The sequence below is a fragment of the Dreissena polymorpha genome, chromosome 14, assembly GCF_020536995.1.
Source record: "Dreissena polymorpha isolate Duluth1 chromosome 14, UMN_Dpol_1.0, whole genome shotgun sequence".
Lineage (NCBI taxonomy): Eukaryota > Metazoa > Mollusca > Bivalvia > Myida > Dreissenidae > Dreissena > Dreissena polymorpha.
This window is the reverse complement of record NC_068368.1, coordinates 59,490,701-59,616,542: the sequence shown is the minus strand read 5'-3', so window position 1 is coordinate 59,616,542 and position 125,842 is coordinate 59,490,701. Positions and strand designations below refer to the sequence as shown.

Genomic DNA, 125,842 nt, shown 5'->3' with positions numbered 1-125,842 from the left:
TATCAAGTTGCTATCTTAAATATTGCAAATGTAAAGGCCAGTGTAAAAGTTTGACGCAAACAAACCAACAAACAAATCAACAAACAGACAGGGCAAAAACAATGCCCCCTCCCCTGTATAGACTTGGAGACATAAAAATATGAATAATTATTGCATTATTCAACGGAAAAAATCATGACAAGAATAATGAGAATGCCTTGCGTTCGTGTGGATTAATCTATTTTAAAAAAATGCTTGTCACATTTGTATAATTAAAATTAATTAGCTTATTGAATCGATAGACACAAACATATTATTATAAACCATGATAATACGTTTCTTTATTTAAGAATAGAGAGTTGATGTAAACTTTATACAAGACGATTTTATGCGGTTATCTATTAAATGTTTTATTTAAATAAAAATAGCATTTTTTGCTACGTCATTATGGAGTAGAAATAGGTTGACGTTACGTTTAATTCTTTACAGAAGCGTTTTGAAGATAACCGTTGTCAAATTGCCAATCGAGAGTTGTATCATATGTTCACTTCATAACCCAAAGATTATATTCAGTTGCAGAACAAGTCTCAAACAAATGCCAGCATCACGTCTTCTACGAAAAGCTACTACATCCTTGTTTACAATACGCACACTCAAACATAAAACGCTCTTTCCAAATCAAAACGGCGTGTTGTTAAAATTCACGCGCGCTCCTAAATTCGTAGTTGTTGTACAACCACTATTCCTAGGCCATTAGCTTTAGCCAATCGACTATATTTCCGAAACTTAGAAACACGTCTCGCATGCAGGTCAGTGTTCATCAAGGGGTAAACATTCCAGGATGTAGGATTAAGGCAGACGAAATAGATAAAACGTTTAACATAGAATCTTCTTAATCCATTTTAATGAATTCTTCTATGACCATGTTCAATGAAAAAACTTTATTAGAGAAAAACACAAATTTCGTTCGAAAAACAATTATGTTATTTACAAAAGCTAGATAACGTGGTAACGAAATCATGTACATGATGAACTTGTTAGTATAGGTAGATATTCTGTATGTAATTATATATACATACGGCTAGCTATAAATGTCAAGGGAAGTAAATGTGGAGCAACACACGTAAGTATGCAAATGAAATTACCTAGTTTTGGGAAAGGCATTTTTTCTAACAACACGTGTGTAAAGTAATGGTTTTGTAAGAGAACCCCTGATAACATGGAAGCAAAAGCTGTGACAATAAATTACATACTCCTTGTTTTCTTTCTTAAAAAGTAACGAAGTTGTCGGTCCCATGTGCTGTCTAAACATATATATTAAAACATGATATTGATGACGTAAATGCCTATTCCTCACAATGACCCTTCTCGATGTTGTGTTAGAAAAGCAGTATTTAAAAAGGCATACATATACACTCAGATAATTGGTGCGTACGCTCAAGGCTACAATTCAAAAATACAAATAAGTTAAGGCAGTTGTTTCGCAACTGTTAAATCATGCACAATGATACGATATTTGAATGTATTATAACCAATTTAAAGCAATAACAGGTCATATATCGATGAAACACGTCTTAATATTTGGACTGCAGCATGAGAAGTCTATTGTAGTGTAACGATTATTATCCCACAAAACTCTTAAATAATAAAACATTTGTAAAAAATATTTAGAATAATGTATTGATGATACATTTCAAACTGAATAACCTATAAACTAGTACAATACGTATAAGATAATATAAATTGCTATAAATTTGAATGCTAAAAATACTGTATTAAAAGGAAAGGAACTCGCTTGTCCAGTTGTTGCCGATTTTTTAAGTATTAAACGTTTCGGTAGAGCTTGTTTCTATCCTAAGCGCAAATATCAATTGCCATTAAAATAATTTCAGAATCCTGCCATTGTTAGTAAAATTGGAAGCGTAGGAGCGTAGAAGAAGAAATAAAACCCTTCATGAAATGAACAAACGAAGACAAAGAAGTAATAACAGGATCATAAACTGACTAACTACCAGGGTAGGTAAGCTTTATTGTGGCTATCATGAGCACAACGTGACACACGCATATATATAGACAGCTTAAATTTCTGATAATGTAAAAGTTTGAAGTCTCATTCTCACCTTCACACATTCAATTCAATGAACTAAAATTGTGACCTTTCAAAGCGCCTTTTTATATATTGACGAATAGTAAAGTGTATCAATTTCTAATTTTCTAGATTAAGCATGCAACTGAGAATGCATATCTATATAAATCAGCGAAATAATGCTACGAACATAAATATAGAAACATAGTAAAATAACGTCTACTAACGTGTTTTTTTTTAATGGGAGACCATACGCTGAAATACAATTTGAATATTGTGTAATATGTTTGCTGGTTTATTTAAATAAAAGACATCGATTAGATACATAAGGTATCAAATACAGCCTAAATAAATGTCAGAATTACAAAGTCGTTATGGCGTTGGCCTTTAATTCTGATTACCGTTCAAATGAATTTTTTTGTTTCGCTAAAAGCGCTTCGTGTCAAGGAAATAAACATCATCGATGCTTATAACAAAACAAAATGATCAAAGTGCTGACGGCACTGAAGTTGATTGCTGTTGTATAATCTTAGACGCAACTCAGTTTTCAACATTATCGTCCTTGATTAGGTTGTACACATTAAACAGGCTAATCAGTGTGCACAGGCTAATATTAGGATTTTATTAGAACTGCTCGGGTTTCTTCATAGCAGTTGAATTATTATTTATTGCTATTATCGAACTGGCTTTTCTACATTGAGAATGTACTTCACTTATACCCAATTTTACCTATTTCTTATGGAATTATATTATATGTGTGATATCAAAAATTGTATTCAAATATCTTTATACTAAATTTAGCTATCAATACGCAAGTTCAGCATGCGCTGCGTAAAAAAAAAACATCCTTATACATAAATGGCATTCTTAACTAAAAATTGCACTTGTGCCATTTTGTACTAAGTGACAAAAAGGATCATGTATCATGCATGTATGATTTGAAACAGTTTAATCTAAAATACTGCTCTGACTGATTATGTATGCAGAAACAATTTTCGCGGTTGAATAAGGATGAATAAGAAACACACAACAAATTCCTTATTCATTATTAAAGGAACTGGCTTTTATAAAGTTAATCAATTAAATTGAGCAATACTCTACTTAAAATCAATAAACGTCTTGTTTCATGTATTTTTGCAAGAAAAACAGGAAATATAAAATTACTTTAAAAATGAGGTAAAAAAATGTTACAAATACTATTTTGATGTACGAATACATGCATAATTATGATGAATATTTATGAATAAAATTAAAAAGACGCGTTTCAAAACAAATAGTTTGCAATAGACATTCATAGGCGTGACTTTTAAAGTTATGTGGAATACATTCGTTCACTCAAATGTATTCCTCTAGTTTGAAAATGCCAGTTCCTCTTTGAATATTATATAAAATAAAGGTTCCTTGTTCCTAATTAAGAAAAGGAAAACGGAACTGTTAAACTAAACAAAACAATCACACAACAATTATTAAGTAACCATATATTGATAGAATAAGCCACGAAAAAGGAACTGGACATCAATGAAGAAAATAAAATAAATTTGTTGTTCTTTAATCGGCTGTGATAAAGGAACTTAATAACTAATCTATACAATTAAGTAGATATATGTCGGAACAAGTTTTTTATTTGAAAATGCATTAAAAGCATGATTTAGTTATGTGAAAATCTTTGGTAACATGTGAAGTTATTCCGATACGTTTAAATTGTCTGTTCCTCATATGGTTCCTTGTTACTTAAACAGAGCCAAAACTGTATTATAACAGAAGAATTCAGCACAACTGTCTAATACCATATATTTTTATATAATAAAGCATGAACATAATTTGTATTGTGATATGGTAAAGTGCTCTGCATTCACAGTTGTTGCGATAGTTTAAAATTGCCAGTTCTGTATTCGAGTGGAATAAAAAATATTGAAATCGTAACGTTTTTCTTATTCATCTGCGAAAAAGGAAACCCGGTAATGTAAACTCATAAAGAAAAACATCTAAATTATTGTTTGTAAGTTTAATTATATGTGTTATACTTGTTTCACATTTCAGCATTATCCATATAAAAAAAACTTTCTTTTCAAGCATTAAGCATGATTCATAATTATACAAACGTTTATCTGCTTTTCTTATACACTTGCAGCGCAACGCATAAAAATATGGTTCGTAACTAACAAAATTGGTACTTCCTGCATCTTCCATGCTAACTCGGTTAATATTAAATATAAACTTTAAATTTTATATACGCAATAAAACGTATACTTGCGTAAGCCATATCTTGCTTACAAGTTCAAGTGAAAACAAACTTCAACACATAAAAAATGCAATCTCACTATAAACTCTTTGAGAATAACCTTTGTACAAATTAATACACAATATTAATGATAAAGTATTATAGTATACAGATTATACAAGTTTTTACTTTCTTTTATCGCAAATAAGAAGAGTTAACGAAAGAAATTTTAAAGAAATAGAAGCTCGAAAATGACGGTTTGTATATCTAAATCAGTCCAGTAAACTATAAGGCTTTGTTAAAAAGTGAGGAGAGAAATGTCACCTGATTAAATTGATATAATTGTTAGTCAAGTGAATCAACTAGTCAGTGAGTTGGAAGGAAGCTTACCGTTTACTCTACAACAGTAATACAATTCTACCTAGTTGCACATGTAAGCTACCTACTTACGAAGTTTAAGCACAATATCTCCAATCATACTGCAATACAATACTTTAAGAAACAAAACACGCTACTGTTACATTCACTTTAAACTGACTGACTCAAAATGGACTCTCGAGCCAGGTCTGTATATATGCTACCTTAAACTAACCATGAGCTGCAAAACATTAAACAAGATTCATGAAACAACATAAATATAAACAATGCATAACTTGTTATGTTATTTTCTTTTTCCTTTTGGCAAGCTTCATCATTCCACTGAACATGACAAGTGCAAAGCAAGACAATACATTCAAAGAAAAATGTAATGTTGGTGAAAAAGGTTTCACTGAAACACTAACGTTGTGATTTACACCGTATTTATGTGAGACGGACGAGTCTCTTTCTAGATACTAGGATAGTTATTATTTTTCATGACGCCTCTCAGAATAAATATAATATATGTCCACTGCGTCGTATATTTATACTGCAAACGGTGTGTTTAATATTTTCTTAGTAGAATCGTACGGAATATATTTGGCTTGATCGTCTAAACCTACGTAATAACCTTAAATCTCATATTGAAACGTTCAAATATAATTGTACACTTCTTTTATAAGTAAACTTTGAATCTCGAAGATTCAAGTATATGTCATCCAAACATGTCCATTGTGAGGAAGTAATTTCCATGTTGTTTGTTTTGTTGGGTAAATGATAAACACGTTAATCGACCAGAATATATAAACACGAAACGAATACAACATTTGATTAATGCTTGGTTACGTCATTTGTGTCTTGCAGCACTTACTTACACGTAGGTGATTCCGTTCTTCATTTTAACGTAGGAGGGGGGGGGAGCACAGAATCCTTTCCTGTTCGATATCCATGACAGCTGCATGGCGGAAATAACTAGTTCGTACTCGATTAACATGTAAATACTATCACAGCAAAAATTGTTTTTTTTTTATATTTATTTTCTTATTTAAAAAGGGTTTTCAACATTGTGTTGTTCTGTTTTATGTTCCAATTAACCACTTTTGTCACAGTTCCCAAATCCAACCTATTGTGTGATAGGTTAAAATAATCTTGTGGTAAAATAGTCAATCGATCGGTACACACCTGCAAATCAATCAATTCATGTACAAGGAGCATTTGTTGTTGTTAAATGGGGGTTAACATTTTGCATACTTTATTGTATTTCTATTGTATTAAATATTTATTTGTGTGTTATATTTTATTTCATTAAGTTCGTGCATGTCTCTCTACGAAGCGCATTATCAGCATATCATATTATAAATAGAATTTTAAAGTTAATATTTAAAGTTTATATTTTTGTGACGTTACCCCTTTGACTACTGTTCTCTCCTTTAATAATGCAGAAATTTGTTCAGAATAACACACTTGGCAAAAGACAAATATGTTAAATTATGTAAAGTTAACGGCCAAGCAAGTATGTACATAATTATGAATCAAATGTAATTTCAGACGTGATGGCATGAAAAACCCTATGGTTAAATTGCACTGTGTATGCCCATTTTTTTAAAGTTCAAAAGGGGCCTTTTCACAGATTTTGGCATAGTTTAAAGTTTGTCATTAAATGCTTTATATTGATAAATGTAAACATTGGATCTTAAAAGCTCCAGTAAAAAAAATCAAGAATAAAATTTAAAAAAGGAAAAAAAAGTAGCCGGTACCAGGACTCGAACCAGTGACCCCCGGAGTCCTGGAATGAATCTGAAGTAAAAAAACGCATGAGCCCACTCGGCTATTCCGCCGTGTATACACAGTTTGAGTATTTTGTACCTTATATAAGTACTCTTCGTAGTTTCGTAAATTTAAAAGACAACAAAACTGTCCAAATTATTCAATCGTTTCGCGTTGCAACGCGTTATAATTTTTAGGTTTTCAAATCGTCAAAAGATACATATAATGGCTATATTGGACTATGGTAAATGTTCAGTAATACTGTTTCCTCACAAATATCATAACTAAAACGAAAATTTGCGAATCTGAAACAACTTTTTTTAGTTTTGTCAATTTACCAAACCGTGAAAAAATCCCTTGAAGGCACTGTGCATAAGCTATGCTGCTAAGCAAAGTCGATTATGGGATAAACTTATTAAGTTGAAAAAGATACGATGGCGGAATTTTCATTTTCACTGTACATATGTATTTTATTCAGGTTATCTCAATTTTAAAATGTAAATTTTAATCATTTTTTATTTCATGAGTTCACGTGCAATGTGTTTACCGTTATTCTTTGTTGAAATATTTCTTGTATAAACGTAAAGTCCAATAACTTGTAAATACAGCTTTTGTTCAAAACGCGTTCTTATGTTATTTATGAGAAGGGAGAGTGTTTACAAAGTCAATATCTCTTAAATAACACGAGATATTGATAGGCTCTAGTAAGCTAGAAAATATGCGGTATCCCAGAATTTTAAAAGTACCACAAAAACCTATTATTTAACAATTGACTTTACATCTGATTCAGTCTTTGCAATATTATTAAAGATTTTAACTAACTTGCGTGCCCTAGTTTTCTGTCAGAATTACATTTGAAAATCCTTAAAATAATGACGCATTGCAATGCGAAACGATTGAATAATTTGGAGAGTTCTGTTGTTGTCGTTTTATTTGTTGATAGAACGAGGATTGCCTATATTAAATATATACTACACTCTTAATTGTGTGAGCACGGATGGCCGAATTGTCTGAGTGGTAGACTTTAACTTTAGGACTCCAGGTCAGCGGTTCGAGTCCTGTTGAGGTTTACTTCTTTTTCTTTTTTAAATCTTTTAATCTTAATTGTTTTACTGGAGCTTTTTAGATCCAGTGTTGATATTTATCAAGCATGAAATGACAGACTTCAATTTATGTCAAAATCTGAGAAAAGGCCCCTTTTAGGCCAGAGAATTTGCTTGTACATGTCAACATCGGTACCATATGGTCAGTCAATCATAGGAACTATTACTCATGTTGTTCCTTTCAAAAGCATTGATAGTTCCTGTTTATCCAATCCACCTGTAAACGCATTTGTTGAAAATAAGTTGAGCCATTCTGAAAGCTTGGCGAACAAATGTATTGTAAAGCTGTGCTTACTAATTGTATCGTCAATTTCAGCAACAAAACGCAATGTTACAAGATGAATTAAGAAATGCGAAATATGCCACTTTAAAAGATCCAAATAAGTGACAGTGAGTTATTAATCACTATATCATCTAATGCGTTCATTCCATTTAATCGTTTAGTTTTGCTCTAGTGAACGTTAACGTAAAGCGATATCTAGGCTTACGTTTTGTTGACAGCGAGCGTTGGTACACATTCGACAATGATCAATGTTTAATTACTACGTGAATTTTAACAACAACATGTTGTCATGATTTGGAAGATGTTTATTTTTGGAAAACATTTACTAAACAAGAAGGATGTGTCTTTTCTTAGAAGACTTGATATGATGCTGATATTTTTTATACTTGTGTTTGCACTAGAAATCCTGTTGACCTATAAAGGGAAAACAGGATACAACTCTCGATTGGCGATTGGACGACTTTCCCTCGTAACGCTATAGTATATATACTTTCGTATATAGTAAATATGTATATTATATAAAATGTTACGTCAATCTAATTAAACATCAAAAAACATAAAATCAACAACGACGAAGCGACAGAAACACAGGTTTGCACTTTGTTTATTAAAATGAAACATTTATAAGATATCCACATATTATCATATTTTTCAAAAGTAAGAGTAATTCTATATTCTTTGATAAATTATATTCTTAATATAATACTTGGTATTTAGTAATACTTGTTTGCCAATCGACTCAATAAGTTATATTATTTTATTCATTCACATATGACCATCGTCTCATTCAAACGAGAACAATGCATTCGTTTTATTAAATGAGTCGCGTTTTGAGAAAACTGGACATAATGCATGTGCGTAAAGTGTCGTCCCAGATTAGCTTGTGCAGTTCGCACAGGCTAATCTGGGCGACATTTTCCGCTTGTATGACATTCTTCGTTTAAAGGAAGTCCCTTCTTACTAAAAATCTTATTAAGGAGGAAAGTGTCGTCCCTGATTAGCCTGTGCGAACTGCACAGTCTAATCAGGGATGACACTTTACGCAAATGCATTATGCCCAGTTTTCTCAGAATGCGACTCAATTCTTTATCAATATTATAACTCTTTAGTCTTTAAAATTTTACATTTGTTATTTTGTTAGCTAAACCGTTGACTGCAAATTCATTAATTCGAATGTCAATTGGTAAAACTTTAAAATACAACTTGTATAATTCATATTGAAATTATGTTAAATCATACATTTAATATCCTAACAGATATAAAGATAAAGCGTACCACACTTCTGGCATTATGTCTTGTGTTGACGTTGGCTGCCGCCATTCCATTAGAACTGTTAGGTAAATGACTCTTTCCGTTTTTAAGATCTTTTTCCGAATGTTTGTACTGGTGTGTAACTACATCGGTCCCAACAATATTCGTAAATGTTGTGAAACGTTTTATAAAATTTGATAGAAGTGTTCATTGTAATTAATTCATGTTTAGCAATTTCTTTTTATTTGAAGGCAGGTTATGAACACTCTTTCAACCTTTCTCATCTTTTAAATAATAATAGAAATACAAAGAAATTAATAAGTAATTTAGGTTTTTTATGTATTATATATATATATATATATATATATATATATATATATATATATATATATATATATATATATATATATATATATTTGTAATGTGGAACAGTTAAACTCACTATTGGGATATATTTTGCATTTCAATGATAATCTATAAATTAAAAGGTATGGGAAAATATAAATATAATAAATATTCCAGACGGAAGAAGTGACCTTCGTGTCATCGATTTACTTTGGGGCGGCGGTGGTGGTGGCGGCGGTGGTGGAGGTGGTGGCGGAGGCGGTGGTGGTGACGGAGGCGGTAATGGTGGCGGAGGCGGTGGTGGCGGTGGTGGTGGCGGCGGCGGCGGCGGTGGTGGCGGCGGCGGTGGTCGATAGGCTTAAATGTTCAGCTGATATTCATTTTACAAACATCTTCCATGTTATGATTTGTTGTCTGGGGCTGTTTTCAAAATTCAACGTCATTATGTATGTCTAATACGCAAAAGCTAGTTAAATGTGACAAAATTATAATTTAATAAATTGCCCTAAGCGAAGAAAAACAATCAAGACACGTTAGTTAATTACACTCAGTCAAGGACGTTGCAATCAGTGTACGGATACGTATAGAGAAAACATCATATTTTTCGAGCTCGTGAATAAGTCATTTTGCTTTGCAATTTATCCCTTGATATACAGTCAACCTTTTTTATATTAACTGGTTAGCCTGAAAGGCAATTTTGAAGGGCATTTTCCAAGGTGTTTTAAAATTAAACAAAGCAACATTGAAAACCTAGTGACGTCATCCCCATGAGAGATTCTTCATTTAAAGCAATTGACTAATTGCATCAAAACACTGAAGGATCAAAACATACGACGATACAGTAAATGACATAAAACACTATTAGAAATGGGGTCAACGCATTGGAACAGTAAATTCAAACCATAGGGAGGTGGAGGTATTACAAGCGCGTACTTGTAAACAACATTAACCTCATAAAACTGCGCTACAATTAAACCGCTAATTTAAGAGGATAAACAGGACTAATATCTAATAGAGGTGACAATTATGTAATTAGGATCGGTGGTCTAAATTATGCCATTGCAAACGTGTGCTGAAACTTTTGCAAATCGGTAACTCGGTATTACACAACAACATGATGACTATTCCATTACATCTAGTGTATACTATCTTTTATATCAAACTATGACCGAACTGTTTTGGCATTTCACTTTATATAATAGAGACTTGCAATATTTTACTTACTGTGTATGGTATTTGTAAGTGATTATGTGCAGCATGTTGACTCATCTTATACACGCATATGGCGTGGTAGAGAAAAACGTGCCGCCCTATTTTATATGCTGATTTTGTAATAACAATTTACAGTTGTGTAGCTTAACAGTAAAAACAGAATCAGTAAATACATCTGCATTTTACTGCGTGTGGTTTATTTATAATGATAAATCATAATTTTTCTTGAATACCATTTAACATATACTGGCAGCTTATGAATACGTCCAACAAAAGAATCATATACATGTGCTTAAATTTGGTTATAATAGTCTTTATTATGTTTAATAATGTATTAGTCGGAGCCAAATAACCATATACTTGTCTTTCAAAAAAAAAAAACACCGTATACACATTTATAAACACATGCATGCTGTGTTACTTTCGTTATTTAAGTCTTAAAAGCCCCAAAACACTCAAAATATACGAATATTTCGTAAAATATTTCGAAAAATAAAGTTAACACATAAAAATTAACGTTTCTTGTAGCAATAGCCGAAATTTCAACGCTCATGTATACGTCGTTCTTCCGACGCTGTCCAAAGCCGGTCTCGCGTTTACTCGCAAATTTTCGGATATAGTGGCGGGAAATGAACAGGAGATATATCGTCTGACAAAAAATACGAACTAGCATTTTGTATCTCGTTAAATCTAGGTTTTTCCATACCACATATAGCGTTGAAATTTTGGCTATTGCTAAAAGGACTACTGATTTAATATTGGTTAACTTTATTTTACGGTTTTTTTAAGTTGATTTTGAGTGTTTATGCTTCTTTAATCCTGAGTAATACTGTTTTTTTAAGACATTAAGACCATTCATTGGGCAGATAACTAGTAATTCAGAATTTCAGTTGAAATCGTTCCACAATAGTCTACCGCATCAAACGCATATTATACTCCATAGTTCATAGCAAATTAAAAAAGAAAACCACGCAAATAACGATTAGTCAATATTTGTGTAAGTAATTTCAAAAGTTTAATATAAACACACTGGCTTTTTATAACACAATAATGGACACGTCTATTAATAGGTTTGTTGCCCTTTCTTTCTGCGTAGAAACACATTTAGGATGTGGTGAGAAATTATTTTTCTCAAATTCAAGTGCAACCCTGAGGTTGCCGTAGCGTAATGGATATGGTGTCCACCTAGAGACCAGGATATCACGGGTTAGATCCCCACTGTGAGAGCGGATCTCCGCCATAGACACCATGTACTGGTTCTAGTTCTAGGAAACGGACTCAGGAGCGTTTAGGAAAAGTCTGAAGCTTTCTATGCAAACGTGTTAAAATAAATATGTTTAAACTAACCATGAGCTGCAAAACATTAAACAAGATTCACGAAACCACAAAAACGTATAAACAGTGCATACCTTGTTGTGTTCTTTTCTTTTTTTAAATCTTTTTTTGGCGAAGCTTCATCATTTCGCTGAAGATGACTAGTTCAAAACAAGGCACTACGTCAAAAGAAATATGTATTGCTGGTGAAAATGTTTCGCAAAAACAATCTCGTTGTGATTATCACCGTATTTATGTGAGACGGACGAGTCTCTTTCTAGATACTAGTATTGTTATTATTTTTTATGACGCCTATCCGAATAAATATAATGTCCACTGCGTCGTATATTTATACTACAAACGGTATGTTTAATGGTATTTTCTTAGTAGAATCGTAAGGAATATATTTGGCTTGATCGTCTGAACATACAAAGTAACCTAAAATCTCTAGTGAAACGTTCAAATATAATTGTACACTTCTTTTATAAGTAAACTAAAAATCTGAAAGATTCAAGTATATGTCATCCAAAAACTTACATTGTGAGTAAGTCATTTCCATGTTTTGTTTTGTTTTGTTGGGTACATGATAAGCGCATTAATCGACCAGAATATATAAACGATTTTTCTTTAATTATTGCTTGGTTACGTCATTTGTGTTTTGCAGCACTAACTTACATGTAGGTGATTCCGTTCTTCATTTAAACGTAGGGGGGGGGGGGGGGGCGTTTGGGGGCACATGATCCTTTCCTATTCAATATGCACGACAGCTGCATGGCGAAACCATGAACGGGAAATAAATAGTCCTTAAACAATGAACATGTAAATACGATCAAAGCAAAAAATGATTGTTTAAAATTTATTTTCTAATTTAAAAAAGGGTATTCAACATTGTGCTGTTCTGTTTTATGTTCGAATTAACCACTTCTGTCACAGTTCCAAAATCCAACCTATTGTGTAATAGGTTTAAATTATTGTATTGTGTTAAAATAGTCAACCGATCGGAACACCTGCAAATCAAGCAATTCATGAACAAGGAGCATTTGCTTGTTGTTTAAGGGGGGGGGGGGGAGTTAACGTGTTGCATGCTTAATTTTTATTTCATTTTATTAAATATTTAATTGTGTCCAATATTTTATTTTATTAAGTTGCATATTTCTCTACAAAGCGCATTACCAGTATATCATATAATAAATATAATTTTAGATTTAATATTTTTGCGACGTTTCCCTTTTAACTACTGTTCTCTCGCTTTCCATGCAGTAATTTGTTCAGTATCATACACTTATGTATAGGTGTTAACAACCAGGCAAGTATGAACATACTTATGAATCAAAAACGTGTTGGTATGAAAAACAGGTAAATTTGCGTTATGTTAATTTTCTTAACAGCTGTAAAAAAAATAACGGCCGTGTTACAAAATGCATCATTGGCAACATTACAAAATGGCCTAATCTATCATTCGCCGGTTGACATTTGTGGTTAGAAACTAGCATTATTTCGTAATTCTTCCGCACTTTTATGAACTCTTTTTTAAGTATATAGAGATTTTGAAATCCTCTTTATGGGTTCATTTAAACACTTTCAAATAACATCAATCAATGCAATCAACTACTAAAACTGATAAACGATGCTTTTTGAAATTAAGCAAAGTACTATTATGGAAATTTGCAACTTCATTATAAAGTGTGTTTAATTAAGTCGAGCAAATTTGCAGACTTCGCATAAACATGTTGGTACTACTATGTTTTGTAAAGAACACTATGTTTACAGTTGGTTATATAGGAGAAAATCGCTCATTTATTTCTTAAAACTAATCTTCGATAAGGTCTGCTTTAAAGGAACTTTTTCAAAGATTTTGACATGTTTTGAAGTTTGCAATTAAATGCGGTAAATTGATAAATATAGATATCAGAACAATAGAGTTTCAGTATAAAACTAAAATTAAATTAAAGAAAGAAAAAAATCCACACCTAGTCTCGAAGCTAAAAGTAAGCGCTGAAACATCACTCGGCCATAAGTGCTGCCTTAACACTATGAGAATTGTATTCGTTATATAAGCAATCCTCGTAATGTCACAAGAAATAACGATAACAACAAACCTTTCCAAATTAAACAATCGTTTCGCGTTTTGATGCTTTATAATTTTCAGGCTTTACAATCGTCAAAAGATGCATATAATTGATATTTAGGAGCATGGGAAATGTTCAGTATTGCTGTTTCCTGGCAAAAAAAACTATAGCGAAAATTTTCATTTATTACATTTTTTTTTTATTTTCCCATTTATCAAAGCGTAAAAGAACCCTTCAAGTAACATAAGATTCGTCACCGATAATTACGAGAATTTAACTTATTAGTACATCTATTAATGTCAAACTTTCGAATACCATTTACGTTTTAAATCACTCAAGTTATTGTTATTGCAATTACAGAATAATTATAGACGTCTGTGGTAGTATCAAAATAATGTACGACTAATTATTTCGGTAACGACTAGCTGTTTGTCTTTCCGATGATTGCAAATTCAAAGCATGTGTTTATAGTCAGATTCATAGTATACATACTAGACTTTGACGTTTGCCCCCGATCACTGGGATATAAGTCGGCGCAGTTTGCAGCCACGACACATTGGCCTTTTCCCCTCACAGGTTTCCATTTATACTCCTGGTTGGAGAGGAGCAAGTGTGGAATTAATGTTTTACTCAAGAAAATTCCGTGGTCTGAGCGGAATTTGAACCAGGGACCTTCCGGATCCTAGACCAGCATTCTACCACTAGACCACAGTCCCACGTAATAATTGTAATCATTCAACTCGATCTATCGTTCTCGTAGTTTAATTCCTGACTATCTAACTAAAAACTGAGTTATAACCACAATGACCAACGTAAAGCCGTTAATAAGTATCGATGTAGTTCGGTCAAGGTAAAATGTGAAATCATTCTTGCATCTATTCATATCTTACCGGTAAGTTTGAATTCATTTGAACATACGCATTCTAAATGCCAGTCGCAAAGGCACTACCGGTATTCTTATTATTATTTCGTAATAACCAAAACGATATCCATCGTAACCAATATAACTTATTGTCATGCACATGTTCAGCATCAATTTGTATATTAAAAACATGTTGGCAAAAATATCCCTTTATATTTGTTTAGTTTAAATACGATAGTAATAATACGATATTTTAGACGAAGAGGTTTGATAATGTAAATATTTTTTTATGGCAAGTTTGTTTCTTAAATGGCGTTTCTCTTGCGACCACCGTGGTCCCGAGATCGATTTTTCGAATAGCGTTTTTAAAGATCTGTGTTGTGGTGTGGTGTTAGTGATATATCCAATTTTGTATATTATACTTTTTAATTTTATAATCTAGTAACGTGTTTGTTGTAAATTAAGTCAACCAAGGAAACGCATTGTGTTTTGCTTAATAATGTTTTATTATGTTGTCCATTACATAACGATTTACGTATAAAATATAATATCCGGACATCATGGCCTACCATAAGTATATACATATCAATGATGTCTAGTACAAGAGGTGACATTCACTCCTCTTTTTTAAAATTGCACTCCTCTTTTCTTTATCTCGTTGCTATATTACTAAGTTACAAAGTCGAGGCCACGAGAAAGAAAAAAAAAGAGGAGTGAAATTAAAAAAAAAGAGGAGTGAATGTCAAAAATATTTGGCGTTCATATTTAGAGATTAGAATTTAAATAGTCTAGCTGTTGTATAATTGCATGCTAACAGACATAAATGTATTTAAGAGTCACATATTTTGTGTTATAATTGTCATATTTGCTCATCTTTAATTTTATTATTTCATGATATATGTAATGGCCATATTTTATTTATTTATGTACTTGGCAAAGAGAAGAGTGTCGGATTGCCAATAAATTTAAAGACCACAGTTGTCAGAATGCGGTTACACCACGCCTACAATGAACAAAAAATGTCAATTTTACGACAAATGTAAGCAAAATTTCCGTCGTTACGAAATGCCGCCTTTTATGCTAATTTTATGTTAATGAAAGTCGTCATTTAGAATGCTGTTATTCCCAGTGTTTATTTTTGCACGTTATGCCACTATATAAAGGTCTAACTGTATATACATATTCTGTCGGATTGCAGATCGAGTTAAGAGATAAGCAACTTGGTAAGTCATTTTACCTTTGTTAGGAGACCAGTTTCGTTGCCTTAGTTGCATTGTCTTTGTAATAAAAATCTTAGCTTGCTAGTTCATTGCTGGAAGTTTCTTAAACTAACTCTGGAATATCTATAATGAAACTAATGTATTACAAAATAAGAATATTATTTGTTGTGTAAAATTTTATGTAAACAATTGAGTTTGTCACCAGTAACCGCGAATATTCACTCATTTTAGCACCAGTTCTAAGGGAAGATGAGGTATCTGGTCATTGTGGTGTTCTTGTTGCTATCTTCCTCAATATGCCTTTCCGCTCAAGGTAAAATTTCAGTAGCAATTTAACGAATATTGTAATGCATTCATCACTGAGTCGCGTTCTGAGAAAACTGGGAATAATGCATGAGCGTGAAGTGTCGTCCCAGATTAGCCTGTGCAGTCCGCACAGGCTAATCAGGGACGACACTTTCCGCTTTTAAGGTATTTTTAGTTTCAAGTAAGTCCCTCCTTGCCAAAAATCAAGTCTAGGCGGAAAGTTTCGTCCCTGATTAGCCTGTGCGGACTGCACAGGCTTATCTGGGACGACACTTTACGCACATGTATTACGCCCAACTTTATAAAAACAGGACACACTTGATTTGCCATGTCAATCGATTTGACCTATTCCGTTTGTTCAAGCCAAAACAACAAATAAATGAAATAATAAATCAAATAATTCCAAATGGATAATTTATATTGTATATTTTTTTATCATACAAATGTAGTTTAGTATCTTTCTGCAAGTTACGAATAAAGTAAGAGACATATTGTTTTAAGTATAGGTTTGAGTCATGTTAAAGTCCGTGATATGCGCAACATTAATACATGTATTGGGCATTCTTATAAAACGTATTGTTAACCCATTTATGCCTAGCGTCCTGAAAAAAGGACATTGCAAACAGCGTAGACCCAGATGAGACGCCGCATAATGCGGCGTCTCATCTGGGTCTGCGCTGTTTGCTTAAAGGAATTTCTATATGAAATATTCTAAATATAGAAATAAATATGGTAGACATCCCTAATTTTGGAAATAAATTGATCCAATTTAGAAGGATGGGAGAGTTTACTAGGCATGAATGGGTTAATTATAACCATAAAAGTAAATGAGATATACGGGAATCAACATAGACGTCTGTCTGTCTTTCTGTCGGTATGACCGCAGACACCGACTTGTCCGATGACGTTCTTCTACACATTTCTATATGCAAAATACTAACTTGCGTGAATGGTTCCTTACGATATAAAGTTGTGTATGCGCGATTTGTACCATAATACATTAAACATTCAATAACTTATACCCATTTCTTCAAATCAGACATTACATAACATCATGTTTTACCATACGCTATTATCAAACTTTAGTCTCTTCAATAACAGAGTCCGCATGTGTAATATTAAAGGTATACAATCGCTATCCACATAGAGAATAATAAGTTAGTGTTGATTATAAATCAGGTTTATCTTGCGAGGCTTAGAAAACAAAACCTCTGAAATCACAATTTTACTTTCGCATAACAGTTAAAACACGTAAATTCACTTATACAATTCAAGGATAAATTCCTTTGCATAATTCACCGTATCAGAAACTGAAGTAAAACTATGACATCATAAAGTTTACGTTGGTATGTTTGCGATTTGTTGCAAAGATTTTTATTTTCCGGAAAGGAAACAAAGCACTTCATATTTCAACCATAGGTAATAAGGGGGGTCAAGGCGGAAAAGGTGGAAAGAACGGCGGCGGTGGTGGTGGTGGTGGCGGAGGCGGCAAAGGCGGCGGTTCCGGTGGACAGGGAGGTGACCATGGTAAGAACGGTGCGAATGGCAAGGATGCGACCTCTATATTCGGAGGCGGTGGAGGAGGCGGCGGAGGTGGTGCAGGTGGAGGCAAGGGGGGAAAGGGAGGAGAAGGTGGCTTATTGGGTTTCGACGGTAAGGATGGACAACACGGTAGCTCCAACGCTGGCGGAAGTGGTGGCGCAGGCGGTGGGGGATGGTGGGGGAGGCGGCGGAGGTCGTTGATGAAAAAGCTTTAATATTTTAGGTATTATTATGAAAAGAAATGACACTGGTGTTTTAACGATATTTTACTATAGTTTTTGAAACAATCAAATGAAATTCTTTTAGAGTTGCGCAATGTTTACATGTTATGATGACAACAGATAGTATGATATGCATGTATTTGAAAAAGAAAGAGGTACATGTATAACAATGGATCAGTTCTGAAAGCGATTTTTTGTAATTATTAGTTTTGATAGTTTTAAAATAACAATTATATATGATATCGAATTACACGAGCACAGCTGATTTTCTACAAATAAATTGTTGCAAAATTAAACATTTATGGCACGCGTTTCTAGTTTCATGTTTGAGAAGCAGTCCTCTTGAAAAACAAATTGTCACAAAAATCGTAAATTTTTATACCTATGTTGTTTTTGTTTTTGCAAAATGCAATTGTTGTATGAAAATGACTGTGTGCTCAGTAAAGTAAATAACGCCAATACGTCAACCACGAAAATAAACTGTATGATTACGTCGTTGTTAACGTCTTTACTTTCCACAATCTATATGCTTATAAAATATGTTAAACACAAACACTTCATATTTATATAAAAAAAAAACACAGATAATTGCAAAATTTCAATGAATTAATGTTTGGAGCCCCAAACAAAGACACTGCCACTGATATCACGTCGTATAAGTTACACAATCATTCGTATGAATGGCTTACTGAACTATTACTATTTAAACTCCCTGAACTTGATGCTCTATATTTTATCAACGAAATCGGTTAGCCTCAGTAGACATTGTTTTCGGAGTTAAACATTTTTTTAAAGCACAGTAATACTGCAGCGGGATAAGCTATAAACGCCAAACAAATATTATTTTGTGTGAATTCCGGTCAGATAAAGACGGGTTAGATAATTTACGAGAGCATATATAAAAAAAATCTTTAACAAGTGGTAAATGAATTTAAAAAAATCGGAAGTTATGCGAGAGCCTCGGGAAGCAATCCGCGTGATCACTTTTGGAAAGATGAAACTTCAACAAGTTACACAGAATGAAAACGTCTTGGACAAATTATTATTGCAAAATAAATACCATTATTGCAAAATATTCAAAGTTTACATTTAGAAAGTCCCGAAAAAAAGACAAACTCCCAAAAAAATAAATCGAGCAATACAGAAAATATTTCTTGGTGGATTCCGTTCATAGGGCACAACTGGAGATGTAATCAATTTGAAGTAATGTAATCTTGTATCAATCGTAGTCTCTTATATATGTTTATACAATGGAGAAAATAATTTCTGTTATGAAAACTTTCATTATTTGGAATGTAAATTGGAATCGAATGTGTGATATTCATATCTGTCCTGATAACAGTGTTTAAGTCTCGCAAAGTTTTACGACGAATCGTATAATACGTAAAGTAAAGAGGGGCGTATAGAAGGATAACTCAAAGAACTATAAGTGCGATCTTGCTTCTATAGTAACCATGGTAACCAAATGTGTGCGTCCAAAACATAGTTGTAGCAATATATTTATGTGATATGAAGTCCACAATTTAGCTCAACTATATTACAAATATTTGACGATGACTTTGCAATTTTCTTAAATAGTTATTGCTTAATTTTGAAAAGCATCCGTAAACATCTTTGTTGTTGATTACACTGATGAACGTTATTTCGCAAGTGTTAAAATAAACACGTAAAGAGGACTTCAAAATCTCATTTGACTGAAAAAAAATCTACAAAAGTGAGGGAGAAAAAATAAACGAAAGTTTCTAACCACACATGTCAAATGATATATAAGGCAATTTCGTAATCTTATTCAGGATGCATTTTGTTCTACAGCAGTTGTTTTTTTAGTCTTCTAGATATTTATTAAGGTACATACTCAAAATGATAGAACAGCATTTACTGAGGCCTTAAAGTTCCCGTCCGCGGAATGGATCGTTGTTTTGCATATAGATCGTATTGCGAGAAATTAACATAACATAAATTTAGCTTTCGCTAAACATTTTAAGCATATGGAGATAAATACATAGATTTAGCAAAGACGTAGCGTTGCAACTCAATTTCCGTCTGTAACAGACGTATTTGCATTTGTTCTTACCTTCTCTACGCTAAATTGGCACGTATCCGCAATTGTGTTTTTCCGAAGGTTTGAATTAACGTGTCGAATCATGAATATTAATTTTGTCGTTTTCGCACTTTACCGAACTCGACTCTAAAATAAAAATCGCTATATTGGTTGTTTCAACCGATTTCAACCGGATTTTCATTGATATCATCTATACAAACACGTTTTCCTACGATTCTGACCATATATATCTCCGCGAACGGGGGCTTAAAATTGCATCACAAACACAAATGTAAAAACTGATGATTTAGTACAAACGCAAACGATTCCATTATTTGTCCAACAAGTTATGAATAATATATATATGTTTTGTCTTGTTATTTATTGCATAATTTCGGAGTGCACATGCTAATCTGGGACGACTCTTTACGCACATGCATTATGTCCAGTTTTCTCAGAACGCGACTCATATGTTCTAGCTTACTGTAGCCCATCTATATCCTATGACGTTTACTTTGTTAGTACACACCCTTCTTTACAAATAACATAACAAAGCGTTTACAACAATACTTTAATTTACAAGTTATGGGACATGGGGTAAATGAAATAAATATTCAAGCATAGATTAACGGTAAACATATTGCACTGAACTATTAAAATAAAATAATAAAAAAATGACATTTTTAAATTGAGATAACACCATCGACATAAAATACAGATGTACAGTGAACACGAAAATTCCGTCATTGTATTCATGTTAATTTCATAATTGTATCCCACAATCGACAATGCTTAGCAGCATAACTTATGCACAGTGCATTTGAACTTAAAAAATGTAAACACAGTGCAATTTAATCAGTAAAATCAAAATTAAAACTGACCAGTTAAGAAGTTAATTACGCCATTTTGCGTCTTGAAACCTATATTAAATACAGATCTCAGTGGAAAAAATAAGATTTACTCTAACTTAATAGGATATAAAATATTTTATTCCCCATCAGCTATGCGAATCCTCTGGACATAGTAGCCTATTCCATACTTCAGCCGCGACGACCACCACCGCCGCGGCCGCCACCACCCCCACCACCACCACCACCGCCGCGACCACCATCACCACCGCCACCGCCGCCTCCACCACCGCCGCCGCCACCACCACCTCCGCCGCCTCCACCACCACCGCCGCCTCCACCACCACCGCCGCCTCCGCCTCCACCTCCTCCTCCACCACCACCACCGCCGCCGCCACCACCACCGCCGCCACCACCGCCGCCGCCACCACCACCACCACCGCCACCACCTCCTCCGCCGCCCCAAATTAAATCGATTGCACGAACGTCGCTACTGCCGTCTAGAATATTTATTATAGTAACTTCTTGTCACATAATTCGTAATTTATCATTGCAATACAAAGTAGAGCACAACCTTGAGTTAAACGTTACACAATAAAGATGTAACAATACAGGAAAAAACACCCTTAACTACTTATTTTATATTTTATTACTATTTATTATAATAAGAGATGTGAAAACAATGTTGCAAAAATGATCATTGAATGCTTTCGAATCTAATGTAATTGCTGAACACTAATTAATTGAAATGTGAATTAAAATGTTTGGAAACTGTTAAATATATAAAAATTGTTTTTATCGATGTGTTTACAAACTTCTTCCCAACTCACGAAAAGATCTATAAAAATTGGAACGTATCATTTACCTGACAGTTCTAATGGAAAGGCGGCAGCCATCGTCAGCAATAGACATAATGCCAGAAGTGTTGTACGTTTCATCTTGATATCTTTTAGGAAAATAAACCTATCATATGAAAACTTAAAAAGTACTTAAACACACAGTATTCATATGAACGAATTTTATTTCCAAAGTATTATACAATGTACAAAGTAGAAGTTAAACGTTAAATTGTCAAACTAGCATATATCAAAGGTAAAACTGTGCCAGGTTAACCTATTTCTTAAAGCAGTCATTTACTTGAAAAAAGTATATTGTAGTGGAAAACAGTAAGAACAAGAACGCATTACATTCGTGTGAATAGAAAAATGAAATGCTTTTCTAACGTGTATGAACTATATATATTACCTTTTTGAGTCAATAGACAACTTTAACACTAAAACTTGTTTCGAACTGAATACAATTTTAACTCTTTCAGTGCGGGAACCGAATTTTGAAGGCCTTTGCAAACAGTTTGGATCCAGATGAGACGCCACAAAACGTGGCGTCTCATCTGTATCCAAACTGTTTGCTATTCTGATAGTATTCTTTGAAAAAATATCGAAGAAAATGCTAATTTTAGAAATTCAGCAGACGAAATTTTAGCAGACGACAAATTTCCCAGCATGCAAAGGGTTAAGTAAAGAGAGTTGTTCTGAACTTTTAAAAGTATAATTGTATACAGATTCTTATTGAACGTTTCATTTTCAAACAGGTATCGAAATACAAAATCGCAGTTAAACGTTAAACAGTCAAAACATACCTTAAACTTAAAACAGTATCGGATTAAAACATTTTAAAAGAATTGATAAACATGAATATTATTATATTGTTAAGTTCATAACATTTCCTATGAAGAACACATTCAATTCACGTAAAAAATACGATATTCTATTAAATGTTTCATTTAATTGAAAAATAGCATACCTGAGCATCCGTCGCTAAGTCGCTATGGTGTATCATTAGATTGACGTTACGTTTTATACTTTGAACATTACCTTTAAAATGTAACGTTTCATAATAGGGGCTTGTCGCATGGAAAATAATTGTGGTTTGTATATAAACGAAACAAATGCGCTCATTTTGAAATGAAACAAATTACAGTGGTTAGTTACGATGACAATTAATATCCTGGTAGGTTTTCCGCCACGTTGAGTACTTAATCAAAACACGCGAACGTGATAAAATATACATCGGTTAAACTGCGTTATTTGCGCAGTTATCAGTTGTAATTGTTCCATTTAAGATTTCAGTTACGAAATTGAAGCACACGGACGGATCCAGACATGCCTGCCCTGGGGAGGGGGTGTTAAATTGTACTTTTTAATCTAATTAATCTTAGTAATCAAAGGACTATAATTCATCCATTTATCCATCCATTCATTTATCCATCCTTTCATTCATTCATTCCATGTATACATTCATTCCATGTATACATTCATTCGTTCATTTATTTATTCTTTTATTCATTTTTTTATTCATTTATTCTTTCATTCATATATTCATTCACACATGCATGTATGCATGCATTAAGGCAATCGCTCATTATTTTATTTATTCATTTATTTATTCTTCCATTCATTATCTTTCAATTTATGTATTTATATTTTAACTTAAAGACCGCAAAACCAACCAATCCTCAAAGCCAACGCCTGAGAGCGTCTTGTTGGTGTTATTACCTTTTGTAAATTCGTTTGGATCACTGGGCCTTTATATATGTAAAATACACTTATTCTTTGTTTACAGTATCGTTTATTTACAGTCTTTAAAAAAACGTGGTACGGGTGACGTTAGCATGTAATAACGCCTTCAATTATATACTCGTGGACAGAAGAGACAATAAGCACAAAGCAATGCACCGACGTGGGGATTGAATAAAAACAAATGTTCAAAAAATATATTAAAGAATGCTGTGAGGACAAAACATAAAAATGCCCTCAGTAAAAATCATGCAGTTAATACCAGTAAGCCAGCTCGTCGTTCGTTCGCCAATTGCTGCACAGGTAAAGATCATTTTAAGCTAAAAGCAATTCAAAAAATAAAAATATATATCATGTGATATGTAAGACTAATTTCGACACGTAACAAAGTTCGCTGTTTTGTGTTCAACATTTTTTCCGGCTACTACTTTTATTATTATCACACTCCTTAACGTTATTTTCCCGCCTTAAACACGTTAGAAACACGAAACACGATAACTCAACTAAACAAGGAAATTTCACCGTGATAACATGTATAATTTGCCACTTTGCTATTATTATTTTACACTTATACTTATTCCAATAATAATATTATTTAATTTACAACCTTCAACTTAAGTAAAAAAGTCAATATTATGGGCTAAGAGACCCCCATAATCATATATCTTCTTAAAGAGCATTATAAGCAGAATGCATTTTTTAAGTATGTCTTTCGGTTTGTAAGAAAGAACTGGACACGTATCAATTTCACTGTTCTTTTTGACATTTTTTCGGGCTACTTTTACTTGATTTCAACTTGACTTCGAGCAAGTTTCCCGCTGTAGTTTCCGATCTTCAAACTTAAAGGGGCCTTTTCACGTTTTGGTAAATTGACAAAAAAAAAAATTGTTTAAGATTCGCAAATTTTCGTTGTAATTATAATTTTTGTGAGAAAACAGTAATACTGAACATTTACCATGATCTAAAATATCCATTATGCATCTTTAGACGATTTAAAAACCTGAAAATTATGAAGCGTTGCAAGGCGAAATAATTGAATAATTTGCAGAGCTCTGTTGTTGTCGTTATATTTTGTGACACTACCAGGATTGCTTATATAGAGTATAAAATACAGCATTGATTGTATGATCACGGATGGCTAGTGGTCTATGCATAAGACTTTTACTCCAGGGGTCAATGGTTCGAGCCCAGTTGGGGGTTACTTTTTTTGTTTCTTTAATTTTATTCTTGTTTTTACTGGAGCTGTTTATAACCAATTTTTACATTTATCAATATAAAGCATTTAATGACAAACTTCAATATCTGCCAATATCTGTGAAAAGGTCCCTTTAACATAACTAACATATTAGTGAACATCTTTCTTGCACACAGGTCGAGAAAAGAATAACATAATAATTGTCTTTAACTAAAAACGTGTCTTCCAGTAAATCAATATGATGTGTTAGAGAAGAAAGCATTGTACATCTCAATTAGATTGCAAAACCATCTACGCCTGCAGTCGATTGGTCAATAACGGATTTTAGTGAGTAACGGATAGGTTTAACGTTTAATGGCAAATAATTGTACTTTTGTTATACTTTCAAAAGCGAAACAATGTCACGAAATGAAAGTAGTCAAACTATGTATTAGTGAATTTTACATGCTGTATAAGACACATTTTCTGTTTCTCGATGTGATGCTTCAGAAAAAATCCTTCAATAAAGTATGGATGCATAGAAACGCAATTTTTGTTTATCGCACAAAATGTGCATAGAAAGTGCAGAATGTGCTTTAGTGAATAAACGGACACGTGGTAACCCACATGCTCAAGAATACGGAAAGTGTCTCAAACTACATACTGTCTCGAATCCCCAAGTCTTAAGAATATGGGGGTTGTCTCGAACTACATATTGTCTCAAATTCCATATTTTCAAGAAAATGAGGGTTGTCTAAAGTTACAAACTGCCTCAAATCCCCCATTCTCAAAAATATTGGGGTTGTCTCAAACTACATATTGTCTCAAATCCCCCATTCTCAAAAATATGGGGGTTGTCTTAAACTATATATTTTCTCAAATTTAGTTGTCTAGTGTTCTATAACAATCGAAACTGTCCAAAAAATGTATGCTGGGCAGTGTAAAATGCAATCAGGAAGATTGTTTCTACACTTTGCTCATGCTTTGTTTTTTTTGGTGATTGACCATATCAACATCGCTATTACATGTTGGTACAATGATTCATATGTAATTGTGATCATATGTTATCGTAATAAATTATTGTTTGTGATTTATTATATTTGGTATGCCTCATGCCTCTTCATTAGACCTCAATGATCGCACAAACCGTGTAACCCTATCAAATGTAGTTAGTATACACATTTCCCAGTTTATTTTACCTACTTCAGCATCAAACAAGTTATGACGATGAGATTTAAATTTCCAACCACACTTTATTTACTCAAGATAAATAAATTTTAATGACGATGGGCTATAAATTATTGATAAGTTAACGCTGTTTCTGAAAGACCGATTACACAAACTATGCTATGAGTACAAAGAACTACTCCGGGACGCGCAACGATGGTCGTCCGTTAAAGACAAACATATTGACTATATATTTTTTTCATCTAATTACAACATACAATATTACATTTATACATGTGGTAGACACTTTATTTAAGATTTCAGTAAATGTTCTAACTTGTCACCATTAACTTAACGTGTGCTAAGTATTGCGAATAGTACTCATATATAAACTTCTTTTACTCTATGTGGAGAATTAATTATGATGAAATACTGTATCAGATATACAAAAGAAACACACGGACACAAAAGTGCAGACATAGTGTTATCCATTTTTGTTTTACAAATTTGGTAATATTACACGCAAGCCTAAGCATTCAAAAGTTTACACGAACAAGAGCTGTGTTTGTGAAACACAATATCCCCTACTGTACTATGAAGCCACACAAAAGCTATATCCCAATTAAAAAGCCCGTTACATTGTTATTTAAGAGAACATTGCAAGAATCGTAACTTCGTCAATTATCAATGGACCAGAACAAAACTCAGTCTTGATCTGGAAGTCATGTAGATAGACTCAAACACACAAAAATCAGGAATCTTAAGGCGTTTCGGAAAAAAAATCCGGAAAAGTGTTATTTTTGAGAAAATATTGAGTCCTAGGCCCGTAGGCCCGCAACTTCGTCAAAATTCGATGTACCAGAACGAAACTCGAACTTAAACTGTAAGGCTTGTAGTCACTTTCACATCGGAAATCAGGTCAATATGTGCAAGTGTTATGGCAAAAAAACAGGAAAACTGTTGTTCTAGAGAAAATGCCTAAGTTTAAGGTTCGTTACTTCGCAAAAAAACAAATACAACGGTAGGGAACTCGAACTTGATCTGTAAGTCATGCAGGTAGAGTCACACACAAACAATCTGTTAAAAATCTGAAAGCGTTAAAGAAAACAAAACTGCGGAAACGGAATGCCGGACGGACGGAAAGACGGACGGACAGTGCGACTGCTATTTGCCCCTACCTGGGCATAAAAATACGTAAACAGTGAATGTAAAATGCATTACTATTATAGCTTACAATGTTATGAAACTTAACGTCTTAGTTGATTTAATAAGCCTAGATAAAAGTTGAAATGAAAAAAAAAATCCGGTTGTGACAACGCTTTCTTTATATACAGTGTGTTTTGATAACGTATTAAAGATTGAACATATTGTACGGTATATGTCCGGATACTTTTAACCAGGTTTTCCGAAGGAAAAACTGGTTTTAGATCGGTGAATGTCGGCGGGCGGGCGGGCGGGCGGAACAATTCTTCCGAATGCAACTCCTCCTTCATTTCTCAACGGATTTCAATGAAACTTTCACAAAATAATTGTCACCAAGTGCCCTGGCGCATATTGTCGGGATTTTATTATTCGGTCGAAATCAAGGTCGCCACGACTAAAAATAGATTGAATTTGACACAAGGGGGAGTAACTAGGAACAATCAGTAACAATGCACATTTTGAATTGTCTCCCTTTACCAGACTTTTTTTTCAAATTGAAAACCTGGTTTTGTGACAATGTTGTCCCTTGTCCATTAATTTTAACTTAATAAGTTAACAACACATCCAAATGTAGGTCTGCGTGACAGATATATGTAAACAAAAGAAGTATTTCGTTTTCTGATACTTATGTTTTCAACACAATGCCTGGTATATGCAAACGATTTATATTACATTAATCATACATTCTGAGCATTATAAAAAATTCACACTTCAGAAGACATTGGAATTGACATAATACGGTATTACTTGAGATTTAATTAAACATTTCCTAAAATTAACAAAAGATAAAACTGTCACTTTTTCACAACTCTGCATACTGCTTTCCTGTTCAATTGGGGCGTACATTATTGATTTATGTGTAAAGTATAAATAAGTAGAACAAACGTCATAACCCAATCTTATCGTTTTTAGAAAACGAAACAGAAAGTAAGTATATTCTCTGAAAACAGTTAAAATGCATATCATGTAATTCCGCATTTGATGCGACTTTGCTTTAAAGACGAAGGCACACAGGTCGATTGTGGAAAATGGTATAATATTATATTTTGTTCGTTTATAGTGTTAATTGTGTAACTGCTGGCCGATTACACGCGGTAAATAATTATGTTTTGTTATGAAGTGAATTGTATGTGTATTTTGATTTCAGATATGATTTAAGTATAAGCTATCGATACGTCATTTGTTAGGCGTAGGTGTGCTATTACTTCTCAGATAATTCAATTTACTTCATTAATATTCGTACGGAATACAATTTAATTGACATTGTAACAATCATGATTGATCATGCTGACAGTGCCATAAATTAGTTTGTCATAATGGATATCGTGTTTGAAATTATTATCCACACATATAACGTTTACCTGTCCAATAATACACAAGGGCTTGAATATGCGACGTAAATATATTTCCACTTCAAAGTTCAGGAAGTCATTTGCCTTCGGGTCAGTACCAGTTGTGATGGCTATGTGTACTGTAGTGAGCTATGTAATAGCATTGCGATTATAAATTTGATGCATTAATTTTAAAACGTTACTGTTAAATATTGAGCTATCTGTCATTTTGTTTGCTATAAACTCGTTAATGTGTTCAGTTTATATCAATTAATCTTAAATGCTTGTGTGATATTTGATTCGTGCTAGAGAAAACAATCAAAGGATATGTACGTATTACGGCATGATGTCTACCATCGTTAGTGTTACTTTACAGTACGAATCAAAACACTATATACATTTTTATCATAAGAAAATTAAGTTTGTCCATTTTCACGCTTTGGATGCATGTGTACACCGAATAGTAGAACAGAACAAAACAGAACAACATTCCTCCCAGGTATACATCAGCCTGCACAATAGTGCACAATACATAGTTATTTTCCAGTCCAAGTGTAGTACAGCATAGTATAGGTGTTCAGCGTGAGACTATTTTATCGCCAATAAACGGCAAGGCGAATAAAACAGTTTTACACTCAACTCTCGGAATCGATACATTGTGTGTGTGTCCCTTTATATTGGGCGACACAATAAACTAATTAAAGTGACGTCGGTTTCATCATATGTATTATTAAATACAGGGAAAATATTATGCTAATAAATGCAAATTATGTGCCAAATTAACAAAATATGAACGTTTTTGCAAACTTGAATTTAACAATTCTACAACTAATGTGGTTGATTTCGTTGCGTACTGAATGAATCATTTTACTAGAAATTGCATGGAATTTTCTGTACTACTTGCACAACATAAGGTTTGTAGAATAAATATTATTTAATGGATCGTACAAATTACCTCAGTTTAGTGCAAGCAAATCATTATTATTTTTTAATAAATAAATAAATACTTAAATATCAGTCAATATTAACTTAGCGAACCGAGAACGATGTGCTCATAGTGCGCTATTGTGTTATCTTGACGTCCGTCGTCCATCCGTGACTTGACGTGGGGTGTTCGTTCATGAACGTTTTCTTCAAACGACATCTCCTCCCGAACCATTGTGCAGTATTTTATGAAATTGCCCAGGAATGTTTAATGGGAGGTACTCACTACAATTGTTCAAATCGTGCGGGTCCGTTGATTTATTTGGTCAAATGGCAAAAGTGGTTAGTTTGTTAATGAAAACTTAAACCAGGATGTTTAATATGATGAATGTAACATCGCTGTGTGGTCTTCGACACAGTGTGTTATAATTATACTATCTGTGTAAATTGGCTTCAACCCAGGGAACACCGGTCTTACATAGACTTAGATAGCCCAAGGCTTTAAACTTTGGTATGTAGCATCATATATAGGTCCTCTACAACGTTGTTGCAAATTTGCCACTGGGGTCAAACGTGGCCGATTACCGGAGGTCACCGGGTGTTAATAGAATTATGTAGGGAAAACCTTAAAGTCCTGTTTTCTGAAGCCGCAAGCCCAATGCGTTTTACTTGGTATGAAAAATTGTCTGGTTGTTCTCTACCAATGTATTTCAACTAATTTCCTTTGGTCGAAACTTGCTCCACCCCAAATGCCACCAGTTTTACATAGACTTATATAAGAAATACCTTAAAAAGCATGTTTTTAAACCGCAAAGCCGAAGGCTTTCATATTTGGTATGTAGCATTACTGACCCCGCTCCGGGGTCACCAGTTTTAAATTGATGTTTACCGGGAAAGCCTTTACAAAATTTCATCAAGCCTTTCAATTTTGCACGTGGTGTTGTCCTCCATATGTCCTCTTGACTTCGAAGTATGTTCAAATTATGCCACTGGGAGAAAACAATGGTGTTGACCATGGGGCATAAGTTTTACATAGAATTATGTTGGCAATACCTTTAAAAAATCAACTTGTCCATGAATTTCATATTTTGAATGCAGTATTATCCAGAAGACCTCAACATAACTATTCAAATCACGCCCCTGGTTTGCAAACTGTGCACGCCCCAGGACTAACATTTGTAATATTACCATGTAACAAAACAGTTTAATTTATTGTATTAGAAACATAAAGGTCATGAGCTTTGATATTTTGTATCTAACAACAGATAGTGGTCCTAAACAATGTTTGGGCAAATCATGCCTATGGTGTCACACAAGGTCTTACCCCATGAATAACATGATTTGTATAGACTTTAATAACAAAATAATATTTAAGAATCTTCTATATAATGACAAGACCTGGAGGGGTAACTATTGGTAAGTAACATCGTATAGTGGTTCTCCACTACATTTGTACTTATTATGCCCCTGTAGTCAACGTCAAAAGTAACCCGCAATCAGGGGTCTCGAGTATTATACCACTGAGGTAGAGCTTTTCAGGTGATTGTAAAATCTTCCACTGAGTCATCTTTTGTTTCGGGTTTATACAATTGGTCAGAAAAATAAGTTAGACTATCTTTGTTTTTATTTGTCAACTGGTAGTTTTCATTTATGATACGTTCGTGCTTTACTTGCCCTTAGTAAACTAAACATAATTACGCAATTATAAATAATTTCAATATTGAATTGGTACTAATATTCCTGCCATCCGTGCATGCATATATTCCTGACTAGTATGTAGAATAATATTTCAGTATATGCTGTGCTATGTTTAGGTTTGAAGTTCGGAACTTCTAACGGGGAAATTCAAAACTTTCGATGTTAAGCCATTCAGCTTCTTTTATTTTAGCATATTTAGACGTTTAAGACAACTACCCAAAAAAATAATTCAAAATGTCGGCTTTGTATTATACTCTTACTTGAAAACTTATAATTCATTCAACCGTTACTGTAAAACTAAGATTACATTCTAAAATTAATATTGAATCTAAACGTGCCGTCGAATCCTTTTATTGGTGTTATTTAGGTCATGAAAAATATGGAAGCTTAAAATGTTTTATAATGAAAGCTTTATTTATAAATGTATCGCAGAAGAACTATTTTAATACTGAAGGTTCGACGAACTCATACATTCAGATTGGCATGACAATCAACGTCTGGTTAATACTTTATATTTTAAAGGCTGCTGGAAAAGCATTAATAGTAGCGGCAATTGATTTTGGGACAACTTATTCTGGTTGGGCATTCTCTTTTAAACACGAGTTTGAAAGTGATCCTACCAAGGTTTCTACAAAAATTTGGAGAGAATCCAGTCTCTTGTCTAATAAAGGTAAACACATGAATGTCTCTATATATACATTATTCAATAAATTAAATCTATAAATAAAACAATGATTTAATGCGTTCCGTTGAATATCCATCCAGTTTCTTTTATTACGCTACTTATATTGAAATATAAGCTAGTGCTAGATATGAAAATAATATGTTAAAAACGAAATGAACACTTAAATTTTCGTTTACATATATTTTAGTGTATTTTATAAGTGTTGATGACAAATTACAGAATAATTAGTGTCAATCAATTGTTATACACTTCAGGTCCAACATGTATTCTTATCAATCCTGATGGACAAACACTTGGGAAATTTGGCTATGAAGCAGAAACGTACTATAGTGAGCTTTGCACAAAAGGACTGCAGAAGGATTATTACTACTTTCACAGATTTAAAATGATGTTATGGGATAAGGTAATATTGTACGTATTATACATTTTTGGATCATGTACATCCATCGAGCAGACAACAAAGTTACATCATTGTAACTTTCTGTCCCAACAAAACAGACACTACTGTTTTAATGTACATATACACCTTTATATCAAAGATTAATCTTAGTCTTAAAAGTATTGCATAACAAAATCAACTTTATTTTATAATAACTCACACTGTCTTAAACAATCACTTGCAGGTGATGACGACAGATGCGCAAGTCGAAGATGCTAGCGGAAAATTATTGCCAGCTTTGCTAGTATTCTCATTGTCAATCCGGTACGCATGTTTATGAGTTTGTATGTTTATGAATTTGTATTTGTCTATTTACTAAGAAATATTAATGTATGTGCTTAAACGACATCCATGGATGGAACGATAAAAGAAAGTGATTTTCACTGGGTCCTCACTGTTCCTGCGATATGGAATGACCAGGCCAAACATTTCCTGAGGCTTGCAGCTGAGAAGGTGTGTATTTTACTATGCACATTTTTTGCAATACCTTAGCGGTTGCCGTAAGGTAATGTTTTATTGATTTTGCAGTACCTTCAGCGCTTTGATTTTATATTATATAGTCCATCTTACTAAAGACTAAGCGCGCGTAGGTAAAGAGAGCCAAACGCAAGCTAGTTGATTAAAAATTTGGTGAATCAATTCAAAAATTACAACAAACCATGATTTACATGAAGAGTTGAATAGATATGTTGTGAATCATTCACACAATATTAACTAGAATTGTAATTTTGAAATTGAACAGCCTTCTACGAAAGTCGGTGAACGTATTGCATTGAGCCCAATATGAACATTTTCACGTCTAAGTGAATACAAGGAAAATAAACACAACAGCATAACAAATACAAAAACAACTGTATAGATAACTGATTAAAATAAGGAAGGAATATTTAAGCTAACCTACCTCGAGTTCATCAGAAGCAAAGTTTCACGTTCGAACCGACAAAAGTAAAATCTGTTTGCAGTAAACCCCAAGCAAATTTAACTGTCAATTAGCGGAATGACTTACTTTTGGGGCTGTCGCCTCGACCCTCTCGCTAATTTACGCTTATTTGTTATTATTAATACACATCGAACTGGTAGGGGATGGCGGCCGTAAAGAAATTAACAAGTCATACGTATTAACGTCGACGCATGCGTAAAACGTTGTTATATATTTTGGGGCATAGTTAGATTACAAACAACAATTTGATCCTGCAAACAAAACGTACACTTTACAGTATGTCTTAATTGGCTCTACAGTTGCATATCTAATTACACGATAACAGTGTAAATTTTGCGAGTAATTTTCGTAAAGCTGACTTTTCGTATCCATTTTAAAATACAAGTGGGCAATGCTTACAGTTTGTTAGAAGTCCACTAAAAAGTTAATGTGCATTTGGTATATTAGGCTGGCATCGATGGTGATTACCTGAGTATTGCTCTCGAACCAGAAGCCGCGTCATTGTATTGCAGACACCTTCCAGTAGAAAAACAATCACTGTCGGCCAGTACGCTCTCGGCATTAAGAGAGGGAAAGACGTACCTTGTACTCGATGCAGGAAGTAGTCTGTTTTCTAATAATGCATTATTGGTGCTAAATAAGTTGCGTATGTTGTAATTTTGTGTTGACCATGTATGTTTAATTAATGTTACAGGAAGCACAGTTGACATCACAGTACATAAGGTATGTCATAGTGGAAGGCTGAAAGAAGTCTACAAAAGCAAGCGGTGGCGCCTGGGGAGGAACAAAGGTCGATGAGGCCTTCATTAAATTTCTCGACGAAATAGCGGGTAAGTCATGCTGTATATTATGTCATGTAACTAGTTGAAACAGGCATATAACTTTTTCGTCTGAAATATGATCAACATTATTGACAGACTTTCATAGTTAATATTGATACTCAAGAATAAATCTCATAGTTGTCAGTGACATTTAATTAAACCTCTAAACATTTAAACATTCGTAATGAGTGCTACACGTATTTATCGTTTTGCATGTGTTCAAACAATGATATACTTGTTATCAAGGTGGAGACGTTATTGAGTATTTAAAAAAAGAAGCCATGGATGATTACTGGGAACTGCTGAGAAACTTTGAGGTGAAAAAGAGAACAATAGATGCTGATTCCGACGAGCTCGTTACATATAAAGTACCGTTCAAAATGTTAGAGTTTGTTCTCGAATTGAAACCAGCGACTTTAAAACAGGTTATATAGAACTCCAAGTGTTCTGAACAGGTAAAATGAATATATGTATATATTTATCATTTATTTTTGATGATTTTTTGGCAAAAGACTTGAGTACTATGCAATTTTCTTGTATGTTGTGATTTTTATTATGTTTTCTAGAATACAGACAACATTTGTTCTAGACATTTTTGCTCAGACTTAAGACAAATATGTCTGTATTTATTGAATGTCTCTTGATCGGTTATTAACTGGTGTTTTGCATTGTTTCAACAAATGTATCTATAATGACCCCACTTTGAATCATAACTGGAAGAAGATTTAAATTTGCGTTATGAACAACAAATTCCACTTACTGTTGTGCTAATGAAATGATAATCACAAAAATACTTTTCAGATTGACCTATCTGGAGACAAGATGCGTTTATATGCAAACCTGTTCCGGTCGTTTTTTGACGCCTCAATCAGCAGCATCGTTCTGCACCTTGACGATCTTCTACATAAACCTGAGAACGCTGATGTTGAAGCCATATTAATGGTCGGTTGCTATTCAGAATCCCCACTGCTTCAACAAACCATCCGAAAAAAGTTCAACGATCTTAAGGTCGTTATTCCTAATGAAGCAGGGCTGGCTGTACTGAAAGGAGCTGTTATTTATGGTCATGATTCAACCGTCATCAGAGAACGTGTAGCAAAGTATACATATGGGACTGATATTGAGGGTGAAGAAATTTCTCCTGGACTATTTACAGATCATCGATTTGACACACTTATTGCGAATGGACAAACATTGGTTGTTGGCGAACCACAACAAGAGAAGACATACCAACCAGTGAAAATAGATCAGAAAGCGCTGGATTTTGACATTTACGTGACGCGCGATAAAAAACCCTACATACGTTACTGATCTCGGGTGTCAAAAGATTGGTTCGTTCGAAGTGCCAATATCTGGGCGAGGCTTAGAGCGATGGGTTACTGCAAGAATGCTATTTGGCGGAACTGAAATTGAGGTTGTTTGTATTGAAGAGGCTACAGGAAAAGAAACAAAATCAAAGGTTGACTTTCTGCAATAAAATGCATAATACAAGTTAAAAACGTGAAGTAAGATATGCCATGAATACATAGAACAGGTTTCATCAAGTTCCTGACTGTAAATGTCAAACCCGTCGATCAAGCACGCGTGAACAATAGGTACGCTACATTGGAATGAAAATTTAGTGGAAATGATTGTATTCAATAATGCAAACTGCAAATGCAATTCATCAGTTCATACATATTCGTATCAACCAGTTGGGTTTGTATTGATGTTAATTTATAATACTTACACGTATAACCGATATGTCTGCAACTGTCACGAATCAGAGTCGGCGAGAAATAATACTAATATTATTATTATTATTATTATCTTGAAAAAAGCACGAAGAAATTTTTTTTTAGAAAAAAATATTTATACGGAGACTAAATTTTCTTAAGCGATCGTTTGTTATTGAAATTAGCTATGCAATCCATACATATATTATTAAAAGATAATACTACAATTGAAACTTTATGTTTGTATAATAACAACTGTTTTCCAGTTTCACGAACTAGCTATACTTTGATTGGATAATATCCCTACGTTACCTGTTTTGTTTTTTATATCCCTATAAACCCATACACTTACATATACAAAACATGCTCGTAAATATTCATTACCATGCTATTTCTTAAATAAATAAGTAACCTTATGAAATCCATGTTGTGTTCGAATCTATACGACACCTACCACATTCGTAAACAGCAAAATGACTTAAGTTGCGCTTACGTTTACGATATACCGGATTGAAACCGATACTGAAACGGGAATGGTATGACAGCGGGTACAAGTCCGCTGTGGGTCTGAAAGTGTTGATATCACAGCATATAACCACTTTGCGTTGAAATTATAAGAAGCATTTTGAAGCATTTCATCAATTTATACAAAGTCTGAATAATAATGCCTGACGCATGCATAAATTATGAATGCAGTAAGGAGTAATGTTCCCAACAGTTCAATCACCAATAAATGCAGAAACATGTCATTCAATATCTTAATGAAACACATGCCGTAAATAAACACCACCACATATCGAGTATCAAACTCATGAAAGCAAAGTCATCGCCAGAACCAATGAGAGTAACAGCACACTTGCTCATTGTGATATTATGACACTAGAAAATAAAATGCACATTAAAATGAAAATGCCCACTCCCTTATTCATGCATGTACAAAAGGCGATAATATTGTTATAATACAGCTTACTATGATATAACCATTCACGTTACAGTTTAAGCAAAATAATAAGCACGCTCGTCATTTTATTCAACGCGAGAAAATGACACGATTAACGTGTAAGGATGATATTGGTTATTAACCAAGTGTGTCATATGAAGGATTGTTAATTACTAATTAGCAACAATTTATTAAATTTGCGATTTTTTTATAAGTTTTTATGATAATGTGTTTAATTACTATTAAATACAATGTTGGGTTGGGTATTCGATACACCATACATTGCATAGTCTGAATACAGTGATGAATATAAAAAGCAAGAGGCAAAGTTTGATTCACTTTATTCACTTTTTCAAACAAACCAAGCAATTTCTCGCTTTAGTCATGCAAATTATTAAGAATGTCTGTTAATAAAGGAGTCAAAACAAGTTCTACTGTGAAAATGGTGCACTAACGTTCCATGTGTATTTTAGAGTTTATGCGCAGTGTTTTAATACATTACTGAATATTTGTCATGTTTGATATGAAGAAATGTCCTTGCCTTTCATTTAACCACCTTTAATTCGATTAATACATGTCAATTTTTTCTAAAGATTATGTCATTAAAAGGTTTGCATAGACCTATATTTTTAATTTAATAATTTTATTTTATGTGTGATGCATTTTAATATTCTTTGAATATTTATTTGCTTAAAGAAGAGATAAAATTTCGCTCATTTTTAATGTCTTATTTACATATACGCCTACTATTTTTAAATGGCCTTGTTATTTCAAGCACTATATTAAACATGTCGTGTGTTTTTTTTTACAAATGTTACCGTTTGATTTCTTTGTGGGGTGCAAGTAGTATATGCAATATTTGAAAACACATGCATTTGTATGAGGTCAAAGAAGACATTTTGTTACTCATGTTTATTTTAGTTTAACAAACATCTTTAGTCCCATTCACATATTTTTTATATTTTTCAAAGGCTCTGCCATGACAAAATCTGTACTTAACACGTTGGTATTGTTTTTACAAATATTTAATTTTCATGCATGTGGTGGTGCATAGTTAATTCTTATTATTCAATCTGAACCAACCACATTACAACTATCAACACTGTTCGTTTCACTGCACGGCATTTAAATGCACATTATTTATGTAAATGAGAACTTCGTTTTGGTATTGTAATAAACTTTTCCAGAAGACTGGTCCAATATTACACACATGTTTGACAGCATAAGATGAAAATTAATGTTTACAATACCGGCAGCTAAAATACAAAAATATTGAATGGAAATATTACTTCAAGTGTGGTCCGCGATGCGTTATATAACCTTCGTCACATGTGACTTGGTATTCGTTTATCAATTAAGATTTTAAAAAATGCTTTTAAAATCGCCCTTGATATACCCACCACCCATCGCTGTTCTATCTAAGATGAACTGCTGAACAGAAATCAATGATAATATGTTGTCAATAATTATTACTAATTGACCACGTTCGCGAAGTCACAATTAACAGCGTTCTCAGGTTTATGTAGACGATCGTAAAGGTGCATAACGATGCTGCTGATTGAGGCATCAAAAGCCGTCAGTCCGTAATGATAATAATACATACTTTTCATGCAATGGACACCAATCGTGATACATCGGCTATCTCCGGACTCCTCCGTAAGATAGGCAGATTTAAGCAATAAATCGTCTGCTTATCCAGATTGAATGGACACTTATCCGAGTCTCAAACCGGACAAACAATTTTCCTTTTTATCACGTCTTAAATAACATTCTTGTTATTAAAATGGAGCTATACAGTTCCGATTTTTTTACCTAGGAATTTTTGACAGATACTGACACAAATGCAAAACTGCTTCAATCTTTGAACAAGTCCCGCTCACATTATTCGGTGTATTTCCCATGTAGAATGCATTTAATTGAAAATTTAAGATACGTTTAATCATTTACGTGCACTTCGACCTAAATGAAAATATCACTGCATTTGTTAATGTAGTTGTAATAAACTATTTGAATAACAACCATCGGTTTGGTACCAAATGATACACGATTAATTACCGTGGATTAACGGTACCATTTTGGGCAATTTTAGCTGGATTATGGGGTTCGCCTGTTTCGCCCCTCTTAGACCGCCTCTGGTAGGTGCCCCGACAGTTGTCCTACTTCATGATCCAATCACGTTTACAAATAAAATGACGAACATGTGCTGAATGTTGACCTTTTCAGTGATCCATTCACGTTCACAAATAGATTGACGTGCGTGTACTCAATGATGACCTTTTCAATGATCCATTCAGGTTAACAAATAGATTGACGTGCGTGTACTCAATTTTGACATTTATGTGTATTCATTCATGATCACCATTAATATAATACCATTAGTCTACTGAATGTTGACCTTTTTAATGATCCAACCACGTTTATCGATATAAATACATTAAGATGTTACTATAGGGACGGCTATACTTGCAGATTGTACGCCAGCGATCGAGTCGATAGCGCGAGGGTTGTATTCAACACAGCGACTAGTTTTTCATTAAAACACATTATTGGGCTGTAACAGAGGCTTAAAGCAGTAAAAATAAACTCGCTGGATGATTCTCAACTATTCGCGATAAATTATACAAGATTTATACTCCATTACGCTTGAGAATATACATTTGCATTCGCGATTTTGATGCTTAAACAAGCATTGGGCTAGAAAATATTGCGTTACGCGTTGTTTACCAGGATCTGAATAGCGATGGAAATAATAGGAATAATTAGCCTGCCCAACTGGTTGGTCGGAATATTGGCTTCAGTGTTAGCAATATGTGTGTAAGTATTAAACTAAATGCAAATACAAGAATATGCAAAAGCATAAAATAATATGCGTCATCAACAACTGACTTCAAATGCTTGATTGTTACAGTCTGTATGAAAGCTTAACACTGGTATATTCGTTACAATATGTAAATTGTATTAGCTGTTAACCTGTTTTCGTCGACAGGTGATATCAGTTTACTTCCTCATTTCCTTTGCTAGTTTGTGTGGAGGTCATTGTATCAAGTTTAAAAGTAATCCTAATAAAACAAACACAAAAACCAGGCTAGTGGTTTTGTTAAGAGGGTGAATGTAAAATGTAGAAAATAAGAAAAAAAACTTATTTCGTTTTAGAAGAAAAGACCATTCTTTTAAAGGGGCCTTTTCACGTTTGGGTAAATAAAAAAAATTAAAAAAAAATGTTTCAGATTCTCAAATGTTCGTGTTAGTTATGTTATTGTAAGGAAACAGTAACGTTGGACATTAACCATGCTCTAAATAGCCATTATATGCTTCTTTTGACGAACCTGCAACTAATAAAGCGTTGCAACGCGAAACGAATTAATAATTTGGAGAGTTCTGTTGTTGTCTTTATATTTCGTGAAACTACGAGGATTGCTTATTTAAAGTATAAAATAAATCTTTCACTGTAACAGGAAGGATGGCCGAGTGGTCTCAGTGATTGACTTTTTTACTCCAGGACTCCAGGGGTCAGTGGTTCGAGCCCTGTTGAGGGTTTCTTTTTTTTCTTTTTTTTTTAAACATTATTCTTGATTTTTTACTGGCGCATTTTAGATCCAATGTTTACATTTATCAATATAAAGCAAGGAATGACAAACTTCAAAACGTGCCAAAATCTGTGAAAATGCCTCTTTCAAACAAGTTGAAATTGTAAAAGTATCCCCCGGGTGGTTGTTTGAAATACATAAAAACATAATCGATATATTTGCCCAATTTGACAATAATTTATGTCTTTTTCTTCCATTAAATCATGATATTTAATGACATTCGTGTTTTGTAAATAATTAGATATAATCAATAGTTCACGCAGTCTTTGGAAAGGATAACATTTGAACATATAATGGAGTCCGTCTGCTATTTCTAATAGAAATCATCTGCTATTTTCCTTGGAATTCGTCTGCTATGTATAACCGAAATCATCTGCTATTTTCCCTGGAATTCGTCTGCTATGTATAACCGAAATCATCTGCTACTTTCCCTGAATTTAAGACTGATCTACTATCCGTTAAGCTGGCAGCTTGTGCGATATTGAATTAAACTTGATGATGATCTTACACGATATTAGATTTGAAGGGACTTGTTCACAGATTTTCACATATTTGATATCTTGAAAAATCTGTACGCAATTACAATAGCAAGTTAAACGATGTAATACAAAATTAGCCTTCCATGAGTCCGGAACCACTGAGGCCAAACACTAACGCGCTATTACTGCACTTCACAGGTCTTGGATTTAGAGGTTATAAATGCAAAAACGAACACAAAGCTATATAACTTATGTTTAGGATGAAAAATACTCGTGCTATTTTGATTACATATACAGCAAGGCATAGGTATCCTTTGACGATACACATGTATTAAAACTAGCATATATATATTTCGATGTTTGCTTACAGATATATACATTTTGATAAATCAGGTATACGTGGTACAAACAAAGCCTGTTTCGCAGATTGGGGATACCGACGAAGAAAACCGTGTTTCTACTGGGAGACTTCGTGGACATGTTAAAGGAGGTAAATTCATATGAGGCTTGCTTTGCGAAAAGGGGGTTTTAATGCAAATGAGTAAAGTATCGTCCCAGATTAGCTTGTGCAGTCCGCACATGCTAATAAAAGACAACACTTTTTGCTTGTATTGTCTTTTTCTATTTAAAGGAAGACTATTCTTGACGAAAAGTAAGTTAAGGCGAATTTCGTCCCTGATTAGCCTGTACTGCACAGGCTAAACGGGGACGACACTTTTCGCACATGCATTAAACCCCGTTTCCAGAGAGCGAGGCTTATATGTACCGTATGTGTGCAATCCGCGTATTTAATATCCTACCACACCATCAGAGGGGCTCACATGATTGCATTAGTACTCATATTGTCCGTGTACATGTTTGTATAGTAAAGAAAGTGATACTTTGCATTCCCAAATAAATGTTCCTTGATAGCAAAGCTAACATTGATGTTGGTCAAGAAAGTGCATTAATATTGTACTTTTCGTTTTTGCAAGTGGTTTTAACAGTTTAACTTAAAAGAGGCAATATAATGATTTATTTATTATTTTTAACCGAGTGCATAGAGCATAGGGGAGGAAGAAAGGCGCTTTAATATTTTTGTTTAATAAGACACACTGATCTTCCAATGACACTTGCTGTGGTATTATATGGTTTGTCCAAAAGCAAAAGTTAAAGCTGTTAAATTATGATAATACCTCTGCACAAATTTACATTAAGTTTTCTGATTTGCAATAACAAAAACAAGGAGCAAGTTATATGATCATTTTGGAAATCTGTTGTTGCTTTATTTTCAGGGTTTCAGTTACATTAGTATGGACTTGTACAAAAAACACGGAAAAGTATTTGGGTAAGATATTTAAATAATACTATTAAATGAATTAATAATGTGACACTATTATTTGCATGTTAACTTTCATTTCAAATTTTGATTATGAAATACATTTGATGTACTGAACGCGTTTAAATAATTTGAAAGAAAATCGTTTAATTATATCTCTGCGTGGTAAAACAACGAAGTTTATAATCATATTATTTGATACATAGTTTTATATTTAAATATTTCTCATTTGGGTATGTTGATTTGTGTTATCTATGCATTTGAACCTATCATTTGTCTGCATTTGCATTGGGAATCTCGATGCAGTGTAAATGTAAATGTGTTACTTGAATTCAACAGGTAATACGGATTTCAATCAGAATGAATAAGACATAATGCTAAATATTTAGCTACATAGCAAAAAATGTCAGCAGCCCAATGATATGTTTTCACCTCAATCGTGTTTACTTCTCTCTATCGCGTCCGTATAAATTAACTTATAAATATTACCAATTTATCAAGCCAGATGCGGATCGCGATTCAATCAAGACGAATGAATGAAGTATTCATCTAAAGTAAATGTATTTGCATTTCAAAGAGTGATGTTGCGCACCGACTCATACTGGATACATGAGAGCTACGTCGTGCTTCCGACGCTGCCCGAATCCATTCTCGCGTTCGCTCGTAAATGTTCGGATATTGTCGCCGGAAATTCACATGGAAGATATTATTGTCACACACACATAAAAACGAGAATTTTGTATCGCGTTAAATCTATGTTACCAAACCACATAGAGCGTTGAAATTTTGATCATTGCTATCAGGAACACTGGTTTCTAATGTGCTAACAACTGCCTTGCGTCGTTTAGAAATTATTAAATGTAAAGTAATTATATATGTTAGCATAATACAAGAAATATTACATTGCTCAGTGTGAAGCATTTTATCTTTAATCTATAACATATACTTAAAATATATAACACATTTAAAACTATTAAATATGTATATACAAATCACTAGGACATGTACCAAGGTAAAGACACAAACCAATACATGTAACACACTGTTTTAATAAGAATTAAAATGGAATGTATTATATTTTAATGCAGTCTGATGTGAAATTGTGATGCTATGGGTGTACACGAAAAAAATTAACACACGTATTATGTTTTTTTAATAATTCTGTGTCAAATGAGAGGTTAGGAGTTCGATAAAACTTGTTAAAAGGGACGTTCACGTTTTGGAATATTGTCAAAATTAAAAAAAACGGTTCAGATTTGTAAATTGTTTTCGTTATAGTTATGATATTTGTGAGGATACAGTGATAGTGAACATTAACAATTCTCTAAAATATCCATTATACGCAATTCTTGATGATTTCAAAACCTGAAAATTTTAAAGCGTTGCAACGCGAAACGATTGAGTAATTTGGAGAGTTCTGTTGTTGTCGTTATATGCTGTGACACAACGTGGATTGCTGATATAAAGTATAAAATACATCACTATTGCATGAGCACGGATGACCGAGTGGTCTTAGCGTAAGACTTTTACTCGAGGGGTCATTGATTAGAGCCCAGTTGAGGGTTTTTTTCTTTCTTTTTCTTACAGGAGCTTTTAAGATCCAATGTTTACATTCATCAATATAAAACATTTAATAACAAACTACAATACATGCCAACATCTGTAAAATAGTCCCTTTAAAACTTGATCCGTTGATTTAACCAATATGTGTCACAGCAAGTTAGGTAACTGGGTACTTGCCATAAATAAAGGCAATTTTTACTTTAATAAAAATCACTACCTGTATTTAGACAATAAAACGTATTGAACATACTTGTCGATAGCCAATGCCAACCACGTATCGAATCGTTGGGTCAACTGTTCACCAAACTTCTTGACATTTTTTGTGTTTTGTAGGCTCTATACAGGGAACAAGCCGACCATGGTAATCAGCGACCCAGACATCATTAAGCACATCATGGTTAAAGATTTTGAACACTTCACCGACAGACCAGTAAGTGTGTCACTTTAAATGCTTAAAGAAAATATTAACAGCAAATTTGCATAACATTCAAGGACTGAAAAGAGGTTGTTTGATTTATTAACCCATTCATGCCTAGCGTCCTGAAAAAAGGACATTGCAAACAGCGTAGACCCAGATGAGACGCCGCATAATACGGCGTCTCATCTGGGTCTGCGCTGTTTGCTTAAATGAATTTCTTTATGAAATATTATAAATATAGAAATAAATATACTTGACACCCCTAATTTTGGAAATAAATTGATCCAATTTAGAAGGATAGGAGAGTCCACTGGGCATAAATGGGTTAAGCAATTCGATAAATGCGTTTACTCGATCAAAAGCTGTGTGTATAGGAAACTGAAAAAAAATGTGAAGGTCACCAACATGACAAATGTGAAGGTCACCAACATGACAAATGTGAAGGTCACCAACATGACAAATGTGAAGGTCACCAACATGACAAATGTGAAGGTCACCAACATGACAAATGTGAAGGTCACCAACATGACGATACTTTTATAGAATTACTAGCTCACTGATGTTTGAATACCAAAAACGCTTTCTCGACTTTATATGCTATCGTTCGTATGCGTTAATAGCAATGTGTTTATATGACAGTGATAACATACATCTTTGTAAGATACGGCGGATTTATACAATTAAAACGCTATAAACACTACACAAACCGTCTTACCCGTCTTAATGCAGAAAACAGCCCCCCCCCCCCACCCTAAGCCATGGTGCGTATACTTAAAATTGGTCCAGGGACGCCCCTGGTAGACACGAGTATTTGTCAACCATTTACACGGCTGGTTACAATGTTCATCTCGTTGCAAAGTTCAGCCTTTTTCCTTCAATTCTTTGCACAGATTACCCCCGATATACAGAAAAAGTAGTAAGATAAATTTCTATGTTCGACTGCAAAGTGAATACCCTGGTTCATGCTTTTTAACCGTATTTTGTAGCAATTCATAATGCTGTCCAAGTTTTGGCGCTCTGCTATGTCTTTTGCAAGTGGAGACGCCTGGAGAAATATTCGACACACCCTAAGTCCAAGCTTCACATCGGGAAAAATGAGAAACGTAAGTAAAGAAGCAGCCCATATAGGTCGGTAAATCGAATTTTCGCAAATTTTGTCATAAAAAGATGGCCAAGAAAAGCACAAGCCTAGTGACAGTTTTGTTCAATTAGAATACTGTTGATAGAGATATCGGCTAGTTCATTCTACAGACTGCAATACCAGCAGCGGTTAGATTTCTTAGAGGTCTTATTTTAATTGCCATTTCTTTGTTTAAAACGTTATCAAAGAAAATTAAATACATGCAGTTGAAATAAGATTGCGTTCAAAGGAAGACTTTCAAATCAATTAATGTGGCCAAAATTGTTGCTTTATAAAAAAAAAGCCTTGTTATGAGGAAAACTGTGCTTAATACATGTGCTTATAGTGTCGTCCCCGATTGGTCTGTGCAATCTGCAAAGGTTTATCAGAGACAACAATTTCCGCTTTAATGACATTATTTGTTAAAAGGCAGACTTTTCTTAGCTAAAAATCAGTTTGGCGGAAAGTGTCGTCCCTCATAAACCTGTGCGGAATGAGGACACTTTACGCACATGCATTAAGCCCCGTTTTCCGAGTGCAAGGCTCAAATATGTACAAACCTGTGTATTTCAGATGACGCCATATCTACACAGATGTTTAGACATATTTCACGGTCTACTGGAGAAGAACATCGAAGAACATCCTCAAGGCTTTGACATTGACCCGTAATCAGCATTCCCTGTCTATCAGTTTTGATTTAGATAATTTAATACCTATTAATTTTAGCTCGATTGCATCGAAAGCCGCAAGATCTAAACTCTGATTCATGGGTAGAATCAGTACTTTGTGTCTTTAAGGGAGATCTAAAGAACTCTCCCATGGTGGAGATTGAACCCGTGACCTCATAGTCGAAAGGCGGATATCATACCCACTACACCACGGCGATCTCACAATTAGATTATCGTATAAAATATTAAAAGATTACAGAAAATGTATTATTATTAATTACCTCCTTGAAATACACGTTCTCTAATAATAAGTCAATATTAATATTAACAAAGTGCTTTATTTCGCAATTTATGAATTAGTTTTTTACCTTTAACAAATCTTAACATAAGTAACTTTATTCATTTTAGTTCTTCGTGTATGCACATATATATAATTTGGTCGCGCTATGTGAAAAGGGGGTGTATTGCATATGCGTAAAGAACAGTTTCAGATTAGCCTGTGCAGTTCGCGCAGTCTTATCAGGGACGACATTTTCCGTTTATATGATATTTTCGTTAAAATCAATTCTCTTCTTAGCAAAAATCCAAGTTAGGCGGAAAGTGTCGTCCCTGATTAGCCTGTGCGGACTAAATCAGGCTTGGACGACACTTAACGCACATTGTGTATATGTTTTAAATAGCATAGTTATAAAGCTTTATTTGTCAAGGCATCAAGCATCCCATGAGCTTCACACGTATTAACTAATATGCACCGAAGTTATTGCATGAACATTCAGCTACGGAAGTGGTCTTAATATATAGATAACGTAAAGTATGCCCTAGGGTTGTTTTTATGTCCCCCCAGTCTATACTGGGGGACATATTGTTTTTGCCTTGTCTGAAGGTTTGTTGGTTCGTTTACATCAAACTTAACATTGGCAATATTTTTTGAAATATTGAAGAAAGCAACTTGATATTTGGCATGCATGTGTTTCTCATGGAGCTGCACATTTTGAGTGGTGAAATGTCAAGGTTAAGGTCAACGGTCAAATATATGGGGGGGACATAGTGTTTCACAAACACATTTTGTTTTGAATTATACTTGTTAACGTTTTTTGAAAATGAATGTGTCTCTTAGCAAAACTTTTGATGTTAAAATAACGACCATAGTACACATCCGTATTCGTTACCGGGATGATTGGTGGTTTCTTTTAAATAATAATCCAAACATCAGTGGTATACCGAAGCAAAATCGCTGATTATACTCTACTTTTGGTTACTTATAACAAAATGACAGTCCTCCGTATTTTGTACAGTATGGTGCGATACCCCAAGCACCACCACCACCACATATTCAAATCCCGAGCTGGTGCATTTCATAATAAACTATACTTTCAGGTCGATGTCAGTGTTAAATACCCTCAAACTATAGCGAACCTGCCCCCACACTAGCCATTGTGTGTTTACACACAATAGGTTAGGGTTAGGGTCAAGGTTACCACGCCCCAGGTAGATATCGAGTATTTGTGAATCATACATCACATATTTCACAGTATGGTGCGATGTTACACCATGGACGTGATCTGCGCTACTTCGTTCGGCCTGGAGGTCAGCGCCCAGACGGACCTTGAAAACCCCTTCATCAAACATTCAAAGGAATTTCTTGACATCAACCCCAGTGGAAATCCGCTATTCATTATTCAGAGTAAATATAAACAATATAACACATATTTTATGTGTCGCGTTCTGAGAAAACTGGGCATAATGCATGTGCGTAAAATGTCGTCCCAGATTAGCATGTGCAGTCCGCACAGGCTAATCAGGGACGACACTTTCCGCCTAAACAAGATTTTCGGTAAGTAGGGACTTCCTTCAAACGAAAAATACCATAAAAGCGGAAAGTGACGTCCCTGATTGGCCTGTGCGGACTGCACATGCTAATCTGGGACGACACTTTACGCACATGCATTATGCCGAACTTTCTCAGAACACGACTCATATAATTAAAAAACAATGACATAAGTGTCCAGAGTTTGCAAAACAAAACGAATCAAGCGCCAAGAGCATATTTTAGAGTATATCTTAGACACAGATGTTGTTCCGACGGCAAATTTAGGTTGCACTGCCAATTAATCCTTTGTTTTCCCGAGTCTTCCTTTTTTACTACGTATATGTTGGTTGTGATTCTCAGCATATTTTTCATACGAATATTCGAGCTTCCAAGCCCGTTGTTAGAGACACATAAATACTTCAAATCAACGAATAGTTCGTAAAATATTTCGTAAAATATAAGTTACTCATAAAAAATCAGTGTTCCTTATAGCAATAACCAAAATGTCATCGCTAGATGTGGTCTGGTAAAATAGATTTAACGAGATACACAATGCTCGTTTTTATTTTTGTCTATGACAATATATTTCATGTGAATTTCCCGCCACGATATCCGAACATTTACGAGCGAGATTGGATTCGGACAGCACATGAGAACTACTTCGTGCATCCGACTTTGTCCGAAGCAAATCTCTCGTTTGCTCGTTAATGGTCCTATAGATCGTTGCGGAAATTCACATTTAATATATTGGTACACAAAGAATTAAAACGAGTATCTCGTTAAATCTATGTTACCCTTCCACATTTAGCGTTGATATTTTGGATATTGCTATACGAAACATTGGTTTTCTATGGGTTAACTTAATTTTACGAAATATTTTACGAAATATTCGTTGATTTTGAGTATTTATGTGGATTTAATGGATCCTTTAATGGTATCCTTACTGGCTTGCGCCAAAGTTGTGAATTTTATGGGGGTTTTCTGTTACGTTTTGTTCTCCAATTATTTCAGTACTGTTCCCAGAATTAGCAAATGCGTTTCCAAAGTTGTTTGAGTCAAACTTGGTCGCCAAACATGCTATCGACTTCTTCAAGAACGCGAGTATATCCTTGTTTGAAGACAGAAAAAAATCTGATGCGGTAAGAGTTTTGTTTGCTTCAGTAAAAATACAAATATGATTATTTCAGTGTACAATGTTTTATTTGGAGGAAGGAAAAAAAGTTTTATATTATAATTAATTAACAAATAAAAAATATCATTGTACGCCTTCTAAAATGAAAATTTTCTGTTAACGATTTTGCTTGTTTTTTACTTTAAATTTAATAACCGGTACTTGTGATTAACGTTAACGTAATTTTGTTATTGTTATCATATTGACGTATAGTATTTTGTCAAATCAAAATCGATCTTGGCCACTATTGCTTGGATTGTTATTCAATATGAATAAAGTAAGTATTGATACATAATAGTTAAGCATGAATCTTTATAACTTCTTATACAAGTTCTAAAGTATTTGACGCTTCTTCTAATAAAAACCATAGTGAATAGGCCAAACGTTTATTTACCAGTGTGCACAAAATTAATTTGCACACATTGAAAGTGAAAAACAAAGATATTAAGGAATTTTTTTAATGCCTTATTTGACCCGGTTTCTGCAAAATAGTACCCAAAATGATTTAGAAAAAAAGTACGTGTGCTAAAATAAAAAAATGATATTTTAAAGCTTGGCAATTGAACTGATTTAGAATTACAAGGACCTTCTGCAGTTGATGGTGAATGCAAATAAACAGGCGGAAAACGAGGAGACATCTGGCGGGAAAAGGAAAGGTAAGTTTCACTTAATAAATTATATTATTTTTGAAAATACTTTCAAGGAAATAATTAATCTTTAGAGTCATCAATTGTTAATAAATTCCAATTACTTTCCGCCGGTATTTTAATTTAAAGCACATTATCTCAATATTGATATATCATACGCATGCATATGCCCATAATAATCGGTGCGCAGTAGTGGTCGAATGTAGTGTTCGTCGTCCTATAGTGACTCAATCTCCACGCAGAGTTGTCGTTCCTTTCTTTCAATCTCTGCCACCACAGCAAAATCCTACCAGATTTGGTAGGATTATGTTTCTGTTGAAGTATTATATAATGAAAAGTAGTATCATTTTTCTTTTATATTTTGAAAATAGTGTATAAGTTTAGGTTCATGATAAAAAATAATTACCTTATTCAAAAAAAGTTAAAATAACAACGGTAAAATTATTGTACCACGTGGCTAGGCTATCATCACGATGTTGGTAATGAAGGCAGGGATTTGATCCAGCTATTCTGGTTCCAATCAAATCTCTATGCGGAGGCTGATAGTGACTGTCGACAGCTCAATACGTTTGCCCAATACCAACGAAAGGCTTAAATATTAGTTATTGAACATTCTGACTTAACTGGGCACCATATTAGGTTTCAACAAAAAAAAACAAAGGGAAGAATTAACGTAAATTTAATTGTCGTAACACACGTTCACCAGGGGCACGCATATTTATGCTTATGCAACACGTTTATGTGCATATGAAAAGAATGGACAATATTCCCAATGATGTTTTCAGAGGGTTTTGCCCCCCCCCCCCCCCCCAAAAAAAAAAATCGTACAAGTACACAATTTCAAAATTGATTTGTTTAAGGCCTAAACGACGCTGAAATCTTAATAAATTCAAGTGTGCTTATGTTTCGAGTTAACGACACCACGTTGCTAAAGAATGCAACAATGCTGTCAAACTACGTTTATTTCAAGGTCTTACCGACGACGACATCCTCACGAATTCAGTCACGTTCATGGTTGGGGTTTACGATGTGTTTAATTCAAGGTCTTACTGACGACGAAATCCTCACGAATTCTGTCATGTTCATGGTGGGAGCTTACGATGTGTTTAATTCAAGATCTTACTGACGACGATATCCTAACGAATTCTGCCACGTTTATGATGGGGGCTTACGATGTGACTAATTCAAGGTCTTACTGGCGACGAAATCCTCACAAAATCTGTCACGTTCATGCTTGGGCGCTTACGATGTGTTTAATTCAAGGTCTTACTGACGACGATATCCTCACGAATTCTGCCACGTTCATGATGGGGGCTTACGATGTGTTTAATTCAAGGTCTTACTGACGACGAAATCCTCAAGAGTTCTGTCACTTCATGGTTGAGCGCTTACGATGTGTTTAATTCAAGGTCTTACTGACGACGATATCCTCACGAATTCTGCCACGTTCATGATGGGGGCTTACGATGTGTTTAATTCAAGGTCTTACTGACGACGAAATCCTCACGAATTTTGTCACGTTCATGGTGGGAGCTTACGATATCTTTTATTCAAGGTCTTACTGGCGACGAAATCCTCATGAATTCTGTCACGTTAGTGGTGGGGGATTACGATGTGTTTTATTCAATGTCTTACTGATGACGAAATCCTCACGAATTCTGACACGTTCATGGTGGGAGCTTACGATGTGTTTAATTCAAGGTCTTACTGTCGACGAAATCCTCACGCATTCTGCCACGTTCATGGTGGGGGATTACGATGTGTTTTATTCAAGGTCTTACTGACGACGAAATCCTCATGAATTCTGTCACGTTCATGGTGGGGGCTTACGGTGCGTATAATTCAAGGTCTTACTGGCGACGAAATCCTCACGAATTCTGTCACGTTCATGGTGGTGCTCACGATATGTTTTATTCAAGGTCTTACTGACGACGAAATCCTCACGAATTCTGTCACGTTCATGGTTGGGGCTTACGATGTGTTTATTTCAACATCTTACTGACGACGAAATCCTCACGAATTCTGTCACGTTCATGGTGGGAGCTTACGATGTGTTTAATTCAAGGTCTTACTGACGACGAAATCCTCACGAATTCTGTCACGTTCATGGTGGGAGCTTACGATGGGTTTAATGCAAGGTCTTACTGGCGACGAAATCTTCACGAATTCTGTCACGCTCATGGTGGGGGATTACGATGTGTTTTATTCAAGGTCTTACTGACGACGAAATCCTCACGAATTTTGTCACGTTAATGGTGGGAGCTTACGATGTGTTTAATTCAAGATCTTACTGACGACGAAATCCTCACGTATTCTGTCACGTATATGGTGGGGGCTTACGATGTGCTTAAATTCAAGGTCTTACTGGCGACGAAATCCTCACGTTTTCTGTCACGTTCATAGTTGGGGGCTTACGATGTGTTTTATGCAAGGTCTTACTGGCCACGAAATCCTCAGGAATTCTGTCACGTTCATGGTGGGTGCTTACGATGTGTTTTATTCAAGGTCTTACTGATGACGAAATCCTCACAAATTTGGTCGTGTTCATGTATGGGGTCAGCGACACCACGAACACATGACTATAGACAGCAACAATGTTGTGAAAAAAATGTTTTTTTCAAGGTCTTACTGACGACGAAATCCTCACGAATTCTGTCACGTTCATGGTGGGGGCTTATGACACCACGGCAGCCACCATCGTCTGGATCCTGTACGAAATGGCGCTGCATCAAGACCTCCAACAGAAACTCGTTGATGAGATTGAAGAACAGATCGGAGAAGTATGTGAGCCGCGTTCTGGGAAAACTGGGCTTAATGCCTGTTGGAAAATTGTTGTCCCAGATAAGCCTGTGCAGACATCACAGGCTAATCAGGAAAGACACTTTCCGCCTGTATTTGTCGTTTAAAGGAAGTCTCTTCTTAGCGAAAATCCAGTCTAGACGGGAAGTGTCGACCCATGCATTAAGCCCAGTTTTCCCAAAACGAGGATCTTATGTTTAACCTAAATTTTACGGACAAATGGACTTACATGATTGTAAAACACTATTTATAAAGTATATGCACACCATCAAGAGCTTTTTTTTTATTTCAATTTATGTCACTAGACAGTATAAAAATACTTTAATTGTTGTTTACTTTACAAACCGGACATTTTAGATTTATATTACGCTATTTGTTTCAATCCTATTTATTTTTTAAATACACATCATAAAGACATATTTGATGTAATTTTGTAAACAATTATTGTAATATGTGAACTCTTCATGACTGATTTTGTATGGATTATTTTTTCTGCAATAGAATAATACAAAACACGCGTTTGTAGGCTTTTCTTGCTGTTTATGACAACGTGCTGATAAAAGTATATAGTTTTAATGGCAGCATAATTTGGTTGATTTTGCAGAAGGAATTGTCCTATGACAATGTGTTCACCATGCGATACGTGGATATGGTCATGTCGGAGACATTACGGATGCACCCACCTAACACAAGGTATGTACCAATCGTGATACATCGGCTGTCTCCGGACTACTTCGTCGAAATATATAGATTTATGGAATAAATTGTCTTCTGATCCAGAGCGGGTATGTTCATCAAGCCTTGAGTAAACATGATTTATGTTTCGTGTTACCTATCCAAGTAAAGTGAACACCTCCTTAACCTTTTAACGAATTTGAATTCGTTTTCTTTTTTTTCTTTTTTTTTTATGTTTTGGGTTAAATAAGTTTATGACATTTTTCGTTTAAATGAAGTCTCTTCTTAGCAAAAATCCAATTTAGGCGGAAAGTGTCGTCCCTGATTAGCCTGTGCGGACTGCACAGGCTTATGTGGGACAACACTTTACGCACATGCATTATGCCCAGTTTTCTCAGAACGCGACTAAAAGTCTCGGCCCGACCGCATTTTAAGACAACAAATAATGCCAAGAAACATACAAGCCAAAAAAGACACATGTTTATGATTTTTGTATGAAATACATTTGTGTGTAATGCCCTTTAAGTTATTGCTCTTAGTTGTTTTTTGTGTGATGTAACTACAAATAAGTAAGTAAAGGCATAACCCTTTAAATCAACTTTTAGTTTTTCGTTCAATTTTGCACCCATCATTAAACACAATTTATGCGGCGGGGTATATCAATTCAACGAATTAGCTTGTTTTTATGAAAACATGTATGTGCAATTCTTATACCCTTCAGACTCGGCCGTCAACCTGATTGTGACATTGAGATATGTGGAGTGAAGATTCCAAAAGGAATGGACTGCACAATTAGTACAGATATAGTGCACTTCCTGGAGGAATATTGGGAAGACCCGTACACATTTAATCCAGAAAGGTCAATTAATATAGATTTGTCTGTTTGCATGTTTTAATTTAAGCCTCGTTTTGGGAAAAACTGGGCTTAAAGGGGCCTTTTCACAGATTTTGGCATTAATTGAAGGTTGTCATTAAATGCTTTATGTTGATAAAAGTAAAACATTGGATCTAAAAAGCTCCAGCAAAAAATCAAGAATAACATTTAAAAAATGAAAAAAGTAACCCTCAACAGGACTCGAACCCTGACCCCCTGGAGTCCTTGAGTGAAAGTCTACCACGTAGACCACTCGGCCATCAGTGCTCATACAATGTACGATGTATTTTATACTTTCATACAATTAGTTTTATTCAGATAATGTAAGTTTGCTTAGTAAGAGAATTTTAACAGCTTTACTGTAAACCTATTAATTAAAGCTGATCGAAAGCCGAAGGCTTATTGAAACTCTCTCGAGTCCGTTTTCTTGGTAGAAAAGTACTTGGTGTCTTTAGAGAGATCTAATAAACGCTCCAACATGGGGATCGAACCCATGGCCTCCCGATCACCATATCCATTACGCCACGGCGACCTGATAAGCTTTAAGATTGGGTCAGTTTTGTTTGTACCCCAATATTAGTGGGGTATTCCGAACAATGACAAGTTTCGAATTTTACTCCAGCATTAAGCACAAGCTTATTTTTTGTGAAAAACTTTCATCTTGCATCAACATATTGTCTTCACGGTTTTCGCCCGATGACAAGGCTAAAATAAATACATTATATAAGAGATTAGCGTATACAAACACTAAATTATGTCCCTGTAATGTTGTTGGTGTTTTATTTATCCCTGTATTCACAGGTTTTCGCCAGAGAACAAGTCCAAGATCAACGAGTACGCCTACCTGCCAGTTCGGGGTGGGGCCGCGGAACTGTGTGGGTATGCGTCTAGCCCAGCTTGAGGTCAAGATGACCGTCATCAGCATCTTGAGAAAGTACAGGATCTACAAAGGAAGCGAGCTTAAGGTTAGTAGAGAGATATTTGTACACAATAGCATATTGAGGAAGTACATGGTCTACAAAGGAAGCGAGCTTAAGGTTAGTAGAGATATATTTGTACACAATAGCATCTTGAGGAAGTACATGGTCTACGAAGGAAGCGAGCTTAAGGTTAGCAGAGATGTATATGTACAAAATATCTTATCATATACCATGTAAACGAAAAACATGTACATATAAAAGTTAACTTTAACATGCATGCAATAGTATCTTTGGGAGGTAAAGGTCTGCAAAGGAAGAGAACTAAAGGTAAGTGGACAATTCGGGATGCATGATCACGTGATTTTATGGGGTTCCCTATTAACCCATTTATGCCCAGTGGACTCTCCCATCCTTCTAAATTGGATCAATTTATTTCCAAAATTAGGGGTGTCAAGTATATTTATTTCTATATTTACAATATTTCATAAAGAAATTAATTTAAGCAAACAGCGCAGACCCAGATGAGACGCCGCATTATGCGGCGTCTCATCTGGGTCTACGCTGTTTGCAATGTCCTTTTTTCAGGACGCTAGGCATAAATGGGTTAAACGCTAATGGATGTAAACACACCGGTAAAACAATTTTTCGTAACAATTGCAACTGGTGCATACAGGACAGATGTTAATGCTGCTTATGGCAATGTGAAAAAACATCAGAATTACTTTATTTAATAAGCATGTGTTCTTGTTAAATGAATATGGTTATGCTTCGCGCAACGTGAAATTTTGTCCCCGATTTCAGACGTATTCAAGGATTTATTCTTATACCTTAAGATATCGGCACAAACTGACAGAAACTGTCTTTTATGCACGAAAGATGAAAAGTATTTCAATAACTTGAGATATTTGCAAAAAATAAAGTTTTTAACAGTGTTTACATTCTGTCCGGCACGTGTGTAAGACTCTGAAAACCCCGTTGATTCTGCACCCTGATTTACGTGTACATGTATGCAATATCATCTTGATGAAGTACACGGTCTGCAAAGGAGGACCAAACAGGGAAGTGGACATTTACATGAATGTCGACACAACATCTTTAAATGTGTGTTTCTTAGTATAGGTATCGCTAGTTAGAGCTACATGTCAATCAATGAATTGGATTACCAAGTTGTTAATAATATCACATGGTTGTATAATAAATGCAAAATGGAATACCAAGACGTTAACTATCAGTGCTGCTTAATAGTCATATGTGCATTGGATTATTGGTACAAAAAGCACGCGAATGGATATTCCAGAAATGTTTACTTCATATCATTAGAACGACATAAATACATTAAAAAATCTATGATTTTCTAGGGATATCTGAGCAATGGCCGGAATAAATCATGTCTAAATTTGATGGCATCTTAATATAAGTAAATAGTATCATTTCAAAAAATTAGTGGTACAACATGCCTGTGATATTCCCATTCATGCATGCAATGTCCGTATATAGTGGTAAATGTAATAATATTATACTGCTGGGAAACAAGTGATTCAAATTTGAAGATAAGTAAATGTAAAAACCCAAACATTTTTGTGCTGATCGGAACCACATCTAATATTGTCATTACGTCATTTTTAAATCTTTAATTAGCAAAGGTATTTATTTCAGTCAGTCATGCCGTAAAACAGATATGATTGCACATTTTTTTTCAAATATATGTCAGATTTCATTATGTATAAGCATATATAAGCATATATGTTTTTATCAAGTATGGTATCCATTAAACAGGTGCCCCTGCCTCGGAATCGTCTCGGGTTTGCCCGCCCTGGTGCGCCGGTGCATTTGCGACTCGAACATCGAACCCAAAACTGAGAAAATATCTCGTTTCCATAACATGTTTCGTATGCTTTCTATTTTTGATGTGAGTTTCATTTTTACTTTGAAGTGAACCATATTGACGGTAAATAGTATACAAGATACTGGATGACATGGCATTGGGCATGGTTTCATGTGCAGTGTGTATCGTGTTGCATTTGAATTTTAATTAATTTTGTTAACATGCACACTTGTGGAGAATCTGAAATAAGAGTAGATATGTATTTTTTGAGATTGGATATTTATTTTATGTACTGTTGTTTTGAGTGGTATTTCTAATTTATTAATTGTCATTAAAAGAGAAATATAAGACGGACAAAAAGGTAAAATAGAATAATGGTACCAAGCTGAATTTGCTTTTAAGCGACGCAACAAAATTCTCCTGCAAGACCGTCCTAATCGTCTTATCAGGAGAATGCACAAGTGAAACATTCGTGACGAACTTAAGGAAACACTCGACCGAAATTCCGTCTGGTTAATTTGATAATGATTTCTTATAAGAAAACATATACATTATTTCGTGTGAACAACATAGTGAGGCAAAAAATTATGCAAAACATGCCTACCACTTATATAGGTAATTAATGTGGAAGATTATCAATATGTTCAATCTCTTATGGATACACTAGAAACATTATATTTTAAAGCAGTTGCACAATACATTTCCGTTTAAAATTAACTAAATGCTGAACTTACTTAACAATTGCTTCGACTGAGAATGTCGGTCACACAAACTGCTCTGACTATATGTGCGGCACATACAATTTCTAATTTTAAATAAGTGAGAACGCTTAACTAAAAATACGTAATATATTTAATTTAATAGCGTTAATTTATGATAAAAATAATATAATACAATTTATGTTAAGTTGACTATTGATATAAGTATTTTTGCATTACAATAGAATATTCGAATATGAATTTTGGATTCGAATATTCGGCCGATTTTTAAATATTCGGATATTCGGTCCCATCCCTAAATATTTGTAATGATGGCTTAGTATAAATAAATGTTCCGAGAAGTATTAATAGAACTATTGAACCTATCATTGATATAAATCGTTACAGAAATGGCTACTTTGAAGATATATAAAATATCAATTAATTGCGTTATTTTTAAATTAATTTACAATATACACGCCGGTTATTACAACATGTGTATTAAGATATTATTTGCAAGTATTGTATTTTTCGAAGCAAAAGTAAACATTTAACAATTACACCCAGTATAAGTACTGGTATGTTCAGGTGAAACGGACAACGTTTTGAATTGCGAAATTAAACAGAGAACGTTGCTCATTGCGGTTTAAAACGGACTACGTTTCCGATTGTAACACATTTCGGCTTCTAACGTACAATGTTTCACATTTTGGATTTAAAGGGACAACGTTTCGCATTGCAGGTAAATAACGGACAACGTTTTAAACTGTGAGTTTAAACGGACAACATTTCATATTGCGGGTTTAAAGCGGACAACGTTTGATATTGCAGGTCTCATATATGACAACGTTTCACATTGCGGGACAACCTTTTGTTTTGAAGGTTTTAACGGACAGCGTTGCACATCGTGGGTTTAGAGCGGACAGCGTTTCAAATTGCGGTTTTAAAACTCGGGGCATGCTTGCATTATTCATTTGTTTCAAAATACGTATACAGACCAATCTATCAACTGCTTTAACACCGATTTTTTTTAAATAAAAACGCGTGTTTGATATATATCATATCATGACAGGCAAACGACGTTAAATTGTATTTAGAATTGCGCGTGGGCCCAAAATGAATTGTAAACGTATAAAAAGACAAGGTGAAAGTAATCAATTATTTGTTAGCATCGAATGTCTACTTGCAGTGTATTCAGTCATTCTGTTCCCGTTTTGCGTTGAAAACAATCGGATTTAAATCGACGCTTAATTGTATGTATCAGACACAAATTTACATCGCACCAGTTACGAATAAGTATGTAAACAAATAATTAACAGTAGATTTTAATTGTTCCAAATAATACATAAGGTTCGAATATTAATAACCAAACTATGATAAAGTTGTAAAAAGGAAAGGACTGGGATTGTTCAAGAACCTGCTCTAACGCATTTTGTATACTTCCATTTTAACTGTTTCCAAAATGTCTACAGATAGCACACATCAACATCAGCTCTCCGGGCATTCGCTGAACGACGCTAGTTTATGACAATGCTCCTTATTTAAGAAGCACGCGTCATATATTTTATTGAAACTCCAATATTAAAATAATATATACGTTTTCTTTATTCTCGTCCTTAAAGTAAACGTTGTTTTGTTCATCTTCTGTTTTTTTCTAAAAATAAAGTGACTCATTTCGAGTTAGAATAAATATTGGCGACATGTCAGTTTCCTTATTTATATTATAACTTTTATTATACACGAAGGAATATGCTTCTTTATATTTAATATATTATTGTGCAGATGGTTGAATCATCTGCATATGATCTTGGTAATTAAACCAAACGTATGTCAAAGTGGTAGTCTTGGCTTGTAGATAATGTAAAAGCAAAAGGAGATTTGAACTCAAGTAAATTAGCACTGCATTCTGTTGAACTGGTGCACAAGGTGGTAATATCAAACGTTCACCGTGACTTCAGCCATGAGGGAATCAATTCTGACAATATGTTTGGCAACAGTATGGATTGGAATTGTTTGCGCACAATCTGGTATGTAAAACTTGTATTAAGTTTTGTTTCATCGTAGTTCAGCTGTTGTAATTTTATAACGTTATGTTCATGAAAAACTTTTGCATAAGTTTGGGTCATCGCATTAAAGACACAATTGATACGTGCAATGTTTATACCTTTATTTGCTCTAACACGTGTATAGCCTAAATTAAAGGGGCCGTCCAACAGATTTTGGCATGTATTAAAGCTTGTCATTAACTGCTTAAAATGCTTTATATTGATAAATTTAAACATTTGAACTAAAAATCTCCAGTAAAAAATAAGAATACAATTTAAAAAAAAAAAGAAGAAAAAACGTTAACCTCCACAGGGCTCGAACCACTGACCGCTAGAGTCATGGAAGCTCGAAGTAAAATATCTCCCGACTTTACCACTCGACCATCCACGCTCACGTCTAATGCGGAGGTATTTTTGAGCTAAATAAGTAATCCTCGTAGTTCCCCAAAATATCGATTCGCGTCGAACGACGCTTTAATCTGTTGGACAGTCCCTTTAAACCAAATTGACAATAAGTAAAAGCAAGGCTCGCCTCAGTATATAACATATACCCACGAAAATCTGATTGCAAGGAGCAGACATGACAATTCATGACCTTTGACCTTTTGACATCGACCTTTTATGTTTCATGACACGTCCTTTTGCCAGCTTTCAAATAATAAGTACAGGCATTATTAAACTCCTCCTATGCATTTAAATTTAAAGAATCAAAATTAAAGCTAAAACATTTGACTTTGAATTTTACCTTTACCTTTGACCTAGGAGCGATAAGAATACTACGTGACACAACATTTGGTAATGGGGATTAATTAATAACCCGAAATATATAAATATTCCCTGAGACGTTAAAAATTTAAAGAGCATTAAAACATAATTCACGACCTTTTACCTTGAAATGTGACCTTCACCGTTCTCAGAGGGGCATTGGATTTGCAAGCAACTAATTGTCTGAACATGGGGAATAAGAACCCAGATTTAAATTAAAATCTTCATGGTTTTTAAAAGTTACAGTGCACAAAAAATGACCGTTGACTTTGAATTTCGACTCTGATCTTTCACCGAGGAGCGGGGGATTCGTTACCGACTAATTGCTTTATCGTGGGGATAACTATTAATCCAAAGATGCATCAAAATCATTCAATGCATGTAAAATAATAGAGCGGAAAGAAAAATGTATTACCTTACGACCTTGACCCTTTACCGCCGAGCATGGGCGTCGCTCGCGAGATATTTCTGGTTATGAGAAGTAATAATCTAAAATGATATACAAGTCCGTCTACATATGTTAACGTTAAAGATGGAAAACGAAAATTCATACCCCTTGACCTTGAATTGTAACCTCGACATTTGACCAAGGAAGAGAAAAGCTCTTTGCGGCAAACCGGCTGATTAATGGATATAATCAGTAGTTATATTCAAATCATTCCATGCATGCTAGACTAACAGAGGGGAAACTTAAATGCAATACCTTTGCACTGAATTTTGAATTGACCTTTGACCGCGGCAAACTTTTAACTGCTGAACATGTTCCAAATTTTGAAAGATAAGAAAGGATTTTTGTTTTTCATATTCCATATATCCAAGTATGCATAGTTGCAGAAATTTACCAGATTGTATTACCGTTTATATTTTCGTTGCACACATACTATGAAGTCGCGTGCCACATTAAATACTACTTACGTCTATTTGTATGTCTGATTCACGTCAGATTCATGCGCGGGTCGATGCGGGGACCCTCTGAACAGCGCCTTCAACTGCCAGTGTAACTCTGCGTGTAGCAGGTATGGCGATTGCTGTCCGGACTTCAGTGTTTATTGCCAGGAAGGTAAGCTGCTAAAGTTCGAGGGGCGATTCCAAACTATCTCAGTCTCAATTCAAAATCGAGAATCGCAGAAAGCTCACACACATAAAACAAAAGCGGTCTCTTAATTTCTGAACATAAAGAAACGTTCGCATCGTTGCAAAAAGTTACCAAGTGCCTTCTAATTTCAAGGTCACATGGTACCTTTTTGCACCCAGGGGTGGGGGTGGGGGCTAACTTATGATCAAGGGATCCTTTCCAAACAGAAAGATATAATACAAACCGCGATCTAACACAATGTTGCCTTAATGTTTGGACTAGCCAAGTCTTAAAGTTAGGTATACTAGAATCTTCTCCGCGTGTTTATAACATTCTTTACTTTACCAAATCTCTGTCTATGACCTTAATTGTGTTTCACACAGACGACTATCAAGGTCAGTGCGATAAATAAATAAAGAGTTTCATGAGAAAAAAAAGTATAGAATCTACTCTTGTACATGCATTAGCAAGGGTGTTTCAAAGAGACAACAACCGTATCAAATGTGCATAACCACGTTTATACAGAGCGCGGCTCAAATAGTGTTGTTGTTTCCACTCAGACAACTGTCAGGGTCGCTGCGGTCAGTCGGCGGATTTCAACCGGCCGTGCCAGTGTAACCCGTCCTGTGTTACGTACGGCGATTGCTGCTCGGACTATCAGGTCACTTGTGTTAACGGTGGAGGTACGTAACATTCAGCACTCCATAAATAGGCTAACTGTGTTAACGGTGGAGGTACGTTATGCTCTGAAGTCCATAACTAGGCCACTTGTGTTTACGGTGGAGGTACCATACGTCCAGCACTCCATAAATAGGCTAAATGTATTAACGGTGGATGTACGTTACGTTCAGGACTCCATAACTAGGTAACTTGTGTTAACAGTGGAGCTACGTTGCGTTCAGCACTCTAAAAATAGGCAAACTGAGTTAAAGGTTGAGTAACGCTACGTTCAGGACTCCGTAACTAGGGAAGCTGTATTAACGGTAGAGGAACGTTACGTCCAGGACTCAATAACTTATCAAGCCACCTGTGTTAACGTTGGAAGTACGCTACATGTACGTAAAACGACTGCCGTTCGGACTATCGGGCCACCTGTGTTAACGGTGGAGTTGATATACGTTAAGGACTCCAAAACTGCCAAACAATAAATAGGAAAAATGTATGGAATCTTTTAAAAGGTTTCCTTAAATAATACACATCATTACACGTTACTGCGACTCGCGATGTGTATGACAACGAACTGACGATATAATGTATATTAGAAAGTAAAGCCATACGTTATCCTTTTTATTATTATGTTTGGATGCAATACTAAGACAGATGCGTGACCACGAACAAATGAATGGTCCGGTCCCAGAATAATGAGTCCCATTGCAATTCATATTTCACGTAAAAACATGATACTGCGAAGTGACGCTCCTATAAGATGTAATTCCACGAAGTCGATTCTGTTCGTTATACAACCAGGCGCTATTCTAAGAAATGTGTATTGCAATACCGAATTTTACAGTCACTGGACGATGGTTTGATTAGACATGATCGTATGTTTGTACAACGTATTTAAATGAAGATACATTCTTCAGTAGCAAGTCATTATTCTTAAAATATATAATCGAAGCACACGGAGGTTGATCGTGTAATCAAACGCAATCTCGGGTAGATCATGAAACTGGGTATACGTTAGTGAACGGGTATCTATTTTAGTAAATCTTTCAGGAAGCTATCTTAGGAAGAAGATGATTGCTTTGTATACCTGCAACTTAAAACTTGCCTCTTTAATGGCTTCAGAAAAAGCCCGAACACATATGCACGTGGCCAAAGTTACATATTGGGTGCATTCACCGCTCAACACATAACAACATAGAATTATTTTGCGTGTTTATCGGTAATCAATCGTTGCGGATTTTGCCCGCCTTTGCCCCGGCGGAAACCATTTAATTATTTTGTGTGTCGATTGTACATGACAGGCGAAAACCATAGGTCACTCATGGGCGGTTCTTGCCCCGACGAATGCCATTCAATCATTGTGTATGTCAATCGTGCATAGGCGGCTGAAATCCCGACGAGTACTTTTCAATCATTTGAGCCAATCTCTGTGGAAACGAGACTGAGTGCATGTGCGTAAAGCGTAGTCCCATATTAGCCTGTGCAGTCCGCAGGATATTCAGGGACTACACTTTTCCCTGTTATGCATTTTTTGGTTTAAAGGAAGTCTCTTCTAAATGAAAATCTAGTCTAGGCGCATAATGGCGTCCCTGATTATTCAGTGAGGACTGCACAGGCTAAAGCGGATCGACAATTCACGCACATAAATAAGTCCAGTTTTCCCTGAACGCGGCTCATTTTTATTGATCGCACATAGGTGGATCAACCCCCGGTGTCTCCACGCTGGCGGCGGCCATACAGGACATCTGGAACAGCGACACGAACCGTATGAACGTCGGTACCGATATCGTCATAGATCTGAACGGAAACACCAAGTAATTGGTTATCTGGACCTTCTTTACAATAGATCACATCCAATAGTTTTGACTAAACCCGCTTGTGTTTTAAGGAAATCGATTTTATAATTTTAATACGTGATGTTGGCTGCCGACTATCATTATGTGTCTTTAGTTAAAAGTTATTTTCAAGAAATGTTGTGTTGTCTCATCCCTCCCATAGTCATTAAACAAATTTGCACCGAGTGCCAACACAAACTTCACCAGAAATAGTACAGAGTGTACGTTTGGGTATAAGTAGTTTTGGATAATATATAGCTAACCACATTATGTTCAGTGCAAATATTGAAATTAATTCTAAATAAACTTTTATAATACTGAAATCGTTATCCAATTAAAAACACAGTCAAATGCATGTCTTACAAGCTTCTATCTCAACGATTTAGCTAGACTCTCCATTGTCTCTTGACTGCGCTTATAAACTTACCGCAAGATCATATGCATTAATATATAAACCGCGCTCTGTGAACATGGTGGTTGATGCATGGGCGTAATGTCGTCCAAGATAAGCATGCCCAGTCTGCACAGGCTAATCACTTTTCCCTTTTTTGGAATTGTTCGTGCATATGAAGTATTTTCTTAACGAAGTCTCGGCGGAAAGTGTCGCCCCTGATGAGCGTTAGCGGACTGCACATGCTAATCTGTGATGACACTGCACGATGTCATACTGTACCAGATACACGGCTCATACGCTAACGTTTCTAACTCTTCACAGGCTGTTCAGCTATGTGAACGAAGCATTTTTCTCCCGTCCCACGTATCAAGCCTTCATCGCCCTCCTCGACAACTACGACCGAACCATTGGCCGGGCCGAGTCGCAGTCCAGCGCAGAAAGCACGGAGATCAACAATTTCATGAACCTCCTCATGTCCTCAGAGGCGATGACCATTGGCATGAACTTTCTGATCTCACAAGGTCATTAATATGGGTGTTTATTTGAAAGAGTCTTAATCTTTTATAAAGGTGAAAACTTGCCCCCACTTCCTTATGTCAATTTTTGGTCAATATAAAGTTGTGAGCATTCGTTGTACATTTTTATCCCAATAAAAAAGTAAGGGTCTGCCGAGTATATATAATGGACGTAGTGTGGCCAATGCTTAAAGAAACTTACATCTAAACGGCCCTTTCGACAATCTCTGAATAAAAAAAAACTACCATTAGGTTTAACATGTGCTGTGCGTGAAGAGGAAAGACTGCAGTATCTTAATGAAACTTTTCATATCCAATAAGGCTATTATTCTTAGCCATGACCTTTCTCATCTCACATGGTGTTACATATTCATAGGCATTTCATTTTATGCACCATTTCATATCATCTTAGGTGACAACTTACGTAATTTATTCAATAGAATCGCGAAATATTGGACGAATTTTGAACGACAGGTAAAATTTTCAGCTATTTAGTTTTTACTGACAAATCTTCCATTTAGGTTAAGTCTTGTGCTGTGTAGGGAAGCGCCACATATTTATTTTAACCTGATGTGTCCGAAAGAATAATGCATCCGAAATAAATCAATTTACAGAAAACAAAATACTGCAATAAAAAGGAGTGTTTAGTTGCATTGAGCTTGTGGCGAATTTAAAGAATACAAAAAGAAAGTAAACGAAACGTTTAAGTGCTTTGTACAACTAACTTAAATTTGAGTGGAGATATCCTCAAATTCTGTATTGAATGACTTGCCTTGAACACATACTGTAAAGTATACGGTGTTTTGAGCATTAGATATTGGCCTATGGCAATGTGCATTATTAATAAAATATAATTTCCTATTAAGAACCACATGACTGTGTCTTCCGTGGTTCGTTGTAAGAAAAATAATACATGCTACACTAACAATGACTTCGCAAGTATATTCAACAATAGGCGCATTTTTCACCGCAAACTAGACATGTGTACACCTTTTCTAGGCAAGGCCACTGCCAGCTCGTTCCGTGGTCTCGTGTCCGAGCTCTGGTTCAACTTCTACTCTCGCTCATCCAGCAGTTCCATACTAGACAGCTCCGGTTTCGAGCATGCCATGGTCGGAGAACTGCAGGTAAGACAGCTCCGGATTCGAGCATGCAATGGTCGGAAAACTGCAGGTAAGACAGCTCCGGGTTTTAGCATGCCATGGTCGGAGAACTGCAGGTAAGATAGCTCCGGGTTAGAGCATGCTATGGTCGGAGAACTGCAGGTAAAACAGCTCCGGGTTTGAGCATGCCATGGTCGGAGAACTGCAGGTAAGATAGCTTCTGGTTTGGGCATGCCATGGTCGGAGAAGTGAAGGTTAAACAGCTCCGGGATAGAGCATGCCATGGTCGGAGAACTGCAGGTAAGACAGCTCCGGGTTAGAGCATGCTATGATCGGAGAAATGCAGGTAAGACAACTCCGGGTTAGAGCATGCCATAGTCGGAGAACTGCAGGTAAGTCAACTCCGGGTTAGAGCATGCCATGGTCGGAGAACTGCAGGTAAGATAGCTCCGGGTTCGAGCATGCCATGGTCGGAGAACTGCAACTAAAACAGATCCGGGTTAGAGCATGCCTTGGTTCGGAGAACTGCAGGTAAAACAGCTCCGGGTTTGGGCATGCAATGGTCGGAGAACTGCAGGTTAGACAGCTCCGGGTTTGGTCATGCCATGGTCGGAGAACTGCAGGTAAAAACAGCTCCGGGTTTGGGCATGTCATGGTCGGAGAACTGTAGGTTAGACAGCTCCGGGTTCGAGCATGCCATGGTCGGAGAACTGTAGGTAAGACAGCTCCGGGTTCGAGCATGCCATGGTCGGAAAACTGCTTGTAAGACAGCTCCGGGTTTGGGCATGCCATTGTCGGAGATCTGCAGGTAAGACAGCTCCGGGCTAGAGCCTGCCATGGTCGGAGAACTGCATGTAAGACAGCTCCGGGTTAGAGCATGCCATGGTCGCAGAACTGCAGGTAAGACAGCTCCGGGTTAGAGCATGCCATGGTCGGAGAACTGCAGGTAAGACAGCTCCGGGTTTGTGCATGCTATGGTCGGAGAACTGCAGGTAAGACAGCTCCGGGTTCGAGCATGCCATGGTCGGAGAACTGCAGGTAAGACAGCTCCGGGTTCTAGCATGCTATGGTCGGAGAACTGCAGTTAAGACAGCTCCGGGTTAGAGCATGCCATGGTCGTAGAACTGCAGGTAAGACAGCTCCGGGTTCGAGCATGCCATGGCCGGAGAACTGCAGGTAAGACAGCTCCGGGTTCTAGCATGCTATGGTCGGGGAACTGCAGGTAAGACAACTCCGGGTTCGAGCATGCCATGATCGGGGAACTGCAGGTAAGACAACTCCGGATTCGAGCATGCCATGGTTCGGAGAACTGCAGGTAAGACAACTCCGGGTTCAAGCATGCCATGGTTCGAGAACTGCAGGTAAGACACATCCGGGTTCAAGCATGCAATGGTCGGAGAGCTGCATTATATCACATTATATAACATTCGCGTCATCTCATTAATAGTCTATAAATTATAGTGTCGCCAAAGACTATGGCATTAAAGTATTAGGTGTTGCTCACCAAACTTTGATACTGTTGTAAAAGGAAGGTGTTTTTCCACATTTCCATTCTATAAATAGCTGCAGCGTCACAAAATCATTAACATTGCAATATTTTCTTTTAAAAAGTTGCAAAAACACATGATTTTACATTGTATACAAAGTAATATTTAAATAGATGTATCGACATTCTATAAATGGCAGACAAAGTTGTCACGCAACAAGCATCGACATTATATACATAGCCGTCGTGTTACTAGAATAAACAATAATAGAACAAGTATATGGACAATGTGAAACTTTCAAAACACACTAAACTTGTCTTTGTTCATCAATTAGGGAACCTCCTCCGTTTCCGGTTTCCACAGCTGGATTCAGTTCTACCTTCCAGGAGAAAGCCGGGAACCTAGATTACACCTCCATGGTGTCTCAGGCCGAGGTAGACCTTTGCTTAGAAAGTTTTCATACACAGTTCTGATTGTTTGTTTTGAGGGTTAGTTCCAGGTTTGTTACCCTTAAAACGTGTGTGTTAGCAATGTTTAACATTTGTAACAACATAATTATTAGAAGCTCTGTTTACGGGCATCTAAAGACATGAAATAACATGCTTAACGTTATGCCGTTTCTTAGGGCACCAATATGTTGAATAGCTTTTATTTTAAACTTTACTTTGGTTGTTCTACGTATATGACAGTTAGGTCTTTTAACAGTAAGAATTGTGTAAAGTTATCAAGTCGCATCCCTTCTCTGAATACAGATATTTTGTAGCCGTTGTTTGAAGATCTGGATCTACCAGGCTGGCGATGTCGGCGCTGTTTGTAACAATACCAAGCAGTTGGCGTTGCTTGTATCTAAATCAAGTCGTATGCGTTACTTGTAACTATTCTAAACCAAGTTGTCGACGTTTCTTGTAACTCTACCAAGTTGTCGGCGTTACTTGTATTAATTTCACGTTCTCGGCATTTCTTGTTACCAATGCTATACCAGGTTGATGGCGTTACTTGTAACTATACCAAGTTGTCGGTGGTACTTGTATTACTACCAAGTTGTAGGCATTTCTTGTAACTATACAAAGTTGTCGGCGTTACTTGTATTAATACCAAGTTATCGGCATTTCTTGTAACTATACCAAGTTGTCGGCGTTATACTTGTGTTAATACCAAGTTTTCGGCATTTCTTGTAACTACAACAATTTGTCGGCGTTACTTGTATTAATACAAAGTTTTTGGCATTTCTTGTAACTAAAGCAAGTTCTCGGCGTTACTTGTATCAATACCAAGTTTTCGGCATTTCTGGTAACTATAACAAGTTCTCGGCGTCACTATTATAAATACAAAGTTTTCGGCATTTCTTGTAACTTTAGCAAGTTCTCGGCGTTACTTGTTTTAATACCAAGTTGTCGGCATTTCTTGTAACAATACCAAGCTGTCGGCGTTACTTGTATTAATTTCTCGTTCACGGCATTTCGTGTTACTAATACTATACCAGGTTGTCGGCGTTAATTGTAACACACACATATATATATATATATATATATATATATATATATATATATATATATATATATATATATATATATATATATATATATATATATATATATACATATATATATATATACCAAGTTGTTGGCGTTAATTGTATTAATACCAAGTTGTAGGCATTTCTTGTAACTATACAAAGTTGTCGGCGTTACTTGTATTAATACCAAGTTTTCGGAATTTCTTGTAACTATAACAAGTTGTCGGCGTTACTTGTATTAATACAAAGTTTTCGGCATTTCTTGTAGCTATACAAAGTTGTCGGCGTTACTTGTATTAATACCAAGTTTTCGGAATTTCTTGTAACTATAACAAGTTGTCGGCGTTACTTGTATTAATACAAAGTTTTCGGCATTTTTTGTAACTATACCAAGTTGTCGGCGTTGCTTGTATCAATACCAAGTTGTCGACGTTGCTTGTATCAATACCAAGTTGTCGACGTTGCTTGTATCAATACTAAGTTGTCGGCATTACTTGTATTAATACCACGTTTTCGGCATTTCTTGTAACTATATCAAGTTCTCGGCTTTACTTGTATCGATACCAAGTTTTCGGCATTTCTTGTAACTATACCAAGTTGTCGGCGTTACTTGTGTTAATACCAAGTGTTCGTCATTTCTTGTAACTATATCAAGTTGTCGGCGTTGCTTGTATCAATACCAAGTTGTCGGCGTTGCTGGTACCAATACCAAGTTTTCGACGTTGCTTGTATCAATACCAAGTTGTTGGCGTTACTTGTAACTATTCTTATTTATAGTTATTTATTGCAAATTTCGAAGACATATTAGTTGATACTTCTAAAGAGGACAAGTTTACATAAGTATTAGAACAATGTAATTTTCCTCTTGCAACTACAATGTTCATGTATATTCATAACAAATTGATTATTTGTGCAGAATCCTTTCAAGTTAACTACCTGGCATAGAACTCACATAAGCATCCATGAAGCTTGTATTATAATCACTGACATAATCTACTAGTATAATATACATTATTTATAAGCACACGGGCATCGTGAAGTATTCTCTGATATAATAAATAAGTATTTTAAACTAAGTTTCGCCGCATTATATTGCAGCCGAATGTGAAAGGGGCCGCGTTCACCTGGTTCGGGGCCCCGAAAGGCAAGGGCTCCTTCTTTCTGGGCACTAGCCCCGAATGTGACCTGGCTATCTACACTGTGTGTGCGCTCATGCATCCCAATGCCAAGTGCAATTTCGCTCTAAATGTAAGTGTGCAAAAATGGCCTCTCACCATTTCGGCTACTTCGGCTAAAAGCGGAAAGTTCATCTCGGCTTTCCTAGCTTTATCGAGTAGTAATGATTGCAAACATCTACGAACTCGGGTGTCTAATATCTATACTGGCATCCCGCTGTAGTCAAACTGTAGCAACCATTAACTAACTAACCAAAGACCATTACACGGAGTGGAATACCTAAGTGCGGTGCCAGATATTCATACGCAAAGCCTTTAAATGAATATTTTCATGAAAGTCTAGTCCTTCCAGGGAGTTTTCAAATCGGTGAATTAGTCCCCATTATAACATTTCTTACATTTATATGTGATATTTGGTCTCTGTTGATTTCTCTAATTTGAAGTTTACTCTTCTCTGAAGTTTATTGACTCATGGACCATTTTGTGTTGTTCACTGTCTGCAGGGAAACAGTCTCTCTGTACAGACCTGGGACATCGCTCACAAAGCCGGTAACCAGATTGGCTCAGCATATCCGGCCATCTAACACCGATGACTCAGCAAAGAGTCGTCTGATAAGATTCGCTTCTATGTCAGATGCAATAAACGTTTACACCGATATTGTCCTGTGTACCTAGTCAAAACGAGTTCATATCAAAATGACCAGAATGCCAGTTACCCCTACAACGAAATTAGGGTGTGATGGGGGGTATCCGGGAATCGCCGTTGGCATATGTGTCGGTCTGTCTTTCAAGTACAACATTCAAACGTGCTGGCTTTGTTCCTTTTTATGCTCCCCAAAAATTTATTTTGGGGGGGAGCATATAGTCGCCGCTTCGTCTGTCCGTGTGTGCGTCTGTCTGTCTGTCCGTGCAAATTTTTTGTCCGGGCTATTTCTCAGCAACTAATGACCGGAATTCAATTAAAACTTTATGGGAAGCTTCACTACCAAGAGGAGATGTGCATATTATCAGCGGGTTCAGGTCGGATGATTTTTCACAGAGTTATGGCCCTTTGAAGTTTTCTATAAAAAAATTATTGTCCCACAACTACTGTGCCCTCAAAACGTTTCCTTTTATCTGAATATATAGTTCAATATTGTGACAAAAAACAACTTTGGGGAGCATCATCCGTCTCCAACGGTTTCTTGTATAATATGCCGTTGTGTTTGCGATTTTTTTCTTCCAATGTTAACCCATTTATGCCTAGTGGACTCTCCCATCCTTCTTAATTGGATCAATTTATTTCCAAAATTAGGGATGCCTAGTATATTTATTTCTATATTTAGAATATTTCTTACAGAAATTCCTTTAGGCAAACAGCACTGACCCTGATGAGACGCCGCATCATGAATGTGAATGTAATGTAACCATCTTGATTATCACGTGATTACCCCATTTGTTCAGGCTGAGGTGAATTCATAACAACACGAACATACTGGCTCAAAGCGTTCACCTGCATAGTAAGTTACAACATCTGAAGGTGAAATCATCATAAGAGAAACATACTGGCTCTAAATGCTCACATGCAGAGCGCTTTACGAAATGATGACACATGCAATGCACTGTTCTAATAGCTTACCAATCACTTCAGACTCGAGTGAAAGTCCAAACAAGAGGACCAAACTGGCCCTAAGTGCTTCCCTGCACAGCGGTTTACGATAGGGCAACACATTAAAATCCATTTTATAAAAGCGTACGAGACACTTCATTCTCAGGTGATAACAGAACAAGAGCACCACACATGCCAATAGCGCCCCCCTACAGAGTGGGTTAAGATGAAAAGTCCCCTATTCGTATAATTTTCCTTTAACGGCTATAAGCGTATCCAACAAATCAAGAACGAAACTGCATATTACATATTTTGAATATTTATTTTAATATTTATATTATGAAAAAGTTTCAGCTTAAACTAATGTCGATTGTAAACTCATATATCTACGCTACACTAAAATTGTATACACATACAATAACTACCATCCCTATTTTCCTATATATTAATACAAAACATAATAACAAAGCATTTAATTTAGCAATATAAAAGTGAAACAAATTCATGATAAATAAAGATGATAAAATTTTCACAAGCCATATTTACTACCTTGCAAATATGTCAAAAATAATCTGAAGTGTACAATTAAAAAATCCTGTAAAATGAACATTGTTCAGAAACCTGATTTTTACATCACATGTAAACGCCACAAAAATACTTAAATAGTAAAATTCCTTTTCAAAATTAAAAAATCACTAAAAACAATTTTAATTTTCTACACAAATCTACAACTAATCCTATTTCGGCTTTCAATCAATGTATTTTTTTACTTTTGCATAGTTTGCTTTTTTGTTTTCATTTACCACACTGTCACAATATACGGTTTCGAATGGTAAATTTGAGATGTTAGCATTAAACATCTTATTATAACTTATGCATTATTGTAACTTATGCAGAAATGTTCATCAGATACAATATTTTTGCATTCAACCCTAAACATATTTGCATGTTATCATAAACCATGCAAACATATTTTTTTACAAGAATATACCATCGCCATTGGGAACGTATTTTTAACATGTTATGGGTCTATTTTCATATAATAAAGTTATATACTGTGGGAATACTAACAAACTTGTGTGCATGACTATTTCTTGCTACAATATGAACATTTACATTAGTAAGAACATAGAACAAATATCACAGATAGGATCTTAAACATACTCTTTTTCAAAATTACATTTTTCTGATAGTAAAACAAAATATCCAATCATCAAAAAATTCATTTCCAGTAAACTGAAATTTTCCACTTAATTACACTGGCATGTCGCATAGGACAAGAGATTCATGACACAAATGACACTAAGACACTAAATATCATAGACAGGTCCATAATCATACTTTGATCATTGGTAAATTATATTTATGTCAAGGTAAAAAATAAAGTACTGTATCAAAGGTCAACAACGTCAGGGTCAAGGTAAAACTAGGTCAAAGTTCATCATCTGAGCCTTCTTTGTCCTCCACCTTCCATGGATGCTTTGGAAACAGATCAGTTGCTGAAAAAAACACAACAAAACAAAGATGAGTGTATCGCAACAGGTGTGATAAAACATATAAATTCAACAAAAAAGGTACAAATATTATATTATATATATTTGTCTATTTGCATTCTATTAGTCCATTTTTTCAAATATGCATGCTATAATTCCTGATTTTTAATTATTATAAAAAAATACTTTTACAGAAAAATAAAGTGATCAGCCTGATTGATTGAAACAAGTGTGTTTCACTTTCTAGGTCCATTATATTCAAGAAACCTTTCATACATTTAACAAAGCTAAAAGATATAAGAATATTCCTTAAAATGTACCATTTTAAAAATTTAAAAATCAGGAATTTTAGGACGACCATTCACAAACCCTGAGGAATTGTTCTTGAGTATATTTCATAGCTGTGTTCTTCAATCTAAAAAAGTATAAGTGAATATGTACTGCAGGGCTCCCCAAGGCTTTAAATTTTCTCAAGCCAAATTAAGTGAAGGAGATAGAAATCAAACTCACTTTGGCTGGTTTTGGGAGTTTTATGAAGGAAAAGTTGTAGCCAAATACAATTTTCATTAGCCAAATTTGCTAATTTGTAGCAATTAGCTAATTTTTCCATTGGAAGCGCAAGCCCTGGTATAGGGGTCGATTTCCATAAACATCTTAAGTCATTTCTTAAATAATTTCACTTAAGTTCAAAATTACAATGTTTTGTATTTCTTTACTAAATAAGGAAACACATTTTTTGGTATTCCTAAAATAACATTGGCATAATGATGTTATTTAAATATATATATTGATGCCGACCTATTGCAATATGAAATGAAACACTTATGAACATTTCCCAATTTAAGGATAAGAATAAAATTTAACTTAAGATGCTTCTGGAATGCTACCCTTGGTGTCAGAAACAATATAAATTGAGCGGCGTTCTTGGATAACTGGGTATAATGCATGTGCATAAAGAGTTGTCACGGATAAGCTTGTGCAGTTTGCACAAACAAATCAGGGATGACACTTTCTGCCTAGACTGGATTTTCGTTTAGAAGAGATTTCCTTTACATGAAAAATTCCATAAAAGCAGAAAGAGTGGTCCCTGATTAGCCTGTGCTGATTGCACAGGCATATCTGGGATGACAGTTTAATAACTTCCAAAAAGAGGCTTAATTGTTCAGTTACATACTTGGGGGGTCCCGAGGTGTCCGTGCAGAGATTGGTTTGTTCTTTGGTGGCCTGAGGTATGTTGTTGGGTGTACAGGGGCGGGTCTAGTCACACCCTTCAAGGCTTCTGGTGGCAGGGTAATGGCAGCGTTGAGTCCATCCCAATCATTTAGTGCATCGTTCACTGGGGACGTGATTATTTTCTGCAGAAAAGATAATTATACTATGTTTAATGCAAAATTAAGGTTGCTTAAATTTGAAAATAAACAATTGACTGACATCTGAAGAGTAGCAATAAAATAGTTTGCAGTGCCATTCAGCCTGTCCAAGATAGTTTCAACAAGGCTCTTAAATAAAACGGTCGGGATTATGCAAACATGTGCTGTTATTAACCACTCATGGAAAGATCGTTACGTATGTTCCTCACCTCTATCCATCAATAGCCAGTGGTCAATTACTGGAGATACTTAGAATAAGCAGCAATCATTCATGATACAATTGAAGAAACCAACTATACTGTGTTAAGTTGACCTATATGTTCCAGTTTTTCAAAGCATCATGAAAGGCATAAAAAACTTTTGCAACATACAATAGATACAAACCCAAAATATCTACTGTCATGCCACATTCAAAATTAATTTCAAAAATGTTTTCTATATATAGAGAACTTCTGTTTGGGAAAGAACTTGACCTTTGAACTCAAGTGTGACATTGACCTTGAACATACTAGTAGCAGGCTGGTTCTTGCACACAACACGAAGTCTGAGGCTGGTAAATAACTGTGCCAAGTATTTTATTATTGTCCAATTTGGACTCCCAGGAGGTTTTCTGCTATGTAAAAAACGCTCTAAAACGGACCCGATCCCAAAGCAAACGGACTTTATCTTAAACCGAAATTGTAACAAGAGCTGTCAGAGGACAGCGCGCTCGACTATTTGAGTGCTTGACAGTATAACGTAAGCCATCATGGGGAAATTGTTCATATTCAAAAATTTATTAGACGATCTTCCAAAAATAAAAAAGAAAAAAAAAAAAAATTGGGGGAGGGGTAGGGGGGGGGGGGGGGGGAGGGGGGTAGGGGTAGGTGAGAGGGGGGGTGTGGTAATTTATAAGATGATGTCTAAAAAAATATATAAAAATTGGGGGGTGGGGGGGTAGGGGGATGGGGGGGGGGGTGAGAGGGGGGTATAATGTGGGGTGTGGTAATTTATTAGATGATGTTTAAAAAAAAAAAAAATTGGGGGGGGGGTGGGGGGGGGGTAGGGGGGTGGGGGTGAGAGGGGGGTATAATGTGGGGTTTGGTAATTTATTAGACGATGTTTAAACAACAAATTATTTTTTTTGGGGGGGGTGGGGGGTAGGGGGGGGGGGGCAGGGGGGGTGAGAGGGGGGTAAAATGTGGGGTGTGGTAATTTATTAGACGATGTTTAAAAAAAAAAAAACAATTGGGGGGGGGGGGGGTTGAGGTTGGGGGGGGGGGGGGAGGGATTCTGGTAGGGGCGTGGGGTATTGTTTGGGTGGAATCCATTGTGGTATTCAGGTTAGTGTTGTTTTGTCAAAGTAATAATAAAATGTGATCATAAATAAAGAAGTTATGGCAATTTAAGCAAAAGGTTCAATTATCTAAGTGTAAAAGGGGCCATAATAATGTCAAAATGCTTGATACAGTGGTCTGCTCTTGTTTATAGGTTGGGGTCATGTTGGTAAACAAGTATGCAACATATAAAAGCAATATGTCAAAGGATATAGGAAATATTTGGGGCAGTACGCAAACTTTAACATAGATTTATCAATAATATGCATATTCTAAGTATAAAAGGGGCAATAATTATGACAAAATGCTTGATAGAGTTGTTTGCTCTTGTTTATAGGTTGGGGTGATGTTGGTAAACAAGTATGCAAAATATAAAAGCAATATGTCAAGGGACAATGAAAATAAATGGGGTAATAAAACTTTAACATTTGCTGCATATTCTAAGTGGAAAAGGGGCCATAATTATGAAAAAATGCTTGATAGAGTTGTCTGCTCTTGTTTATAATTTGGGGTCATGTTGGTTAACAAGTATGCAAAATATGAAAGCAATATATCAAGGGAGAAAGAAAATATTTGGGGTAGTACGAAAACTTTAACATTTGCACGCAGATGCTAACGCCGACGCCGGGGTGAGTAGGATAGCTCCACTATATATATTTCATATATAATAGTCGAGTTAAAAACAATTCCCAATTTCTTTTTTATAGAAAGAAGTTTCTAATGATTATTATATCTCAATATTATTTAATACAAATCCTAAAAGTATATAACTATAATTTATATGATTTTTCCACAAAAAGGGCCAGGAAAAGTCCTTATGTGTCAATATTTGTTTATAAAAAAAATCCAAATTTGGTCCATTTTTTCCATAAAAAAATTCCGAATTTAACATTTATCAATATAAAAAAATCCCAATTTGACCAGACTCCTTTTCCCAAAATGGCTTGAAAAAACCCTGACTTGGAAGTTAAGACTAGGCACACAAGCTGAGGATAGACAAACCAACTCACAAAATTACCAATTAACAAACAGCTACTCATCAATATGCCTCCCCATCACAAGGTGGGGTAAACATACCATCTTTACCATGATAACGTGCAACCATGTATTACATACACCCAATTTTATTTAAATGCCAAACATGGCTTCTATTATGGATATTAAGAGTAGTTTTGTATCAATGTAAAACACTCTACAACTTCTTCAATTGAGATTTGGGGTTCAATACCACGAGTAATACATGGTAAAGTACAATAATAATGCAGTTATTTTTTTTGCTTTATATTTTACAGCCTGTGCCTTTTTTAATGGGAAAAAACGCAATAGACCATGAAATTGGGAAAAATTACACATTATTAATATAATTACAAATAATTTACCAATTGATTATAAGTGCATATTGAATTGCTTTCTAAAATATATTTTTTCAAGTGCTGGGGAATTATATGCTGTATAATTTACTCAATAAACAAATTAATAAATTTATTGGAAAACTTTGGCATATTTTGGGGGAAATTTTGGTAACATTTTAGGGAAAATTTGGAAACAACCTTTATTTCACTTTTTGAAATCAGGAAATAACCAGTAAAAGGATGTAATTTGGGTGCATATTCTAGTCATACTGGGAGTCTAGCTAACACTTACAGTGTATGACTGAGAGCGTCGGATCTCTGAGTTGTGTATGTTTTGTCCAGTCTTCACTTTACTGCGAGTGTTTCTGCTAATTTCCCTGCCCTCCGGTGCGTAGGACTTCTTTTTGCGTCTGTAGTATAGGAGACAGAGATGTTTAACAGAAAACATTATGAGCCTTTTCTGAGAAAACAGGGCTTAAAGCACGTGTGTTAAGTGCTGTCCCAGATTAGCCTATGCAGTATGCACAGGCTAATCTTGGATGACACTTTCCGCATAAACTGGTTTTTCCTGCTAAGAAGAGGCTTCATTGAAACAAAAACTGCACAGGCTAATCTGGGACAACTATTAAGACACTTGCATTAAGTGTTTCCTCGGAGCACTGCTCATAAAGATATTTGTAGAAAGTGTGCTTATCTTCTTGCCTCTTCTTCAGTCCGTTGTTAATGAGATTTAAAACACTTAATCCTTAGAACTATAATTCTAATAACGTTTCAAAATGTTCTACCATAGGTCTATGTTCTATAGCCATCTAAGATAATTTTTATTAAAGCTTGCAAATGTGCCATAAAATATTTAAAACAAGATGTGTTTGTGAAACATTATGTCCCCCCGCCTTATATTTGACCTTTGACCTTGACCTTGAAGGGTGACCTTGACCTTTCACCACTCAAAATGTGCAGCTCCATGAGATTCACATGCATGCCAAATATCATGTTGCTATCTTCAATATTGCAAAAGTTATGGCCAATGTTAAAGTTTGACGCAAACCAAGAAACAAACCAACAAACCAACAGACAGGGCAAAAACAATATGTCCCCCAGTATAGACTGGGGGACATAAAAACGATTCATTATCTAATCTTTTCGAACATGAGCTCCACGGTCAGAGACTGATGCGCCCCCAAACAGGGCCTTAACACAGTGACCTTGACCTTTGAACTAGTCAAAGACCAATGCATATGTGAAGTATCAAGCCAATCAGTCAATTCGTTGACGAGTTATTGATCGGAAACATTTTCGGACCTTGACCTTTGACCTAGTGACCCCAATTTCAATAGGGGTCGACTTCTGTCTAAGGCCAATGCACATGTGAAGTATCAAGCAAATCGGTCATTTTGTTTACAACTTATTGATCCGACGATTTTCACACTTATTGTAACCTTGACCTTTGACCTATAACCTATAACCCAAATTTCAATAGGGGTAACCTACTGTCCAAGGAATTGCACAGGTGAAGTATCAATACAATCAGTCAATTAGTTGATGAGTTATTGATTGGAAACGACTTTAACACATATTGTGATAGTGACCTTGATCTTATGACCCCAATTTCAATGGGGTCATTTACTGTCCAAGGCCAAATCACATGTCAAGTATCAAGCCAATCGGTCCATTTGTTGACAAGTTTTTGATTGGAAACTAACTGGTTTACTGACAGATAGACCCACCAACAGACTGACATGCAGCAAAACAATATAACCCCTCTTCTTCAAAGGGGGGCATAATTTAAAATAATACTTTTCACAGTTACTGAGAATTGGTGAATACCCATAATACCAAATGTCATATCAATAATTATAAATTAATTAAAATGTTTAAAGCACACCTAAATTAGTCCTACGCTCGTTCTTTTTTGTTGCAACACATTATATCATCACTTACAAGAAATGTGTTTGTCAGAAACACTATGTCCCCTTCTGCGCCGCTTTTAATTTTTCTTTTTTTTTACCTTTGACCTTGAAGGATGACCTTGACCTTTCACCACTCAAAATGTGTTTGTCAGAAACCCTATGTCCCCTTATGCGCCGCTTTGATATTTTTATATATTTTTTTTTTGACCCTTGACCTTGAATTATGACCTTGACCTTTCACCACTCAAAATGTGCAGCTCCATGAGATACACATGCATGCCAAATATCAAGTTGCTATCTTCAATATTGCAAAAGTTATGGCAAATGTTCAAGTTGGAGCAAACAAACACACAAACCAACCAACCAACCAACAGACAGGGCAAAAACAATATGTCCCCCACTATAAGTGGTGGGGGACATAAAAAGGAAGATAATACAGATTTTCACAAATAAATATATCAATTGCCTCCCTTTTCAGTGATGATATTAGTACACAAACGTATGTTCCAGTACATTGAGCAAGTTTGATACAAGTTTTTATCTCATAAAAATACTTAGTTATACTATAATGTAGATAAACACAGTCAATAGACTTATTGTGACATTTACTAGATTTTGGAAAAGGCCTTTAGTTTAAATATTTTTATTTAAGCTTGATTGCATCAAAAGCCTTATACTTATGTAACGCTCTAGATTCTACTTCCTCTCCTGGGTAGAACCAGTACTTGGTGTCTTTAAGAAAGATTGGAGGTAAACACAAACAGTGGGGACCAAACCCCATGACCTCTTACAAAACGGAAACCATATCCACTAGGTCATGGCAATAATTAATTGACAACTCGTCAGCTGTCAAACTCACGTAATAATCAATCATATTTTGTTTATTGCTGCCACATGGTCCGACAAACAAAGACTGTCTTAGTAATGGAATAAGCGTTTTATGAAAACACAACTTAGTGGGCGGAGCGATCGCGTATTTGGCGACTGGTCAATTGAGGGTACAAAACAAACTGACCCATTTTAAATAATTTAAAAATCCCACACCACTTCAACTGACTAAGCCGATTAATCTACCATAGGTAGATAAACAGGGTCAGAGTTATTTATGTCTACCACATTGATGGGATTTTTCAAAGATATTGAAAGATTGGAAAATGGATGATATATGGGACATGCCATTACTTAATAAAACAAGAAAAATGTGTTTGTCAGAAACACTATGTCCCCTTCTGCGCCGCTTTGAATTTTTTTTTTGACCTTTGACCTTGAAGGATGACCTTGACCTTTCACTACTTAAAATGTGCGGCTCCATGAGATACACATGCATGCCAAATATCAAGTTGGTATCTTCAATATTGCTAAAGAATTCATAAAATGAGCCATTTTGGCCACATATACTTGACCTCTGACCTTGAAGGATGACCTTGACCTTTCACCACTCAAAATGTGCGGCTCCATGAGATACACATGCATGCCAAATATCAAGTTGGTATCTTCAATATTGCCAAAGTATTCATAAAATGAGCGATTTTGGCCACATCTATTTGACCTCTGACCTTGAAGGATGACCTTGACCTTTCACCACTCAAAATGTGCAGCTCCATGAGATACACATGCATGCCAAATATCAAGTTGGTATCTTCAATATTGCAAAAGTATTCATAAAATGAGCAATTTTGGCCACATATATTTGACCTCTGACCTTGAAGGATGACCTTGACCTTTCACCACTCAAAATGTGCAGCTCCATGAGATACACATGCATGCCAAATATCAAGTTGCTATCTTGAATATTGAAAAAGTTATTGCAAATGTTAAAGTTGGAGCAAACAGACCAACAACAGACCAACGTACAGACCAACAGACAGGGCAAAAACAGTATGTCCCCCACTATAGTTGGTGGGGGACATAAAAAAAATCAGGATTTGCTTGTTGAAACAACAGAATATTACATTACCAAGATAATCAAATAAACGATTACAAGAATCAATAGAAGTATTCTTGTGCTAACTTTTATTTACAACAAAAGAAGTTCCTTACAAGGCCTTCACGTCTTGAACCACATCGTCGTTCTCCAGGTAATTGAACCTCCATGTGTCCTTGGGCTCAGGATCAGATCCTCGCCAGGGCGTGGTTTTCTTGTCCTTGTCCTTGGCAGACTTTGGTGGCCGTCTTGACTCTATCTTCGTGAAGTCTAGTTTAGTGGCTTTCTGTAGATTATGAAATAGTGGGTTTTAATGGGACAGTATCACAGAATAAATTTTGCGTTTCAAATGGACAGTGACACAGCAGAAAACATTGTATATTTTAATGGGACAGTGTCATGAAAAAGAATGTCTGTTTTAATGGGACAGTTTCAAGGAAAAGATTGCGTATTTCAATAGGACAGTTTTACTGATAGCAGCTTAAAAACTTATTCTGTGTGTTTTTTTCACAATTTTGGGAATGGGGCCGGTTCACTTTGGATTCGGAAATATCGAGTCCTTTTGACTGAAATAGGGAAATAAATGTTGTTGATTTTATGTTTACAAATACTTTAAAATTGATATTAAAAGCGATTAAAATATGATATTTTCTAAGGTTCAACTTATTGACATGGATTTGGAGATAATTTACATGTCTAGACATATTAAAAAATTTTTTTTTTGGAAATCTTCGATTGGGAATTTTTAGGTTCCATTTGGTAAAAAATAGATATATGTACTTTTTTTTCATTGGGGATGGGTGCCCCTACTAGCACTCTAATTTGAACGAAAAAAAACAACACTGTAATATTATATTTACCTTTGGGAACATGATCTGGAGCGTCCTGATGTTCTCAATGTAATTTCGCTTCCACACGCCGGTCTCGTACTGGCCAGGCATTATGGGAAGGTTCCAGCCAAGCTTCACGCACTTAGGCATCCAGAGTTGGTCCAGCTCTGTTACGTACTTCCAATACCAGCAAACCTGCACAGACAACAAAGCGTCAAAGAGAAGTATTATCTATCTGCAGCCACATCAATCAGATTACAACCTGATATAAGCTACTCCTATAGCATCCAGAGTTGGTCCAGCTCTGTACCAGCAAACCTGCACAGAAAACAAAGCTTCACAAAGAATTGTTATCTATCTGCAACAAAGCTTCACAGAGAATTGTTATCTATCTGCAACAAAGCATCACAGAGAATTGTTATCTATCTGCAACAAAGCATCACAGAGAATTGTTATCTATCTGCAACAAAGCATCACAGAGAATTGTTATCTATCTGCAACAAAGCATCACAGAGAATTGTTATCTATCTGCAACAAAGCATCACAGAGAATTGTTATCTATCTGCAACAAAGCATCAAAAAGAATTGTTATCTATCTGCAACAAAGAATCACAGAGAATTGTTATCTATCTGCAACAAAGCATCACGGAGAATTGTTATCTATCTGCAACAAAGCTTCACAGAGAATTTTTATCTATCTGCAACAAAGCATCACAGAGAATTGTTATCTATCTGCAACAAAGCATCACAGAGAATTGTTATCTATCTGCAACAAAGTGTTACAGAGAATTGGAGAATTGTAATGTATCTGCAGCCACATCAATCAGATTGCAATCTTTTATAGGCTACTCCTGTATACTGTAAAATCATTTTATTCCTGGGACATTAATCATTGTTGATTTGGTATTTCGCCCAATCCACAAATTTAAAACAAATTGGAAAATGACCGACAAATTCCTTTCCTTTTAATTTTCACAAATCAGAAATCCACAAATGTTTGTGTCCACGAAAAGTAATGTTTTGAAAAACAATTTAACTTCTTGCCAAAAAATATAAATGATTTTACAGTATTTGAGGTCGGTTCACAAGGACCTCTTAAATCAGGAATCTATATTTTCAAGTAGCATTGGAAGCTGTACATCTGTCAAATTCATATTTACCACTAGCTATTCACTTAACTATGCGCTATTCACTTAACTATGCATCAACATGTTGCATGAAAACTTATTAACAATAGCAGCCCAAAAATCTACATGAAACTTACTTTTAATGTTCAATCCATATTTTTAAACCAATGAACTTTTCACATTTTATGTACAGTCTGTCAAATTGCCCAGTGTATGCTGTGAAATTTTGAAAAATATGTGCTTTTCTTGTTCAGTACGAATTAATAACGTTATTATACAGTAGACTCTCTGAAAACCGGACGGTATGGGGACCGGCCTGATCGTCCGGTTTTCAGAGAGTTCCGGTTTACCAAGAGTATGCATATTGGCGAAATATACATTGTTTGCATTGTGTACAAAATCATATAAGAATAAAACAAACCAAGTACATTTACATGTACCATGTGATAACTGTACTCATGTAAGGTTTATGTTTAAAGCATTCTTCAAAAAATGTGTTTTTATTCGATTAATAGCAAAAAACATTCCATACCGTCTTGTTTTGATTAATCCCAAAGTGAGTGTGGTGCTTTATACATGTACATACGTCATATAGGCGAGTGAGTCGTGTTCGAGTTCGCTATAAATAGCTCTGAATAATTAAACCTCAAAGACAATTTTGACGAATAACGATTTGAGAAGACTTGTAGATTTGAGACTATTAATGCTGAAGATTCGTTTGAAATTAAGAAAAGGCAATGAATGAATTTGCAGACAGATGGATGGATATTTAACGGTCATATTTCTCATAGCTTTATCTGACAAACAACCATTTAAGCGTTAAAAACATGGCTATAAGATCTTTTAAACTACCCGAGAAGATCACAAGAAAGTGATCGTCGCAACTGCATGCATTAATTTTTTAATTAAATTGTTTATCACAAGCTTAATAAAACGATCGAGTCAATCACTTTTTGGTGTTACCGCATGTCTATTATAGACATTCACAGTTTGTTTTACATTATTTAATCGGACTTCTTTAGCGCGGTAACAACTTGACACCTTAATCGTATGTTTAATCCGATTATCGATGATTGCGCGAGCAAAATGTGTGACACCGCACGCACTGTGCTGACTAGGTATTGTAATTTTCACACCTCGGGCATCTTGAGAATTTGGACCGTCCGGTGTACTCAATGTATTTTACGTTGAAAATGACCAAATTCACGGAGATATCCGTTCGGTTTCCGGTTTTGAGAGAGTTCGGTTTATTCAACATTTTTTAACAAAGAAATAGAAGGAGAAAATACGGGACTGGCCCGACCGTTCGGGATCGGGAGAGTTCCGGTATTCAGAGAGTCCGGTATTGGCAGAGTCTACTGTATTCACTTTACTATATCACTTTGCAGTATGAAGGAATATATCAAGAAATTCATACTTTGCTACAGGAATTTGGCATTTAATGTTTGGAAGTAGTGTGGATTGTGTCCCATATAAAAATATCTGTCATGAAGGTGCCATCATGTAAAGGTGACCATTTTTGGAGAAAAAATAAGTTATTATAAATACATACCTCTGAATGAGAAGGCATATAAGCACTTATTGATAAATTATTGAACAAAACTAAATGTATATTTATTTTTTATTCTAAAATGCTCAAGAGTTGTGTGTACTGTCAAAACTTCTAAGTCTTAGAGCGAAACTTCCAAAGGCACAGGTCATGAAGCCCACACTTCCAGTGTCCAAAAGTTAATGCATTTCTGAGCCCATGTTTTGCGTTGAGGTAAAGCTAAATAGGTTAAAACTTAATTATAAATACACCACTTTACCTGAGAGCTACGGCACAAACTTCTGGGGTCCAGAAATGAAAAGATATATATACAGATGACCCTCGGCAAGTGGCGTGTGAAATCCCTTTTCAGTGGGGGAATGTGCTCTTTTACAAAATCCCTGATGAACGCTTTTTCTTTCATCTTTGACTTCCCTATTACATCTTCCAGAACTTGTTTTCTTTGCTCATGAGTCCACTTTTCAAACTGAAAGAGAAAAAGGTTAGATTGCAACAATAAAATTACCTATAAATGGCCCACTGTTGTTGGTTCATTCAGATTCATGGATAATTTCCCATGCATTTTGTATTATAATGTATGGCTACACAAACGACAATTCCAATGTAACAAACATGACTACAAGTACCAGAACAAGTACGCCAGTCCTTATTTGTATTTAACCCATTTATGCCTAGCGTCTAGGAAAAAGGACTTGGCAAACAGCGTAGACCCAGATGAGACGCCGCATGATGCGGCGTCTCATCTGGGTCTGCGCTGTTTGCTTGAAGGAATTTCTGTAAGAAAAATTCTAAATATAGAAATAAATATACTAGACATCCCACATTTTGGAAATAAATTGATCCAATTTAGAAGGCTGGGAGAGTCCACTAGGCATAAATGGGTTAATTCATTTCTCAACTTCTTTACTGGAATCTGTACATGACCAATAGGGAAAACTATATTGGAAATTTTATCAATTTCTGCAAAAACTGACTCGAAAAATAAGAAACAAATTTATGTGTATTCATAAAAGTATGCATCATGCCATAGTGTGCCGTACATTGAACATCTGGTATTGGGTCCCTTCTAAACACGATATATATAAGGCTTATATAACGAGATTGCCTTCAAAGCAATTTTTTAACCAATGTGAATAATAAGGGTAACAATGGACCTTGGTCTGGTGCTGAGTCTGAACCAAGGAACACTAAATCTTCACCAGTTAACAGACTTGACTTGTTTTGACCCTCACACAATCAGTACACTTACCCATTTGTTTATCAGCACTTTTCTTTCTTCAAAAATCTGTAAAACATATTTAGTAAAAACATGTAATAAGATAATATGTCATTAAAAATGCATGCCCAATAGTACATTACATTCACATAGAAATCCAATTTAAATTAACTTTTAATTTGTATTTGGTTTGTTTTGTTTCATTATTGTTTTAAATTTAATGCTGTAAGATAATTAAAATTCAATGATACTGAAAATATTTTCATATGCAAAACGGAAATTCAATATATATCTCAAAAGTTTGCTATAAAAAAGAACCTCTCAGAACAGTATTTTTAATAAAAATCAAATGACATGCCATTACAGAGCTCCAGATAAGGATTTGTGAAAGTAGTAACGGTACTGCCACTGACAGAAAGAAAAAGAGTAACGCTTAAAATCAATTAGTACCTGTACTACCATATCCAAAAATACAGGTAGTACTGTACTACCAGTGTTCTTGGATATTGAAGGGTCAGCGATTTTCCTTGTCCAATTGGGAAAAGTACCCGTACCGGTCCGATTGGGAAAAATTGAGTCGTGAAAACCTCAAAATTGGGAAAAATCGAGTCGTGAAATCCTGAAATTGGGAAAATCGCGTCGTGAAGTTTGGGTCTTATTGAATACATCATACAGTTCATACTTAATTGAACATACCCATTTAAATAATCATTTGCAGGCATGCCTTAATGACCATTAAGTTATAAAGTTTATATAAATAACAAAATATTATAAAGAACACACCAAATCAATTACTAGTTGTTTTAATCTCTTTTAAAGCAATGTCTCTCTCTTTCATTTTGTGAAATTTCAACAATCTTTGATGTTTAATCATCACTCAGTTGCTTGCATCCCTCCCTGCACGCATCATTATTGCTGTCAATGTGTCCTGTGATTGATGGTTCCGATTGGTTTTTTGGCATAATATTTGCTATTATGACTCATTTCAAACTACGATAAGGTTACAAACCGACGTAAAACAGTACGCTGGCTGCCTGGCAAAAGAACCGGAAACAGTAACAACTCTATTGATTGAATGCGCTGAATAATAAAACCCGAAATTAATCGAGCGCGTGGTTACACACAACTATACGATTTTCTTTGTTCGCTCGCCGAAAGTTGGTTTTTTTACGAAACTTTCTATCGTTTTGAGAAAAAATTCGGACGCTGATTGGGATTTTTCCAGATGCCGATTGGGAATTTGGGAATTTTCGCTCGATTGGGAAAGTACCGTTTTGGGAATTTGGGAATTTTCGTTCGATTGGGAAAGTACCGTTTACCGGTACTTTATAAAGAAGGAGGAAAATCGCTGAGGGTGTATAACTGACTTTACAGAAACATTTGCAGCAATTATAATAAATATATGTAGCTTCTTAAACAGTGACTGTATTAGGTTTTCCATTCTGAATTATGATGCAAATACAACTACACATTAAAACTAATGACTAATACTATTTCTTCATTTTTCTTGACAAGAAAACACAAGCCAACTAGTAAGCTAAGTAAATGAACACTTATTTCACTGTCTCATCCGTTTCCCATTATGTTTTCTAACGTTTTAAGCCACCGATGCAATCAAATCGTTTAATATCAGGGCGACAATGTCTTTTTCTGGGTTTACAGATTTAATGTCTGGATGGTTAGACGACACCGTATGTAGTCATTATATGACAACAAAGTGTTGTTTTGAACCGCTTTTGGTTAAGCCAGCATTCCATTACGCGCAGACATATTGTTTTTGACGGATTTACAAGGTACAGGAAATCACGCGACAGAATAGACAATAATATATGAACCCAGTCTACAACTTTTCGGTAATTTAAATTAACGAAAAGCGCCGTTAGGTTATAGACCAACAAATCACGCCGCGCTGACGTATCGGTACGGCCAGATTTTTTTTGGAAATGCGTAAAATGGATATTAATGTCGTAATTGTACGCCCAGTTTATAAAAATAAATGCGTAAATTTTTTGGAAATGCTTAAAATGGATATTAATGTCGTAATTGTACGTCCAGTTTATAAAAATAAATGCGTAAATCTTCATGAAAAAGGCGTATTTACGGCTGTACGGCCATTATCTGGAGCTCTGCCATTATGACTATCACTATCAGACATGACTGGACTGGACACCTGTTTTCGAACAAATTACCTGATTATTTGTCTCTTCATTGCAAAGTGGTGTCCACGTGCTTTTTGTTCTATTTTTCGCTATCATTGACATTGTTAAGAATCTGAAATATTGATTTAAACTATTGATAATTATCCGATTTCGAACAGAATGCGTTTTGTTTTCTTTCCGATTAGCTACCGTCCGCCATTTTGATGCGTGTTTTCGTTGCCTATTACGGAAATTGACGGAATTTACCGATCATGATACGTCGAAACAAATACGTCAATAAAGATATTTTGCAGGATTTATCACATCATTAGACTAAAAATATATATTTGTAGGTAAAAATGAACCCATATGAAACGTTTTTATTGAAAATAGTAGAAATAACTGAATATATGTATAAGATTAACTGCATATAGCTACAAGTCTTTATACATTAACGACTCAGGGGCATTCGGGACAAATGCTTTACATGAATGATCATAATTGACAATCAATTAAACGATTCGTTTAAAGAGCATGCTATCAGAGACGTAGATAATCTACGTCTCTGATGCTATTTACTTTCATAATATTTCAAATTATCCCATTTAATGAATTATTTCATTTAAAATAGACCCACAGGGGCACCTTAAACAAACTGATTTTGACAACAATAATAATAGCGTAATTGTTCAAGTCGCTCAATGGAATAAGAAAATGGCTTATGCGTTCTGGGATAAAAATAGGTATGTAATATTTGCCCTTTTCTGTCCTTTTTAAGTTTACTAATTGAGGTTATTATTTTAAGTATTTTATTTAGCCATATCGACAAAATAATAATTTTGTATTGCTTACCGGTATTTCCCTTGTATCATGGTCTGCGTTTAAAAAATACATGCCTCAACAAAACAATAATAAGCATTATTAAACAAATACAAAACACGCATAAATCAAACTTAGGACACTGCTTGGGAAAGTTCAAGATTGCCTTTCCTTTTTCTTATATCAATTTGTATATATGACCTCACCTTGTGATAATTACAGTGCATGAATGTTGGAACTATTGAGTTGTGTATTAATGTATTTCCCTTGAGACACGTGCCCTTTATATAATTTTCAATGAATTCTGTGTTTTTTACACGATTTAGTGATTTCAATTTATAAAATGTTAATAATTCTTTCCATTTCTTCTTAACATCAAAAGCATGTATTATTTAGTTAATGTTACATATACGATCCCATGAGATGTCTCAAATAATGTTTAAACTGATATTGAACTAAGTTAGCAATCGTATACAAATTATTTTCCTAATTCAAAAACCTATATTAGGCCAGGAGATAGAATTTGACAGCTTCTCTCAATCTACACTACACGCATGCATGTATGGTGTAAGGTTCGAAAGAACGTCAAGTCAATTGATAAGTGGAATTCTTGGGACCATTTCTGAAGCGAAGGTGTGTCTTTAAGTTATTTTGTGCACATCATCTTCATGATCTCAGTTCAGTCAAGATGTAGCAGGGTTCGGTATAGGGAGAACTTAAACTGCCTCGCTATAAAAGCTAGCTCATTTAGCAAGGCAGTATAAGTTCTCCTTTTACCGAACCCTGCTACATGCCTCCCTCCTTATACCGAACCCTGCTACATACACCCCCTCCAATTGTGAAAATTCTTCCACGAATTTCCTATTGCCATGACATCTGAGGGACGTCTGACACACATGGTGTTTTGTTTACGTTGGGCGTCAATGTAATCTGTAGTAGGGTTCGGTAAAAGGAGAACTTATACTGCCTTGCAATACTGCTTGATTTGGAACCGGGAGGTCTCGGGTTCAATCCCCAGTGTGGTTGGGGATTTTTCTGGCTGGGTTACATTGGCGCCCAACGTATAAAACACACCATGTGCGTCAGACGTCCCTCAGATGTCGTGGCATGGGGAAATTCATCGAAGAATTTCTCAATTGGAGTGAGTGTGTGTAGTAGGGTTCGGTATAAGGAGAACTTATACTGCTTGCTATATGAGCTAGCTTTTATAGCGACGCGGTAGAGTGTCTGCCTGATTTGGAACCGGGAGGTCCTAGGTTCGATCCCCATGGTGGTCGGGGATTTTTTCTGGCTGGGTTACACAGATGTACGCAGTTCTGCGGTCCGGAACAAGCATTTACATTGTTTTAGTAAAACTTCCCATTTGTAAAAGTGGTGCAATTAGGAAGATGAGGCCAATTTGAGAAAATCGGAAAGTTTTCTATATTATTGCGCAAGTGAAGACATAAGAAGTCAGGCCCGTGCGCAAGCCCTGTGCCCCGCATCCCCGAGCTGGCTGCCAAGTTAGGAATTTTATTGATTGGGCCTACTGCAATTTTTCCCTCGTGAAAGGTTCCACCGTACTCTTTCCCTCAATACATAAGAGCAGAGTTTTACTGTCCCTGATAAACAAGGGGATCAGCCCCTTTTACTCGCCAGTTGAGCGTTTTGAAAAAAGTCCGGAAAATGAAATGCCTGACGGACGGACGGACAGTCCGACTGCTTTATGCCACTCTATCGGGATCATATTAATCGGCTTAATATCGGAAAGTGTTGCGAAAAAAAAACCTCCGGAAAACGGTTATTAGAGAGAAAATTTTAAATCCAATGCCCATTACTTCGCCAAATAGAAATGGTACGGCACGAATTTAACACTTAATCTGTTAGTCATTTAGGTAGACTCACATACCAAAACTCAGCTCAATATCTGAAAGAGTTCCGTAAAAAAAACTACGGAAAACGGTTATTATAGAAAAAAGTCAATGTCCAATGTGATGTCGCATTTGTAGACGATTTTGATGGTTTATCTATGTTGATGATGGTGAAAGTAAAACTGTGTAGTAAATGATAAACTTTTATATGGAATGTTCATTGAAACTTTTGAGGAGGTTTGAATTCAAAGAGAAAATAGTATTATGGTTATAGGTCAGTCATACTTTATGATACATTTCTTTATAAAGGTTTTTGATTTTCAAAGTTTGCTTTCCTTCATCATCAAACATCAGCATTAAATTTCACCTTGATAAGTGCCCCAAAAAAATTACTCGTGTGGGCACCCAGTCAAATATTCCTGCGTACGTCCCTGGGAGAAATCTAGTAGTTTACAGTAGAAATGAAATGTTAAAGGATTTCAGCCTAGTCGTTGTGGTAGATGTTTATATGGCCCATTATAAATTACTGGTCGGATCGAAAACATGCGCACATGATCGGCAATTGAAGTATCAAGGTTCGAATTATCTAAGCAGAGAGGTCGTTCGCTGCTTTCAACATTCATGTAGACCTGTGATGGGCCCAGTAGTTGTTATAGTAGAGCATTTACAAACTACCTTTTAAAATTAATCGAAAACCGAGACATAACGAATAAACTGCCATAAAATCATTATGCTGTGATTATATTCATTCAATTGTAATTTGTTACATAATAAATTATATATTTACTTTTTTGTAATATTGTACTGTACCCGATATCTACAATGATACTCATATCTATTAAATTTAATCAATACTTTTCTTTGTAGTTCTGCATGAATACATTAAGCATAACCATGAGTACTTAGTTTACAGTTCAAATCAGAGGGGGTCATATATAACTATTACTGGAAGTTGTCACAATTTATTTATCTTTTTTTGAAGAATTTTAGTTTAGATTTATGAGCGTATTTCTGGATAAATTACCGCCGCCAAGAGTTTGAAAATTCACATTTATAGAGGTGTGATGTCACTGCCAGCGGAACAGATACAGGCGATTTGAAAACAGTTACAAATGAACACAGTGGGAGTTTTCAGTATTGAACCAACGCAATAACTTGAATAGTTAACTCGCATAGTCATTGTTAATGTATATACGGTCTGGAACGATTTCCAAAATTAAATATGACAATAACTTTTACTTTCTATTTCAAGCATAACAACATGTTTCCCCATCATAAGGCTTATTCGTTAACATAACGTCATTTTATCTGTTGTAAAAATTAACATAGAATTCTATTACGTCACGCGCTTTGTACAAAGACTTGCGTAGTGTAATGTGTTTCGTCCTTGACTGGTTGTATTGAACATTTTTCTGACGCTGAACGCTTGGAAAGATCAACAAATTTGATTTAAGCGTCTTTGTGACTGTGATAACTGTTATTGGGTGCAGACCAACATAAGAACAGTGTGTTAGCCTGCAATTTTCTTTGATGTTTGCCAAGAAATATCTCTACCACAAGAAGTAAAAATCAACAAAAATGTAATTTATGAATACTTTATGAAATAAGTAAGAACATAGCTTAATACTGGATATCGCAGTACTGAATCTCATGGGAAAAAAAGAAAGTTTTCGATAACGCCGAGTGACACGATGTTTTTATATTAATTTAGCGAATGTTGAAAATCATATGAAGTACATCCACACTTTCCACATACATGATCTCTTTCCTCGGCGCATATTTTAGTTAACAGTTCAGTGCGTTGATTGTCAAGAAAAACACAAGTTTATTATTAACTGAATAATTGTTTACCAAAACTGAACAATGCTGAACTTTATCTGTCAGAATATCAGTACATGTCTTTAAAAAAAGGGACCATCAACCAGATTGACCAAAAAAAGAAAAGTTCTAAAATACTGTATTTTTTTTACAATAATTAGTTTATTTATTGATTAAAATAAAACGACAGGTATATTACACTTGAAAAAAGTTTAAATTTTCAGTATTTTTGGTAATAATATTTCGCGTTGTGAAATCAAAAGTACATCGAGAAAATAGGTGACATAACAATGTACACAATATAAATAACAAAAGAAGATTGATCATTTTATATATAAAATATATACAATTCACTACGCATGTACGATTTGCATTCATTGTGTTTACCACATGACGATGTCATCTGATCAATCTACTTGCGTTATTTATAGTTAACTGGTAGTTACCTGGTACACATACCCAGTAAAATTGTATTACCAAATATACTGAAAATATGAAAACTTAACAACTTTTTCAAGTAATGTTATATACCAGTCATGATATTTTAATCAATATAAATTAATAATTGTAACAAAAATACGGTATTTTATAACTTTTCTTTTTTTCGTCAACCTGGTTGACGGTCCCTTTAATTTTGTCATATTTCAGTGTTCATGGACTGTTAGGAGTAGAGGTGATTTTTACTATTTGGATGAAACGTATTGAAATAAAATGAAAAATCCTGAGTTCAAGTGGGGGATTGAACCCGAATGGTAAGGCAAGGCTGCTGGAAGTGACCTTATTTCACTACACTCTTCCCCCTCCAGGGCTGGCGCTGTCGTTTGCCATTTGAGCCATTTGCGAAAATATTGAGCATTTGGCTCAAGAAAAATTTGATTTGCAAAATATGCTAAAATCTCGTAAAATTGCATTGAAAACATCCGCCATTTAAATCCAGACTGGTTTTCTATATTTTTCTCTTTGTTTCAATGAAAGTGTTTGCAATTTGAACAACAAACGAAAACCAGTCTGCACCAGAACATGAGACATCGCTTGACCTTATTGTTTTTGAAGCGCACGTGGTAGCTGGCCAATCAACATTGAGTTGGCTCACACATAATATTGGGTCATTCATGGGCAGACACTGGATTCTTGGAATACACAGTTGATATTGTCGTCTGCCAACAAAATAGCGGCTGATGGCAAACATCGTATTTAAAGATAAACAAATGAAGAGAAGCGTAACAATAAATAAATTATTTTCAAGCTGATCACTTTCTACCGACTATCGATCTGAACGAAAGTATGATAATTAAATAATTAGATCTATGTCGATGATGTTACGCCTTTCTGCCGATTATCGTTTGAAATTAAAAGGTGATAGTTAAGTTGTTTTTTACTCACAAACTATGCTATTGTAAAGCAATACGTCAACCAAATTGTATATTAATTGGGTATTTGCTAGTTTACTGGTTTTCATTTTCTGCAATCAAACGATGTGCACATTTTATTTCAATTGTCAAACGCGTACAATTTTTGGGACTGTCGTTTTCGGAAACATTATTTTTTGTCGATTATAATTTATTTTTGAAGCTCCTTATAGAAGAAATAGAGTGACGAAAACACATGCGGTTGGTTTATAATATTTCGAATTCTATTCAGCCGAAATTGCAATAGGAAAGACTATAAAAAAGAACAATTAGTAAGGGATCTGGGTGGGTGGAGGGCTCTGCCCTTTATTCCTGTTGGGTTCCTACGGCTGCGGTTCCAAGACCCACGGCCTAATTTTCAGGATTGCAAATTTGGGACAATCAACACCACTGTTAAAGGCTCTATAAAGGTCACAAATCCAATTATTATGCATATCAACTGGTCTAATTTTTACCGGATTTCAGTTACTCTTGCATAAAAACTGCTAATAACACAGCTTAGGTACAATGTTCTCAAGAATTATGGAAGATAAACCTGTTTCATAATTGGAAGAAATGTTTACATTTTTGCAACTAACGTGATGTGTAGCCTCAGAGCGTTGACATATGCTTAAAATAGCCGAAAGAAAATTCAATTTTAATTCTATTTTAACAACTTTTTACCAGCAGAAAGTAACTTATTAGATCACTACAAGCGTTTTAACCATTTAGAAGAGACCTACTTCGTGAGTGATACCGGAAAACGTTAAGTCATCGTTATATTTTTGGTGACCAGAGTGTCACTTTCAGTTTCTCTTTCGCGAGTAAACAGCGATGTAAATAAACTGATTGTTTGTAAACACAATTGACTTGGAGGACACTTTATTTTGAGCTCAAAACAAGTTGTATTGCTCATTTTTATGCCCCCCTTCGAAGAAGAGGGGGTATATTGCTTTGCTCATGTCGGTCTGTCTGTCTGTCGGTTGGTCGGTCCGTCCACCAGGTGGTTTCCGGATGATAACTCAAGAACGCTTGGGCCTAGGATCATGAAACTTCATAGGTTCATTGATCACGACTCGCAGATGACCCCTATTGATTTTGAGGTCACTAGGTCAAAGGTCACAGGTGAAGGTCACAGTTACTGGAAATAGGCATTTTAAGGATTTAGCATGGTTCAAACAAGGGAAACAACTACCGTTTATGCACATTCCTTTTGTTACAGCATTTGCCTCCCTTAAATTCATTTAAAATCTCATTTTACAGCAGAGATTCCAAATATGACCTGTAAATGAGCCCCATATTTACTGCCAGTGCTAGGTTACCTTTTCCCATTTGATCATTCTTAAGTATTGTTATTGTAATGCTATGTTAGCGTTACCATGCCTCCCTCTGAAGAAGAGGGGGTATATTGCGTTGCTCATGTCGGTCTGTCTGTCGATCGGTCGGTCGGTCCGTCCACCAGGTGGTTTCCGGATGATAACTCAAGAACGCTTGGGCCTAGGATCATGAAACTTTATGCATGTTCTTTTTGTTACAGCATTTGCCTCCCTTAAATTCATTAAAAATCTCATTTTACAGCAGAGATTCCAAATATGACCTGTAAATGAGCCCCATATTTACTGCCAGTGCTAGGTTATCTTTTCCCATTTGATCATTCTTAAGTATTGTTATTGTAATGCTATTTTAGCGTTACCACCACCACCACCACAACCATAACCACCACCACCACCACCACCACCACCACTGCTGCTACTACAACTTATAGCCCATATAGGGGGCATGCATGTTTTACAAACAGCCCTTTTGATAACCTTTATAAATAAAATATGAAAAAAATATTTAAAAATCTGTAAATAATTACGTATCTTCACCTTTATAGAGCCTTTAAATGTAACATGTATAAAATAACTAATAAAGTAAATGTGTACTTTGACAAGTACCATAATAATTATTTCCAGGTTTTTTTTATCTGATTTTGGGGAAAGGGCCTGGCCTTTTTTGAGGGGAAAATAATCGCGCGAAACGCAGGATTTTGGGGGGAAAATCACACAAAACGTCGGATTTTGGATTTTTGGGGAAAATAAGGAAAGTCTTAAATAATCAATTCAGCATATTTTACTGTTTTTAAAACAAATTCAAGAAAACAGAAAATTTAATTATGCAATATTTTTCTATTTTCTACACTGAATCACGTTAACTTATATATTTAAAGGTTTAAAAGAGGAAAATAAAATCTAGGGGAAAATTTACCAGCTGAGGGGAACAAAAATCGGAGGGGAAAGGGCCGATTTTCGGCGAGTCACAAAGAAGGAAAAAAACAACCTGATTTCTATATTGTAAACTGCATGTTATATTATGATATGTGAAAATACCCTTGTTGTAATTAAAAGAAATATAAACAAGTTGATAGTATATATTATTATTTTAAAACCAGTTTTCGCGCGCCGAAAAACCAAAACTGATTGGCTCAACAAAATTTTGGGCCAGCGCTAGCCCTGCCCTCTGAATTTTTCAAGGCCCAGACACACCCGCTACAGCATGTCTTGCATCTGCATGGTCCACCCAGAAACAATTAAACAGCTCACTCCCACTTTCTGAATTGTTCACCTCATCGCCATTGAAGTGGAATAAAACTTGTTGTTTCATTGCAGCAAAATGAAACCAAGTATGCCTGTGAATGCAAATGCTGGTGTTGCAGTGAAGCCTACCAAAGTCACGTTTCAAAGAGTCGTTCATTCACCTACTGTCAGCATTCATAATCCAACCATCATGGAGAACTTCATTGCAGTGCCAGCATCGTCAGGTTTGTTTGGGATAATTAGGAATTTAGTGTTAAATGTTTATTTGGTTGTGACATTCATTCTCATTGTTCTCTCCCATCCAAAAAAATGTAAAAGGGCATTAGTCAATATTGTCATTAAATGTATTGAATTACTTATTTTGCTAATTATTTTTTACATTTATGTTTTTTGTTAAAACATGATTTGCAGACATTTTGGAAGGTCGTCGGCCGGTCCGACATTGCTGACGAACATTTAAGCGGTGAAATGGCTGGACTTACTGTCTGGTGATCTTTAATTCTGAAGATTGTTACCATCTTGCAGTTTTCAAAACATTGTTGATGTTACCACTGGCTATGTTTTCCGGTCAATTTCAGATTATTTTCGTTAACATTCATTATGACCATGCATGTATTATACTGCACCATCAGTAGTCTGTGAGTTATTCCCAAAGTAAACTTTACCAGTCAGCCAATCAGAAATTGTATGCAACTGGGCGTTGCGATTTGTTGAGAGTTGATCATGCTCTTTAACGGTCTTATTGCGTACATGCATAACATGTAAAAGATTGTACTTTACTGATTAAAAAATATATAACTAAGAGTTTGTTTAATGAAGAGTGTATTCATTTTGGAATATTTTGCATTTTTCCCCCAATGTTTGCTGAGAAAACATTATTATTATAGCAGTGATTTTTATGTCCGCCACTATAGTAGTGGGGGACATATTGTTTTTGCCCTGTCTGTTGGTTGGTCTGTTGGTTGGTTGGTTGGTCTGTTTGCGCCAACTTTAACATTTTGCAATAACTTTTGCTATATTGAGTATAGCAACTTGATATTTGGCATGCATGTGTATCTCATGGAGCTGCACATTTTGAGTGGTGAAAGGTCAAGGTCATCCTTCAAGGTCAGATGTCAAATATATGTGGCCAAAATCGCTCATTTTATGAATACTTTTGCAATATTGAAGATAGCAACTTGATATTTGGCATGCATGTGTATCTCATGGAGCTGCACATTTTGAGTAGTGAAAGGTCAAGGTCATCCTTCAAGGTCAGAGGTCAAATATATGTGGCCCAAATCGCTTATTTTATGAATACTTTTGCAATCTTGAAGAATGCAGCTTGATATTGGGCATGCATGTGTATCTCATGGAGCTGCACATTTTGAGTGATGAAAGGTCAAGGTCATCCTTCAAGGTCAGAGGTCAAATATATGTGGCCCAAATCGCTTATTTTATAAATACTTTTGCAATATTGAAGATAGCAACTTGATATTTGGCAAGCATGTGTATCTCATGGAGCTGCACATTTTGAGTGGTGAAAGGTTCAAGGTCAAATATATGGGTCAAAATTGCTCATGTAATGTCACATCTGCAATATTGAAGCTAGCAATTTTATATTTGAAATGCATGTATCTCATGGAGCTGCACATTTTGAGTGGTGAAGGGTCAAGGTCATCCTTCAAGGTCAAACGTCATATAGGGGGACATTGTGTTTCACAAACGCATCTTGTTTTTGCTTTTATTTGTTACAGCCTGTGACATTTGAATTGGGAAAATTAGCGCGATCAACCATGAAATTGGGAAAAGATTGCGATAAACCATGAAATTGGGAAAAATTTAGCTTTATAAATATGATTATTAGTAACAGAATTTAAATTGTTTTTAAGTGCATGTTCAGGGGTTTTTGTAGCCATTTCGGGAAAAGGAGTCTGGTCAAATTGGGATTGTTTTAATTGATAAAAGTGGCAAATTTGGGACTTATTTTTCGACAAAAAGGACTAAATTAAAGTCGTATGTTTTTTGTAGGATGTTTAAATAAAAAGTTGAGATCTAGAGTTTAGAAATCATAAGTCATAAGAGGCTTCTTTCTTAAAAAAATAAATAATAAATATATATATTTTTTTTTGGAAGCTTTTTGGGAAAAAACGTAGATTTTTGCGATTGGGAAGCAGCCGAAAATCGGCAGTTTTTTTTAGCAAAAAAAACGCTGATTATAGTGACCGTAATAACTCTTAAGTTTTGGGACACTCAAAATTTTCTGACATCTTTTTTGGCCAAAATAATTATTTGCCTGACAAAATTTTCAAACATACGGGTTTTCATCAATAATTTATTAATATAAATCTTCAGACAGTACTTTTGGTAGTCAGAAAATTTTCCAGAATTCTTCTGTGTTTTAGCTTATCTGGTGTAATTTCACCGTGTGTTTTAGTTGAAAAATTGGGTCTGATATTCGGCCCCATTCCCAATGTAAAAAAAGTATAATTTTTTCCCAAATGGGACCTACACATTCCCAATCGAAGGTTAAAAAAACTTTTCTTTAGATCTCAAAGTTGTGTTCATCTTCCATCCAGCTTTATACATGAAAGTTCAACCTAGGTATATATAATACTGAAAACGCGTTTATTCTCAATTTTAAAGTATTTTTAGCAAAACAACAACAACACTTATTATCCAATATTTTAGTCAAAATGCAGCGAATTTTCCCAATCCAAAGAGACCCGGCCCTATTCTCAAAATGCTGTTTCTATTACAGGTTTTTATGATCAGATTAAGGTCATTAAACATGGCAGATGAATGCCTAAGTGCACAATTGATGGAGTCAGACAGCAACTGACGGAAAACCAAAGAAATAATAGTTTGCAGATTAACAATTTATTGCATTAATTCAAAGTTCATACCAGAGTATCGGTAAATCAAATGCTCATCTTTGAACTCAGTCGTCCAAGAAGAGCTTGGAGTAACTTTCTGTACAAAAATGAAGCATGTGAACTTATTTTTAATAAAGTGGAAATATGTATTAAAGTATTTATACTATAGTCGTTGATACAATGGGGGTTATACATATTGCATACCCAGGTCCCTTATCTGATTGTCAATGCAATCTTTTTTAGTGTCTCTAAATTTGTGTACACCTGTATTTTTAAGAAATATTTATTGTATCTGAATTGTCGGACACAATTTTTTGTTATTTATTTTTTTTTCATTCAAAATTGGGTCCGGTGATCGGCCCCATTCCCTATAGGAAAAAGTATATTTTTCCCAAATGGGACCTACAAATTCCCAATTAAAAGTTTAAGATCATCAGGGTTCCCACAGGGCTTAAAAGGTGCTTGAAAATGAGTCCTAGGCTTGAAATGCCCTTGAACAAAGGTTGGCCTTGAAAAAGTGCTTGAAAAGTACTTATTTCATGTAAAAAAAGCCTTGAAAATGTTTATTTCTGCTCAAAATTACTTTTACCATCACTTTATTATTATAAACTTAAATCGTTGTTAAGTAAAATATTAAGAAAATATATCATAAATTCCTTTGCACAAAAAGTTGAGTACGAAATATAAGTTTTGTACACTATTGAGTATGAAACGTTATGTGTACACACCACAGATTATGTGTTCTACGTCAGAGGTTCTCCATTGTGATCGATTTTTGCGAGTGAAAATGCAGCGATGGGGAAGTGTCGTTTCAAACCATGGTAGTTAACTGAATATTCTTGGGTGCAGAAAACAAGTCTGTATGAAGACAATTGATGTGGGTGGGATGGGGGGTAGCTCTTTGAAAAGCCATGAGAAAGGGGAAACCCACGGAGAAAACATGAAATTGAGAAGCAAACAGTTAACAGGGTTCCTGCGATGTGTTTTTTGTGAAACAGGAAGGTACCTATTTTTTAAACTGTTAAATCTAAAACAGACATAAACAATAAGAGCCCATTTGTGTTGAACCAGGAAGGCACAGCCACAGAGAGTGTGCAGATAGAAGATATTCAAATTCCAAGACCTTCGCAACCATCAGCAGCAGTATCAAACTCGCAGAAATCCATAGACAAATTTGTTGCAATAAATGATGTGTTGAAAGCGGAAGTATTGTGGATATTGCATACTGTTTGCACACATCTATCCTTCAATTCCAATAAAAACATTACAAATTTATTTCATGTTATGTTCCATGACAGTACCATAGCAAAGAAAATGTCTTGCAGAGACCGCAAGACAGCATATGTGGCCGTTTTTGGGCTAGCTGAACATTTCAAAACTTCACTTGATAGTTCTATAAGTGTACCATACTCAGTGTCTTTTGATGAAAGTTTAAACAAGAAAGACCAATCCAAGCAAATGGAAAATGCATTTTTTAAAGGAAACTAATGTATGGTTCTCGGCGTTGAAAATGAAAATTTGGCCTTGAAAAGTCCTTGAAAAGTGCTTGAATTTAGGTTTGGGATTTCTGTTTGAACCATGATCATTTTGTTCATCTCCCATCCCATCCAGCTATACAAGTTCAACATTAGTAAATGTAATACTGAAAACATTTTTTTCTCAATTTTGATGCATTAAGTAGCATAACAGCAACAACACTAATGGTAAAAAAAACAACACTGTATTATTTTTAGTGTCCAAAAAGTAATTACAGTAATGACAAATTGATTGCCCTTTGTGACAATTTAATTCTGATTGTGATCATTCCTTGTTTCAGTAAACACTGATGGCATTCAGCAATCCAAGGCCACATCGGCCAGCCCAAAGCATTTCAAACTGGCCAACCGAGCGCCTGGTCATGTGACCGTCTCCACCCTGTCACATAGCCAGGCGCTGCACACTCCAGACGGTGCTCACAGTGGAGACAATGCTGGCGCTGGCAGCTTGGCAAACACTAAAGAGAAAACCCCAATGTGTCTTATCAATGAGCTTGCACGATTTAACAGGGTGGGTACTGCTAAAATAACAAATGACCCTCGCTCTGTGAAAATGGGGCTTAATGCATGTAGTAAGTAAAGTGTCTTTCCACATTCGCTTGTGCAGTCCGAACAGGCTAATCAAGGATGAAACTTTCCGCCTAGTTTGGATTTTCATTCATGAGTTTCTTTTTTAGAAAATCAATAAAAAGGGAATGTGTTGTCCCTGATTGACCTGTGCTGCACAGGCTAATCTGGGAAGACTTAGCTCACCTGCATTAAGCCCCGTTTTTCCAGAGTGTGTCTCACATGATTTAAAGATCCTTATTTCCTATTTTGTCGTTAAGAAAGCTGCATGTGAATTGTTTATATTTTATTAACCAGGTTTTCGGAAGGAAAAAACTGGTTATTAGATTGGCGGATGTCGGCTGGCGGGTGGAACAAGCTTGTCCAGGCCATAACTTTGTCGTTTATTGTGAGATTTTAAAATCATTTGGCACATTTGTTCACCATCATTAGACGGTGGGTCGCGCTAAAGAATTTGTCGATATCTCGAAGGTCAAGGTCACACTTTAAGTTCAAAGGTCAAAAATGGCCATAAATGAGCTTGTCCGGGCCATAACTATGTCATTCATGGTGAGATTTTAAAATCATTTGGCACATTTGTTCACCATCATGGGACGGTGTATTGCACAAAAATTACATTAATATCTCCAAGGTCAAGGTCACCATGACTTAAAATAGATTTATTTGGAAACAAAGGGGGTTAATTATAAGTTCAGTTTGAGGTGTCTCCCTTTATCAGACTTTTTTCACATTGAAAACCTGGTTTTGTGACAATTTTGTTCCTTGTTTCAGTTAAATTCAGATATGGACCAACGGAAATATGGACTGACAAACAGACGTAAGACGTAACCATGAGAACTTAGACCAGAACTGAGTGTTCTGAATGAAAATAACTCCAACTTACATCATAGCAAAAATAAAAAGGACATCATGTTAAATTAACCTGCAAGATTGTACAACAAACACACATCATACCATAATAAACACAAAGCACACCATGACAAACACACTGCATACCATGACAAATACACAGTATACCATGTCAAACAAACAGCATACCATGACAAACACACAGCATACCATGTCAAACACACAGCATACCATCATAAACACACAGCATTATGTCAAACACACAGCATACCATCACAAACAGACAGCATACATTGGCAGACACGTGCATGTAGGATACCATCACAAACACACAACACGCCATGACAAACACATCTCATATGATTTAAACCCACATCATTTCAATGACAGCAAATAGTCAATATCAATAGTCAACAGGAGACAGACGAGTCATTCCATAATTTTGGATATTGGTCGTAAAAAATATTTTCATTTGATTAAGTATTTTATTATAACTGCCTCAAGTCTCTTGCATTTCATCAGTCATTATCAAAACTAAGTTCACAGTCATGTGTCAATTCAAGAATGAATTCAGGGCTTTTTCTCAACTCTTTTGGGGTTACGACCTATACTGGTGAAATTGGGGAATTTAATCGTCAATTTACATTTATTTGTGGGCAAATTTTTATTTATTTATAACTTTTGAACAAATGTTGATAAACTTACTTACCCAGTAAAATAGAAAGCCCTTAGCGTAAACATATCAGAAAAATGGATATCCAAACTTTTAAACTTTTAAATTTTTCACTGTTGTAGCACTACATGTATTTTCAAACATATGAAAGTCAAACCATGAAAGTTGGAATTTTGGGACTGGGCTAGACAAAATGAAATAGTTTTTTTCCATCTGGAATATGACAGAATTACGACTGTAAATTCAGCCAAAAAAGACCTGTAATTAATTCAAATATAGGTCTTAATTCTTATTTTCTTTAAGTGACTTGTTTACAGACATTCTTATTTTTATGCCCCCGGTAGGAGGGCATATAGCATTTGAACTGTCTGTCCGTCCGTCTGAAAACTTAAACAATGGCAATAACTTTTGCAATATTGAAGATAGCATCTTGATATTTGTCATGCATGTGTATCTCATGGAGCTGCACATTTTGAGTGTCGAACGATCAAGGTCAAGGTAATCCTTCAAGGTCAAAAGTAAAATAATACAATCCAAGGGAATTAATAAGCTTTAAAAGGGAGATAATTTATAAACCTGTCAAATGATATATTGAAATTTTATTTCAAAGCGGCACAATACGGGGCATTGTGTTTCTGACAAACACATCTCTTGTTTTAAATGTCATAAAATATGTTTGCAAACAAATCTTTAATGCTCTTAATAGTCTTAACTAGTTACAATATTGAGAAAAAAGCTAATTAAACAATTTGGTCTTGCCTGGGATTTGAACCTGGGACCTTTGCAAGCGAAGCAGTTATCACTGCAATACACATGCTGTAATATTTGTCAGCAAATAGCTTTAAGTATGTAACAAATACACCTATTTTCCATTTTATTGAAGAGACACTTTATTATTTTACTCACTATGTTGACCATTTAATTCCCAGGTCACGCATCAGTACACTCTAGTTGACGAGCAAGGTCCGGCTCACAAGAAGAATTTCTTCGTCAAGCTTCAGGTGGACAAGGAGGAATACTCAGCCTCTGGACCGAGCATCAAGAAGGCACAGCACGCAGCGGCCGCCATCGCGCTCGAAAAGACGGCGTTCAAGCACCCACCACCTAAACCCTTGCGAAAACCAGGGCAGGACTTCAGCGAGGGTAATCTATGCTATTGTAACCTGTATTGAACATATCCAATGTCTTCTAAAATCTCTAATTGGCTACATGTACTTAAGCATCAATGTGGCTACTAAAGGTTATGTTCATTCTTTAAAAACAAAGCAGTTTTTCACATTTTCTGGGCAAACATTCTAAGTAATGTTCATTTTGGCTTCTAATTATGATCTCTTAGCGCCAACCTAGATTATTTGACTTAATAGATAATGACTGTTGTAAATCAATGTTCAAGTTCAGGCCCAGATTTTTATAATATTCTTAAATCTCTTTCATTTCTTTGCAGGATTGGCTGAAGCTCATTTATTTCATCCAATTAAGTGTGATTATATCAAGATTTGAAATAAACATAATCTGAACAAGATCGTGATTTGAATGATTATGACGAATGAATATTAAAAAACTGGCCAAATTATTCGAATCCATAAGTCTGATTTTAAATATTACCATTTTTTTAGAAAATAATTGATATTCTTCAAAACAGAAGTTAGTACGACTGCAAATTAGCATTAAAATTGTGTTCTTCAGTCTGTCTGTACTTCCGTCCCATATATCACAAACTTTTATGTTCTATATCTCAGGAACGATAAAATGTTTCAACATGAAACTTCCTACATGTAGATTTTAAATGAGGAAAACTGCTTTGCTTAAAAACATTAACCCAAAACTATATTATTTTACAGTAATTAAATACACAATTTATTCAGCTGGGGATACAAATTCAACAAATTTGCTCGTGACAGTTTTAGGTGATGGTAGTTCACTAACACCGACGGTGGAACTGAACGCTGTTGCAATGAAGCGTGGGGAGCCGGCCATCTACAGAAACATCGAGAACAGACAGAACATGTTCTACCCTCACAACTACGACTTTAGAGGAATGTACAACCAGAGGTGGGTACATTGGATATGATTCAAACAGTGTGGTTTTTTTCCTTCAAAGTCGAGTCCAGTATTTGGCACATTCCCAATGGATAAAAGTATATATTTTCCTTCTTTATAAAGTACTGGAAAACTGCAATTTCCAAATGAGGAAAAAGCTACCAATTTCTCAATTACTATCCATAAAATTCCCTATTGAATAAAATGCAACATTTAGTTAGTTTCTGTATGCAGCTCTATGGCTTGATTCTAAGTTTATATAATATGACAACGCTTAGTTATCAATTTTAAAGTATTTAGGAACAAGAAATGTAATACACCAATTTCCCAATATGAAGACTTCACAATGCAAAATTTCCCAGTTTAAGGGTTTTTGTCACATATTTTTTGCTAATCAGGCTGGTACTAGTAGTTTTCTCAATTATGAAAATCGCTGGACCATCATTGCTTGGAACACCACTATGGGAGCATTCTCCCAGAGGTACTGTTTCTACCCAGGAAACGGACCCTAGAGGGTCTCAATAAGCCTTTGGTGCTTGATGCAAGCAAACATTTAATTAATTATTTTAAACTAAGCAACACAAATACATAACAAATCCTCATAATGCCATACTGTGAATGATCGTTTCAAGGTACCATGTCATGCGACCTCCAAGAATCTACTACGTTTCGCTCAAAGTTGGCTCGAGGGAATTCATCGGGGAGGGCATATCACGTCAGGCAGCGCGTCACAACGCGGCCAAGAAGGCGCTGGAGATATTGCGGAGTCTGCAGTTACCCGAGGGGCGGAGCGAGAAGGTCGTCTCATCGTGTGGGGATGAGGATGAAGCGACTGATAAAAAAGAGGCTGGTGGTAAGTGGAGTATTAACACTTTCCTACTCAGAGCCAAAGTCCAAATGGCTACGTGCAAACAGCATTAAACCAGAATAGCCTGGGAGTGATTCGCAGTCTGTTCAGGTTTTATGTTGTTTGCTGCTCATCAGTATCTAAGATTGGGAGATGAAGTCTTTTAAACTTGAATCTATGAAGATAAATACTATATAAATAAATATGATAATGAAAACAATTGTATTCTCATTTCTGAAACATTATTTAGCAAAACAACAATAACACTTATTTCCCAATTTTAGTCAAAACGCCACATATTTTCCCAATCCAAAGGGACCTGACCCCATTCCCAAAATGGTGAAAAAACCACTGTATTCCCAGGCCAGTAAGAGCACTGTTCCTGGGGCGCTTGAAGTCTGACTAACATATCAGCTGCAACTTAGCTACATGTGTAATATTGTGCTTACAAACACCATACATGTTTTATAAATAAAGCCGCTATAATGACTGCAAATCAATATAGCAACAATACAAGTGTGAAAATTTATCTCTTTTTGTCGCAATCGTCTTTTTAACTTGTTAAACCTGGACATTTACTCAAGTCTGTTAACACATTATAGAAGTGTTTCACTGAATGACAAAAGAACAAATTAAACGCAAGTATTGGTATAAAAGCATATTGAGTAAATGTTTACACTTTCAAATTCTAGAATAACACTTTAAGTGAAATTTGCAGGCAATAAAATTACAATGCATTTTACATGCATACTTTGTTGAAGGGCCAAAACATACCATGAAATTGAATGATTTTTTTTCCAGATGAGAATGAAGACTCCAAATCAGAAATCAGTCTTGTCCATGAAATTGCTCTTCGCAACAATCTCCCTGTTGCTTTTGATGTAAGTGTTTAGAAGAATTATTTATTTATTATATTGTGACTCAACAAGACAATAATGTTGAGTTCAACTTTTTAGCTCACTTGTCACGAAGTGACAAGATGAGCTTATGTGACCGTGTGATGTCCGGCGTCCGTGTGTGCGTGCGTTTGTGCGTCCGTCAACAATTTGCTTGTGTAGACAGTAGAGGTCACAGTTTTCATCCAATCTTTATGAAATTTGGTCAGAGTGTTTATCTTGATGAAATCTGGGTTGGGATTGTATTTGGGTCATCTGGGGTCAAAAACTAGGTCACTAGGTCAAAAACTAGGTCACTAGGTAAAAAACTAGGTCAAATAATTGAAAAAACCTTGTGTAAACTATAGAGGTTGCAGTTTTCATCCAATCTTTATCAAATTTGGTCAGAATGTTTATCTTGATGAAATCTGGCTTGGGATTGTATTTGGGTCATCTGAGGTAAAAAACTAGGTCACAAGGTCAAAAACTAGGTCATATAATAGTAAAACCTGGTGTAGACAATAGAGGTCGCAGTTTTCATCCAATCTTTATGACATTTGGTCAGAATGTTTATCTTGATGGAATCTCGGTTGGGATTGTATTTGGGTCATCTGGGGTCAAAAACTAGGTCACTAGGTCAAAAACTAGGTCAAATAATAGTAGAACCTTGTATAGACAATAGAGGTCGCAGTTTTCATCCAATCTTTATGAAATTTGGTCAGAATGTTTATCTTGATGAAATCTGGGTTGGGATTGTATTTGGGTCATCTGGGGTCAAAAACTAGGTCAGTAGGTAAAAAACTAGGTCAAATAATAGAAAAACCTTGTGTAGACAATTGAAGTCGCATTTTTCATCCAATCTTTATGAAATTTGGTCAGATTGTTTATCTTGATGAAATCTGGGTTGGGATTGTATTTGGGTCATCTGAGGTCAAAAACTAGGTCACTTGGTCAAATAATAGAAAAACCGTCAACAATTTGTTTGTGTAGACAGTAGAGGTCACAGTTTTCATCCAATCTTTATGAAATTTGGTCAGAATGTTTATCTTGATAAAAACTGGGTTGAGATTTTATTTGGGTCATCTGGGGTCAAAAACTAGGTCACTAGGTAAAAAACTAGGTCACTAGGTCAAATAATAGAAAAACCTTGTATAGACAATAGAGGTCGCAGTTTCCATCCAATCTTTATGAAATTTAGACAGAATATTGATCTTGATGAAATCTGGGTTGGGATTGTATTTGGGTCATCTTGGGTCAAAAACTAGGTCATTGGGTCAAATAATAGGAAAACCTTGTGTAGACAATAGAGGTCACAGTTTTCATCCAATCTTCATGAAATTTGGTCAGACTGTTTGTCTTGACGAAATCTGGGTTGGGATTGTATTTGGGTCATCTGGGGTCAAAAACTAGGTCACTAGGTCAAATAATAGAAAAACCTTGTGTAGGCAATAGAGGTCACAGTTTTCATCCAATCTTTATAAAATTTGATCAGAATGTTTATCTTGATGAAATCTGGGTTGGGATTGTATTTGGGTCACCTGGGGTCAAAAACTAGGTCAATAGGTCAAATATTAGAAAAACCTTGTGTAGACAATAGAGGTCACAGTTTTCATCAAATCTTTATGAAATTTGGTCAGAATGTTTATCTTGATGAAATCTGGGTTTGGATTGTATTTGGTTAGTCACGTGAGCGATTCAGTGCCATCATGGCCCTCTTGGTTATATTCTAAGATGATTTTTTTGCAATATTAAAATATAAATATTTAAAACACTTTTATTCTCAATTTTGAAATATTTGTTAGCAAAAAACTGCAACAATTATTTCCAAACTTTTGACGAAACAGCATGATTTATCTTATTTTGAAAAAGGGACCCTTCACCATTTCCAATATGATTAGAATTTTTTTCCTTATAAATATGTTTGTAGGTAATAAGGGAGACAGGCCCACCACACATGAAGAATTTTGTCACACTGTGCACTGTTGGGATGTTCAAAACAGAAGCCGATGGCAACAGCAAAAAGTTGTCCAAAAAGAGAGCAGCGGAATTGATGCTTAAGGTAGCCAACGCATGGCCAAGTTCTAATGTTAGCTGTGCTGTGTGAAAACGGAGTTGATGCATGTGCATATAATGTTATCTCAGATTAGCCTGAACATTCTGCACAGGCTAATCTGGGATGAAACTCTGCTGTCTATGTGTTGTCCCTGATCAGCCTGTGTAGACTGCGCAGGCTAATCTGTGACATCACTTTATGCACATAAATTTAGGCCTCATTTTCCCAGAGAGAGAATTGTACCTTGTAAATAACAGAGGGGGTAATCATGTGCCACAAGATGACGATGTGAAAACGGATGTATGCAGCAAGTTAAAATACAGAACAGCCCGGGAGTAACTTTCAGTCTGTTAAGGTTTATGCTGTTATTTTTGTTGTTTGCTGCTCTTCAGTATTGGAGAGTTGAAAATAAAGCCTTTTAAACTTGAGCCTAGTAAGAGAGATCTTAAATTTAATTAGATTTTCTAAAGGACCACAAACGAGTCAAAGCTAGGCGGACATCTGGAACATGCTGACGAAATTTTCTAAGGATTGGGAACTAGTTGATTCAATAGTTTTTATTAGTCTTTGTTTGAAGTTGGTGGTCATAGACAATTTATTACTTATTTCAGTGATTTTTATTTCTCTTCTTTATATAGAACCTGAAAACGGCACTTTCCCAATTAGGAAAAAAACTAAAAATTTCCCAATTGCTGTCAAAAAATGTCCCCAATTGAAGGTTTACAACTTTACATCACTTAGTTATCATTTTAAAGTATTTGGACCAAAAGATCAAATACACAAATGTCCCAATATGAAGACTTCATGATGCGCATTTTCCCAATTTCAGGGGTTTGCTAGCACATTTTTCCCAATTGGGCTGGTAACCTCCATAGTATAGAATACATTTATGTTTTTTGACATATATATATACATGAATATACATTCATGTTTTTGAACTTATGATTATTTTAGTTTAATACTATTTTACAAGGGCTTACATCTAGCTTCCTACAGGTTGAAATAAAGGCTTGTTTGTTTCCTACAGGAATTAAAGAATCTACCTGTGGTTATTTCTCCCATACCGCGGCCAAAAACAAAACCACTGCCAAACTAAAAAGAAAAACAGGAACCTGATTAAGGTTAGTAAAAAGTAGTGCTTATAGGGAGTAATTTACTCATCCATGAGATTCCAGCAATCAGGGCCTTTTTATGCTCCCCCATATTTTTGGGGAGAGCATATAGTCGCCGCTTCGTATGTCCGTGCGTGTGTCCTTCCATGCTCAATTTTTGTCCAGGCTTTTTCTCAGCAATTAATGGCCGTAAATCATTACAACTTTATGGGAAGCTTCACTACCAAGAGGAGATGTGCATTTTATTAGCGGGTTCTGGTCGGATGATTTTTCACAGAGTTACGGCCCTTTGAAATTTTCCATTAACTGTACATATAGTGCAATTCTTGTCCGGGCTATTTCTCAGCAACTGAAGACCGGAATTCAATTAAACTTTATGGGAAGCTTCACTACCAAGAGGAGATGTGCATATTATCAGCGGGTTTTGGTCAGATGATTTTTCACAGAGTTATGGCCCCTTTGAAATTTTCCATTAACTGTACATATAGTGCAATTCTTGTCCGGGCTATTTCTCAGCAACTAATACCGGAATTCAATGAAACTTAATGGGAAGCTTCACTACCAAGAGGAGATGTGCATATTATCAGCCAGTTTCTGGTTGGATGATTTTTCACAGAGTTATGGCCCTTTGAAATTTTCCATTGTAAATATAGTGCAATTCTTGTCCGAGCTATTTTTCAGCAACTTATTACGGGAATTCAATGAAACTGTATGGGAAGCTTCACTACACACTACCAAGAGGAGATGTGCATTTTATCAGCCGGTTCTGGTCGGAGTATTTTTCACAGAGTATTGGCCGTTTGAAATTGTCTATAAACTGTACATATAGTGCAATTCTTGTCTGGGCTATTTCTCCCCAACTACTGACTGGACTACAATGAAGCTTTGTGGGAAGCTGAACTACCTTGATGGGATGCGCATGTTATTTGTGGGTTCTGGTTAGATGATTTAATTAGAGAGTTATGGCCCTTTAAATTTTTAAGTTGCTAAACCATCTATCGTATTATTTTGTCCAAAGTTATGCCCCTCAAGACGTTTCATTTTTTTTCTGAATATATAGTGCAATATTGTGACAAAAAAAAACTTTGGGGAGCATCACCCTTCCCCGACTGTTTCTTGTTTAGAGAGTAATGGCCCTTTGAAATTTTTATGTTGCTAAACCATCCATTGTATTATTTTGTCCAAAGTTATGCCCCTCAAGACGTTTTCTTTTATCTGAATATATAGTGCAATATTGTGCCAAAAAAAAACTTTGGGGAGCATCACCCGTCCCCGATGGTTTCTTGTTTAGAGAGTTATGGCCCTTTGAAATTTTTAAGTTGCTAAACCATCCATTGTATTATTTTGTCCAAAGTTATGCCCCTAAAGACGTTTTCTTTTATCTGAATATATAGTGCAATTTTGTGACAAAAAAAAACTTTGGGGAGCATCACCCGTCCCCGATGGTTTCTTGTTTAGAGAGTTATGGCCCTTTGAAATTTTTAAGTTGCTAAACCATCCATTGTATTATTTTGTCCAAAGTTATGCCCCTCAAGACGTTTCCTTTTATCTGAATATATAGTGCAATATTGTTACCAAAAAAACCTTTGGGGAGCATCACCCGTCCCCGACGGTTTCTTGTTTAAATACAAGGCCAATCTTGTTTGTTATTTTTTTCGTTAACTAAATCTTAAGGTTCATGTAGAGGCTTCATTTTGAAAAATGTGGGACCCCTAGAATTGAACTCAAATTTGACTAAAGGAAGAGTGCCACATTGAAAATGTATACATATATGCTTTAAAGGATGTTTTTCCTTCAAACTGCTACCAATTTTGTACATCAACGTATCATAACATCCACAAAATCAATCAAAATACAAAGCGATTTTAACACTAAAATAAACATTATTTTCAAAAATCTGAATCATGTTTATTCCACGTATTTTGGCGGAAAATTATATAACTAGTGAATAATATCGACATTGACGAGGGCAAGTTACGCTTAAATAGTAAAAAAAGTTGACATATCTAGAAATATCAAAACTCGAACACATGTCATTTCATCACCATGGGGGCAGCCATTTTAAATTAATAAAATAGAAAGAAACATGCTAAAAACTCACTCATCGCCTAATTGACATTCCAAACGGTTGACGATGACAAATGCATTGGATTGTAATCTTTCCGTTGATGTTTGCAAACTGCACGATCAGACCATATAAACACTCAAAAGAATAACTATGTAAGAAGCATTTCTCCAATGTTTACAATCGTTGTCGAATCACACGACATATATTATTGCGTATAAAATAGTACGCTTACAGACTGATAGAAAGATCGATACGTAACTCTGTACAATTCATCACGGTATACTATTCTATAGATAATATATAATAATACATCGCTTTAACAATCTAAAAGTAGAAATAATTCTTTTAAACGGAGTTTTTAATAACGAAAGTGAAAACAACGGAAGTTGGATGGATATTCTGTGAGATGCACTTCGGCTCTAGAAAAACAATACAAATAAACTAAAAAAGACGTGTGGGGGACAATTTTCAGCTGGATAATATTTGTAATAAGGTAAGTGATGATATCTCTACGTGGTCATTTCTATTATTTAGTGCGATCTCTTGCTATTTAATGTTAAAAGTTGTTTTACTAGTTGCCATCCAACTGTCAAAATAAGTATTGTGTTTTCTCAGGTATGTGTATACACATACCCGTTTTTCTCACCACTGCACGTGGTTTCGACCGATTTGTTTTGCACGTTTTTCTACGGATCACAGCGATGGCCACGCTTTCAAAATGGGTAGAAGGAATAGAAATATAAAATCAATCGTTTTGCCAATTTCTTTATATTCCTTTACAATTTTATATGTCGTCTGCAATCTATTTCAATTTGAGATGGTTTAAAATTTGCAATTTTGTTGAGAGGTAGATTCTAAATAACACAATTGTTAAGCCTTTGAAATAGAATTGTGACTCTTATTATCCACCGTACCTGGATTTTTAAAAAGTAGTTACGTTTTAGTTATTTTTAGAAATTTGTTTAGGATATTTATCCAAAAAAGGCAGTTGAATAAAAACTCATTTGTTGTTTTATGACAATAATTTTCTGTGAAATGTTGCTAACTTGACCTTGTATATGTATATAGCTTTGTATTTATTCAACTTAAGGTTGTGCATATCCTTCCTAACTTTAGATTGAGATTTTGTAAATTAGTGTAAAAATATATTGGTTTTAAACCAAAATATGAATAAAGCACACAAATATTGACTGTCAAAAATGTGTTTATGTTATTCTATCCGTCTTTAGCTTTAAAATGATATATAGTTTGACCATATTGTACCACATTCAATGAAGAAAAACCAAAGCGAAGTTTTAATGAATTTTATCCCCCCCATGAACCTTAAGATAACACAGTGTCTTGCACATGATATGTGAAGATTATACTATTTCTTGCATTCAATGTCACAAGATTACCCATTGTCTGAGATTGGATATGGTTGGTATGGTCATTAAAGTTCGGTATGATTGTTTTAAGTCGATTCGGTCGTTCTAAGTCGATATGGTCGTTCTAAGCAGATGCAGAAAGCAGACGTCCAGTACGGGGTGAACGTGAACCCCATCAGTCGCCTCATACAGATCCAGCAGGCCCAGAAGAAGAAAGAACCAGTCTACACGCTGCTGGCAGAGCGGGGGGTTCCCAGGAGACGGGAATTCGTCATTCAGGTTTCTAAACATTAAAAAAGAAGTTTTTGGCAAAAGAATTATATTTCAGCTACTTATATAGACTTCTAAGCGCTTAAGTTTGTCAAGTTACATCATTCAAACTTGGTCAGAATGTTTATCTTGACAACATCTAGGACTAGTTCGAATCTGGGTCACATACGTAATAAAAAACTAGGTCATATTTAAAAAAAAAACTTTTTTCCTTTTTTATAGGCCATAATTATGACTAAATCTTGATGAAACTTGCTTAAAATGTTCATATGTACAATATGAAGACCAATTTTGAATCTGAGTCGTGTGCATTGTAAAAATAGGTCACCAGGTCAATTCTTAGAAAACATTGTATACACTTATTTGACTCAGTCTTAAGGTAACATGGTCATAATTTTTATGTTGACAATATTAAGGACATGTTTTTAATCTGTGTCAAGTGGAGTAAATAACAAGACCTCCAGATTCTGTCTCTTAAAAATTGGAGTCAGTGAACGCAGGTGATCACATGAAGGCCACCTTGTTTCTTTATAATACTTCCTGTGTTATTTCTTTAAAGAGGCCCTCTGTAAAACAGCCAATTAACATAAATATGTGTTGTCCTCATAAATCACTGTGCCCGAGAAATTGTTTGTGTGTGCTTAATATCTGTATATGGCTCTACAGGAATCAGAAAATGTGATATCATCAAGAAATGAGCCTTGTTCTGAGAAAACTGGGCTTAATGCATGTGCGAAAAGTGTCATCCCAGATAAGCCTGTACAGACCAAGGCTCAAATATTGATACAGGGTGCTTGACAGGCTGTTAACTTTATATGGATATATTGAAAACTTTCTCAGAAATTGTTAACCAAAAAATAATCTTAACCTAGCACCACTGTTCTAGAGTGACCAAGTACCAAAGTCGTAAAAGTTTGCTTCATTAGAAACATGGCCATCAGTGGGTGGTTTATTTTCACTAAAATAGCCATGACTTTGCAGATTAGTATACAAAAGTTTTCTCGAATTTAGGTGCAAGTTGACGAACACACGTGTACAGGGGTGGGACCCAACAAGAAGCTTGCAAAGAGACATGCTGCAGAGTCCATGTTGCAACAGCTGGGCTTCAGTAAACCTTCCCCGCAGCCTGCGAAACCAGCGATCAAGATGCAGGGCGAGGTAAAAATGTTAAATGCAAGTCAAACATGCCAAATTAACCAGTGTAGAGGGATGTTTAAAGCCAGGGCTTTCAATTGGTAGTCCAAAGTATTACACTTAACGCTTAACCACTTAGATAAGTATTTGGACGCATTTGTAGTCTCTTAGAAAGTGAAATTAAATCAAAGACCTTTTTTACTAGATTCAAGTTTTAAAGGCTTCATTTCCAACCCTTAGATACTGATGAGCAGCAAACAGCATAAAACCTGAACAGACTGCAAGTTACTTGCAGGCTGTGCTGGTTTTATGCTGTTTGCACATAGTCATTTTCAATTGTTAAGGTTTATAAGAATAATCACACATTTGCTGTTAAATATTTGCTAGTACAAATTTCAAAAGATTGTCACATTTTGCATTGACCAGTACAGAAGACTAGGTGGGGGAAAATGTTAAAGGAGCATGTTTCCCCCTTTTTCACTCCAGATCGTTGCCCAGGGATAATATCCATGCTTTTAAGTAAGAATATTAATAATTTAAATGAATGTTATATTCATACAAATGTTGTATCCTCGAGTCTTGTATTAACATACAAACCTGATAACAGCAAATTGATGTTTAATGCTGCAAAGTGTGTTGTATTTTTCTCGTTTCAGTCGAGTATAGGAGAGAAGAAAGTGACATTTTCTGACAGTCATGAAGAGCATAGTAAGACAGTTTTAACTTTCATTGATATTAACCGTGCTATGGGAAAAGGGGGTTTAATGCATGTGCGTAAAGTGCCATCCGAGATTAGCCTGTACAGTCCGCACAGGCTTATCAGGGCCGACACTTTCCACTTTGATATTTTTTGTTTTAGGAAGGGCTTTTCTTAGCAAAAATCAAGTTCAGACGGAAAGTGTCTGCCCTGATTAATCTGTGCGGACTGCACAGGCTAATCTGGAATGACTTTTTAAGCACATGGATGGAGCCCCATTTTCACAGAGCACAGCTCATATAATTGTTAGCTCACCGGATCACAAAGCTTTAGGTTGGGTTTGCTGTCTCGTGTCCATTGCTATCTGTCTTCAATTAGCTGTCAACAACACAGCGATTTTTTCAGTCTTTATAAAGTACCGGTAAATGGTACTTTCCCAATTGAGGAAAATAACAAAATTCCACATTGCCATGTTAAGAATAAAGAAAAATTACCAAACATCAGAACATTTGTTTTAATGCTATATTGGATTAGTTAGAAAAATAGATCCTTTCTGTTGAAAGACATAGCCAGTGGTCAGGGACTTTATCCCAATATGGCTATAGTCAAACGTTAGCACTGTAAAAGTTACATTTATAGTTCACTCTGCATGAAACTTGGTGAGAACATTGTTCTATTGATATCTTGGGGCTGCATTGAGCAGGTCAGTTCCCTTGTATCTCAGGTGAGCGACTTTGGGCCTTTTAGGCCCTTTGGTCTTAAGTCTGAGTCTAGAATTTAGACATAAAACCTTGGTGAATTTGAGACCTGGTTTTGATTTCTTTAATATTCTTAAGACTGTTTTGATAAGATTAGCTTATTGTGGTATTGGACTTAAGTGTGAAGAAGGCAAACATTTAATTGGACTAGATTGATGGCACATGTGTCTCTTACTTAATTATTATGCTCCCCCAACAAATTTTGAGGGGAGCATATAGTCGCCGATTCGTCTGTCAGTCCATCCGTCCGTGTGTCCGTTTGTGCACAATTTTTGTCTGGGCTATTTCTCAGCAACTAATGACTGGAATTCAATGAAACTTAATGGGAAGCTTCACTACCAAGAGGAGATGTGCATATAATCAGCGGGTTCTGGTCAGATGATTTTTCACAGAGTTATTGCCCTTTGAAATTTTACATAAAAAAATTCTTGTCCCCCCGACTACTGTGCCCTCAAGATGTTTCCTTTTATCTGAATATATAGTGCAATATTGTGACAAAAAAAAACCTTTGGGGATCATCACCCGTCTCCGACGGTTTCTTGTCATAGTAATGTTTCCATATTCAAAATGTTCTCAGTATTTTATAAGACTTTTTATCCCAAAGGCAGAGGGATATAGAATTGGTGTTGTCCGTCAGTCCGCCTGTCACAAAACGGTTTACAGGGTTCGCACAGGGCTTAAAAAGTGCTTAAAAACGAGTCCTAGGCTTGAAAAGCCCTTGAACAAAGGTTGGCCTTGAAAAAGTGCTTGAAAAGTGCTTATTTTATGAATAAAAACCTTGAAAATGTTTATTTCCTTCAAAATTACATGTATCATCGCTTTAATTATAAACTTAAATCGTTCTTAAGGGAAATAGTACGAAAAATTATCATAAATTCCTTTGCGCAAAAAGTTGAGTACGAAATATATAAGTTTCGTAAACTATTGAGTACGAAATGTTATGTGTACACGTCACAGATTATGTGTACTACGTCAGAGGTTCTCCATTGTGATCAATTTTCGCGAGTGAAAACTCAGCGATGGGGAAGTGTCATTTCAAACCAGGGTGGTTAACTGAATATTCCTGGGTACAGAAAACAAATGACATTCAAAAAGCACATTGTCGGTTCTCTATGAAGACCGTTGATGTCGGGGGATGGGGGAAAGCGCTTTGAAAAGCCATGAGAAAGGGGAAACCCACAAAGAAAACATGAAATTGAGAAGTAATGTGATTGTTTGTAATAACTTTAAAAAGTAAATACATACAGTCAGTACAGCAGTTTAGAATCGCCCGGCAAAAACGTTTATTCTTTTTACCACAATAATTTTTTTCGGGATTTAGTGTCAATGTGAGAAGATGTAAAAGTAAAGGGTAATATTTATTTTGTATGATAACAGCTTAGGTCAAATGGCATATGCATTTTTTTGTCATTAATAGCCAATTAAAGTCTAACCTTAGGAAAATTATTAAAAATCATTCAGCTTACAGAATTAGTATTTCAAAACATTGTCATAGCATTTGTTTTTAATCAGCAAAAAGTTTATTTGAAAATAATAAAGCCTTCTATATCCATATGCACATTTCAAAACATAACTCATTCAATCAGTTCCGGTTAACTTTTTGCTGCATTTTTCCACCCTGTAAGCTATTTACAAAAGATTTCTTGCTAAAACTTTGTTAATTTATTCCTTTACCTAATGTATACCTTAGACACTTATCATTTTGTTTTTATTGGGGCATTATGGAAAATTAAATACAAATAAATCGGAACTGATGATTATCCGGAACTGTTTGACAAACTGTATGTGAGACTCATTGAGTTAAGGATGGATAACATGTATGTAATAACTAGAAATAACATGTATGAGTTATTATCCCCACGCTTTTTGAAAAAAAGGTGGGGATATTGTGGTTATCTCCGCCGTCCGTCCGTCCGTCCGTCCGTCCGTCCGTCCGTCCGTCCGTCCGTCTGTCTGTCTGTCTGTCTGTCCGTCCGTCCTGGCCACTATCTCCTCCTACACTAAAAGCACTAGAACCTTGAAACTTACACACATGGTAGCTATGAGCATATGTGCGACCCTGCACTATTTGGAATTTTGATCTGACCCCTGGGTCAAAAGTTATAGCGGTTGGGGTGGGGCCGCGTCAGAAATTATCACTCATTTTTTTAGGTTATTTTACATTTACTTCTTTATTTCTACACCGATTCACTTCAAATTGATACTGGACCTCTCTTATGACAATACGGTCAATCTCAACCATGCATGGCCCCATTCCCAACCCTGGGGCGCCCCGCCCACATAGGCCACACCCACCAAAAATTTCCATTTACTATAATTTTTTAATTTCTACACGGATTCACTTCAAATTGATACTGAACTTTTGTTATGACATTAGGGTCAATCTCAACTATGCATGGCCCCAATCCCAACCCTGGGGCGCCCGCCCACATAGGCCACACCCACCAAAAAATTCCATTTACTATAATTTTTTCATTTTTACACGGATTCACTTCAAATTGATACTGAACTTCTCTTATGACATTAGGGTCAATCTCAACTATGCATGGCCCCATAACCAACCCTGGGGCCCCGCCCACATAGACCAGATCCACCTAAAATTGCCTTTACTATAATTTCTTCATTTCTACACCGATTCACTTCAAATTGATATTGAACTTCTCTTATGACAATACAGTCAATCTCAACTATGCATGGCCCCATTGCCAACCCTGGGGCGCCCCGCCCACATAGACCACACCCACCCAAAATTGCCTTTTACTATAATTTCTTCATTTCTACACCGATTCACTTCAAATTGATACTGAACCTCTCTTATGACAATACGGTCAATCTCAACTATGCATGGCCCCATTACCAACCCTGGGGCCCCGCCCACATAGACCACACCCGCCCAAAATTGCCTTTTACTATAATTTCTTCATTTCTACACCGATTCACTTCAAATTGATACTGAACTTCTCTTATGACAATACGGTCAATCTCAACTATGCATGGCACAATTACCAACCCTGGGGCGCCCTGCCCACATATGTCACACCCACCCAAAATTGCCTTTTACTATAACTTCTTCATTTCTACACCAATTCACTTCTAATTGATGATGAACTTCTCTTATGACAATACGGTCAATCTCAGCTATGCATGGCCCCATTACCAACCCTGGGGCACACCTAGGTCAAACATTCGGCGTGGGGATACGCGTCGGCCTCTGCCGCGCCATTTCTAGTTGTGGAATAAGTTTAATTTGTTTGAGCAAATAAATGATATTTACTGTGTTAAACTTGCTTGAAAATGCACTTTTTTAAGGAAACTAACGTACGGTTCTCGGCCTTGAAAATGAAAATTTGGTCTTGAAAAGTCCTTGAAAAGTGCTTGAATTAAGGTTCGAGAATTCTGTTTGAACCATGGTTTAGGGCTATATCTCAGAAACTACATAAAATATGAACATGAAACTTCATGGTTGTATATATGTATATCAATGAGAGTTAGTGGCCGGGGTTATCAATGCAAAGAATTTGCTTGTTATTGTTACAGGTCCTGGTGTAATGAATGGAAGTCGGCAGATGGTTCCTGGTTTGATAGTGTTGCCAGATAGCAGCAGGGGAAACTACTCTCAGTTCAAAGGTAAGCTGGAAGTCGGCAGATGGTTCCTGGTTTGATAGTGCTGCAAGATAGCAGCATTGGAAACTACTCTCAGTTCAAAGGTAAGCTGGAAGTCGGCAGATGGTTCCTGGCTTCATAGTGCTGCCAGATAGTAGCAGGGAAACTACTCTCAGTTCAAAGGTAAGCTGGAATTCGGCAGATGGTTCCTGGCTTGATAGTGCTGCCAGATAGCAGCAGGGGAAACTACTCTCAGTTCAAAGGTAAGCTTCAATTTACACAATAATTATCTTGTTAAAACATGCAGCCAAAGGAAACTAAGTTCCGCTAATTAAAACTTTATGTTAAAGTAAGCATTTTATCTTGTTTAACATTAATGTGTCATTTTATTTCTTTTTGTTTATTTCCGCTTATAAAAATACAATATAATTAAGCCTTTATGTGTAGATGATCGATAAGAACGATATTTTGACTGCGATCAATTCTGCTGAATTATGGCCCATACTAGTTTTGTTTACTCCAGAATATATAGTGTGTTCGTCTGTGTACAAACATGCCTGGTGAAGGCATCAGTGATTGTGACACTTTTTCAAATAATTGCATAATTATTACAACGTCCCACGCAATACAACATGAGACATCACAGGGTATTGGTCACTTGTTTGAAAGTCGTTTTGTTAAACCCTTTACGGCTTAGATACGTATTTTCCCGCATTTGTAGTCCCTTAGAAAGTTATATTTAATATAAGACCTTTCTTACAAGGTTTAAGTTTTAAAGGCTTTATCTCCAAACCTAAGATACTGATGAGCAGCAAATAGCATAAAACCTGAACAGACTACAAGTTACTCGCAGGCTGTTCTGGTTTTATGCTGTTTGCACATAGCCATTCTCACTTTGCTTCTAAGTGGAAGAGGGTTAAACAGCCCTTGTTGTCTGTTTCAGGCATTCACGCCCACTTCAGCTCTCAAAAGGCGCCCCAGTTTAGTTTGCGACATGAGCTCAAACTTCGTGAAGTGTGCATCTTGAAGAATCTCGAGATCAAGTTTGACGATTTTTCTGGATCTGTAAGTGTTTCAGAAAAAGTTCCCAGTGCTGAATTTATTTCAAAACTGAGTTGCAAATCATATTTAAAACCTTCAAGAATCATGGTGTTTCAGTGAAATGGAAATTGAATACATGACTATTAAAGTCAAAGTATGAGCTATTCTAGGTCGCAGTGGGTAGTAGATACGGTGTCTGCCAGGCGACTGGAGGTCATGGGTTTGATCCCCACTGTGGGAGCATTCTTTAGGTTTTCCCCATAGACACCAAGTACTGGTTAGAGTCCCATGAAACAGTCTTGAGAGCGTTCCAAATAAGCTGTAAGCTGTCTATGCAATTGAGCTAAAATAAATAGGTTTAAACTGAACTAAACCAAGCACACTCTTCGTTCACAGAGCACGACAGAGCACCTAAGTAGGCTGGTGGTGGCATCCAACCCTCCACAGGTGCTGCATGGCACTGGACCCACGCTGGAGGCCGCCAGGGACTCCGCCTCATTGGCTGCCCTGAAAGTGCTAGGAGAGGTAACCAAGGAGGAATCCTCTACGGTTGCCATGGCTGCCAGCGGTGATGCGTAAGTGTTTTTATTGGGGTTTGTTGTAAATTTCATGGATTTGATTAAGGCAAATGTTTTTTTTCCCAACATTTTGAAATTGAGGCCTTGGGCCTTCAGATTGGAAAAAAACGCGTTGTTTTAACTTTTATAGGGAAATTTGTAGTTGCTTTTATCGCTTACAAATACTTGAAAAGTTGAGAAAAAAGGAGTTTTAAATATTACATTGACAGAGGTTTGATTTATTGACCTGGGTAGAGAGTTGAAGTAAAGGTTGCAATGTATTTAAATAAACATTTTTTTGTGATACCTTTCAATTGGGAAATTTAGGTAGTCATTTGGTAGACATATTCATTTTGAGATTTAGATTGGGTTTGACTTTCGGCCCAAACTTTAACCATAAAAACAACAACACCGAAGGCCTTAAGTAATTTGACGATAAAAAGTATGATTGAAATATAAATTGGTCTCATCATGATACAATACCTCTTTATGACAAAATATGTAGATTTTACCATAGAATTTTGTTCAACTTTCTTTTCGGGACAAATCCTGAAAATTTAATGCCATTATGACTTGTATTTGGTGAGATATTGGTATTTGAAGTGATTAATTTTTTTTTACACGTCCCCATACACATTGTAAAGCAGTTGTTCTTTGTAATATGGGACATAAGAAGTATTGTTTTGTTATCTGTTTCATTAAAAAAGTATTGTTCATATTGTTATGTAAATATGTTAATACTAGTTGAGTGTATAAAATGTGTTCTACCACGGCACGTGACTTGTTTTCTATATACAAAAAAGAAAAACTACTGTTGGTTATTACCCCGATATACCAACAGTTGTTTAAAGTGACGTCACTTTAATTGCTCCGCGCACATTTTATGAATGAAGACAAAGTCATTTGATTGTAATTGTGGTGACGTCACGTTTTCGTGGAAAAGTGGAGGACGTTCGGTTAATATAATTCTCATTTATAACCTTTAAATCGCGGAAAACTTATTAATGAAATCGTGTTAGAATCAAAATAATCCACGGGTAACCGTTGATTATTGCGGTAATAACCAACGGTATGTCGTTCCGATGCTTGTTATCAAACCACTCGGGCTACGCCCTCGTGGTTTAATTCCTACGCATCGGAACTCCATACCGTTGGTTATTACCGCAATAACCAACGGTTACCCTTGGATTATTTCTTAATTATACTATGCATATGAACCGTGCTCTATGGAAAGGGTTTTTAATGCATGTGTGTTAAGTGTCGTCCAAGATTAGCCTGTGCAGTCAGCACAAGCTAATCAGGGATGACACTTTCGTTTCTATGGTATTATTTGTTCAGAGAAAGTATATTCTTTGAAAAAATCCAGTTTAGGTGGAAAGTGTCGTCCCTGATTAGCCTGTTTAGACTGCACAGGCTAATCTGGGATGACACTTTACGCACATTCATTAAGCTCTATTTTCACAGAGCATGGCTCATATGTAGCTTGTAAACTCTGTAAGGTATGGAGTAGGAGACCTTTGACCCTCAGATACCTATTAAAAAGGAAAAAGAAAAAATGGAACGGAAAAAAATGCACAAAAAACTTTATTAAATGGCATCACAATAGATTTGTACTAGAATCAGAACTCTAGTTTTAATTTAAAAGGGCAATGTGCTTTTTTGTCCAAAGGGCATTTTAGCCCGTGCGTTAATATCATCGGTGTGGCATACAGTATTTTTAATGTATCATGTGTTTAATCTATCTATATATATATATGTATGTCATATAACAGGTTTTATCATTCAAAACATTGTTTATAAATGTGTTATTATTAAAAACATTGTTTAGAATTAATAAAAATGAGGCTCATATAAATTCAGGGATTTCAATAGCTTGTGTATACCAGGAATCAAATGCTTAAAATGTTTAGGGGTCAAATGAAATTTTCAGGGTTCAAAATATGGAAGTCTAGATACTTTGTTTCTCTATTTGTTGATTGCTCCACAATTATTGCTTTGAAAAAGTTTTAATATATTACTTAGGAAAGAACACAATTTGTGTAATATAAAGCACATTTTTGTGTTTTGTTTCATGGTTACATTTGCTTCAAAATGATTCAAGGCAGATAATATGGAGAATTCAAAAGTGGAAATAAATCAAAATGCTTACATCAAAATCCAAGATTCTGCTTCAATTGAAATCCCTGATTACATTGTTGCTTTCTGTTGCTTTAAGTTGATTGTTGTTTTGCTTTGTTTCAGGTCCCAAGTGAAGCGAGAGCTATGATAAGACACACACACACACTTTGTATATTGATATTACCCAAAATTCAGCGGCAACTTGATTAGCCTTTTTTTGGTAATTTCAAACAAAACAGCTGTGAATTTGTTCTGTATGATTATGTTTTTAAAAACTGTTTCCAAACTTTGGAATAAATGTACAGTACAGCTTAAATCAGACATGCTTTTTTGCTAAGTTTTAGCGAAAGTATGACACATTTTGATTTACAAGTGGTAAACTATACTTCATGAATATTTTAGGACTGACAAGATTGTTTGAAAGTTTTAACTAATAGATTTAGTACCTATGACCTAATTGGGTTGTATTACACAATTTCCTGCTATGTTTATCTTAAAGCTTTAAAGATTCCATGTAAGAAACTCTGTTTTCAAATGTTTAAGCCATCGAAAATTGTTATGAGTACACACATATTTTATTGACAAAAATGTGGTTCATTTAGGCTGTACTGTGAATGTTAGAGTTTATATACATAAACATATAAAATATGAGGAAGATCTATGATGGCAAAAAAATACAGGGGGCTGCTTAAGAAGAGGCAGAGATGACAGCCAGACCAGTATATTGAAATATCTAATAATTTCTTTAATCTAAGGTAATTCTTAGTTTAACATTTGTAAATAAGGTATCTATGTATAATCTGTTTATATGCCAAAAAATATTGATATAATAGCTTCCCTCTGAGAAAACGGTACTTGTGTAAAGTGTCTTCCCTGATTAGAAAGATTACTCAGGGACTGGATTTTTGTTTTGAAAAGACTTCCTTGAAACAAAATATTCCATTCAAGCGGACAGTTTCCTCACTGATAAGCCTGTGCAAACTGCGCTGGCTAACCAGGGACAACAATCAGGGACAACACCTTTGCCCCTATTTCCCCGAGTGAGGCTCTTATTTAAGTTCAATAGATGTTCACGCTTTTTGTGTTAAGCAGTCTTTAGAAGTCAGTGGAAGCAAATGAAAGCTGGTCACAGCAGCACCCTGTCATTTGGCTCTGGATCTTTCACTAACAAAACTGATAAAAAAATATCTGTTGGAAGACTTGAATGCGTTTGTGTGGATTCATGTATTTACTAAAAAAATGTCAGAGAATGTTTGACAATATTTTTTAAGAAGATCGTATGACTTGTCAGTATTTTACTTTTTCTCAGATATTTTTTTAATGTTGGAAATTTTGGCATCTATAGTTTTGTTGAAAGTGTACACTATTTAAGTTTATATTAAAGTTTTGTTGACTTCAAACATGAATACTTTCACCAAGAACAATATAGCCAAAAAGCAAGCAAATACTTGTATTTCTTAAGCCAATACACATCCTATCATTGATGGTGGTAATTGATGGTTGGTTTGCCATTTGAGTGTTCTTTTTGTATCAGTTGAAATATGTGTGAAGTTTGGATGTTATTGCATTGACTTCTTTTGTTTGTCAGTTTTTGTCAACATGCATCTTTATGTAAATTGTGATTGAAAAAGGTGCAAAAATAATTTTTCGTTGAATTTTCTAAAAATGAAGTTTTTAATTTTGGATTGAAGATTTCTTATTGTTGATATAAAACAAGGTTGTTTTATTTCATAATTTCAAAGTAAAATAACTATGATTATGTTTGTGTCAACTTTTATTTTATTCTTTATCTGATATCTGATAAGTTTAGTTTATACCATTTATTAATGCTCAAAAAGACAGTCTGGATTCAATTTCCTGTGTAGAATTGGCATCTGTAAAGATCTTCAGAGTTAGGATGCAATCCTGGGCCCAATATCATGAACACTCACAATATTTCAGTGCTTATCAGAAGTTGGGATTTGAGTTGCAAGATTTCTGAGTTCTGAGATATTTAGTCAGCTCACAAGCAGCTTCAAATCTCAGCTTTAGAAATATTCACGTGTTCTTCCTCAAACTCAGCGTCGACCTTGACTCCAAAGGTTGCCGAGGCGTAGTGGATATGGTGTTTGTCTGCCTAGCAATCGGAAGGTCGCGGTTCAATCCCCACTATAGGAGCGTTCTTTGGATCTTCTTCAAAGACACCATGTACAGGTTCAAATCCCAGGAATGGACTCAAGAGCGTTTCAAATATGCCTTAGGATTTCTATGTACTTGAGTTAAAATAAATAGGTTTAAGCTAAGTCAGACTAAAAAACTCTGAAAATCTTTCTGTTATCAACAAAATGAGCATGGTGGTCTATCTCATCCCATGGAAAAAAGTTGAGTCTAAGGTATGTTCGCGATATTAGGCTTATGACCTCAGATCCACTATTCCACCAGGATCTTATGGTGTATTGATATGAAAATTTTATTATCACAGTAGATCGTATGAACTGCAAAATTGTCACAAAATTGTCATTAAATATTTGTTTATACCTTGAAATGAGAATTCTTGATTTGAAATAAGTTAAAACTAATTGAAGTGGTATAGAATTTATTCTGTTTTTATGTGTTAAATTTTATTTTCACTAGAATATTATAAACAGGCATGTTATCTGCAGGATAGTTCACGTATTCCAATACACTCATGGTAACAAATGTATCAGCATTGTCCATGAAAATTGATCTGAAAAAAAGGTTTTGTTTTAAAAAATCAGGCTGTTAAAAACGAAGATTTTTTTTTATAA

The 125,842-nt window shown here is 35.5% G+C and overlaps 5 protein-coding genes across 11 annotated transcripts in view; 4 read left to right on the top strand and 1 right to left on the bottom strand.

Moving 5' to 3' along the window:
- LOC127857996 (uncharacterized) overlaps nucleotides 1-18,385 on the top strand; it is a 161,048-nt gene extending 142,663 nt beyond the window's left edge. Inside the window, exons 1-3 of one of the 2 annotated variants that reach the window (XM_052394825.1) lie at nucleotides 15,961-16,072; nucleotides 16,301-16,382; nucleotides 17,795-18,385. In XM_052394825.1, coding sequence (XP_052250785.1) covers nucleotides 16,319-16,382; nucleotides 17,795-18,132 — 402 coding nt within the window. In that variant the 5' untranslated portion in view covers nucleotides 15,961-16,072; nucleotides 16,301-16,318 and the 3' untranslated portion in view covers nucleotides 18,133-18,385. Of the gene's footprint in view, nucleotides 1-15,960; nucleotides 16,073-16,300; nucleotides 16,383-17,794 lie in introns of those variants that run through there. The other variant, XM_052394826.1, reaches the window with a different exon arrangement.
- Nucleotides 18,386-28,092: 9,707 nt separating this feature from the next.
- LOC127857890 (cytochrome P450 3A9-like) lies at nucleotides 28,093-56,898 on the top strand. Of its 6 annotated transcripts, XM_052394614.1 has the most exons (17): nucleotides 33,369-33,765; nucleotides 33,859-33,994; nucleotides 34,232-34,440; nucleotides 34,787-35,580; nucleotides 41,100-41,196; nucleotides 41,981-42,033; nucleotides 43,921-44,017; nucleotides 44,992-45,108; nucleotides 45,699-45,790; nucleotides 47,326-47,477; nucleotides 48,615-48,742; nucleotides 49,349-49,430; nucleotides 52,044-52,201; nucleotides 52,825-52,913; nucleotides 53,617-53,754; nucleotides 54,571-54,734; nucleotides 56,466-56,898. In XM_052394614.1, the coding sequence occupies exons 5-16, from the start codon at nucleotides 41,185-41,187 to the stop codon at nucleotides 54,668-54,670; spliced, it is 1,218 nt and encodes a 405-aa protein (XP_052250574.1). In that variant the 5' UTR covers nucleotides 33,369-33,765; nucleotides 33,859-33,994; nucleotides 34,232-34,440; nucleotides 34,787-35,580; nucleotides 41,100-41,184; the 3' UTR covers nucleotides 54,671-54,734; nucleotides 56,466-56,898. The 6 variants fall into 6 exon arrangements, with proteins under 6 accessions (XP_052250572.1, XP_052250574.1, XP_052250575.1 ...); XM_052394615.1 differs by having other exon boundaries at nucleotides 33,369-33,994; XM_052394612.1 differs by lacking the exons at nucleotides 33,369-33,765; nucleotides 33,859-33,994; nucleotides 34,232-34,440; nucleotides 34,787-35,580 and adding an exon at nucleotides 28,093-28,178.
- Nucleotides 56,899-59,029: 2,131 nt separating this feature from the next.
- Nucleotides 59,030-70,446, top strand: LOC127857892 (uridylate-specific endoribonuclease-like). Its single transcript, XM_052394617.1, is given in 10 exon segments — nucleotides 59,030-59,239; nucleotides 60,966-61,082; nucleotides 61,658-61,780; nucleotides 63,460-63,577; nucleotides 64,314-64,513; nucleotides 65,507-65,634; nucleotides 67,432-67,479; nucleotides 67,481-67,531; nucleotides 69,712-69,861; nucleotides 70,292-70,446. Coding segments are annotated over 10 exon segments (1,083 nt in total). The 5' UTR covers nucleotides 59,030-59,172; the 3' UTR covers nucleotides 70,373-70,446.
- Nucleotides 70,447-71,727: 1,281 nt separating this feature from the next.
- On the bottom strand, nucleotides 71,728-87,838 carry LOC127858463 (F-box only protein 16-like). Its single transcript, XM_052395644.1, has 8 exons — nucleotides 87,653-87,838; nucleotides 85,497-85,532; nucleotides 84,507-84,713; nucleotides 81,602-81,766; nucleotides 80,858-81,027; nucleotides 77,200-77,317; nucleotides 74,044-74,224; nucleotides 71,728-72,875 (listed from the first exon to the last, which is right to left on the bottom strand). Exons 1-8 carry the CDS (start codon nucleotides 87,722-87,724, stop codon nucleotides 72,808-72,810), a joined length of 1,017 nt encoding a protein of 338 aa, XP_052251604.1. The 5' UTR covers nucleotides 87,725-87,838; the 3' UTR covers nucleotides 71,728-72,807.
- A 3,902-nt stretch (nucleotides 87,839-91,740) lies between these two features.
- Nucleotides 91,741-125,423, top strand: LOC127858515 (double-stranded RNA-binding protein Staufen homolog). The gene is given in 17 exon segments (XM_052395715.1): nucleotides 91,741-91,832; nucleotides 96,128-96,279; nucleotides 100,727-100,956; nucleotides 103,464-103,677; nucleotides 104,436-104,586; nucleotides 105,207-105,427; nucleotides 106,223-106,302; nucleotides 108,224-108,355; nucleotides 109,377-109,436; nucleotides 109,438-109,470; nucleotides 113,026-113,175; nucleotides 114,178-114,324; nucleotides 114,957-115,008; nucleotides 119,293-119,382; nucleotides 120,302-120,423; nucleotides 120,796-120,974; nucleotides 123,198-125,423. Coding segments are annotated over 17 exon segments (2,070 nt in total). The 5' UTR covers nucleotides 91,741-91,800; the 3' UTR covers nucleotides 123,223-125,423.
- The last annotated feature ends 419 nt before the right edge of the window (nucleotides 125,424-125,842 follow it).

Coding starts and splice junctions, on each gene's coding strand:
- LOC127857890 (XM_052394611.1), top strand. CDS start 39,381: ATGGAAATAATAGGAATAATTAGCCTGCCCAACTGGTTGGTCGGAATA. Junction 49,431..52,043: donor ATCTGGCGGGAAAAGGAAAG/GTAAGTTTCACT, acceptor GTTTTTTTCAAG/GTCTTACTGACGACGAAATC. Junction 52,914..53,616: donor ATGCACCCACCTAACACAAG/GTATGTACCAAT, acceptor TATACCCTTCAG/ACTCGGCCGTCAACCTGATT.
- LOC127858463 (XM_052395644.1), bottom strand. CDS start 87,724: ATGTCAATGATAGCGAAAAATAGAACAAAAAGCACGTGGACACCACTT. Junction 85,533..87,652: donor ATGAAGAGACAAATAATCAG/GTAATTTGTTCG, acceptor TATGTTTTACAG/ATTTTTGAAGAAAGAAAAGT. Junction 74,225..77,199: donor GACGCTCTCAGTCATACACT/GTAAGTGTTAGC, acceptor TCTTTTCTGCAG/AAAATAATCACGTCCCCAGT.